The 143,790-nt window shown below is 48.0% G+C and overlaps 1 protein-coding gene and 2 long non-coding RNA genes across 3 annotated transcripts; 2 read left to right on the top strand and 1 right to left on the bottom strand.

Moving 5' to 3' along the window:
• The first annotated feature begins 41,780 nt into the window (after positions 1-41,780).
• On the top strand, positions 41,781-45,603 carry LOC146543079 (uncharacterized). Its single transcript, XR_014887431.1, has 2 exons — positions 41,781-41,905; positions 45,138-45,603. It is a non-coding gene; the product is annotated as an uncharacterized LOC146543079 (long non-coding RNA).
• On the bottom strand, positions 41,873-143,513 carry LOC104913798 (uncharacterized). The gene is made up of 7 exons (XR_014887430.1): positions 143,464-143,513; positions 68,593-68,639; positions 64,156-64,256; positions 63,416-63,564; positions 48,299-48,413; positions 45,402-45,538; positions 41,873-44,885 (listed from the first exon to the last, which is right to left on the bottom strand). It is a non-coding gene; the product is annotated as an uncharacterized LOC104913798 (long non-coding RNA).
• Positions 89,234-93,882, top strand: SOX9 (SRY-box transcription factor 9). The gene is made up of 3 exons (XM_010721506.2): positions 89,234-90,045; positions 90,916-91,169; positions 91,610-93,882. Exons 1-3 carry the CDS (start codon positions 89,615-89,617, stop codon positions 92,410-92,412), a joined length of 1,488 nt encoding a protein of 495 aa, XP_010719808.2. The 5' UTR covers positions 89,234-89,614; the 3' UTR covers positions 92,413-93,882.
• Positions 143,514-143,790: the final 277 nt, after the last annotated feature.

Below are 143,790 nucleotides of genomic sequence, written 5' to 3'. Positions count from 1 at the left end.
AGAGGGGGAAAAAGATATTTCCTTCGCCTTCTTTAAAATGCATGAAGGAAAAAGAAAGCAAATTCATGAGGGAAACCTCAGCCCCAACACATTCTCCAAATGACAGGAGGTCCATACCTATGGACTGCAGTAAGAGAGGTTGCAGTGCACACTGTGTTCTGGTCAGCTCTTGCACTCAGAGGAAGAGCACAGTTTCTCAGTACTGAACTTCATTACAATTAACATAATTAATTTATTTCAAGTAGATCAGTTGGTTACAACCATTGGAAAGTGATAGCCCCAACACTCCTCTCCAGAATGGAGCTGCTAAATGTAATTTCTCAGTCTGGGATTGCTTGTTTTGCCTACATGTACCGTGCTAATTTGGTTGTGACCAAAGATCCAATCAGTTGCCATTGTTTGCAAGTCAACAACCCATGCTCTCCCAGGTGGTGATGGCTGAAATAAACTGAAATATACTGTAATGGCCCACAGCTGTGGTACTCCAGGCTGGGTGCTCCTCACAGGTTTTTCAAATCAAGCAGAATTTACTGGAAATCAGTAGGGCCAGACTGGGCAGAGGGAGCAGCACTTGGGTTGGAGGTGGTCAGCATGTTTCTCTCTAGAGCTACTGGACAAAGGTAAGAGGCTCTGTACTATGTTTTCCTTCTATCTCTGATATAGACCAGTTGTTTTTTGACCTTTTAGGAGAATATTGGCATGGAAATGGTGTTTTAATTTCAACGTGTGCTGGTTTGTAGTTGTGAGGGCAGCAGGTGTTTTGAGGCGTGTGTGGTGTGGGTCATTCCTTCCAGTTTGCTTACAGCTCTTTTACAGCCTCAGTCCTATCTGAACAAAAGTAATTCCTTGGTCGTTTTAGACTGCCCCATGCAATGAGCCTGTGCTGAGATGGTGCTCTCTCAGGAGCTGTGCTCCCACGTGTGATACCCTGCCATCCAATGTGCACGGAAAGTAGTGCAGAAGGAATAGATGTTTCCCTGGGTGGTTTTCTGGCCCCTGTGGGACAGAGATGAGATTGCTGATATTTTCAGTAAATGCTTTCAGAACCTGACTTCTTACTAAAATGTTTTGAGAACGTTGAGGGGAAGTCACTGCCTGAGTATAAATATTATTATTTTCCTTGGAGCTGGCTGATTATTATTAATTGGGAAATCAAGGGATGTCATCTTGAATAGCAGCGTAACAGTGTGACAAAAAGGCTGTATGCCACATGCCACGTACCCTTTTCCATTCTGCTCAGATGAAATATTTATTTTAGTTTCTTTTTTTTGAATTCCTTTAGTCTGGCTATTTCTACAGATTAGCATTGGTGTCTGGTCTGGAGAAATCGTCTTTTTGCAGAAAATGCCTTTGGATGGTGAAGGATACTGCTGCAGAAAGGGAGTGTTGCTCTGAGGGAGCTCAGGGTTATTGCTTTAATTTCCCCTATGGGGGGGATGTGGATTTGAAGAGGAGGTTTCCCTTTGTGCTACAAATGCCAGTGCTGACTGTATGTGCTGTGTTAAGTCATTCACTGATGGAGAACTGCAATATAATGATTTCAGAGATGCAGATTCCAACTTATTCCTGTGTTTGCTTAGGGTATTTTCCCACTTTTTCTATTGATACAAGAATTATCTGATATTCTGTAGTGTGTTGTACCGTTTGCCAAGGCTTGTGCAGCAAGGAATAACTTCTGAAGGGAGAATAACTAAAAATTATTCTTATTGTTTTATTGGCAAATAAAAATATAATTTATTAGCCAGTCAAGAGCAATAACAATTATGAGTACTCTTTTAGAATAGCCCATTAAGACACTTATAATATTAATTTTGTCTGGGCTCACATTTCTTAATTTAAAACAAAATAATAACATTGGACCTGGCTTTTGAAAAGTATTTAGGTGTCTAACCCCAGGTTTTTTCAATAGAAATGAGGCAGTGCAGTCTCTTTGATGATCTGGGCCTGAGCCCAAGCAGCTGTAAGCGTGAGCAGCTGCGTCGTGTTGGAGGCTGATAGTTCTGCTCCTGAGTGTGATCCCTACTAGAAGAAAAGGGTGGGTTTGAGTTCTATGCATGCAGAGCTGAGCAGGGCTGCAGATCTCCCTCTGCAGGGAATTGTGGTTGGAGGGTGACTGGGAGATGAGGCAGAGGGTTTGACTTGTTTGTGCCTATGGTCTTGGTAGATTGTTGTTGAAGCTGATAGCTGTGCAAGGGCAGTTAATAAGGAATCTCTGTGTTTATTCCCTTGCTGAAGTGTGTATGTGTATATATTATTTTATATATATATATATATATATATATATATATATATATATATATATATATATATATATATATAAAATCAGAGATACTTCCCACTTCGAGGCCCATTGGTATAAATTCAGGTGAGCTCTAGGAAGGTGATGGCTCTGACTTTTTCTGAATGGACAACAAGCAAGCCTTCCTTTTTAGAAAGGGAGTAATAGGGCACTCAGATGCTTCTCATCTCTATTTCCTCAATCTGACTTTATTCGGTGAATCCTCAGTTGGGATTTCAGCTGTTTCCCATGCTGAATAAGGGCAGTTGGCTGCGCTTGTTCCTGTGGGATCATGAACTGTGACTTTCAGGTGGGAAAAAGCTTGTTGGGAAAAGCATGGCCTATAGGTGGAGGGATAGAGATAGGAGACAGAAGAACCCACCCCTCCAATCACCACCATCATTCCTATTCCATTTAACTCTTTCCCAGCCGAGGGAAATAAATGTTGGCCGAAAGGGAATTCTTCTTCTCTTCTTGCTTTCTCTTTCTTGGTTACCCTAAATGTAGGAAAACAGTGAAAATTGTAAAACAAACAGGACAAAATGATCTGCTGGGGTGGAGTTCTTCCTTTTTTCCATCACTGAAAGTTTTTTAGCAAAACACCCTGAAAATGTTTGACATCCACTTGTGGAATCTCTATAATTAGAATGAATAAAGGGACATGTCAAGTACACCTTTCTTGCAAACCACAGATGTGTTTTTTTCCTCCTCGATGGCTGTAACTTGTTTTTCTGATTGGCATCTGCAGAAAAATGTTTAGCCTGTGATAAGCGTTTGGTGTGTATAATGCCTGGGTTTTTCTATAGGTATGCATATGATCCCACATAGCCCCTAGGAGGATTCCTTTAACTAAACAGCTCAAGCCATCGACGAGAGCATAAACATTAAAACAAAAATATCTCTGCAAATTGGGTTCCTGGTCTCCAGCACGTCCTGAGTGGATTCTTGCCCGCATCAGCAAAATGTGTCTGCTGCAACTGGTGCTCATTGGTACAAATGAGCTGTGTGGGGCTGGATGGGCTGCAAGGATGGCTTGCATCTCTGGAAAGTAAAGTGCAAATTGTCATGTGTGTGACCATCATCCAGTGTTATAAGTGAAACCCATGTTGTTGCCTTTGCGTTCTCAAAATACTGTTGCAGCAAATGTCATGAAATGAAATCCTGTAGTTGTCTGTATGAAAGTGGGAAGGGTTGCATGGGTTGTCTTTCAAGAGGTGAGTGGGAAGAGGTCTGCTCTGGGTTCTGTCAGCCCTTCTTCAGGCTGACTCAGCTGGTGAGCAGTACCTTGGTGGATACCAAGCTCCTGGGAGGCAGCAGTCTGTGCACTAAGAGCCCTGGGCTGCTCGAGCCAATTAGATCTATTTAAAAGGGGGATTATTTTTCTGATCTCTATCAATTAACACAGCAAATCTGTCAGTCATGGGGCATTTATGATGTTCAAATTAAACAGCTGTTAAGTATTTAATCTCATTCCCATTAATGCTGAAGAGCTTTTATCAGTGATACACGTGTTCCTGCAACAGCTCTTAGGCTCAAAGACTGTGGTGTATATTGACTTTCCTATCAAAATGTCATGGCTGAAGTGGCTTGTAAGAGCTTTATATTCACAGAAGGAACCTAAGAGAAAGGTACTGTCAAAAGCAACTCTGCAGTACTCTAAGAGATAAGTATAGGGAAAGAAGTGGATGAATAAATAGATATTTTTAAAAAAGCTCTCAATTTAAATAGTACAGCCTGCAGAAGCTGAACAGGATTCTTGCACGATGGTCTCCCCTGCAGGGCATAAATACAGAAGGCTGCTGTACCACATTCTGGTGTGAAAAGCCATTTTTACAACCAAAGCTGTGCTTGCAAATGGGCTGTTCCATTCTTAGTGGTGGGGAGGATGGTGAAGTGGCACAAGGTCAGCTCAGTGCTCCATGCCCATGCAGGCAGGGCACATCCCGTGGCTGTGACACTGCCTGCTCAGCACAGCGAGCACCAATTCTCACCACTTCCAAACACAGGGATTCCTCCTGGCTTTCCTGAAACCTGACAAACAGCTGCCTTGGTACCCAGAGCACAGGTTAGCAACCTCGATGTGTGATAAATTAGACCTTTCACTCCAAGTTTTTCCTGGCAGCAGTACTAGAACAACCCTCTGAATAGCTACTACTGCTGAATTTTAAAATCTCCCTGGCTCTTGGCTCAGCCAAAACTTAAATTTACAGTCAACTGGAGTTTGGCAAAGTGTAATGTTCTGTAACCTTATCTTTTTATAACAATCATGTTTATTAGTATTATATGGTGCATTGTAGGGCCCCTCTCTAGCACTACGGTGCTGTGTCTGTTGCAGGGGATGTATAGCAGAGGTAATCATAACAGTGCTCAAACAGCTGTGAAACCAGCCCAGGCAGTGTGGTCCTGGGGATGGGGACCTGCTGCTGTGTGCTCACTATGCTTGGCTCTCCTGGGTGCTGTGCACACATCCATGTCCCTCAAAGGGAGCACAGGTTGGTGCTTAACTCTATTGTTAAAATTCGACACCTGCATACCCTCTTAGATTATCCTTCATCCTTGCATTTTCCTTCCTTAAACCCAATTCAGATTGTGATGCCTGAATTTAGTCCGATGCATAGAATGAAAATTAATACAAAAATGTGTTTGAAACTGTGGCCTGCAAAGTTTTCTACTTGTTCTACCATCAGACAGAGCTCATGCCCCTGAGTTCCCTCTAAAATGGCCAATAAATGTCCAGGCATCTAAAGCTAGTGGTGATGATTTAGCAGTTAACAGCCCTGTTATCAGCTATATCAGGGAGTAAAGCCAGGATCAGGCCCTGTGTCCAGGTGGTAGAGGCAGGACCTGTGCTTTCCTTTCATGTCTGTGGAGAAGTTTGCTTCCTAAACTATTTGGTAGAAGAGATGCAAAGTTAACAACATGGGGACGTTCATCTAGGTTTTTTTGTTCATTTGTTTTGGCACCTACACCTATAAATTCAACCTGCTAATGGGGGGTTATCATCTGGGTCCTCCATAGGAGGAAGAGGATGCTCCTGTTGGCTGTGACCCGGAGACTGCTGTTAGGCAATGTGAACCTGTGGGAAAACAACCTGTAGCAAGACTTTGATCGAGGAAAGGAGTTCTTTCTGTTTGGATTCCGTGACGCTCAGGCTTAGGGCAGTTAACTTGGCCCTGCTCTGCTGGGTACTCACCAAAGTAGGCAGCTGTCTTTCTATTAGCACTGTGGTGAAGCATTCAGGCTTAGCACCTGTGCTTCTTGAGGAGAAAACCATTTTTCTCTTTCAGCTCCGTGTAGAGTTTGGACTTCACAAGCCTTTCTCTGGCCTTCCCCTGTGTTCTTCCATTACTTTTGTATCAAGCACTGGGTACAATTGAAGCTTTCTATCCAAATCTGAGCGTCAGCTTAAATAACAGCACTTAGCCATTTACCATTTTCCTTCTTACTGCTGGCAAATCTTCACTCTTGCATGTATCCCCATGGGAGCAATGAGAGATGGGGAGGCTCTTGCCTTGGATGTGCACAATGCTGTTGTATCTCCTGGGCCACTGAGGGCAAGCAAAAGCTGATACATTGGCTCACCAAAGGAGTTCCTTCAGTTTCTTCTTCTCAGAAACAGATACGTCATCACTTCAGTGATATTTATGAGGGTTTTTTCCTTATTTTTCAAGCACAGGGGGAAAAAAAAAAGCCTTACCATGTTTTAGGAACAAAATGAGTATTTTACACACATACCAATAGCTCTCTGGAAAGCACTCAAATTTACAAGCTGTTCGTAAATTTACTGACAGTTGGCAACGCTGCATCCAACACACAGGAACCCTTTTGGAAAATAGATCTATTGTAAATAATATATATTGCAGCTTAATCTGAGCGTGATTTAGCTCAAAGTAGTTTTAACAAATGTGTTACCTAATATATTTTTTACAAAGCTATTTGAGCTGGAAAGACGATTTCAGTATCAGAAAAGTGATGTTTTAAAGAAAAAAAAAAAATCAGCTGCCTCCTCTGGATCTGCGGTGTTCCTTAGCAGAACTCTTCTGAGGACACTCCTTTCTGCTCTTAGAGTAGTCTGAGGGCTTCATGCATCTTCTGCCGTAGTAACATGGAACACAAACTCATGACTTAATGGTTATGTCCCACGTGGGTAGAGCATTGTGGCCATTTAAGGTCCATAGTAGTTACTAGCATTGCAGTGAGGAGCTGGCTTAGAGAGAAGTTGTCCACGTATGACTGCTTAGTTGCACGTGTTTAAATGCATTTTGGATGCTAAAGCTACCTTAGGTTTATGCTGTGGTGGTATTTATTAAGGTAATTTCTTTCCTATTATGACTGATAGTGGATTTTGATACTTAATTTATAGTGAATTGATGTACAGTAGCATTGGATTTTCTTCCATATCCTTGTTGTGTCTGTGACTGCAGTGGTATTTATTAGCTGAGGATCTACTTACAGAAATTGCCTGGATGGTGAGATGTCCCTTCCAACCCAAGCCATTGATGAGTTGCACAAAGACCCAGCTGTGAGGAACTGAGGATCTTTCCTTTTTCAATGTCACTTTACTTATCTATTTGAAGTTACCAAGAGGCTTCCCTCGCTGATGGCTTCAATCAATCATGCCAATGAATCCAGTCCATGTTCTCTTCTCTAGGGCAGGAAAACTTTCTTGACAATGCTGCAAATTCTTCTAACTTTATGATGGAGCTGAGAGTTTGCCAAAGCTTTTCCTTAAAGCATCGTGGGGCCATGTGGCTGCTCTGGAAGCTAAACCTCTTCCCTCTGCTTCATGCTTGTGACCTTTGCATTTTCTGAAGGGAAGGGGAAAAAAAATTGATAATGCTTTCCTTAAAGAAACTAATTAAAGAAAAATGAAGTATTTGTGTTTTGTGAGCTATAAATGTCAGTTTTTATCTCTCAGAACTGTGGCTCATGGCTTCTTCAGTACTTCTTTGGCAGTAAAAATCCAAGTAAATGCCATCCTTATCCCAGACAACCATTAAAAATGAGCCCTGCAGGTACTCCCTTTCCCTGGAGCTGCTTTCTGTGGAGGGGCTCCTTCTGGCCGGGTCTCACACAATGCATTTTGCCTTAAAGATGTTCCCTTTGCTGCTGCACCAGTGCTTCATGGAGGTTTGCAACAATTTCTTGTCAAGCTGTAAACAGAGCACAGTTATTTTTGGTTGTGATCATCAGGTGCATATGAATTTGCTCTAAAAAAAACTTGATGATATTCTTGGGGAGGGAGGGATTGATCACCCTCTGAAAACAGAGATGACACAATAAAGTAATGGTTGTTACACTGGAGAAAAATAACCCAAATCCTTGAGAGCTATGAATGCACTGAAGTAATATGATAAACTTGATTTGTGATAAAATTAGTCCTGCTATTGATAGTGTTATTTATCTGCATGGTGTGCTCACTCCTAGCAAACATGTGAGAGCATCTCCAGCCTATGGTGTTGTAAAGCTTCTGACTTACCCAACATCATCCAGGGCTGGAACTCAACAGGAGCTTCTTCATGCTTTTCATGGGGGTTTGGATCTGTTTAGCAGTGAATTAAAACCAGAACTCAGCTTTGCTCCCAGGCATTCGGTCCCATTGCTGGAGCAGAGGTGAGCTCAGCACCAGACCATGTGCAATGGATGCAGCACCCAGCAGCTGGGATCCTGCTCCACTGTCATGCTCGGAGCCTGGGGGCTTGTCCTGCCCAACTGCAGCTTTCACCATCCAGGGATGCTTTGCTGGCAAACTGCAGCCCTGCGTAGCCAAAGCCCTGTGTGCGAAGGGCTAGGAAACGTTATATTGCTTTTGTCTAGCTATAATGAAAATAAATGAAGGCTTCAATTTAAAGTAGTTACTAAAAATTTGTTCTTTCCTCTGCCCTAATTCCAAAACCCACTCGCAGCTAATTAGACTGAGTGAAGCATGCTCGTGCTGTGCGGTGCTAGTGTAAACAGCGGCCATCTGAGTTTCATTACAATAAGGAAATAAAATAAACACAGGGCCAGAAAACAGTAGTTTGGGCATGGCTCATTACAGCACAATGCAGTTAAAATTCTTGGTAGGAGCAGTGGGATGTGGTGGGTTATGAAGGGCGGTCTCCTTGTTTCTGTCCTGAACTTCCCCCCCCCAATGCGTCACAGGGGAGCAAAACTCTTCCTGCTTTTTGGCTCAGGGCAGAAATATCCCTGTGAGTGGTGGCTTCCTGCAAGGCTGCCTTCATCCTTAAGCCCAAGTTCCTTGCATTGGCAGAGAGGAAGCTTGGGGAAAAGTAGCAGTGCTGGTGCCTGAGCTCCAGGAGCCCATTACAGACTTGAGGTTTTGAATATTTGAATGAGCATCACATTTACTGCAGTGACCCAAAAGCCCCAAGGGCTCGAGGAGAACTTTAGAACAAGTTGTTATTTCTTTATCAAACCCAATAAAGAAGCCACTGAGACCAAAAATGTCCCCATGCGCAGAGCTCCAAGAATTCAGAGGTGCCCAGCAGCACATCTGCCTGCTCCAAGCTCCAAGGGTTCCTGTGGATGGAGGTTCCCATGGGCAAATGGGCAGTGCCCATTGCTGCCTGGGGTCTGGGAATCCTACAGAGCTCAGGGGAAAGTCTGCATGCTCCTGTGTCCTGTGGTTGGAGGAATGTATGGCCCCCAGCAGTGGGTGGGGGTCAAGGCTGCTGCCTTGGTCTCACAACCCTCCTAAATTCCATCAAGGAAAATAGTCTTTAGTCAGATCTCATCTCCTCCCAAATTAAAAAGTACAGTAGAAGAAGAAACAAATTGCTTGACACCTCATTAGCAATTGTAAGCAGACTCCATTTTCACTCCAGGGTCTCGTTGGAGTGATTTGTGAGGCAGTCTCCCTTAATGGCCCACGTTTGGAAGGAGTTGGAGGCGGCACAAGAACAACAGTGATTATTTGTGCTCTTTGGGGACTCCCGTCCTGCTGTCTGCTGCCCAGTGCCCCTCTACCTGATGTTGTTTATGGAACCTGGAGACTGTATGGCTGAGCATCAGGAGGATGGGGATGAGCAGAGCCCTGAGCTGGGGGCTGCAGGATGGAGGGGATGAGCTGAGCTTGACTGTGTGGGTGTTGGGTGAGTGTCATTGCTTCAGGGCTTGGGAAATGTTGTTGGTTCTCATGCTGCTGAGGAGGGCAGTCCGTAAAGATGAAAGGAGAGGAATAAACTCTCCTATAAGGATCAATTTGTTCTTAATTAAATGCCTGTCCTCATCACCGTTTGATCCCACCGAACTTCCTCCATAATTGTATCTTCTCATTTTCACTTGAGATGCAATTTAATTTCAAGACCTTTTTGTTCTTGCTTTTTTTTTTTTCCCTTCCGATTCCCCCTCCACCCACCCACCACAGCAGGACGTGTCTCTCAGGAAACCGCTTCCATTCTCAGTAATAACTTTGGAAATGTAAGCACAGCAGAAGGGACTTTGACAAATGCAGACCTGAGGGGACCGTTTGCTGCACTGGGCTTTTCTCAGCCTGCATGCCTGTTCCTCAGCCCCACGTGGACTTGGTTAACTTATCTTGGGCAGCATTGATTTGAATGCCTGGCCCCAATGGGTGGGATGTGCATGCTACAAGGCTGAGGTCTGGGCAAAGAGTGATGTTATTTCTGAGATTTAACATTAGTTCCTTAATTACAACATAGCTGCCCAGCTTTGGAAAAGAGGTGTTGCTGTATATTTTTACCTTGATTTGACTGTCTTAGAGGTAGAATGGATTAAATTAGGACAAAAAAAAAAAAAAAGGGAAATCTCATTTGTCGTCTTTTATTGGTGTCTCATTTTGCAGTTTTCCTACCATCTGTTGTTGTTGTATCAGGAAAATGTTTTCCATACTAATGGAGGCACTGGTAATTGGCCACTTAAATCATACTTCAGTTCTTCAAACAAATACGTAACACTGAAATTGGTATTCATGATCACAGGTCATCATTCTAACAAAGTCATCAATTTGGAATGCCCAAACAATGATCTCATTTCTCTTCAGCAATTCAAAGATATTTATACATTTATTTTTCAACTGCGCATCCAAAGATTCTTCTCTGGCAGTTGAATTTTAGTTTTTCTCATTTCATCATAATAGACGTAATTCTTCCTATCATCAAAATATGGGAGTATCAGACAGCTCCACCGTGCAAAGAGGAATGAATTTTTCTTGTTGAAGAAGGAAGGAGGGGAAGCAACAACAGAAAACCACCCTTGAAAGCCTTGATAAGCATACATACGTGAGTTACTTTACCATCACTCCTTTCACCTTAGTGATATAACATCTTGGCTGGCTGCAGCCGTTTGACACAGATGGGCTGAGCTGCTCTCCAGCAACCTCTTGTTCTCCTGAGTGCCTATGGAACACCCATAGGTAACTTCTTGAAACTAAACTCCAAACTTGTAAGCTGAAAGAAAGATGGAGCCTTTCTCTGATTTGAGAGGGGGAAAAAATGTTGCTGTCAAGTTTCTCTTTGCATTTCCTTACTGGAATGGGAGAGTGCAATTGGTTTTGATAAAAGGGATATTGTGTGAGTAACGGGCTGACAGAGAGCTGCTCTGAGCTGAATGAGCAGCTACTCAAAGGCTGGTACAGTAGCAAAACCAGCAATGCCGTGAATATATTACCTAGGGATCTAAGGCAAATGCACGTTGTATTGGATACACGCTGCTGAATGTAAATCCGTAGTGTTGAAATACTGTATATTTATTGTGCGAGCCAAAGCTGAAGACAGTTTCTGTTTGATGGACTCCTGGTGATGAATGGATTGTTTCATTTGAGTAAATGAACTGTCAAAAACAATGGCTACACAGTACAATTTCTCTCCCCGTCCCCAAAGGGCAGGAAAGCTCTGCAGCCAAAATAAAGTTGTATTTTTGTGTGAAGTCTGCTGTGATGGCAGCCTTGGGTAGGAGGCCTGACCTTAAGAGAAGCAGGCAGTTTTAGCTGAAAGCATCCGTGCTGGGAGCAGATTGGTTTAAGGTTGAGGTGAGACAAAGGTAAGAGGAAACCCTGAGCTGTGGGCATGTGTATGTGCATGAGCACTTGTGTTGATCAGAGCCTTTAAAAGGAAGCAAAGCAGTGCAAGCTGCACGTGGTTTGGGATTAGTGCACGGGAGAGGTGTTCTTGGAAGCAGCTTTAAGGAACTCAGGTTATAAGAGACTGCACTGTGTCATGTCCCAATATTTTAAGATCTAATAGTTCCTTTCTGAAATTTCCTTGATGTATCTTTTAGAGAAGACTGAGATCTAAGAACTTTGGGTTTTCGTTTCAGGGTACTTGTTTCTTCTCTGAATATAGTGTACTTAGAAGAGGGCAGATTTTCCCCTAAAGGGTTGGCCTTGCATTTATTATACTATAAGGAGAACATCAAGGAGGGGGGGAACAAACAAAAGAGTACCGGAACTTATATGTTGAGAAAAGCTATTTGCTAAGATAGAAAAGGAAGGGACTATTAGGTATATTTACAAGATAAGTGATGCACAACACCGCTGCTCTCTGCAGTGATTGATGCCCAACGAGTCCCTGAGCAGTGGCTGTTCCCCCCCAGTCTTACAGTTTCCCCATGATGCCATATGGTATTGAATGTCCCTTCAGCCAGTTTGGGTCAGTTGTCCCACTTCTGTCCCCTCCCAGCCGCTCCTGACCCCCACAGGAGAAAAACAAAGCATCATAGCAGAAGCATGAAGGAGGTGAGGATGTCGATGTACGCTGAAGCCCTTCTGCCATAGAGGTGGTACTGCTCTTGGAGGACCACCCAGGGGCTCCTGCAGCCCATCTGAAAGCTGTGGTAAGAAGAGGTGTGAACCTCTGAGGGAGAGCAGTGATTGCGGGCAGTGCTAATGACTGCAAACTGGGCTCCCCTGTGACCTTCCTCCTCACACATTGAGGCTTTCATGGGGCTCCTGATACGTATATTTATATATATATATATATATCTTGCAGTTAAATGTCACTGGCAGAAAGGGGAGGAGAAACCATCTCTCTCAAACAAAATAAATAGGTTGCGTTGGCATGGTTTGGATTTTTCCCCGGCCATTTTAAAATGTTTTTTTGGAAAGCCTCTACCAGGATAATTCATTTCTTCATTGACAGAGAAGATCTGTCTTTAAGAAAGAAAGCACAGTGAGCAAGAAAAATATTGTGGTATATTGTGGTCCAGCAAATGACATACAGGTTTGCAGGGTAATTACTGCACCTCTGGTCCTTTGGCCATTGGAGCAGGAAGGGAACGCTTGTTGGACTTTATCAGAACTTAAGGTATTTTCACTGAAATGCTTTTCCCTGGCTCTCCTTTCATGTAATTTACTTTTTCCCTTCTCCAATCCCCTGCTTTAGAAGACGCATCATGAAGTGAAGCAAACATTTTACCCAAACTGAAATTCATAGCATTGTTAAGGTTGGGGAAGATGTTCAAGATCATCTAGTCCAACCCAGCACCAAAACCAGCTGCCAGTGATGCAGCATAAGGTCCCCTCCGTATTATATATACCCTCTTGGGGATTTCAGCCTATACATTTTTACCTACATCTAATGCAGCTCCTACTGAAATCATTTGTCTCAGACAGCTCTCATCTGTCTGGGCCAAAATTGTAGTGCTGTGCCCCACGTGGAATAGCACAGACTTCCCATACGCTCCTCTCATGCTGCTTTTTTTTTTTTTTTTTCTCGGACCATTTTATTTTATCTTTGCAATATCTAAAAATTTGCTTCTCCCTGAGCCTTTGGGCACATACTCAAATATTACTTCAGGAGCAGTATGTTCAGCTGTGTTTGATCGTTTGCGCTTTCCTTGAAGTTTTAAGCTTAGTCACGTTAACTGTAATTGGAGAGGAATAAGAGCTGCAGCACACAAGAGGCCCGTTGCTGCTGTCTCTGCTGCTCAGCTGTGCCTCCAGGCTCCTCTTGGTGCACATCACCAGCACAGGACGGGTTTGAGCTGCTCTACAAGTGCCTTCCCCCATGGTTTTGGTTAGCTGCACAGCTTCAGGGATGTAGCAGTCTCTGTGTTCCAGTAACAGAACTCTTATCAGGACAGAATTCCTGGATGGATGAGAAGCTTCCTTGCATGGATTCCTATCAGGAATGAGAAGAGTCCTTTCATGTTTCTGGCAGTGTTCACAGGGGTGCCCTTACCCACTGCCTCCAGGAATGGCTCTGGGATGTGTGTGCCATGCAGAAGCAAGCCAAGAACGCTGCTGTCCTTGTTCCAGCACACAGCAGGTACAAAAACTGCTCTCACATCCCCTGGGCAAAGCATCTCTTGGAGTTGCCTGGACTGATCTGTGCCAGTGCTGTTGTCCCCCACTTATAAATGCAGAACTTGGTACAGAAAAGGCCTCTACCTCCTGCCTTGGCCAGTGGCTGGAGCTCAGTAAGGCTCTAAATGTTTATGACCATAATTAGCTCACATAAACCTCCCAAGGAGGGAATCTTGCTGCTGCCACACACAGCCTGTTATTTAGGAGCTCAAATCCTCACGCTCAGCCTGTGCTGCTTTTGGTATAGCAGAAACTGACTCTGCTCTTCCTGCACATGATGGGGATGACAGCTGGGCCACCTTAGATTTCATCTGGAAAGCTGGGAACAGCAGTTGGCAAGAAGCAGGCTTGGTCGTGCTTTTTTTTTTTTTTTTCCTCCTTTTTATTTTGACACATCCTCTCTCTCCATAAGGTGACTTTAAGTCGCTTTCTTGACAGCAAAGCTTTGAGCCCAGCTGTCCACCACTGAGATCTGCTGCAATCATCCACAGTGCTGTCGGTGATCTTTAATATGCAGCCACTGTCAGCTGGAAATGCTTCACACAGGTATCTGTGGATGAACCCTGCTCTCTTTCCCAGCAGCGTTAGACTTTTAAGAGCTGACCTGCTGTTAATCTCGTGGAAGGAATGCAGTGGAGGGAGATTACCTGTAGAGTCATCATCTACTTATGCACAAAAGGTGTCCAAGTATGAAAGGTGTTTGTACACCTGCTGCCAGCAGCAGCCTTTGCTAAATATCCAACCATGTTTCTGGCCTGCGGCAATTGCTGATCCGAGACCATAAAGTCAATTTTAATCCAGCCACGATGCAAGTTTACTGCCTGCCAGAAGCAGAAATAACATTTGGAAATGAAGGGTTGAGAGAGGGGAATCTTCAGCTGATATAAACCTTCAAGAGAACCACACTGCTCTAAACAGCTCTGCTGGTGGCCCTGGGTTTGAATAAACTGTAGCTTAAATTCATTTCTAGGGAGGAAAAGGCTGCTGGGGATGCAGAGCTCTTATTTAGATTGGTTTTACACAGCTTTGTGGGTTCTGTCTCATCCTTTTGCTTCAAAAAATGGAGGACCAGCAAAGTTTCATTTGGGCTGAATTGCAGCACTCCCTGGGACGAATTTGGAAGGGCAGCTTTACACAAAGGCATTGCAAAGAGCTCCCTAGCAGCAGCTGCCTGCTCTCTTTTCCCCAGAGGAGAAAAGATTTTATTCTGGTGTATGCTCGAGGCACAGCAACACGCAGATGTCAAACCTCCTTAACTTTCAATGGCTCCGAAGAAGGGTTTAATCAGTGAAATAAAGTGAGGAGTTGTGAGTTCCTTGCAGTAAACAAGTTAAACATTATTAAACACACACGTGTCTCTTTAAGGAGATGAATTGATTGTGTGTGTTTATTTTTACAGTATTATTTCACTGAGTAAGAGGGGAAAAAAAAAAGACTGAGTTGATGCCAAGATGATATAGCAGAAACAAAGCCCGAGAAAGGATTTTTCCACTATGCTAATTTTTTTTTTTTTCCTAATAACTGTCTCCCAAATCTGCCAATCTTAGGTCAACAAACATGGGTTGATTGACAAGTTAAAATGTTTTGCTTAGCCTGCAACTCATATAAACCAATTTAAAATTTCTAGTGCAGGATGGAGATGTAAGAGAAACAAACAATGTCCCTTCCTTCCTCGCCTCTCCCTTGAGGGTGATCTCTGAGCGTGGTTGGTGTGGGCACTGCTGGGGTTGGGGGGGGGGAGAACCCAGCCCTTGCTCACGAACAGCAGGTGGGAGCTCCTCTTGCTCCTTGCTGTGCCCTGGGAACTCCAGCAGCGTGGACTGGGTGCAACTGGCAGCTGCGCTTCTGCAAACCTTCCATCTGCTGCAATGGGACTGCACTGCAACAGATTCAGCAGCCATACCCTAAGTAACAGCACGGATAGGACTGTGTGCTGATAATGCTCTTCCTGCCCTAATGGTGCACTCACAACGTGGGTAAGGAAATCCCAACAGGAGGAGGTGTGAGCTGAATTGCTGGAGACTACTGCATTTTCAGTTGGTCCTCCTAAATAAAGACCCAAACTTTCCCAAAGAAATAATTTTTTACTTTCTCAGCTGAAATCTTATTGAAAGGCGGTCATCCTTCTCCCTGTCCAAAGGAATGGGGTTCTTGGTGGCCCCAGGCATGTGGGATGTGGCCTCCAGCAGCTCTCTGATCACCCCATTGCATCCCAAGATGTCCCATGTTCTTATTTTCAGTTTCTACCCCTAAGAATCATCAGTACATCTTAGAATACTGAGCCTGGCCTGAGAGTGACAGGGAATGGGGCAGGGAGATAGGATTGTGTTTTTTGTGGTGTTTTCAGTTGGAGAAACGTGAGCATTTCTCTGTGCAGTTAAAATACTGAGGGGACCCATCTCTGATTTTTTCTGTACTTACACATGCACCTGTGAGTTTCTTGTGCCTTGACACAGAAATGCTAACCAGCCCCACCACCTCACCAGTACAGCCTGCCGATTCTGAGCCTGTTTTCTTATCTTCTGTAAATATTTAGCAGCCGAGTTGTGGGATTCTCGAGATGTTTAAAAGAGAAACCTACGTCACAGCAGCCCTGTCTCACAACTCCATCTCCTTGAATAATATAGTAAAACAAATAACCCTTCTAGCTTAGCTGGATGGACAACAATTGCTTGGCTTTGAAGGCGTGAGTACAAATGTCTCTGCAGTTGACACCTTTGGTGATTGATGTTTTTGATGCTGTAGGTTTGTTTTGCTCCTTTCACTGTTTGTTTTCCCACCGGGCTGACTTGGACAGGGAATGCCGTTCCTCCCTGTGGAAGTGCATATTTGGGCAGCCATGGACTTTGGGATCAAAGAAACACAACGTGCAAACACAGCAGTTCAGCAGAGAGGTCGGGTGCCCTAGAACTAGGAGGGGAAGGCAGATGAGGGTCTGTCCTCCTCCCGAATGTTGATAAGGATACCTCAGTAGGGGAAAGAGTAATGTGTTTGGGGTCAAACAAGAACTATTATGGGAAGATTAGTTATGTTGGTCCTGTTCTTTTATTTATTTTACTTTATTGGTAAACCTTGGTACTGTTTAACTGCTGGCATGGTCAGAGTGGGGATGCCCGGTCAAAGGCTGACACAATTCTCCTGTTAGAGTTCCACGCTGCTGTGGCCAAAATGGAAGGTGCACACTGTGGGACTCTGTCCTCAATAACTACCTTCTCTGAGTTGTTCTTGAAGTAACCCGTTGCCCATCTCTTCTCATCTGGGGAAAAATGGTTTTCATGTCTTTGTGTGCTTGGGTTTGAATCTGTTATTCTGTAGTCACCAGAACCTTCTGGTATGGGGTTGGGTTTGGATGTGCAATTCTCCCAAGGCATCTTTGCTGTGCTCCATGCTGCCATCTAATTTCTGAGCTCCCTGGGGAGGAAGCTGAAATGTTAGCCTGGATTTGGGTCTGTTTTGAAGTGAGGAAATAGGGAACTACAAAGTGGAAGCAACCAGCTGATGCTTGGCCAGGAGATCGTGCTGATACATAAGCCACTAATAAATATCCAGATAGGATCTGGGGAGTACATGTGGGAAGAAGGATGTTGCTGAGTTTTCCTGCTCTCTTGTAGGTAGGTGTGTTGGGTAGGGCAGACACTGTGGTTTCCTCTGTCAAGCCAACGCAAGCAAGTGGCGTACCATGGGTCAGCTCATGGTAGGCAATGAGTCAGCCCAGCCTTGCGATGGGCTGAGGCACAGCTTGGGATGGTCAGTGCAGGCATGGACCTCCCCATCCTGCTCCAGCACTTTGTGTGCACACTGAGCACCTTGTTCCCCTCACTGCAGTCTGGGCAGGGTGGACGAGCAATTGTAAAGATATCACGGAAGAATGGTTTCAACCAAGCTGTAGCTGCAGCTGTGTTATTTGGTTTTCCCAAGTCACTGAACAGAAGTGGACTGTCTCCTTTGGATGCATTTCTAAAGTAGGGCTTTCCATTGCTTTGAGTCCTGCTTTTGGACCTAACTTTTCCTAGCTTTTAAATGCCATAGCTTGGATGTTAAAACGAGGATAAAAATCACTGGAGATGTTGGCATCTAGTTGCTCGTTTGCTCCTAATCAGCAAAGAGGGGCAGTTCACTGTCACTGCTGTGTAATTCCTTTGGTTTGAGGTTTACGTCCTGCGTAACAACCACCTTGCTTGTGGCCTGATGACAGGAGCTGTTCAAAGCTGTCCTTCTCAGCCAGCTGCTATGTGGTCAGTGGCAGGGAGCACAACCAGGTCACTGCTTGGTGAGGGATGCACGGGAGGTGGCAGTGGGGCGATGGACGGACAGATGGGCACACTGTTTGTCCCCTGCCATAGGGGGACTGAGACATGAACATCAGCTTCAACTCAGAGCCCCCCCGGCTGTGAGCTGCCAGTGAGCAGCCTCAGGCTTTGAGTGAGAAATTGAAAGGGAAATCGGCCTATTTTTATAATATCCAATCATTAAGGTTGGAAAATACCTCCGAGATCATCACATCCAACTGCTCACTCAGGAGCTCAGGTTGTGTTAATCCGTTATCTGATCTGAATGGCTTTTTCTCGGGCTGGTAATGCAGCCACAGGAGTTCTCAGCTTCATAGCTGCCGATCTTTTGGTATGAAATAAAAGCGTTATTTTTAATGTTTTGTTGCTTTCTAAAGTGGGTTGAGTGAGATTGAGCAAAATGAGCACCACCCAGTTGTGACCTCCAATTTCACTGCACCAATTGCTATTCCCCTTCAGGATACATTCCTGTGCCAGGTCAAGAGTGCACTGTAGTGCTCTGGAAGCAGTGGATTGATAGGAGTCACTTCTCCTTTTATCTCTTTGAGAATCTGTCTGATGACTGTTTTGTCCTGTTCAAATATTGGCTTCAATTTCCTTTACACTGATTGTTCATAAATTGTGCATACTTACACTGCTGAATTTAATGGCAGTGGTTGTTGATGAGGGTTAAATACTTGCAAGCATTTTTAGTGGTGTGAAGGACTGTTGCATTCAGTTGGGCACGTAGCAGTGCCTTCTCCTCTCCTTCCCCATCTCCAGCATGCCTGGGACCCAGAGGTCTCGGATCTGTGGTTCTCAGCTCATGTCCCCCTCCATGGGGAGCAGCATGGCTGGGGAGCTTCACTTTCACTCAGTATATCACCAGAGAAAAACACACCACAGACACTGAGGTTACTGTGCTGAACACAAGGAAAGTCAAACTTTTTCCAGACACTGGAAAAGATTAAGCATATGTATGGCCCAGCATTTGTCACTGAGCAGTCTGAATTGATAATATGATAGAATATTAACCTTGTTGGTGGAGCTGAACTGTGGAATGCAAAAAAATAACCTGTAATAATCCAAACTTACAACAAAGTTGTTAAAATTAGTCTTCAAAGATTGGAGTTCTGAGAGATGTTATCAGAATGACAGCAGCATACAGGCAACTGGTCCTTGGTCTTCAGTTCCAGCCTTTGTTAATCCTGCAGGGGCACAGAGCTGTGTGTGTTCACACCCACAGCTCCGTTTTCTTCCAGTTTGCTTTACAGTCTCTCTTTTCTCTTGAGTAGTGTTGGGTTCAGCTGGGAGCTTTCCTCATTGCTCTTCCAGCTGCTAGAAAGAGCACGGCTTGCTTTGAGCCAGGCCATGGGTTTGGTGACAAGCGTCTGATGTTGGCTTGTTCAGCATCAAGTGGAAGGACTTGGGCAAGGCATTCTGACCAATAGCTAATGCACAGATACTACCAAGACAAGAAGTTGTTCTATCAGTATCAGAAGCATGAATCCTGTGCCAGCCACATGGCTCTTTCCATCCTCCTGGCAAGAAGCAGTGCAACTTCCATTTAGGGTTGGCAAGGGGCTCATTTTCCATAACATCATTTGGCCAGGTTGGCAGAGGGACTGAGGAGTGATGTGCATCCTCTCCTTCAGACAGTAACCGTGTCTTCGCATCTTCTGCAGGAACAGCTTTGGTGCTCAGGCCCTGGAGATGGTCCACGGTGCTCTGAGAAAGCAGGAAACTCAGAATTTCTGTTCATGAGCTACACGTGCATACCAGTCTGCTTCTTTCTGATGGACCTTTAAGTTTGGAAAAAGCAAGAACTTAACAAAAGCGTTGCAGAGTGACGTTGGCAACCTCAGCTAATGATTCCTGAAGGATGGAGTAGAAAAAGGCCCTGAGAATGCCTGCTATTCAGACACCCCTCCAGACCCCTCTGTTAATTCAGATGCAGGAGGAACACAGCCAGACAGCCAGTAGGGCTGGGAAATCCACTGTGAGGGGCTAAATTCAGAGATGTGGAGAAGGCTGAACCTAAAAGGCAAGCTAAACTAGAGAAAGGGTGAAATGGCAAAGTAACCATACTGTCTTCTTTTCCTTTTCCTTCCCCTCTTAGCTATTATTTTCTTCTTGCACTTTCTGTTTGTATTTTTTTTTGTGAGGACCATAAACACATTTTTAAAAACGCATTAAAAAAAGCAATCACAGAATTTTGACCCCAGGAGCATTAACCATCGAAACCAGAAGCAAAAAGAGCATGCTGTGAATCAGGCAATTACCACACACTGAGAGCAGGAATGATCACATTGCACCGAGCCCAGCAACTGGAGATGTTGCTTCCAGGCTCAGTCAAACATATATTAAATAATGACCACTGTAACAAAAGCAGAGTCGGTTATGAGCAATTCACAGACATTAGAAGAAAAAAGGCTGAATTGTGAACAAATATTAACAGCAACAAATAAATCAACGAGCACCTAATTACTTATGTCTTCTTGCTATAGCAGCGCATTAATCTGCTATGAAACAATCATGGATGAATCACAGAATATTCAGCTTTCCAAATGCATATTGAATTCTTTAAAACTGGACCACAGATATGAAGGAGGAAAAAAAAAGAGATTACTGGAAACTCTGAAATAAATAGTCTTATGGTAGTTTGTTTATGCATAACGTTTCAGACAGCTATAATGGGGCAAGGGAAAGGAGGAAGGTATATGAATAAGGAGCTGAGAGCAGTGTTGTGCTGGACAGCCCACGGAAGGGCAAACAACAGAGTTTGCAGGAGAGGAACTTCATCATCAGCCCATGGATGTGGTTGTACCCCCTTCTCCTCCAATGGATGAAATGATCTGCTGCCCTCTCCTTTCATTCTTTCTTGACTTGGCAGAAGGAGGGTATTTTGCTTTGAATACAAGGCTCATTCTTAAAGCTTCTGGCTCTGCCACTGATTTACCATGTGCTTGGGCAGAGCACTGCACCTCCAATCCTCCATGCAAAATGCAGGCGATTACATCTGTGTCATCTCTGGTCACAGTGCAAAACCACCGTGAAGGGGCTGAGTTGTGGGGATTCATCAGATGTCCTCATCCCAAATAGACCGTGGAAGTGTTGTTGAGACTGAATGGCAGTAACAGCTCTGATTTTCCTCTCCTAGGAAGCAGCCAGCTAGTCCAAATCTGTGCAAAAGGTAGGAAGTAACTGGAGATGAGGGGGAAATAGAATAGCAAAACTTCTCTGATAGGATTCAGTCCTTCTCAAAATCCCTAAAAATGTGGTTTGAGTTAAACGCAAACATTGAGATGCTTTTGTTTTCCTTGAGGAGTTTGCCAGCCCCCTGCGAGAGCCACTCGTGATGGAGGCAGAGGCACACGGGGTGAAGAAGTGGTGTGAACACCTCCATGGCACCAGGGTTTGAGTTTTCTCTTTTCCCTTTCTGTTTCCACCCAGAGAAAGGGAACATCTGCATTTGCAGCTATCACAAGGCACCGCCGCCTGCGGGAAGTGCCAATGTGAATTGAGTGTAACCTCCTTCTCCAGCTAGCCCTCAGAAAGTGCACGGAACAGATCGGCCCTTGTTGCTTCCATAAGCTGAAAGGAGTTTGTGATTCCAAGTCTACTCCGCTCACAGCACGACATGCCCTGGGTCAGCCCCAGCAATAATGTTTTTAAACAATATTAGGTTATTCTTGGCAATCGATGATGACGTTTCCTACCAATCGGGATATGAGAAAAACTTCTAATAATAAGAAGTGATAGAATAACAGAACTGGAGACCAAAATACTCTCAAGTGCAGAGGCTGTCTGCACTGTGGTGGCAAAGGGAAGCTGAGACAAGTCCCGGCTATGATTTGTCTTAAGAGTTTCACCCAAACACACTGTTAATGCCACACTTGGGGAGTCCAAGCCTCATTGCCCAGGGCTCGGGACCCTTTCAGTAGTCAAAGCAAATGTTGTGTTTGTCTTCTTCTCTGCTCCTATTTGTGATCAAACGATTAGCCATTTAACACAACAATTGAAATAATTTATAAATCCAATGCATGGATAGCTTACCAAATTCCGGATCTGAGTTTCTGTTTCGTGTCTATCCCTCCATTTGAATGAGGCACGCTTTTTCCTGGTGGGCCTAACTTAATGTTTGAAGCACGTGTTAACACAGAAAATCATTTCGTTCACATCCTTTGTACCATTTGGAAGAACTCTGTGCAGTGTGTGCAATGAATGATGGTGGTGATTCTCTTTTACACCTATAGTGATAATACAATCCCAAAAATGGACTCAACAAAATTAAGGAGGTAGTGAAAGAAGTAGGGAGAAGAACTTCAGTAGAAAGAAAAAAAACAAAAACAAAAAAAACCACATCACACACAGGAATGGTTTCATGATGCATAAAGGTCTCTTAGGTCAGCCCTTAGCTTTACTTCTTTGGTTAACATGGCCACAGCTCTGAGGTGGAGAATCTGCTGAATCTAAACGGTTATCACAGTATGGAACACTCTGGCTTTCCCTCTCAGCCACAGGTGTCTCCCAGCATCACGTTACTGCTGCCATCATACAGAGGACTAAGGACAAAATGCAACCAGATGCCTTGAACTCAAGGTCTTCCAGAGGCATTGGTGTCACTGACCTAATGAGACTTCTATGGCATGGCGTCAATGGCTTTATCTCATTCAAATTGAATAATAATAAGCTAGTCTGAAGGCACATCTTCAAAGAATAATTTCAGCAGCTCCTAGACAAATAACAAGACAAACTGGGACTGGGAAAAAGAGCTATCTCAACATTGCCTGCTGTTACTGCTCTACCAGCTGTCATGGTTCAGTTCCACTTACAGTCCTTTCAGGATTATTTTTTGTGATGCAAACTGTATCTGCCCCTCCCAATGAAAGCATCGCCTGCTTCTTCAGAACTGTTTCCAAACATCTTGTTTTTCTAGGATTTTGCTCTTTTAAAACTATTATTCATAAATATATCATATTCCATATTCCATCCTACTGAAATTATAACCCAGTTCCACTCAGCTATCTTCCATGAGCAGATAGGGGCTTTGTGGCATACTCAAGCATACTTCATGCATGTGATGAGGAATTCTCCACGGGGATAAGAGCAGCCTGCAGAAGGAGTGTGCTACCCCAGACCCCTCTGTTTCCACCCCACAGCCCACAGGATGCTTTTCCAGCCGTCTCCACCCTGATGGATTGCAGCAGTTGATCTCTGAGCTCTCCCCCATCTGATGGGAGAGCAGCTGTCATTCCCCGGGTGCGAGCGCATGAACTTCTCCTTTCTTTTCTCCTTCCCATCCGTCAGCTCAAAAGTAACACTGAGAGCAAATGGAGTCTCCCAGCTGGTTTGATTTATTTGGTTTAATGTTCCACCACGACCCCTTGGCTTGGCCTGGCCTTTCATCCCAGCACTGTAGGGGCCTGAGGCTACTTAACTTCCGCGATGAGATGAGCTCAGTGTATTCCAGCCCGTTTGGCTCAAATCCAAGCAATTCACTTAACTACCGTCTCCATTTTGAAGAAACAGAACCAAGACACAGGGACAGGCATCCTAAGAACTTCTGGTCAGCTCCAAAGCACACGAGGAAGCCCTGAGGAGCTGAAGGTCTTCCCTGTGCCACTGTGCGACCTTGAACGCTTGTCCCATTGGCACAAGGCTGAGAAGTTATTTTGGCTACTAGGGCAGCCCTTGCTTTTTATACAGTATGCGTCCAGAGATGGGCAGTGGAGCTGTGGAGGGTCTGAAGCACAAGTCTTATGGGAAGTAGTGAGGGAACTGGGATGGTTCAATCTGGAGAACAGGAGGTTGAAGGGTCAGCTCATTGCTCCCTACAACCACTTAAAAGGAAGTTGTAGCGAGGTGGGGTCAGCCTCTGTTCCTGAGTAACAGCAGTAGGATGAGTGGGAATGGCTTCACACTGCACCAGGTGAGGTTCAGGTTGAAAAATTTATTCTCTGAAAGAGTGATGAGGCATTGGAACGTGCTGCCCAGGGGAGTGGTGGAGTCACCATCCCTGGAGGTGTTCAAGAAAAGGCTAGATGTGGTTTAGTGGACATGGTGGTGATGGGTTAATGGCTGGACTTGATGTCCATAGCGGTCTTTTCCAGCCTTAATGATTCTATGGTTTTATGATGAGCAGACAAAACAAGGAGACACCTTCCTCTGACGCAGGGACTATCCTGGCCCTGCCTGTGTCAGCAATATCTGTTGACCCAGGTAAATTGGCCACTTGTTTTCCTGCTGCTTGGGATGGAAGGAGGACCTAACTGAAAGAAGGGATTTAATTCAGGTACAAGAGTGGCCAAAAGTGGCAAATGAAAGTATTAGGAAGTGGCATATGTAGCTCTGGTCTACACACAGTATCTTTTGTACTGGTGTAATTATGTTGGCTGCAGTTGTGATATTTTACCCATACAGTTACAGCAGCATATCCTGTAGTGTGGACAGCATAAGGGTGCCTTATACCATCTAAGCTTGTTCCCTTTTCTCATACAGGAATAAGTTGTATGAATGTAAGTGTTTTTATATTAGTAGGTCTTCGCCCACATCAGGGAAATTATACAGCTCTAGCCATCCAATGCAAAATAAACTTCTTGCATACAAAATCTGTAAAGAAGTACGTAGTAATAAGCAAAGTACTCCTTGACTTGACTCCTTGGCCACTGCCAGAAGGAGCTTAAAGACATTGATGGAAAGGAATTCTCAAAGCATTCAGAAATTATCTGTTTCAGTTAAGTATGGTAAGTATGTCCTCTTTCTGCCTAGGTCAGTGTTGAAAGATAAAGCAGTGCCCACCTTTGATGGCCCAGAGAATGGGTCATGTCTTTATTCTCCAGTTTCAGTTCGTTAGGTGGTCAAAATGAAGAAATGTGAAAGCAGTGTGGGTTTCCTTGTGCATGGGCTTATTTCAGCTACTTCCACTTCAGTGTCCTCCCACAGCCCAAGTTAAGCATGTGTGAGTGTTTGCATAATGAGAGCCACTTGCGTTGTGATTTAATGACTAGGAAACAACATCAGTTGGCTATTTGGTATTTAATTAGGTCTACTCCATTTCACACTGCAAAGTGAATGTTTTCTTGGTCTCAAGAGCAGGTGATATTTTCTGCTATAGACTTTCTGGATCCTCAAAGAACACAAATACTTTTAAATATTACCTGAATCTTTTTCTGTCAAGAAGCATGAGTTTCACATGTGTCTTTAGAGCAAAGAATGCTTCCAAACCTTGTGTTAACCTATGGTCCAGTTCCAGTTCCTCCCTGAGATATTTAGCAACCTAATTAATAATGATAAAATAACTTATTTAAGAAAATCTGATTAAACCAATATAGAGATTTTCAAGAGAAAGGTCACCTTCCACAAAGACCGGGTTAAAAGGCTCAGAAACATTTATACTGATGGTAGAATGGGTTTTGGAAGGAGCTGTTTCTCAGGAATATACCTTTTTGTTTATTTTGCTCACTTTTTAAAAAATAACTTTTAAAACATGTTCTCTGCCCATGGTTGTGGATGCCCCATCCCTGGAGGCATTCAAGGCCAGTCTGGATGTGGCTCAGGCAGCCTGGTCTGGTGGTTAGTGACCCTGCACATAGCAGGAGGGTTGAAACAAGATGATCATAATGGTCCTTTTCAACCCAGGCCGTTCTATGATTCTATGATTTGTTGGCCCCCAACACATGAGCTGGGTGTTCAGCCAGGCAGAAAGCCGACCATGGCAGCCAGTCATGGCAATGTACTGACAAATAGAGCCTCCATTTCCCCACCTCTCCTCATCTTTATCTTAGACAAGAAGAGGGGGAAAAAGTTCTGATTTCCAGACGGCTATGAAAGCTAAATAAACATGCATGTAAATGAGAGGTTATTTGGATGAGGATTTGTGGATGTTGGCGAGAACAGCACAACTTATGACTTTACTTTTTCTTTCTTTTTTCTTTTCTACCTCTCCCGTTGTTGGGTGTTTTGTTTTGTTTTATTTTTTTCCCTCATATTTCAGTCTCTCTGTTTTCTGAAAGCCAATGGAGATGTTTTTTTTTTTAAGGCAAGAGTTTATTTTTAGATCACGTTATTACAGCAAAAATGGGAAATGACCTTTTCATTTAGTCAGGAGACACCTTGTGATTGGAAAGCAAGGAGACATTGCATGTGGGAGCTGATCCACCCATGTCCTGCGTCCTGCAGGAGGTTCCTTGCCCCCATTCCCTCTGGTTAGCTCCTGGGTGCACAGCCCATGTCCTCCAAGACCAGAAGGCTTGGTATACAGAGTTAATGTCCACTTCTTGAGAGTGGAGTGAGGGCCCTCGTATGCCTGTGTGAGCCTAAGGAAGACCTCAGTGTCATGCCACAGCTCGTAAGCAGTGAGGAATTTGTGTCTGTATGCTTCTGTTCTTTTACCCATAATAATCAGGCCCTTTCACTCCTGGGCTTTCAAATTGTGTCTGCAAGGATTTGAGAATGGAGTTATTCTCCTGTGAGGGCTGAGGCTGCCGTTTCCATTCTGTTTATTTTCTTTTAATTTTATACTTCGACCAACTTTTAACTGGCTTTTCTTTCTCATTTTAACATACATGTACTTTCTGAATGTGATCTCCAAAAGGCTTAGTTCTAGCCTTTCTTACAAATACAAATGTCCCTATGCCATCTGGTTTCTGCCCATCCCAGCTCTCAGCCACCTGAGCACAGTGGGTGCCATTGCCCCCCACCTCCAGAAGTGCTGGACCTGCAGGGGATCCCAGGGACCCTCTGGCAGGGACCCATCCAGTTTCAGTTCACACTGAGTCTCTCTTTCTCTATAACTCTTCTGGGTTGTTTTTTTTTTTTTGCCTGCTGATGAGTGCGAGTAATATTTCATCCCTGGAAAGCCTTTCAGGATGTCAAGACGATTTAAAAATATATATATGTGTCTTCATACGTATGTGTGTGTGCATCTCTGTGTCCGTTTGTGAACAAGCATGGGCATAAGTCCCCAAATGTGTACACTCATCATTTCCAAAGGCAGCAAAAGGATGCTTGTCAGAGGAACTGATTTATTGCAAGATTTAATGAGGTTCTTGTCAGAGCCTGGTGTAGTGGTGTAAATGCAAATGCCAGGTCAGTATAAATCACAGGGGCAGGGGACAGAGAGAAAGAAATGCTTTGCTTCTCACTGAGAGATAAACCAGCTCCATGCTTAAAGTGCTCTCCTCCTTGATCTGCCATTTGAGATAAGCTAATATACAGCTCCATTAAGTCTCCTCTGCTGCCTTAATTGCTGATTAACGGGAGGGGCAAGGCCCCAGCTGGGCAGGGTTCATTCCCCCCAGGATCAGATGGCTTGCACAAACCTGGGACCTCACTCTGCTATGAACTCCTTTTGCTCCCATGCAGCCAATGCTCTGCTCTTCTCCTTTCTTTTTACATCCTCTGAGCTAAGAGCCTTTGGGTGTGCAGGCAGAGGCAGGCAAGTTGTGAGGCTGTCTCCTCCTCCCCCAGCCTCCTGTTTGCATGGAATCTGCATCAATTTGAGAGAGCCCCGAGTTGCTCAGGTTTGGGAGAAGATGACCTCTCACTTCCAGAGTTACTGGGAACTTAAAACTTTGATTCCTCTGGAAATGCAGGAATAAACATGGGGACCACTGGGCCCCTCTATGCCCACTCTGCTGTTGTGAGGTATGTGCATTCCTCCCAGACCTCCTGTCCGTGCTGTTTTGCTTTGCTGTGCATTGCCTGCTGGACTCCTGGTTGCTTTTCCTTCTAGGAGGGCTGGGAGAGTGTCAAGGGAAAGGCACGTGGTGCTGCTCTTCTTAAGGCACATGGCTTCTCCCAGTAACAGTAGCAAAAACTATTAAAGATGCTATCGGGATCTGAAAGCTGGCTTTTTTTTTTTTTTTTTTTTTTTTTTTTTTTTTTTTTTTTTTTTTTGTCCAGTCATAAAACCTCTGAAAGAGATCTAAACCAGAAAAGACAGGCAGGCACCTGACAGTGCAAACCAGGAAGGGGAGAATAAAACACAGAAGGCTGCTTCTATTTTCCATGACTGATCCGAGCAGTGTGAGCTGCTGGCGTGGCAAGGGAACAGCAAAGGGATTAAAGCAGGAAAGCAGAGCCCAAGCTGTGTCCTGCAGCCTAGTGTTGGGTCTGGCACTGCCTCTTTGGCACCATGAGCCAGGATGGGGAGCTGCACTTAATGAAGTCTGCAGCTTTTATTCTCCTGCCGCATTGAATGAGCCACAATGCCAGGACCCAGTGGGAATACTGCAGGCATGGAAGAATCCAGTCCCAGTGTGACGGTATGGCCAGGATGTGATGGAATGCCCAGAGCCAGGGGAGATGGAGGTGCTTACACAGAGCAGGGCTGTGGCAGTGCATGGTGTTTTGTTTCTTTCTCGCTCTCTGTTCTTATGGGATGTTTGCTAACTGGGGGAACTATAGAAAACAAGAAGTCAGTAGAGCCCTCTCCCTTCTCTTCTTTAAATGTATGTTACCCTGGCTTGCCTGCTGGGCAGGAGCAATATTTTGTGCTCAGGACATGGCACAGTCAGATGCATCCAAGGAGCAGTAGTACCACCAATGTTTGCCATTCCTGTGATTATTCTTACCTATTCTCTATTCTTATTCTTTTTAGTGCCAAAGGACTCAAACTGTGGAAATCTAAGTCTCTGAGGATTCCTGTGTGACCAAAGGCTGCATTTCTCTTCTCAAAGGTAAGTACCATTAAGTGTGTGCTATTACACGTGCTGTCCTTTCCCATATCATTCTGGTCATGTGTACATTCGGTTATTGTTGGATGCTGAGTGATGAGCACTGCAAGTTTATGTTGGCACTAATGAGCAATTGTGGACTGTAGTGCTAGTTGTGAAACCATTTCTTTATTGCTTGCAAATACTGCAAAAAGCATTTATTCTTGATTAATTTTTTTTCTGGGCAAGCCACCTATTGGCCGAGTTCATGTAGCTTGTGGACACTAGAGGCCTCTAGATGCTGTGCTATGATTAACACCAGTTGTGGCAGCTCTGTGCAATTAGCAGCCACTGGGAGCAGGGCAGCAGGACTGGTGGCACCCAGCTGAGTTTATTCCCCTCTCCAAGCATTGGTGCAACGTGGGATAGATGCTGCAGGAGGTGTGGGCTGGGGGAGCTCAGGGTGCAGCAGGATTCATTGCCCTCAGACGGTCGGTGCATGTGCAAACCCAGGCAGCAAGGCTGTCAGGGGGGTTGTTGTGTCTTTGGACAAAACCCAAAAATGTGCTTTAGGAAGAATGTTATGAAACATGAAAATTAGCATTTTATATCTGCATTATAGCAAAAAAATAATAAAAATAAAATAAAAATAAAAAATTAAAGCCTGCACCGGCCCACCCAGTGCTGCATTTCTGTCCTTCACAAGCCCACACATCTTGAAGGCAAAGGACTTCGGCACATTCCTGTCTAGAGCAGCCCAGGCTTTGTTTTGCATCCCAGCATTTCTTGTGGAGACTTCAGGCTGAATTTCCTAATGGGAAGGGAAAGATTTCCCTCCTTTGCCCTTCCAGCTCCATTTTATGCGAAGCTCTTCACACCACTCCCTGCCTGGTCACAGGGATCTGCTCTGTTGGGAACAGTCCCAGATTGTCCGCTTTGATTTTTTTCTTCTGGATTTTCCTCATTCCTGGGACACAGAGGATGCTGCCTCATGGAGGGTTTCTCCAAGGGCTGAGGTTGCTGCTGGTCTGAGAGTCTCGATGTGTCCACATTGGGTAAAATAGGTGTCATGGTCAGGCAACCTGAAAGGGGCAAGACAGTGCTTTTCAGAAGTGCTGTCCTACTGAGATCCAAAGCATCAGGCCAACACCAGCTGTGGCTGGCTTTTTATCTTCCTTTCCAGGCACTTCCCCAGAGCAATCTATTCTCCAAGTCTTAAGCCTATCACATCAGGTGACAAAGACTGGAGCAATGTGGGAAGCCCTCAGACGAATTCAGGTGTGCCCCATCATTCATACCCCAGCAAACAGCCACCAACCTGTAGCAAACAGTTAAATCTAAGGATCACCAGACTGATAAGCTGAGGCAGAGGTTAAGGGCAAGACCTCAGTGGGGTTTGGGTGTCTGAAGCCAACCCTGAACCCAGCAAGCTCCATCCCAGAATAAACTGGGAGGCAGGGTCAGCCCCTGCAGAGCCCCCGCTGCTGCTGCCCTTGCTTCCAGAAGCTGTAAATACCGTTACAGCTGATTGCTGCAATCAGTGCACAGCATGCTCCTGCTGCAGGGGTATTGCTGCTCACCAGGGGCTTTAGCAGATGTTGGGGTGCAGTTTGGCTTCCAGCACTGCAAGGAAGACAATTTGCAGCTGATCCAACCTCTCGGCTGCTCAGCATTGCTGCCCTGCTCCTTTAAGCAGTAGCCAGAAGCCTTCCAAATATTATCATCTTACCAAAAGAAGAGGAGGAGGGAAAGAAAGAAAAAAAAAAAAAAAGAAAAAAAGAAAAAAAAAAAAGTGTTTTGGCATGAGAACAATTTCTCCATTACCTCAATTAGTTCAAATGATCTGGAAAGGTTCTCTCTGGAGAAATCACGTGAAATCTCAGCCAGCAAAGGGGCTGGTGGCTGGTTGGTTGCTAGAGGTGTTGATATGAGCATTAGTCAGCAGGGTAGATTGCAGTGAAGTAAGTCAGTGTTGCTGTCGCTGCTGTCTGGCTGCCGTCATAAATTCATTAATTATATCACTGCGGTAATTGAAGGCCTTATTCTCTCTGGGTTCCCAGCTCTGGCACCTCCCTGCCTGTTGCAGAAGCTGTCCATCAAATCAGCAAGGGCTGGGTCTCACCGAGATAATTATTTCCTGAAAGGCTGTGAAGCCTCTTCGTAAGAAATGAGCAGCAAGTGCAGGAAAGATGTGGAAGAGCAAGGCTAGTTTTGCACTGCCAGCACCTCGGGGTTGCTGTCCCTTTGAAATAGGAAGCAGAGGCATCCTCACATTCCCAGGCGAGGCGATGGGATGCTTTGATTTAGTGGCCCAAATCAGCTCAGTACCTCTAGCGGGGCTGAGACCAACCCAAACAAATGCTGTGGTGGAGTAAAACCGAGATAGGCTGAGAGCATTCCGGATCTGGCTCCCACACTGGTGTAAATCAGTGTCCCCACACTGGTGCTGGTGGAGCTGTGCCAAATTCCACCAGCTGAGGGTCTGGATTGCATATACTACCTATAAAAATGGTGTTTAGGATATCTTGGCAAAAGTTGGTATTTTAGCAACCCACTTATAACTGGGGCAATGCTGTGTAGGGATGAAATCCAGTTGCGCCAGTGAAAAAAAACACTGATCAGGCTAAATAAAATTACAGCATGGGGCTGTGGGGCAGAGCTTGCTTTGCTCTGCTCTTGTAAGGTTACTTTGTTCTGAGTAAATGAAAAATGGTTGGACATATGACGATGGTCCCTGAACTGATGTGAGGAAGAGGAGGCAGCACCCTCAGTCCCAGCACTTGCTGTTGATGGTGAGCTTCCAGCACGTGAAGTTACAGTTGGAAGTCCCTACTCCAAAGATCAGTAATAGTGGAAAGGTTTTTTGCTTTCCTTATGAAAACAAGGCACATTTATTGTCTTTATAACAATGAAGCAAAATCTTGAGGCTCACAAAGGAGCAGAGTAACAAAGAGCTCTGAGGGCTCCATATTCTCAGAAAGCTGACATTTTTCAGCATCCCTACAAATATGCAGCATTGTTCAGGGTTGAAATTTACCACCGAAAACAACTAGTTTCTTTTTGAGCGGAAGAAAAATCAGTGCCAGCCATCTGAAAGTCATTATTCATGTCTGCATAGAGAAACGTGGCACATGGGCAGCAATGGCATGATGTTCAAGAATCTTTATTTAGGGGACACCCCATCATTTTGGGGGCTGAAGATGAAATGCAGCCTTTCTTCACATGGAGTCATAGAATCACACAATGATTAAGATTGGAAAAGACCCCTGAGATCCCCAGCCTATCCTACCATGACCACTGACCACGTCCTCATGTGCCACATCCCCACATTTTTTAACACCTCCAGGGAATTATTCCTAATATCCAACCTGAAACATCTGGTAATCATCTTTTCTCATGATAAACAGTTTTGTTGGTCCCCTTGGGACAAAGCCCCACATGGCCACTGTTGGGTCAGTCTGGGAGAGGGTCCCATCCCCTCCCTGTCCCCACACCCCAGCCCTGCTGTGCAGTGACTCATGGAATGATGCAGTGCTTTCAGAAAACAGGCCTTCAAGGTGTGCAGCATTATAGGAAGCCCTAAGAGCTATGGAATATTTTTGTAGGCCAATAAACCTCTCAATTAGTGCTGTAAATGAGGCAAATGCTCTTATTCTGGACATTGCCCAAGACATAATGCATTTCTGCCATTGCGGCAAGAAACTCTTTAAGTATTTGACTTGGGCAGCAAAGGAAGGGAAGGCACAGGGTTCTATAGTTGAACTCCAGGGAAAATGTAACCAGTCCTTTCTGTAGGTTTTCTGTAGAAAAGAGAAGAGAATACTGTTGTCCAGGGATGCTGCAAGGTGATGTTTTCAAAGCAGCTCTCAGCAGTGTTGGATTGTTAGGGCAGCACTGCAGATCTGCAGAGTGCAATGCTCTGCTCTGCTCTCTGGGTGAGTGCTCTGGCAACTCCAGGAGTTTGCAATGAGAGGGGGGGAAATCAGGCAAAACCAGAATGGAATTAAAGGAAAACCAGCTGTATTTCTCTTACAAGGGAGAGTGACTGTTTTCTTTATTTTAATATCTGCTTTAAAATAGCATGTCTAACCATCAGCTTATTTTGTGATGAATGATTGGAACTCGAGCTGAATTTTTCATATGATTCAGCAAAAGTGGAAAAGCGCTTCAGGGCAGCAACTGTGTGCTGCTGACCTGCAGGGAAAGGGGAGGGAGGATGGAGGCAAGGCTGGCTGTGACCTGGGAGCCTGCTTTGGGGGCTGTGTAAACAGTGGAGAGTGGGGATATCACCTCCAGCACCTCAATTTAGTGCTCTTATTGATGTGTAATTGAGTGGGTCTCTCTGGCCGTGCCCTATGGACAGTGGAAGAGACAGAGCATCCCACTGCCATCACTTTTGAAGTCTCTTCACTTCCCCTGGCCAGAGCACAGGGCTTTTCCCCCTCTTCTCCTCAGCTCTTCTCACCTGCTGGGAGATAAGGGATGGCAGTGCCACGGTGTTTCCAGGGGTGAAAAGCCTCAATTACTCAATAACCAGTCAAGCATGACAAGACCAGAAGCAGTAAGTGCTTCTTCTGGCTTCAGGGCAAAAGCTTAAAATCTGCTCGAGGAGTTAAATTAGCCACCTCACTGAGACTTCTTCCCATCCCCATTATGCTCCTGGTGCTCACAAGAATGAGGTCAGTGACAAATTCCCTGTTATCCCCACTATGTGCACCACCTCTCCTTTCCAACACAATCTAATCAGTACTGTAAGGCAAAGGCCAATCTGGGGCTCTGGGTGCAAGGGTGGAATCCAGTCTTGAAGAAATTGGGGCAGAACGTTCTGGGAAGATCTCATCCAAATGGCTGCAGTGCTGCAAATTTGGGTGAAATGCATTGATTTACATCAAGGAAAAGCTAAGCTCCTCCCATTTTGCTCTAGGCCAGGAGATAATGGGATAGGAATAGAAATAACTTAGCCATTTCTGATGACTTCTTGTCCAAAATGCCATGGATGCAGCTTGTGAGGTTGCACAGAAAGCTGTGGAGTATGTCAGCCACGTGAGTGTAGGGCACCTGTCTGTGGAGCAGGCAGAGCATTCCTGGGGTTGGTCAGTAGGCAGTGCTGTGCTTTGTGATGCTCACAGCTCTACCTGTGCCTTCTGCTTCCTCCCATCTTAGCTCCATCCCATCCCAGGTCCCCCACAGGGTCCTGTCCCAGCCCAGCATCCCACGAGCTGCTGCCATCTGAAGGGGTTTTCTTGGTATTATGATTCTGTGGTCAAAAGGTTGCACACTATTTTTTTTTTTTTTTTTTTTTCCTGATGCAGAGGCTTAGAAAGAGTGGAAAGCAAAATATTTTGATAATTATTCAGGCCAGCGGGTTACATAAAAGGTTCCATAGCCCTCTGCATCAAACCTTAACAGTTCAAACCACAAATTCTGTTTTTGCAGCCATAAAACATTCAGCCCCCTCCGTGCCCCCCCCCACCCAAAAAGTAGAGATAAAAAAGAAATATAATAATAAAATCCATTTTCCGTTTGCTTGAAACTTATAAAATGTTATGTGGTGAAAAATGAGGGTTTGCTCCCAGAAGGAAACTGCCCCAAGAGGTTTGTCTATAGGTGCAGTTGGAACAAGAATGGCCATGGTCACATTGAGTGACCATATAAAGACAGGCTGAGGGAGCTGGGCTTGTTCAGCCTAGAGAAGAGAAGGCTGTGGGGTGACCTCATTGCAGCCTTTCAGTACCTAAAGGGAGCCTACAAACAGGAGGGGAGTCAACTCTTTGAAAGGGTTGATAACAGCAGGACAAGGGGAAATGGTTCCAAGTTGAAGGAGGGAAGATTTAGGTTGGATATCACGGGGAAATTCTTTATTATGAGAGTGGTGAGGTGCTGGAACAGCTGCCCAGAGAGGTTGTGGATGCCCCATCCATCCCTGGAGGTGTTCAAGGCCAGGTTGGATGGGGCCCTGGGCAGCCTGGGCCGGTATTAAATGGAGAAATTGGTGGCCCTGCATGCGGCAGGGGGGGTTGGAGATTCATGATCCTTGAGATCCCTTCCAACCCAATGCCGAGGATGTCACAGAGCAGCAGCATCAGTTTCTGGCTGCTAATGAATGTAGAGATTTATATGCAAAAATCCCAGTTGTGTAATTATTATTGATTGCTAAGGAACCGTTGTCTGCATGGTCACTGAGGATAAGAAAGTTGTTCTTTCTTTATGGGTTCTCAATGTTAAAATGCCATCTCATCTCTTGAAAGAATGAAGAAATATGTTAAAAACTCCCCCACAGACACAAAAGCACAGACTATTACCAGCTAAAAAGCAGCACCGTTCCCCTGCTTGGTAGAATTGGACACTTCTAGGGACTGGCAACATTCTGCAGAAGAAAATTAAAAAATAGCTGCGTGGAAGTGACAAAGTTCTCTTTGCTTTTCCATTTATAGAGGAAAAAAAAGCAAAAAACTCACTTTATGTTCTTGTTGCATGGGAAACATTAAAAAGTCATCTAATCTCCTGCAACTAGCTCTAATTAGTGGGCAAGCGTGAGATCTGGGAGGATAAATAAAACCATGACCTGGGCTTTCTGCAGCACAAATCAGAGTCATGCCGCATTGAAAGCCCCAAGTGTGTTTTGCTTTTGATTCTGTAGGATTTGCAATTAACAGCTTGAGAGGAAAAGGGTGCAGCAAGGGAACATAGAACTTCAGTAAATACTTCAGCATTAGTGGCTCTCGAGGATGGGGATGCACAGAAATGCAGCCAGGAGCTGTAGTCCCATGCCACAGTTCACCTCTGTGGTGACTCCCAACACTCCTCACCTCCTTCTGGAGTTTTCTCAAGGCACTGGGCTTCCAGTACTGAGTAATGACTCTGTGCCTAATTAATGACTGGATCCAGAAAGGAAAGGATACAGTAGGATAAGGTGGAGAGGGTTGGGAATGGAATGGAACGGAACGGAACAGAATAGAATAGAATAGAATAGGTGAAAACTTGGACGTACCCTGTTCTTCTTCAAAAGAACAGTGGGAATTTTCTAGAGCCCATGCAGAAGAAAACAATTCCATTACAATCAGTAAGTAATAAAGTGCTATCCCAGCCAGAAATATGGACCAGAATAGGCTCATAGGAGCGCTGCTTCTGTGTCCTGCACATCTTTTGGGTGTATCTGTGTTAGCAGTTTATTTCCTTTTTTATTTCCTGCAACCTCCTTTCTTGCAATCGGCAGCTGTATTCCATTTAGTTTTTGCATTTCTCTCTTATTGCCCAACAATCTAAATGAGACTGCCAGCCTGTGGAGTTCCTGACATCTAATTGAGCCCTATAGTTACTACAAAATCCCTCCGCAGCTCTCAAACCAGAGCAAAATTGAGCCAGATATCATGAGATCACTCGGAAAATCTCATTGCCCACTGGAGGTTACATGGGGCTTAAAATCATCTGCTTCATTATTGATGAGAAGGGGGAAAGAAAAGGGAATTATTTTAATCTGTGTATCCTCGTAAGGCTTTTGACAAGCAGTCAAACCACCACGCTAATCCCTAATCCCCTGATAATCATCACCCAGCAATTTTAAAACGTGGTCTCCGAGAATTGCAAGAGGAGCCAACCAAAAAGAGTCCACACATCAGAGGGCTTTTATTATTATGTTTTATTAGTATTAGCCTTACCAGTATTATTATTTTTTAAAACATGCCTCCAGCACGTCTCACGGAAACCTCTTCCCCATCTGCTCTGCATCGAGAGTGGCAGGAAAAGGGGCAAAGTCAATCACCCAACGCAGAACAATGTTGAAGGTGACTTTAATAAAATGAAAGTAATTCTTCCTTTAAAAAATTACATAGTTTGCCACACATTTTAAAGCAGAGAACGCACTGCATAACTCCTAACCACCAAGTGAGCCAGGAATACTGTATCCCTTTATTCTCTGAGTTTAATAGTTATAATTAGAACCTTTCCTATATGGTTTCTATATCTATGTGTAATTCTGAAAAAAATCCCTCTTGTCTTTCCCAATAAACTGAGGCATTGTTACACAGACTGCAGTGAAACAAAGTGAGAAATGGAGACGTGGGGTTTTGAAGAGGGGTTTTGGGGTGTTGGTTTTTTTTTTTTTTTTTTTTTTGCCTTTTGTGAAGCCAAAAAATTCTCCAACTCAAAATGTTCTCACTTCACATCAGCTCTATCCCTGCGGTGCTGCTGTCCACGCGTGGGGAGCTGCTAGAGGATAAGGACAACTGCAAAGAAGTGAGAATTCCAAAGCTAAGTCTTGTTCTTTATGTGTGTGTTCTTTGTTTTGGGAGTGATCGCGGTGTGGCCGCGTGGTTATGCACACTCTTGTGTTGGTGGTGATTGGTCTCTACCAGCAATAGGATGGCAGGTGATGGCCTTATATTGCACCAGGGGAAGTTCAGGTTGGTTATTAGGAAAGATTTCTTCTCAGAAAGAGCAGTTTTGCACTGGCACAGCTGCCCAGGGAGTATGGGAGTCACCATCCCTGGAGGTGTTGAAGAACTGTGGGGATGTGGCACTGCGGGACGTGTTTGTGGGCATGGTGGGATGGGTTGGGGATCTTAGAGACCTTTTCCAACCTTAATGATTCAATGATTCCATGTATGCATTAATATTTTAGAGTGTAATTATTTTGTTCAGGCTTATTTTCTGTCTCTCCTGCTCAGTGTGTGATGATGGGCATATGTAGAAGTGGGCCTTAAAACACACAACATTGCCCAGGGTTCTTCCTGTAATCAAAGCACATGCCCACCCATAGCTAATCAGCCCACTGTCAGCTGATTGGTTTAGAGCAGTGCCATCTCCTACACAAAACAGAGAGCATTTGGCAATGGGCAGTGGAGAGGAAGTGGTACCTGGAGGAAGGGATGTGTTGCCTTCAGAAATTCAGGATGTAAAATGTATTTGTACATATTTGTGTATAGATGCAGTGAGGTGCTTTTTTTTTTCACTTGGGTGTCTGTGTAAATAAGAGGAATTGGTTAGCAGGGAAAGGGGAATTAAATCTATTCCAGAAAATTTTCAGAGGTTTAAGTTGATGATACATCTCAGTCTGGGGGTGTATGTGTGTCACAGTAATAAAAGCTGAGGTCCCTCCTCGCTCCCAGGTCCCAGCCTTGCACTTTGCAGTGAGTTAAGAGAACACATTTGGCTGCAATCTAGACACAATTTTTCAAAATCCTTTCCCTTCTTTATTTTTTTCCCTTTCCCCCAGCACCCCCCTACCCTCCCACCCTGAATTTATGGGTCAGGAACCCTCAACGTTGTCCTGATGGATTAAGCAGAGACAAGTTGTATCAAGTAAATTAAAAATGAAATAGTTACAGCTGTTGGAACGGTCTCGGGGCCGGAGGAGGTAAAAAGACTTTCTACCCTTGAGGGGCCTGGAAGTAATCTGCAAAGCACCAACCACTTAAATAAAGGCAACTTGAGTGAGAGCTGATGGCTGGGGAATGGGAGAGCATCCAGCATCCAGCACAGCGGGCATAGGGCAGCCCTCTGAGCATTGCTGCTGTTGTGGATTTCTGTGCTCTGTTACTGATGTCTGGGCTTGGTGGGTGTTTTATCTTTAATGCCTAACTTCTATAAGGCAGTGCATCAGCAGTGGAACTGCAGAGAGGGCTCTGCCTCATCCCGGGGACCAGTTAGAATTGGGAATGGGGACCGGTTCTTCATGCTTCAGCTAGGAGCCCAAGCATAGCCTCTCCCTGTCCGTTATAAACCAAGCACAGAAAAATGCAGCCATAATTAACCTTTTTTGAATTCAGAATCACTCTGTTCAGCCAAATAGAAGCACTTCAGAGCACACTGCTGCAGCAGGCAAGCACTGCCATGGATGTGTATTTATTGCCACAGCGGTGGGGCCTGTCTGAGTCAATGGAGCAGAGATGTCAGGGAATGAAATACAGAGCAATGCTCATCTTCAGTGTAGTGGAAATGCTAAGTCACAGCCTGAAGCAGTGATGGAGCACCTGGTGGGAAGGCAGGGCCAACCCAGGAGAGCTCAGGTGCATGCAATGCCCCTGAGTGACCAGAAGAGGTGGAGCCAGGATCCACCCCTTCCCAGCCCTCATTTAAGAGTTGGCGGTGGAGGTGAGGGCACCTCATTGGAGGTTCCTACATAACAAAAGCCTTTCAAAGGTAAGCAGTTTCTCTTTCTTTGTTTCTGTGTCTACAAGTGCTGTATTTGGGCTTGTTCTTGTTTGCTACAGTGTAGGGTTGTGTTGCTCTGCTATTATTGCTATGGTTTACGTCACATTATAGCATTATACTCAGCCTGGATCCACTGCTGGCATTGGCATCCCAGATGGGCTATGCCTGCAGCCTGTGCCCTAGGTGGGGTTTGGCTGAAGGGCTGAAATGGGTCCCCCAAACAATAGCACCTTTTGCTCTTTGGTGACTTTAGCATTGTTAGCTCCACAGCATTGGAGGGAGGAAGTAGAGGAGGATGCATCCCCAGCAGCAGGATCTGCTGCTCTGCTATAAACCTCTCCCCAGCTGGATGTAAATCCTTCAGCTTTCTGCTCAAGCTCAGCATCTGCAGCTGCACATTTATTCGAGGAGCAAACAGGGCCAAAAGGAGTAAATGTGAGTGATGGGATGGCTAGCAGAAGAATATTACACAGCTCCCACTGGTGCTATGGAGGTCCCTGAGAGCCCCCACCACAGTTGCAGTAGGGTTCTGTGCTGGTGGCAGGGCTGCTGCTGCTGCTGGCTTGATCCTGCACCCAGAGCAGCACAGGGGCATCCCCAGGCACTGGCTGTTTCCTTGAGTCATATAAGCCACACTGTGCTGAATTTTTGCCTTTGTTTCTGTTGCTGTTAGTGTTGTTGTTGCCATTTTCTATTTCATTAATGTATAGATCCCCGACGTAACATAAAAGCCCTCTGTGCTAACACTTCCCAATGTGAAATAAAATGGGGAGGACTGTCCCAAAGCCCCCACAGACTGGCTAATGCTTCCTCCTCTCCTTTGCTGCTTGATACTTCTGGAATCTCAGTATTTCAGCCATGCGTGTTGCTTTATATCCTTTTCTTGTACAGGAGCTGTGTTGAGCTTGGGTTTTTGTTTGTTCTTGGTTTTGCTTTGCTCTGATTTTTTTAATACTTCTTGTGAAGTGGTTCTGTCAACTCTTGCAAGCCTGTTAACAATGCACACAGGCTGCTTTTCTCATCTGAGAAGGTTGCTTTGCTTGGTTCAGGGTCTTTTCTCAACAGAAAATGTGTTAATTTGCAATGCTACCTTGGAGCCAGAAATAGCTGCCAATGCACAGTCGCTTTTCCAGAAAAATACTGGAGGTGGTGGGAGTATTTCAAATGCTGTGGGACTTAGAACCGAGCCTGCCTTGCTGGGAAAACCAGCGTGCAGCATGGCCAGCTGGGCTCCGAGAGGCAGTGCCCCAAAGGGAACCATCCCTATCGGCATTGTGGGGCTGAGGTCCCTTTGCAGCCCTATGCTGTGGTTCTGCCATAGGATGCTGGTGGTGCCACGGCTGCATCCTGGAGTCCAGACGAGAACATTCATTTCACACCACAGATGGATTTTTTTTTTTTTTTTCCCTCTCTGATGCTTTCTTTTATCAAGTTTCAGTATAATAAACAGAGGGGATGATATTATTTCTCTGGCAAAGGCTCCAACTAATGCACAAACAGTTTTCAATACTGGCACACTGAGGGACTTTTTCACCATATAGTGGCCAGTCAGACCCACATTGGTCCCAGTGGCAGTGGGAAATAGAAACTCAAATCTTTTACCTTGAAGAATAGCTGCAATTCATACTCTGCTCATAGCACTCTTTGGTGCCAGCACAGCAAACCAACTCATCACAGTGGTATCAAAGGAAATTTTTCCAAGGTGTTGACATACAGCAAAGGGACAATTCAGCATTTAATCATCTGGGACCATGGCATGGTGTCTGCAGCAGGGCTTTAGCTTGCTTTATGTGCAGACTTTCGTTCTCAGAAGGACTCTGGGCATATTGCTTCACTCTTTTGCTGCCCCTCTGAGTGTAAGTTCTTCAGGCTGCCAGTCATGACTTTAAGCCTTATTCTTGACGTTTGCCAAAGTCATTCCAAATGGAATATATCTAAATTGGTGCCTAATTAATTGAGGTGGAGGCAGCTGTGTCCAACCCCATTGCTCCTTCTATCTTCTTGGCTTTCCCTATAGGTGCCCTTTGCCATGGGCACCAACAGAGCTTTGAACGATTGAGCTGTTCTGAACACAAGGGATATTCATGTGGCTGATAAGCCTATTTATTTTGTAACCCCAGCACTTCTTAACCAGACAACAGGACAGCAACAGTGGTTAAAGCAGACCATACTTCATTACTTTTCTTGTTTTCTTCCAGAGTCAGCTTTTGAGCATTCCTTTGTGGAGCTGAAAGAACATAAAGTCATCACAGAGAGCCTCATTAAAAGTGTTTAATGAGAGCAGCACAATCCCACAGCCCAAGGATCAGCATTATAGCAAGGACTGCCCAGAAGCCTCATCCCACCAAAGCCAGATATCACCAGGAGACCCCATTCAGTGAGGGGTGCATTGACTGCTGTCACCAGCACCCAGACAAGCACAGGAGACAAAGCAACCCAAGAGAACTGCAGCTGGATAACAACACCAGTGCAAATTTCTCAGCCCAGAACAAGCCAAGATTCATTTCTGGCCAAAATTCCTGCACTAATGCTAACCACCATCTGATTACATGATTTTCCTGAGATCCTGATGCAAGTCACTGTCACAGCCCTGGTTCCCTGTTGCCCACCTCTGCCTCTGGTTGGTCCAGTGCCCTTTGCAGCCCCATCACCTGCACTCTGCTCACCACTGGAAAAACATGCTCGTTTTCAAAGGTAAGGGAGTCTTGGGTTACTAGGAACACAAATCATTATGAGTAAAACTGCATTCCCAATTTATTGTATTTGTTTTATTTATAATTTTATTACTTATTCCACATTTTCCATATTTTCCATGTGTTTCGCGTCATTCTGGTCCATTTAGGCCTTGACGTGGAAACTTGGGCTCTTCTCCCTGCCTGACGTGTTGAAGGCTTTATAAACAGCCTTGTTTCATTGTTTGCTCTGCCTGTTTCCATCCTGCAGGTGTGTGGCTGAAGCTGTGCTTGGGACAAGTCCGAATGCTCTCTGTCTGGGGAACAGGATGGGGCTGAATGGAAGAGAAGCAGCAATTAATGCAGTGAGTGGTGAAAATAAAGCAAATTGTTCAAGTGGTGCTTTAACAAAGAACAGTTTGAGACTTCTGATTTGTGGGTTTTCTTTTTCGTGTTAAGGAAAGAAGAAGAAAGAAGGAGATTTCTCCACGCAGTCAACGTGTTGCATGTGCACATCCAGAGTTCTCACTCAACCAAAAAACAATTCACTGACTGACGAAACTCCTCCCCATGTTGATTCATTCCCTGTGCTGCACATCTGCTCCTGGAAGGTAATGTCATGCATCTGTGTCCATAGTGAACTCACTATTTTCCCCTCTCCTAGATGCATAGGCAAGTATTTGCTTTCATGCTCACATCTGACCACAATCTGTGAGCAAATCAGGCGTGTTCAGCAATGCTGCTCTTAGCTGCGCTTCCAAGGTTTTGTGTCAACAGGAACACTAGGTCAATTTGCAAACAGCCCCAGAAAATCTGGTGCAGCATCTCTCACACTACTGACAGGGACTGCTTGAATTCAGCATTGCCAGGCTAACAGTTGTCATTCAGCTCTTGAGCAGATTTGCACCACCACCTCATCTATTTTTCATCAGTCTTGCACCCTCTGTGACATCCATGTCAATCCATGAGTTCAGTCTGATTCGGTTCAATCCTACACATACCAAGTGTGTGCACAGCCACACTCAGACCTGAGCAACCACTTGGGTAGCAAAAGGATGCTCAGTTCCTGCAAAGGAAAAGCCCAAGAAGCAGCAACTCACTGAATTTATTTAGACAAACTCCAGGGCAATTGGATGATCCTTAAGGTCCCTTCCCCAACCCAAGCCTCCTATGAGTCCACAGTCAGAAACACACAAAAAATGTCACATTTGCTGACAGGGGATAGGCAGGAAGATTGGATTAGAACATCTGGTAGGGTAATTAAACGTGCTAAGAAGCTGACACTCCAAGCTGCCCCTCCATGACTGTTGTGCTGTGTCATCTCCACTTCCCAGTGCTCCGTGGCCACTCTCGCTTCACCCTGTGCTAACCCTGGTGCTGACCTGCCCCAGCTCCCCATTAGAGCTGCAATTAGGGGGTGACTCTTAATAGCAAGGTCTTGCTTCAGAGCGGGGAAGAAATGTTTCTGTAGCTCACACGCCACAATTAAAGATAATTTAAAATGTAAGTAATTGCACTGGGTTTCTGGAAACTACTGTAGAGGTCTTGTCCCAGGCATCTGACAGGCATGGTGGTGTATTTTGACAAGTTTTGTGCAGATTTCCATTAAAAACCAACTAGCAGCTCTATTTTCTTTGGAGTCGCTGGTCAGGAAATGGTGATTGTGAAAGGTCAGGTCTGGAAGGTTTGGGAGGGGATGGAGGCGTTATTCACATTTTGATCCATGGAGATCCAGTTCCAACATAAATCTTGCAGTTGCTTCATCCTTGCTTTCTGCACAGCCTTTCAGCAGGAGAAAGGTACAAGCTGATCCACAGAGCTCTTCTGTTGAGTTTCGTTGCCCCTGCTGAACTGCCAGGCGAGGTGGGATCTCAAAATGCCCCTTGGCAAGCCAGGGAGTCAGGTTTTAGGCACCTGGCAAACAGCAGAATGTTTGGTTGTATCTCCATCCCCTCACAGCATTGCTCTAAAGCTCCTAGTTTGCAAAAGTAGATGAGAAATTGCAGTTCGTTCAAGGCTTCTGCAAGGTCAGCAAAGTGTGAACATCCTGCAGAATGCACCCAGAGACTTTCAAAGGCTCAGCAGTCCTTGAAAGAGCTTTGCATCATGCAAACAGACTGTCAGCTGAGCTTGGATTCTGCCACATGTCCTAGCCATAAGGAGCCATCTGTGTGCAGCACACTGCACACGACCTTTCCTCTCGCCATTTCTACTCCCTCTCTTTTCTTTCAAGTCATCTCTTTTTTGACCTACATTTAAAATACCAAATGAATCCCAGCTGAGCACAGAGTTAAATATGCAACCCAGAATCAGCATGCAAATGAAGAGTCAGTCCAACTACATCAGAGCAAGAACCAGCATATGAAAACAGAATGATCAGAAAATGGAAAGGAACCCATCATGAACTTAGTTATCTTCTTTCGCATTTCACTGGTCTGGATTCCTCTCTCAGTTATGGAGACTCTTCTCCAAAGTCATTCCAGGTAGGCCTGTAAAAGAACTTTGGTGTCCCAAAATGAAGAGAGAAAACTGCACCACGTTTGAAAACTGCACTTTTATTTCTGTTTCCATAACTGGCTTTCTCACGTATGCTCAAAAGCCAGAGAAATGTACTATAGATGTCTTCAACTTATGTCAGTGGATAGTAAAATTCAATATGTGCAGAAGCAGTTGCATGATCAGGATCTCTGTAAGTTCTACCTTTGTATAGCTTACAGAAGGCAAAATACATATAGGAAATCAAAGCTATGAAAGTCTCACCCTTGTTATTGCTTTCAAGCAGCTGTCTTTCTGTCTGTAGTAATTCAGATGCACTGGCAACACCACCAAAAAAAAAACAACCATCATGGGACTTCATAAAGACCAGAAGTGAAATCAAATCTATACATAAAAAAATAGCTCTAATTTTTATCATGACTAAAGTGTTACTTATGTCACAGACAGGTCATTACAGATGAGACAAAATGACCAGAGCTGGTTGGGGGGCTTTGGTTTTCTCTCTTCAAGAGCTCGCTCAGCATCACTCCCTTGTATTTTGCCTTTAAAGCCATTGATGTGCTCACACCCAGCACAGGGCACATGGCCATGACCCAGGCGGGGACTGAATGCCCATAACCAATGTCACAGTGCCCCAGGCAGGGGCCCACACGATGCCTGGGGCCACTCCAAAGAGAGGTTTACATTACCATCACAGCTCTGCCTTCACCTCATTTCCTAGCTCAGCCCATTTGGAGAGTGTTCCATGTTGGGCCACACAAGGGACGAAAGGGGGGAAAAAACACAGGCAAAACATATCTAGTTTTGAAACACCAGTGTCCACATCACCAAACCCATGCAAAAACCCTTGTAAGACGCTTGGAGGTAAGCTTTTGAAAGTGTTTTTGAACACATCATACATAGGAAAATAATGTGCTATAGAAACTTGGCACTGAGTTTGTCTCCAGTAGCCAAGTTGGGCATGGAAAAAAAAAAATTAGACAATAAAAGGTCATTTCTAGCCAAGTTTTAAGTGAGTATACAATACATACCTTTTTTTTCCCCTGTTCCTTGCCTTAGTTATTGGCCAAGTTGGCCAGGATCTTATGGAAAACACTGAAATGGAATTATTATAATTGTGTTGGTTTTTTTTTTTTTTTTCCTCTTTCTGACCAAGCAAAAGTTCTTATAAGCAATAATTTAATTATGGCAAAAAACATAACACAGACACAGTCTTAAGGATGCATCATCAAAAGGAAAAAATCCCACAGCTCTTTTCTATACCAAGCTTTAAACTACAGCTACTTCATGGGCACCAGTGAACTAATACTACTGCTATTTATGATTTTTCTTAATTATTTATTATAGAGCCTGCCAGAAAGTGGAAAATTACTGGTGCTGATCATCTTTCCAACCATTCTGAGTGTAAGATGGCACAAGAACAGTTTTGCAAAGCTGACCTCAATGAGACAGTAAGGAGTAAAGCATGAGAATGAAAGGGAAAAAAAACAAATTGGATTTGAATATGCTAAGCTAAATAAATAAAAAAGAGAGGAGATCAACGGGAATATTATAAGCTGCAGATTTGGAGCTGTGTTAAACAGGAACAATCGTTTCCTTTCTGCCACTTACTGAGTGAAGAAGGCCATTCCTCTGCAGAGTTGATCTGATACGTTCTCATATTCTCTCAGAAATATCCTTCCAAGTCAGATGACTTCTTAGCAAGTGAAGGTTTTGCCAGATGTGTTTACTTGTTGGCAAATGTTTATCTTATCACAAAGCAAGAATCCAAGGTTAAAAAATAAAAATATAAAAAAAAAAAAAAAAAAAGAAATCAGCATCCCATTTCTATTTATACCGTGGAAAAAATTGGAGAAAGCTGCAGCAATGGAAAAAGCAAAATATTTTCAGTTTGGAGAGAACCGATATTTTTAACAGAATATATTGATGGCAAAACTAATTTTGCAAAGAGCAGAGTATTTTCCCCCCAGTAACATTTCATGGCAGAACACCACAAGCTGCCTCCAAGCCCATGTGGGCTGCAGCAAGCAAATGGGAATGGGCTGCAAGCAGCAGGGTGGGAGTTGCATAATGGTTGGACAGTTGGACTAGATGATTTTAGTGGTCTTTTCCAACCTTAATGACTCTATGACTTAATTAACAAGCACACTAGAAGGCCATTCCATGCCATTTAGATGGCATTTAGAACCAGCTGGCATGGCTGATTCTGAGGAGTTCTCAGTGCAGGAGCACTGAGTTGGATGGAAGGAGTAAAGACAATGAGCAACACTGGAGTCACATTGGATGGGACACATAACAAACTGATTGCTGACACATTCAGTCAGTGGCAGACAGCCCATCTGCCATGGGGAACCGTCCCTGGTGACATGCTGCTGATGCATGAGCTCAAAGGGAGAAGTATCTGCAAATGACACTGTTGGCCACTGGTTCAAGAGTTGCTGGATCTCCTTGCAGGCAAGCATTGGGCATGGGGTTTGGTTACAGTGCTCCTCCCTGTCTGCCCTGCTCCCTTCTCATATATCCCCCAGGATATATTGTTTTTGGCAGTTTTTGTCTGTAGAAGTGCCATAAATTTAAAAAAAAAAAAAAAAAAAATTCTGAGGAGAGGAATATAGTTTTTGTTGCAAAATTTAGAACTCATCCCATTGCTGTGTCATCAGCTCAGATCTTTGTCTCAGCCATTCCTTTGTCTGTAGCTCAGCCACGACCCACTGCTCATCTTCTGGGCTTACAGGACACCAAATCCTGCCTAAATGCAAGAACCTCAGAGCATCAGTAGGACATCCCACCCAGCCAAAGAACCCAGAGGAAGCTTCTAAGCTTGTATGAGTCACTCATCATCTCAAGCAGCATTAGAAGGAAATTGCCTTAGGGCACTGTCATCACCGTTTGTGATTATTTGTTGACAGCAAATGTCTGTGCTACTGTTACAAACCTCAGGCTGGGCTAGGTTTGAACCTAAGATCACCACTTTTAGCACATATACATTGGCCAGCTGGGCTGAAAAAATGGAGAATTCAGCGTCACCAGAAGCTGGCAGTTGCTTTAAAGTTAACGTGCATCTGTGCATAGCCTTTGCCAGCAACAAATGCAGACTGATGGACTTAGCTGAGAACAAAATATTCTTACATCCCAATTAACTTACAAAGAGGGAGGTGAAAAAATACCATTACTGATCTGGAACTGGACTTCTAAGGGGACAAGACTGCAAATAGATATACACACACACACACTTTTGCCGTTTTTACACAATCTTTCACTCCTACGGCTACCAACAACCTGCACATCATCCCTGACCCTGGTTCACGTTCCCATGGTCTGATGGCATCACCAGGAGAGTGCTCATCTGTTCCAGCCAGGGAAAGCAGCACAGACTGGAGGCTTCCCAGACAAGAATAAGGCTGCATGTGTCACCCAAAAGCTCTCCCTCCACATATCTCATTGCAAGACATCTCACTGAATTTACTGCCTACAAAGCAACTGGCAAGCAGGCATTACAGCTTTTCCAAAAAAAAAAAAAAAAAAAAAAGGGGGGAGCATCAGAAAGAAGGTGGCTTGGCCATTTCCTCCCAGTTCTTCCTCCAGGCTGCTCAGCTCAGTCTGTGTAACCTCATCACCCTCCTAGCAAAAAGGTATTTCTGCCTCCCAGACAAGCACAAGAAAAACCTTGGTTGAAGCAAAACGGAAAGAGCTTCATTGCTTCCCTAGAGAAGGGAAATGCAAGATGGTGGTTAGCAGCCCTCTATCTCATCTGACGGAGCCTAGACCCAATTTTGTCTAAGATCCATGGACATGTGATGTACTCACAAAGGGTGGCTGAGATGCTAGTGGACCTGAAGGCAACTTGAGACCTGGCCAGCCCAAGCAGAGCACATTGTTGTTGTTTAAAAATGATAGTCATTAAGAGCAGAAGTCAGGCAGTGATCACCTTCTGCAGTTGGTAATACTGGAGGAGGGAGATGGTGGAAAATGAAACCTTGGAAAACAAAACTTATTTGGTACCACTGATTAAAACCAGTTTGTGTTTCATTGTGAAAGGCTGTGTTTGCTCAAGGTTTATTCAGCTCTGGTCTCTTCCATCCACATACGGTTTGTTTTAATGACTGTGGAGTTATATGAATCTATTAATTTTTTTTCCTGAAAGTTTCATAATAACAATGCCTGTTTTTTTCATACAGCACTTTACAGCCACGCGTCTGGAAATACATTGCAAATAGGCAATTAGTGTCAGCCTTATTTTGAAGATGGAGAAACTCAGAGTCCAAGCAAGACAACTATTAAAAAACAGTGCCAAAATTAGGCTTTTTTCTTCATCTTGACAAACTAGAACTACAGCCTCTTGAAGACATCAGGGATGCATGAAAAGCATTTCATTTAGCTAGCAGTAACACTGGCTCAGGTTGGACAGACAAGAGGACAGCAGCAAAGACAGGCTGACTCACGCTAAACAACAGAGGTAGGAAGAGGACTTCCAGTAACGACAGATTTAGACCACTGCAACCACTTACATTCCAGATCCAGCACTGAGGGATCCCTTCCAATGAAGGGTTGACCATCACAGGTTCCTGTTTTCTGACAAGAGCTTGCTGCATTTGTCCCCTCCGCGTTCTCTAACAGGAACACCTGGAAAGGTTAAAGCACAGAGTTGAAAACCAGTAAGATAATATTATTTGAGGCAAATCTCTAACCCTTTAATCAGGCTATGTGGGAGGCAGGAAAATGTTAGATGCAAGGGAATATTAAATTATTGATATTATGTTGAAGTTGAGATTAGTCAGATTCCAGAGATATGCAATAACTAACTGCCCCCCACCTCCAATATGGATGTGTGGAGGCACCGAGCAGGCTCACGCAAGGAAACAGGTCCTGAGCAGGACACTGCTGCCAGACATATTGTGGCAATGCACTCAGCCCTTCACATAGCTGCTGGATGAAATACCACAGCCCCTGCAAAAGCTCAGAGCAGCCTTATCCCAGGGTGCTGCATGATCTCCCCACATCTCCGTTGCATCCAGCCCAACCTGGGGTGCTGCATCCAGGGATGCCCAGTCCTGTCTGGTCTCTGCATTTGTCCCCTCCACGGTGGAGATGCTCAGGAGTGTCAGAGATAGGAGAGAAAAAATGAGGCAAACAGGTAAGAATACAGATACAGTGAAGAAGTGAAGAAACATTTAGAAGAAAAACACAAAAGAATTAAAGATATCTGGAGGGAAAGAGATGGTGAATGGCACGAAGGGAGTTAATGAGAGCCAGAAATGCAAGTTGGAGAAATGTTGATTTTATTTAGCATTAATTGCAGGAAAGAGCCTATAAAGTGTGGTAAAAAAATTATTAAGTACCACTCTGAAATGCCAGCTTTATGCCAGCCATCCCTACGAAGCAGGTGTATTATTCCTAGTTCCCTAGGTATAAATAAATAACTGCTTTTCCATGGTTTTTTTTTGTGTGGTGCTTTTTTTTTTTTTTTTTTTTTTTTAAATGATGGCTTTTCATTAATTTTTACTGCCATATTGTTACAGTTCTGATTCCTCCTGAGCAGCTCTGGGGATCAGTTGGTGCTGGAGTATGTGTATGCAGGTCGGCACATGAGAGCCACGGGCACTGCATGGGAGATGCATTGTCTGTGATCATAGCACCCCAAGGGTGCAGCCCTGATCCTCTTGCCCATGCACCAAAACATGACCTCACCCATGGTCTGAGCTCTGACAGCAACATCTGAGTCAATACAGAAAGGAACCCTGATGGAAAATGGACAGTTGGGTGATGGGTGATGCATATAGCATTGAGGGCTCGTACAGCAAAGTCCAGAAGGAACAGAGGGACCAGGTTACCCAAGGAAACTTTCCTGAGACTTAAAATGCCCTGGGAAAGAACATCCTGAGGGACACCACCCAGGTGCAAGCACTGGTATCATGTCAACCCATTGGTCCTGGTGTCAGGAACAGGGAGCCAGGCTTCTCCTGCCATCCCGGCCATCCAGCACTCCTGAATGCATGAGAAAAAAGAAAATAAAACCTATATTCTGTTCCACTTTTAACTTTCTGCTCCTGCCCATACACTCCTCCTGGCATTATTACAAGCGGGCTCCAACATTGCCTTTGTTAAGAATGAGAGCAGAGCACATTTCTCCAAGCAATGTTTGTATCAGCATTTTCAGGCTCCTTTTATCGAGTCTCGCACTTCTCAGAGGAGACTCAGCAGGGAGATGAGCTCTGGATGCGTTTTCCTAGCAACGTCTCGCTTCAGAGAGGCCACCAAAGACGTTCAGGGAAGCAATGATTCCCTGGTAGTGCCTCAGTCCAAGCTCTGACCTGGAACCGTGGGCTCTGCAAATACACATAAATCTTCAGCTCACGTCCAAATCATCGCAAGGTTCAGTGAAAACAGCAAAACTGCCAGTGGATCTAACCAAAGTTTTAATCCAGCTCCAGCATGATTTATGGCCTCAGGTGGAAACCATGAAGCACGATGGCCTCAGCCCAAGCCAGGGGACGTTCGGCTGCCCCAGCCCTAAGGTGTTGTGTTACGGCGCTAAGAATCACGGCTGCAAGAGGATGAAACTGAACAGCACAAACACATCACAGCAACACCTTCAACCTCTGTGCATCATGGGCAGAGTAAGCACTACTGGTAAATCACAGCAACCTCCTTCACAGCGACGGAGGGAATTAAAAAATATATATTAAAAAAAAAATCAGAAAGTAATAGCAGCAAGCAACCAACGGAGGCATTTTTTCTGATTAAAAATAGCAGTCAACAAACTCCACCATTTGCAACAGTGCTTTTCTAAATGCAGTAGTGCTGTTTGTCAGGATATTTATAATGGCTTTATAGTATGCATTTCCCTTTCAAAATGTTATTCATTAGTATAAAATTCACATTTCTTCTACCAAAAAAAAAAAAAAAAAAAAAAAACACAACACACCACCTCTCAGTGACCTAGTTTTCTAGAGAAGAATGAATGTCCTCTCCCTTCTGACTCTCATTAGCCATCTGCATATTGAAGAGCTAACAATAGCAGTCAGCACAAGGTTCCAGTGCCGTGACCAGAAGGGCTTTTGCCCCATCCCTGTATCAGCACATCCCTAGAAACCTGCAGCCAATCCCTACCCCACGGTCATGCCATGCATCTGCAGCACTCCATGGCTCAGCTGAGATGCTACTGCACAGCCTGAGCTGACGTGGGCTGGTGATTTAACATCTGCATCCCAACCCGGTGCCAAGCCCATCTTTTTTCCAATACTCAGCATCCCTCCATGCACATGTAAATATCCAAAGGGAAACACTGCAGCAGAACTTTTGACCGGCACGGTAATCCCAGACAGGGCATTATAGCAACACCTGCAATGCGCTCTGGTTTTTCCAGCTGAGAGCACTGTGATCGTGGCACTGCCATCCCCTCCAGGCACCACAGATGACTATGAGCTAATGAGCACAGTGCAGACACTTTGCAGGATTGTTGTTCTGAAGTGATGAGAAATGGTTCACCAGAATTGGAGAACACAAGCAGAGATGCTTCGGAAGACATAACTGGTGCCAAACGAGTTCAGTTCTCCTCTCACTTTGCCTTTATACCACAACGTCTTTGTGCAGATAGAACTTGAGAAGAGTGTTCTGATTTTTCAGATCTATTACTCATCTCTGTGACAGCAGTGTTATGTAGAGGTCACAAAACCCAGCCCCCACCCCCAGCACTCCCTTGTACAGCCTCAGACATCAGCCCTTGTGCATCCATGCTGAGGTCGGTGCTGGCAAAAGCAAAAACCACAGGGATGGTTCTCTTCTTCTCTTCCAGCATAAAACCAGAGAGATTCCCAGCTTCTTCTCATTGGAAAATGTCAGCTTGCACTGAAAGGGTTTCTACAGGCCCTATGTTGTAAATGAAGCAAGATTATTTAAAAAAAAAAAAAAAAAAAAAAAAAAAGGTTTTCTTTTTTTTTTTTTTTTAAATCAAGTGAAAGAAAGAGTGTGACAAGGAGTCAGGAGTCTGTCTGCCGTGGAATATTCCTGCAGCACTCGGGGCTGTGGTTTATTTTACTGGTGGTGACTAGTTCAAGCCACATTTAGTCAATAAATATGAGATATGAGGTCACCCCGCCATTTAGCTGTTACCCTGTCTACATATTTCACAGCTGGGCAGTAACCTTTTAACTAGCGTCTACCTCGGTGGGGAGTCTCCATAAAAAAAGAGCCAGGATCCCTTGGTCGTGGTGGGGGACCCAGGCGCAGGAGCTCCACAGGGAGTTCTAAGCAGAAGGGCCTGCACCAGGCGCTGCCTTTTGCTCTCATACCTGTTTGCAGCACACAGCACCCAGCTGGGCTACGTGCAGGGATCGGGCGATGGAGCCACGTCCCATGTGCTGAGCTCTACAGTAAGATCCCCCTTCTTTCACGTGGAGATGGGCCACAGAACAAGTTGCCTGTAATTCCCAGCTTCGGGAGCGCCTATCCAAGGTGAATGTTTCCAAGGAGCTCAACTTCCCCAAAAGACTTACTCTCCTCTGCCTGGGTCCACAGCTTCTCCTGCGTGCCTTTGCCTTGCTCCAGAATGAGGGTATCTCTGTGTTTCTGAGCTCATAACTCAGGCTGAGTCTGCCTAAGATTAAGCATCCCTAAGCCCATTGCTCAGATTTCCCACAAGCATGAGAGTAACGGTGCCATGCACAGTCAGGAAGGGATGGGGCATCCCCAGCTCTGCCCCAGCCTGGTGTGAAACCCCCAGGCTTCAAGTAAGGGATTCTGCTGCTGCTGTCCCCACGGCCCCCGCTGTGCCACCCTGTCCACCTCTGGCACTGCCCATGAGAAAACAGTGAGCACGAGCCTGAGCCAAAGCTCCTGGCCGACCTCCAGAGAAGCGTGCGCATCCCTACCAAAATGAAACACACGAGTGGACATGGCAAGAAACGTGCAGGGAAGAGAAAGCAAACAAAAGCAAAAGAGAGAGGCCACGCTTAGGGAGGAGAGCTGTAGAGCAGAGCACGGAGCTGCACTGTTTGCAGCACACGGAGCCCTGCAGCCTGGGCTGGCACTGCGCATGGTGCCCAGGAGGGAGAGGCAGGCAAGCAGCGAGCTTCTGCCCCTGGCACACTGGGAATCCCAGCCCAGCTCTGCCTCCTGACGTCACACTAAGGCTCAGCACCAACACAGCTCCTCCCAGCTCTGCTGGAGCCTCCGAAATCGGAACCTCTGCTGTCAGCTGCCTTTTATAGGGCTATAAAACCGACAGCTCATGGGCAGACATTGGCCGGCATCAGCCTCTGTCACCTTCAGCATCACTGCTGTGCGTGGTCCCCAGAGCCACCTCCTGGTGCCCAGCCAACAGCCACACAGATGGACAAGCAGACACAGACAGATGGACATACAGAGCCACAGATAACTTGGGTAAATGTGTCCATGTGGAAACACGTCAAGGCAGGAAGGCACCCACATATAGATGCTCAGCAACCTCACCATGCTCACCAACAAACAATGCCACAATGCCAATCCCAGCTACCTTGAGTTGAATGCTCCCAAGCGAAGCAGGACACACCAAGGCAGTAAAGCATCTGTATTTAAATGCTCAGCATCTTCACAATGCTCACACAGCCCCCAGCCCTCGCTGGGACCATGCAGCAGTGCCACACGCTGTCACCAGGCACAGCTACAAACACACCTCCCTGTAATGCTGGGCCCAGCGACAAGAACAACATGCAGTAACACTGCACCCACCCACTGAGAACACCGAGTGTGTCACACTCCTCTGTGTCATGTGTTTAAAAATATCCCTACCAACAGCCTTTCCCCCCACCCCTTCTTTTTTTTTTTTTCTTCTCTTGCATTTATTTATAATTTTTGAACACCCAACTTGGCCAGGTGGAAAAAGCTTACATCAGTGCAAAGCTGAGAATGGTGACGGGTATCTGCTTGTTGCATGTTAAATGGGAGGAAAGGGGAAAGAAGAAGAAAGAAAAAAAAAAAAAAAGAAGTTGGCAATTACATGTTCTTTGCAGAGAGGTGTGGCCATTGGCTCAGGGATTGGTTTCAGCCTCAGCCGCACAGACAGATGCTTAGGGAGGCGGCTTTCGTGGCTGCTGCAGACACACAAAGAGGAGCAGCCAGCAGCTGAGATTTTATGAGAGTGAAGGGATTAGAAGCTAATTGAAAGGCTGAGGAAGAATTCAGTCCTTCCGTTCGGTGCAAGCTGCCCAGAGCTGCACAGAGAGCTGACAGCAGTGGCTGGGAGCAGGCAGGTCCCATGGAGGGGCTTAGGTCCCCATGCCATCACAGTAGCCCTCCTCTACCCTTCTCCCCCCCATCCCCCCAAATAAATGCTGAGGTTATATTTAAATTAAACTGTATTTAAATGTAATGCTCATTGTCAGCTTTCGATAGGAAGCATCCATAAAAGGAAGCATCTGGGAGCAAGGTATGTTTGGAGAACAATCAAAAGCAAACAAGCACTGGGTCAGATCGCAGGGGCAAGGGGAATTTCGCTGGCCGTAAGGCAAGGCTGAAGGAATGGATAAAGAATGGATGGTCATAGTAAGAGGGTTATAGTCAACAGCTCTGTGTCCAGGTGGATGTCCAAAGTCACAAGCAGTGTCCCCCAGAGGCCCATCTTGGGACTGGTGCTCTTCAGCATCTTTATCAATGGCAGAGGCAGAGGGATTGAGTGCACCCTCAGCAAGTTTTCTGACACTAAGCTGAATGGTACAGTTGATAGAGTAGAAGGGAGGGATCTGGACATGCTCAAGAAGTGGGCACATGAGAATCTAATGAGATTCAACAAGGCCAAGTGCAGCGTGTTGCACTTGGGTCAGGGCAACCCCAGATACAAGTACAGACTGGGGGAACTCACTGAGAGCAGTGCTACAGAGAAGGACTCGGGGGTCCTGATGCAGTCCAGGGTCTCAAATGTCTTTTTTGCAGTGAGGGGCCCAGAACCTCATCCTTAATACCCTGTAGCTGTGGCTGGAGCTCATCTCCACCAGAACAGTTACACTCACAAACTTAACATGTCTGTCCTGCCCAATGAGGTGAAAAAGCATTGAAAGCTGGACAGTGCAGTTTCCATCCTGTTTTCAGTCTTAATTAAATTGAGCGGGGGGGGGGGGGGGGGGGGGGGAAGGTTTTGAGCTATTTCTGATTCTTTTTCCAGGATGGGAAAAGGATAAAAACAATGTAGTGGGAGGCCCTGAGCTTAAAACCTCTTTCCTTGTTTTTTTCCCTTCTTGCTTTCTCCCATAGCAAACAGGCTGAGACACCAAATCAAACTGCTGCCCTACCATTCAGCAGCTGCAGGGTAGGAAAAAAGCAACAAGTGGTGCCTACAATTGCCATTCTGTGGCTTTTGGAAGGCTCAGATGTCAAGCTAATTTGGTGCCATTTCCTGTTTTGTTACGGCCAGAGAGAAGGAGAGAAAAGAGATGCAGCAAATCTCAGTTCCTGAAGCAGGGGTTCCTCATCACTGGCCCCGAAGTCTCTCAATCAAGGCAACACCATTTCCAAAGGAGCTGCTGCTGCTGGGGAGCTGCTCCAGTCTGTCTGCTCCCCTCACCCACAGTGTCTGTGCAAACCAACAGGAGCCCCTACAAGCAGCAGCCATCCCTCCAGCATGAGTCCTGCCTAATGGGGAGCAGCAAGGAGGCTGCACGTGCTGCAGCCCTTGTTTGAACATCTGCTGTCTCTAACAGGAACAGAAAAGCACGGCGCACTGACATGGGTTGCAATAGATGAGTCTTAAAATTGTGCCTCATAATCAACAGCAGGGCAGAATCTCACTGCTGCCAGTTGGCCCCATCACCAGCACAACATCCACCATCCCAGATGACATGACGCTATGGCCAGGGACTTCAAAAAGGACAGCACGATTGTCTAATTGGATTTCTGGTCTCAATTAGGACAGAGGAAAACCAAATGCAAAGCTGACCTGGAAAGCTTCAGCCATCTGCACCTACAAGTGGCTAATCTGCAACCTAGGAGCACACAACCAGGACACAAAACATTGTCTCAAGGTGTGCATTGACTCACCCGCTTCCAACTGAGTCCAGAGATGCACCAGCAGAGTCCACATGCAGCAGAACATTGCCTCCATTCCCCCAGCGCTGAGGTTGTACCAGAAGGAGTCAGTTCAGCTCTGACCCCTCCCTGCCTGCAGCAGGATGCTTAGCTGTAAGATCCACGCTGAACCAGAGGAGCCTCAACAAAATCCCATTAGTTTCACCTTGAAATCAAATGGAGATCAGGGCCTAACAAGCAGCTGAAGTAAAGCAATGACCCAGACCACATGTTGCCAATCAGATGCCATGTGAGGCTCATTATTGCAGCCCAAAGGTTAGAGTGGCTGCTCAAGCATTTCCATGTGGTGTTGGAGAATGAGCACCAAAAGATAAATGAGTCAGTGCAGGAGCAATATGAGCTGATGGTCAGTGCACCCCCACTCACACCTGGAGCTGCAAGGAGCGTCAACCAAAGCACCAATGGTGGCATTGCCTCACTGCATGACTGCATTTGCTCAATGATGAAGCAAAACACTTCCTTGCTGCTGCTATAACACAACAGCAACCTACAGCATTCCCAGCCTGTGCTGCTGGCAGCTGAGCCCTGGCACTGCCCTGCAGCGCTCCTCTGCTGGCTGCTGGGCCTCCCAATTATAGTGTTTAACTGTACCTTGCCAGCTGATAAAAGATCAGGATTTGCATATGTTTGCATGGCACATTTGCATACTTACAGTGATAAATTCTGCACTGTGAACACACCACCATAGATGGAACAACCTCAGCAGCTCCATGCGACCCCACTCTCATCCCAGCACCACATCCCCTGTCCCACATAGGGAGCAGAAAAAAGCTTAACTCTCATGATGGCAAACTCCACCCCATTGCATACCGTGCTGATGCAAGGGAAAAACGCATGCTGCCTTTTCCTCCTTCCCCCCAAAAAGCCAATTCCTCAGCAGCATCCCCAGAGCATCCCATGGGCTGCGGTGGGCACTCAGCCCTGGGTCTCTGCAGGGAGCCCGCCCGCGGCACGCCGCGCAACCGCCGGATTTATGCCACCGCTCCTAATGATCAGCTGTGGACACAGAGGAACTCCCAGCAATTTCCACCCTCGGTAGACACAGGTTTTCAGCACCGGCTATTTTTGCTGCCCACAAGTATTTTCATTTAGCTGGTTGGAAATCAGGGCTATAAACGGAGGAGGTTGGATGCTGAGCGTGAGCAGCTCCGTCAGAGGCCAAAGGAGATGCTGCCATTCTCACCCACACGCTGTGAGATTACTGCTTGGCCCTCTTCCAGAGGGGCTTCCAAGCTGGTTTTTCCTTTCTGCTGAGCAATCTGGAACCTGATTTTCCTCCACTGTGTGTTTTCATCAGTGGTGGATGGAGGGTTCAGTGCAACGTTCTCAGCACTGCTGCTCCAAACGCGCTGGAGGGGAGCCCGATTTTAGAGCACATCAGCAGAGATGAGAAGCGAAGCCCAAGTGGTCACCGGTTCCATCCTACAGCAAAGCAAAAAATGCAATGAAACTTCACGGAGGTGGCAAAAATAGCAAACAAAGTGGAAAGAACAAATGCTTAGGAAAAAAGAAAAAAACAACAAACCACAAGGACTGCGAGCAAAGTGTTTATAGAAAATGGCTGCAAGCTTAAGTGTAATTCAGAAAGTCTTGTCTGAGTGTCAGAGGTTCAATACTATTGCCTCCAATTTAAATCATTTTTAAAAGAAGTGCAAAAGAAAGGTGATGAAAGGGCCCTAACGTTGTTCCCTGGTCTGAAAAACACAGCCCACTTGTGCACTGTGGTAAAGTTTTGCATTTTGGCTAGACATCGCGTGCAGGGCTGTGCTGGAGCCTTTGCTTATTTTTAAAAGTTGAAGTCACCGGTGATCCATGAAGGGAGAAAATGCCTTTTCCTTTGAGGAAGATGCCATAGGAGCAACATTTCCTGGAGGGGAAGGGTCTGGGAGGACCATTCTATGCATCCATGCCTCCTGGTCCAACAAAGCATGGGTGAAGACCAGTCCTTGGAGTGAAACCTCCTGTTTTGGGGCTTGGCTTCCATAACTGCACTCCTGTTGCTTTGCAGTGGTGCTTGAGGATGTTCACATGCTGACATTGTAAGCCAAGGCTTTTCCCCATTGGTGTGTTATGGAGGGGTGGCAGGGCCGTGGCACCCACATGCAAGGACAGGCACACATCCCCTACATCTGAGAGCAGTCACCCAACACAAAGCCATCCCCATCCCCGAGGATGTGGGGTGCAGGATCCAGCCCTGGTCCTCGTCCTGGACATCCCCGGCCTGGCTGCCGGCCTCGCCTGGGATTCCTGGTAGGGAGGGCTGAACCCTGCGCCTCCTCCAAGGTAAATACACCAGTCTTTAGGCAGTCTACTCCGTGGAGACTCTTTGCTGCAGCCTGTCTGCTCTGACCAGATGCTGGAAGTGCTGCAGCTCAAGTAGACATCAATCTCCTCTTGAAAGCCTCTGGGGCTGCGGTCCATGCAGAGACCCCAGCAGAGCCAAGGGGACATCACTGGGATATCCCATGGGGAATGATGGAGAGGCAGCACTGGGTGAGCCCAGGAACCCAGGAGTCGAGCACCCCAGTGCCCAGCATTCATCCCCATGGTCCTCAGAGCCAGCACAGGGCTGTGGCAATGCAGAAACCCTTTGCTCACCAAAGAGGAGGTAAACACCGGGCACTGGCACCAAGAGCCAGACACAGAGGACCGAGGAACAGCCGCTTCCTTGATGGAGACTGCCTTGCACATTTGGAAAAAAGATTCCCAGCTTTTCTATATTATTCAGGCACCCAGACAATTTAGGCGCTGATCTGGGCTTATAATCTGGCCTGAGAAGGGATTGTTTCTGTCCCTGCACTGAAGCTTAGATTTTAAACTCAGCGTGAGCCATTATTATCATCCATCTCCTTTGTGACACAGGCCAGAGACTTTCACTGCTGTACCAAAGCAATAACTTCTGGTTCAGCCTGCCAAGAAACTTCTATGCAGATGTTCTCTCTGTATTTTAAAGGAGAGAAATGCACAGTCAACACCAATAAGCACTTTTTGCTTACAGCAACCTGATGGACTTGGGGTGTCTGTGTGTAGGTTTCTACCAAAAGATAAGTTGAACAATTGTGTGACTTCTTTTTTTTTTCCTTTCCTCCTGCTTATGCAGTGAGTTACTAATATCCTGATTGGAACCAGATTTGCATGAATTAGAAGTCGAAATTGGAGCAGCAACTGCTGTGCAGAGGATGTAAAGGGAATAAAATGAATGGGGTATTAACCTTCAACCACTGAATATTAATCAGTGTTTCACAAAAAAGAAAATACAGAGGCTGCCACACTAAATATTTTTAGCATTTATTGACGGGCTTGATTTCCTCTTTCTTTTAGACCTTTTGCTTCCAATCATGGACCATAAAAAATCACATAGATGGGGGAGCAGAGGGAGGGAGAGGGCGAATTTAAAAAAAAGATCATCCATTTTCTTAAGTGCCGGATGATATTTGTGAGTTATGCAACACAGAAAACCATCTCACAAACAGAGTGCCTTATCCCGCAACTGATCTACTCAAAGGCTCATTTCTCCAAGTCCCAAACCAAACAGAAATCGACCCAGAAGTACAGCGAAGCCTTCGGAAATGAATGCACGATAAAGAAATAAACTTCTTAAAAACTAAACTTCCCGTGTGCTGAAAAGTAAAATGCAGCTGAAAATCAGCCCAATAAAAGAATCAGCTCATTAAACAAAGCTTTTTTTTTTTTTTTTTTTTCCCTAACATACTCCAGTGCATGAAACCAAACCAAAATGCCCCTTGGGTGTGATGGGTAGGCGAATGGGTGGATCCAGTGGATGGATGCAATGGGTGGACACAGCAGGTGGATGCTGGGAGTAGATGGAATGGATGGAATGGATGGGTGCAATGGTTGGGTGTGGAGGATTGGTGTGATGGGTGATCAGGATGCGTAGATGCAACATGTGGGTGCAGTGGATGGTCACGAAGGGTTGTGTGATGGGTAGATGTAGGGGATGGAATGGATAGGTGCAATGTTGGGTGCAAAGGATGGCCGCAATAAATGGGTGCCATGGGTGATCCCTGATTGGACCTGGGTGATGGAGGTAGCAAACAGCCCAATGCAACTTCCCCAGTGTGAGATGTGGTCAGCACTGGAATCAAACCCAGTGGTGTTGATCAGACCATGCCATCTCACCAACAGCACTGACAGTTACAAAAACCACACAAGTAGAAAACTATGGAGACATCTCTTTTTTTTTTTTTTTTTTTTTTTTTTTTTGCCATTTCTCACCCATAAATTTGGCAATGGGAGGATTTTGAGCAAGATATCTCCTAAAATCCTTTTTTTCAGCACAGACAATTCCCTCTATGCCAAACAGTGCCTCCCTTCTCCCTTCTCCTCAATGCACCTTCGCAAAACAGAATTCATTTTCATTAACTTCTTATCGAGTTACCTGGATTTGTTTCAATGCTCAGAATGTATTAAAGAGAGAGAGAGAAGAGAAAGAGAGAAAAAACAGTGGTAGGTTTTCAGGAAATAGCAAGTTCTTTTTCACTGAGATAGAAATCATTTGGCAAGCTGCAGTGAAATACTTCTAGGTTCCAGAAGAAAGCAAGGGGCAAAAAAAGTAAGCAAGCAAAGGGAAGATGCTAATGAACTGCAGAGGAGAGAAAAAATAAAGTTTAAAAGAAAATAAAAAAAAAAAAAAAAAAAGAAAAAGCAAATCCTGTTAAACACACATCCTCCTCCAGATGATGTGCAGAGGAAACCTGCAGTGTGTCTCTGCAGCACCTTCCCTGGGAAGTGGTTAAGGGTAGGTGGCGTTCCAGCCCCGGGAATAACTACCATTTCAGCCCTTGTTGCCAAAATCTCCAGCTCCCAGCTCGGTGAGACTGCCTGAGGAAGGCTGGAGCCCAGCAGGTGAAGGTGTCATTGCAAACAGAGATGCCTCACTTTAAGCAAAAACACAAATGTTTTCCTCTTAACTGGCAGTGGCTACCCTGAAGCTGTACTAAAGCCATCAGCTGCTGCTCTGAACTCCAGGAAGCTCCTGACAGACCAAACCACTGGGTTTGCTTTAATTTCTGTCCTGTTTCAGACCAACACAGTACAGACCAAGGTCCAGCTCAGCAGGCATCAGCTCCCTACAGCCCAGCAGTGCAGCCAGAATGGGTGAAAACCTCAAATCCCGTGGGGCCAGAAGAAGGCCAGGGCAGCCCAGCACCTCTTCAGCCACACGCACACCATGGCTGATGTGTATTTCCAGCAGCAAAGCTGGGTTATTCCATATTCTCAGGCCTTCAGCACTCAAATGGCTTTTTTGCCTGGGAAGAAAGAGATGCGTTTTTTGGTGGTGGTTTTGTTTTTTTTTTTGTTTTTTTTTTTTTTTTTTTGCTTTCTTCCTTCTTTGCATTTTCTCAGAAAGAAGGCTGCATTCTAATTAGTTCGCATTTACAGGCTGCATAATGGAAATGCGATCCCCTCCCTAACCTTTATCATCTGTTTCTTATCTTCAGAGCTTCACAGACCCCTTAACTCTTAGTGCACGGGGAGACATTTCAGCCCTTCTGTTCCAATGAGATCAGCAGTGACATGGTTGGGCAGAGGACCACCTCCAATCTACTGCATTGCAGGGAGGACAAGGTACATCATTCTGTCCTCCCACCCCCAGCTCTGCTGGCACAGCATCACCAGCAGATGTACAGGAAGATGCTGTGTTAATGTGGGTTGCATATTTGGACTCCAAAGGACATCAGCACCTCGTGCTTATCCTGTCTGCACCTATACACCAACTGCAGGGGATGCTTCCAGGAAGTGCAGCCAACACCGTCTATCCAACATGCTCTGCATTAACTTCTGCTCTGCCCTGGACCTAAGGCTCCAGCAGCAAAAGGAGCAAAGCACAGGCTGTGAAATCCCACTGGGTGGGCTGCAACAGTGCTCAGCCAACTCACGTTGCTGCCTCTGGTTCTGCTGAAGCCGGAGCAGTTTGGCAAGTGATGCAGAGCTAAAAGCTTAATCACTTGTTTATATCTTAAATAAGCCCTACACCTGGAAAACACATCTTCTTGCAGCAAGTGTCTTTGGTCAGACACCAGCCTGTTTGCATATATGGCTCCTCTGAGCCACACGTTAATTGTAGGCTGCTATAAAAAAAATACCTTTTTCCCCTTGCACGTTTTAAATCTGTCAGTTTTGATTTGCATCACCCAGTGCTGATGCTGAGCATCTTGGTCCTTCCTGCCCCATCCCAAGGATACCTCATCTCCTCCACACCTCCCTCCCAGCCTTTCCCATCCCAGCACAGAGCAGCGGGACCCAATTCTTCCACTTTCACACCAGAAAACAATATGAGATTTAAGCTGTGGGGAAGGCAACCTGTTTCAGCCTGACCACTTCTCTATTCTTTTTCCTTCTGGGGGGGATCTCTGAGGGTGTTTCTCAGTATAAAACTGAGGGAGCTTCACTAGGGTTCAGTATTACAGCACTGAGACAGCATACATGGATCTCCGTGCTGTGTCTTGCTTTGATAACAGAAGAATGCCAGCTGGACCTTTTATTTTAATTTCTTTACTGTTTTTCTCTCTTTTTATGTTTTTTTTAAAGCTGTCTGTGCTGCTTTTTAACCATTATCCTGCGCACGTGGTTCAGCCCTTTACAAAAGCAAAACACAACAAAAAATCCCTAGGTGTGAGAAGATTAAAGATTTGGAGATCTGGACATTTTCAAATCAAAAACACATGTTTAAAATAAATCGGGCTGGCGGACAGCCACCACTCCTAAAAGCCAAAGAGCCGCTGCATTAAAGGATCTCCTGAATGCCCGAGGAGAACAGGAGCGTCAGCAGCACAGCCAGGGCTGGGATTACTTCATGGGGTTTTGATGCTCGTCATCATCGTTTGTGCTGTCTCCAACGCCACGACCATTTTTTGGGCAGCCCTGGTGATTTTGAAGTGTGCCTACTCTTGTCTATCCATCCCCCAAACTTGAGCTCCCCATAAGATTTCAAAACCCAAATTCAAGGCCAAATCTGCTCCCACCGAGATCTGGGGAAATCAGGAGGAAAAAAAGCTGCCAACTCTGAGCTGAAGCCAGACCGTTGGCTGAATTCTTCAGGTAAAAGAGACAGCAACCCTTCCCAGGACTAGGGAATGGGCAGAGCCTGTGGATGAAGAATTTGCCCCAGCAGGGAGGTGATGAGGAAGATGAGGAGGAAGAAGAAAAAATGAAGGTGAAGGTGAAGAAGAGAGTAAGTCTTCAGCCCAGCCAGGGAGCTGCCAGCAGTCAGGAGGAGATGGCTACTTGCTGTCTCCTCCAGCCTCGTGCTGCTTGCAGTGCCCAAGGTCTTCATCAGGGCTGGGACCAACTCATCTCTGAGCCTCACAGGCCATGAAAACACACATGCTAAACAAACAAGATCTCAAGTCTGGTCCTAAATTTCAGTCCAATATGCAGTATGAACAAAAGCAGCGATCCAGTACAGTACTGGCTTCCCTGAGCTATCTTGAATTTTGCAGGTATGAGTGCTAGGCATGACCTAGCTCAGCTGAAATGCTTGTCCAAGAGGGTCTATCATGGCTGCAGACTATCAGAGCATCTGAAGTAACCAGGATTCCTCCTACCTGACAAGTTGGATGTGTTTCCAACCAACAGGAGAACATCTCAGGAGGAGTACTACGCACTTCGCTCACCAACACCCAATTTCCTCCATCCTTACATTGTCCTTCTTATTAGCAGAACCATCTAGAGCAGGATTCTGGGTTTTGAAGGCCTAGTTGATGAGAAAAAATGAACGCAATTCATCAGAACTTTCTTTACGTGGAATAATTATCTTCATCCTACAGTTGTTTATGGGGTCTTTAACTCTTCCCTTTCTACAGGGGGGTTTCTGAAATCTATTTTATTAGGGGAAAAAGATTTGAGTATATTAGGCAAAGTGCCAGTTGCCATGGCAACCTCGGATTTTTCCATCTTCATTACAAGTTCAAGTAAAACCTTCATATAAAATCTAAATGAAAGGGCGCATTATAAGTCCATTTTGAAATGTTTGCCTGGAAGTAAAACTTTGGACTGCATCCTTTTTTCTCCGCTGAACATTCTGGTTCTATGCGGAACACATTTTTCAAGTCAGATTTTTGTTTTCTTTCAAATTTTATTCCGTTTGCTCATACAGGGTGGGTCGTCTAGTGGTTAGAGCAAGGCATCAAGGCAACTGGTTTCCAGTCTCAGTCTGTTCCTGATCGGTCAGAGAGCGTTCCCAATTTTATCCAGGTGATTTGGGCAAATCCCACCAGCTCTAAAAATCCTTTTTTAAATTATTTTCTTCCTTACCAGTATAACAATGATGATAATGACTACTGACCTATGGTGCACCAGGATCCACTCAACGTTGGCCAAGTACTCTGTCCTCAGAACAGTGGATCTTCTCTGCCACTGCATTTTCTCCTTGGTCTGGAAGACAGACTGAAAGGTTAAGGAGAGGTAAAGGTTAGAGGATGACATGAATTGTCTGTTTTCTTGGCAAATATTTGATTGGGAAATACGCAATTGGACTGCTTGGTCTAGATATGAACACACTGTTGTTCCAGGAGATTCTTGTCATACTTAGACAATACCTCGGTGCCACCTGAGTGGATTAATTCTTGCGCTGTGTCATCTTAGAGGGCTCTGGTTTCATCTAGTCATGGGAGGAGGCAAATTCTGCAGCTGCCTTTCATTTCTGGGCACTGCCTCACCTGGGGCCAGAAAGCCACAACCATTTCAAGGACTTCCTTCCCAAACAGTCCCCATGCTGCACACAGCCAGCAGCTCCTCTGGGACTGAACTGGGAGATACCTCCTCCTCAGCCTCTGCCTGGTCTATGCAATGCAGCCCATGCTTGGGGGACTTCAGACACTGGTACTTCAGTTCCACAAATTGGTGCAAACTCAATCAGTGCTGCACTGCTTGCACAGAGCAGCCCAAAGTGCATTGCTCACAGTGGGGCAGCTGCAGCCCCAGAAGATCCGCATGCATGGTTTGGAGCACCAATTTCCAGGCAGCTTCTATGAATGTTGGTGGCCAAGAGGAGCAGGGAGCGAGAGGGCAGCATGCCATGCTGATCACCAAGAGCTGCCCACAGCACATGGAGCAACACCAAGCAGGAGCAGCCATTCCCTGCACCCCTCACCAGGCAGGGATGGGGTGCAACTCAGAACTTCACGCTTTTCATCCTCTCTAATGATGCTAGAAAACATTTTCCAGATTCGCCATTAGGCTGAAAGGAGACCCTTCTCCTGTTGGATCTCATTTCCCACTACACCATTACAGCCCCAGCTCCAACCTGTTGCCTCCTCTCAGAACTCAGGGCGGGGAGGAGGGGGTTACACATGGCTTTTGCTTTTTTTGATACATCCTTCCTTCCGCTCTTCACAATCAATTAGTGGGCAAAGACTTCCGAAAAGCTCCTTCCTCCCTAACCTTTCGCAGCCTGTTGCGATAATGACTCTGGAGAGCTCGACCTGGGCCTTTGCATGGGGTTCGTTACCATCCCGGGGCAGCGGAAGGTGACCTTCATCCCTCCCTCCTCTTCCTTTCCTACCCCCACAGCTCAGGCAAGGACTCACCCCCCCCCCAGCAGATGAGGGCTCTGGTGTCGTTCCTGCAGCGCAGAGCTGGGGGGGTGGCTGCAGGGATGTCACAGAGCCCAAGGGGTGGAGGGGCTGCCCTGAAAAATAATGATTGTAATTATGCATACCTGAATCAAGACATCAAGAGAGGGAGGTAAAAAGGGTCTTTCTGGTTTTAATTTGTCATTTCTTTCCCCCTCTCTCGCAAGGCAAGCTGCTTTCCAGAAACCAGGCTACTGCAGCCTCCCCCCTCCCAGCACAGCCCGTAACTGCAGCGATGTGGTTTGCCAGCAGCACCAGGGTTGTTTGGTCCCTCCGTGACACAGACACGCAGGTAGCACGTACCCGCAGAAGTTTTCCCTGGCACCTGCAGCTGCTTTCACAGTCCATCTGCCCAGGGACAGTGCTGAGGGCTTTCCAGGCACACCCTGTACCAAAGCATCCCTGTGCTGTGGGGCTCTGTGGATGTGCATGGGGTCAATGTTATCCCACTTGGCACTTGTCCTGGAGATGTGCCCTCCAGCATTTGTACAAGGTCTTCCTGCAGCCCTGATAGCTGTCTCCACACCTGGTAAAACCCCTTTCCCAGTTCACTGACATCACCGCCCACCTCATCTGATAGGAATGCCGTGGCTTGCAGCATCCTGCTCCCCAGAACCACAGACCCTCCGTGCCTCTAAGTGACATCCCAACTCATGCCACTGTCCCCACAAAGGAACTTTCCTTTACTATTTTCCTCTCACCAGCAGCAGGACAGGTGAGCAAAGCACCGCTGCACAGCAGAGCTGCAGACCTGGACATGGAGATGCAGGAAAAGCAGAAAAACAGCTGCTAAGCCCCATGAGCTGGCAGTGTTTCAGTCCTCAAGCAACCCATTAAATGCAACACTTTAAACCTCTCAACCTAATACAGTCACAGCTGCAGCCATGCAGTTACTTCTGCAAGAGCAAAGTGATCTCTTAGGAAAAAAAAAGAGCATTTCTTTATAGCAAAGGCCAAACCATCACCTGCACCTGGAGAGTGTGAGCAGTACCTGTGCAGCCCCTCTGTGGCTCAGCATTGCTCCATTTGCACCCACACGCTGCTTGCTGCGAGGGCTGCAAGCAACCAAAGCAGGGTTTTGCATAATCAAAACCATCCCAGCCAAATGCAGCAGAGACAACTGGAACCACTTTGAGGTGAGAAGCCTATTACTGAGTTATAAACCTCTCCCATCCTCCGCCTCTCATAGGGCCAGATAGGAAAATAATAACTCAAGCCCATGTGGGGAGATGGAGAGAATACAGTGTCTCCAGGTAACAAGTATTTGCTTCTCTATTGTTCTAGCCATAAAATGGATTTATTAAAAAAGAAAGTCTGATTTAATTTGAATTAAATGTAAGTGTGCCCTGCTGGGTGTTCTTAATGCCTTGTAAGCTATGAAGTCACAGCTGACTGCATGCAACACAGAAGGCCCAAAGCTCAAAGGAGCATCCTGGAGTTATTGGCAGCAATAGCTCAGCACTGATTTACTCTTGGAGCCCAAATTCTATCATCCTTTTGAGGAAGAAACCCCACATTCCAGCACTTCTGGGGATTACACCCCAAATTGAGCACCTGTGGGACTGACACCTCAAATCCAGCATCCATGGAGGACTCCAAACCCAACATCCTTTGTGGAGAAGGAGCCCCAAATTCCATCACTTCTAGAGATTCCCTCCCAAAATCCAACACCTATGGGGGTGACACTCCAAATCCAGCACCAATAAGGTCTCCCCAGATCCTACATCCATGGGGGACCCTAAATCCAGCACCCTTTTGAGTAGAGGTTTGACACCCAGTGCCTGTGCACACTGACCCACCTGCACAGGCACCCATGGGTGAGGGTGCTGTCCCTGCTCTCCTGGGCACCAGCTCTGTGCAGTGAGGATGACAGGAAGAATGGAGCTTTTAAGAAGCTGCCACAACACAAAGCCATTTTCCCTCACTACCTCTATTTTGGCCAATTTCCCTTATTCTTTCTCTTATCACTCTTCCCACCTTGGCCCAAAGGGGGAAACTCATCCTGTAGCTGGAGCTGAGCAGTGCATGGGAAGCAGACCCAGGAACGCACTGCCTTCCTTCAGCAGATTCCCAAAACCCAGGTGAGAGCTGCAGATTTCTGCACTCTGCACACTGTTAGCTCGGCCAGGACGGCTCCATCAGCCTCTAACTCTGCTCTGGCAAAATGTGTTGAATGCACAGAGCTCTCCTTCCTATCACCATGGGGATGAAACACCCAAATTTTAATCACCGCCGATCCCTAATAAACCTCTAATGAAGGGACATGGCTGTGCTCGAGCAGATCTGCCCGGCCGAGGACAAAAAGCCCTTCACCATGTGGACCACAGCACTCAGAATCTGTGTTTTCCTGCTTCCCCATCCTTGAAATCTCAGCTCTGACCACTGGCAGCAGAGGGGAGAATCAAGAGACAAGCAGAGGACACGCTTCCCACCGCTCTGCCCCCTCCCTCACCCAGCATCCAATAAAGATGATTGAATTACATGTCCTTTCCTCCCATTGAAATCACCGCGCACCGCTCGAATATTAGAGCTCAGGAAATCAGGCACGACAACTTCCCTCGTGAAACCTAAGAAGGCAGAGCAGGGGTCTGGAACGGCCAGCCTGCGAGCGCGGGCTGCTCTAATTAAGAAATCACCCCGCTGAGCAGAACCTAATCTAAATAAAATAGAAAAAGGAACTCGGCTCCAAGCGACGCCTCGCGCTCCCCTGCCCGGCTCCCCAAAGCACGGCCAGCTTTTCCCTCCCGCTCCTCCTCGGAGGGCAAGGTAGGAGCACACAGAGCCCTGTGTGTGCTTGGGGTGGCCAAGGTCCAAAGGAAAAACACCCTGACCGACCAACTAGCCATCCACGGCGAAAGGCTGCCATGTTTTTTTTCTTGGTGGTGGTGGTGATTTGTTATGCTTACAGTCTCACTCACCTCAACAGACCACATGTCCCGGATGCAACGCATCTTCCCCACATCCCCACCTCCTGCAGCCCCACGGTTCCTCTCCCCACTCCCATCCAGGACTGCAGAAGCATCCCAGCCCATCAGCAGTCCCCAGCGCTGTGAATTTACCATGGGAATCGCTGCTCAGACACAGGAAGATTTATAGCGATAAACAGAGCGGCACAGACGGTCCCGTGTACGTTTTAAAAAAGCACTTACCTGCTTAGAAGGGAAAGTGCTCCTACTTGAAGGTTTCCTGGCCAGACCTGAAAAGTAAATCAAACAAACACTATTTGCATTTATCCATAACTCCCAGCAGATTGTTGTTCTAGGGGCTCTCAGTGGAGTTGATCTGCCTTGTGCCATTGGAGGGCCTGATAACACCAGAATGGGACAAGACCAGAGCATCCAACTGATACCTCGAGCCCATGTCTGCAGTGCAGCACCAGCAAAGCAATCGCATGTATGCAGAATGCCACCCCGGAGGCCATCTCCTTTCCTCCTTCATATGGCCTGATGCAGACAAGCATAGAATATCATATCACAGAATCACAGAATGGGTTGGAAGGGACCTCCCACCTCCCCCCCAACCACCTCCTGCCATGGGCTGGGTGCTCCCCTAACTCAGACTGTCCAGGGTACCTCCAGGAATGGGCACCCACAGCTCTGCCAACACCTCACAACCTCTGAGCAAAAGATGTCCATCTAACATCCAATTTATAGATGCAAGTGCAGGGAAGGGCTGCCATTCCCATTACATCATTTAACCTCTGAGAGCACCACAGGGCCAGGAGGAGCCCTCCCAGCCCCCTGCTTGTCCCCAGGCCTCCAAAGCACTGCAGCGTGCTCCCAGATGTCTTATTTTCACACTTTATTTCAAACAATAAACCTTTTTCTCCGTAACTTGGCTCAAGCATTAACACTCCCAGTGCAGTTTCCTTTATGACAGCCTCAGGCTGCCCAGCAGCCCCCCCCACACCACTTAGCCCAACCCATAGCACCCCCAGCCCTCTCCCACCACTGCCCAGTCATGTCATTTCCTTGTTCTCCAGTGGAAAATAAAACAAATCCACTGAGGCTGTAAGGTATCAGGTAGGGCAAGGCAAAGGGCCAGCAGCTGTCCTAGAACTGTCGTCCCCCCCAACACCCCAAATACAAGTAAAGGTGCTCAGAGACAACACTGCAGTTTCTGCCCTCCCCATTTCTCCTGCATGTGATCCCCAAAACAATTGGGGATCTGCACTGCACTTAGGAAGCAGCACCAAGCAGATAACAGATTCCTGCCCTGAAGAGCTCACAGCCTGAGTAGATTCTATGCACGGGAGTGTGATGACAGACTATTTCTCAGCTTAGTGCTGCATATGAGATTTCATCAGATATGGTGTTAGAGATGCCCTTTACATCTGCTTCTCTTTCTCTTCTTTTTTTTTTTTTTAATAAAGCCAACAGGAGGCTTTTCCCTAACAGCTTCCAATGACAGCCCCCCACTCCCCCTCATCACTACTGGGAGCATCCACAATCAGCATCATTCTTGTCACAGAGATGGGAAACTGAGGCACAGAGATGGGAAACTGAGGCACAGAGACAACCTACATGGCTTGCCAAAGGCAAAAATATCCATGTTGCAGAAACAGATATCCCAAAGAAACACAGCTTTGAGAGGCATTATCACAGGCTAGATGCCAAGATGTGTCAGAAGAGAAGAGAAAAGGCATTCCAAATCTAGCAGGAAATATTTAACAAATCCTGATGTCCCCAATGCTCACGTCAACTTAAAATCTTAGCTAAACACTGGGCAGTGCCAGGGGGTGCTCAGGCATCACCATGTCCCCCCAGTGCCTCCTGCACCAGGACAGGGCACCTGCAGGGAGCAGTCCTGCTGCTGAGACCCCATGCAGCCACCCCAACAAGTCCAGCTCTCAGCAGCAAAAGTCTTGATTTGTTTCCCACTTCAGGCTGGAGAGTGCTAAGAGTCTTTGCACTGAGATGCTGTACATGTACTCATATAAAGAGGCATATACGTACCTACGCATCCAGGTGTTTGTGCAAAGCAAACCATTCCGACATCTGCAGCAGGTGCATGGCCAAAACACAGCTCAGACCCGGCTCAGCCCGAAGAACAAAGCTGCAGAAAGCCCCCGAGCTTCCCCTTCCCCACTGTCCTTCCTGGTCTGTGCATTCTCCATCAGCATCCTCAGCATCCCCGTGCAGCAGTGAGACAAGCGGGCTGCACAGTAAGGCAATGAGTTTGGAGTGTGCTCCCTTCTCATCTCCCACGCTGCTCTGTTTGCACGCTGCTGGCCCGTGTCAGGAGGCAGGGGATGGAGGAGATGATGGGAGTCCAAGGACACCTTTTCTTAAGCCCCATTCATAGTGTAGGCATGGCATAACAGCCCGGCAATTGTTCTCCCAAATGTCACCTTCCCGTGTAGGGCACTGAGCTGACAAAAGCCTCTTACGGGCATGTGTGGGAGGGAGGATTCTTTATTATTTTTCTAAGCATTACATCCTTTTAACAAACACCTCCAGATAAATCCCTCCGTGCACAGACGGATTCTTCCCTCTTTCAACCAGCTCTTCCTCCTCTCCCCCCTCTGCTTTCCCTTTCTCTCCTTCTCCCTTCCCTGCTCCCCACAGGAACAAGCTGCCTCTGTCTGTGCATTCCTGCCAGCCCTGCTTGCTGCCTGCGCCCGAGGTCTGCATTGGCGGGGGGGCAGGCAAGAAAAAGCAGCGCCCAGTGACTGTTGTGTCATCAGCTTAATATCTGAACAGGAAAAACAAAGGTGCTTCAGAGAAGCAACATCGATGCCGTGCCCCTGCCCCCAGCTTGGAGGAACTCAGAGATAACGAGGGCTGAAAGAAAGGCATGAGAATAATTAAAGCTACCCGAGCGATTCCTGGACGTATTGCAGCTGCTGATAGCCCAGAGGGTAATACACTCCTGGTATTATCACAACCATTGGCACAAAGGGACGGGTGCTGGGTTTGGGGTTTAAAGCTCTTAGGTGCAATAATTTTGGAGGGGGCGGAAAAAGTTCTTGGGAAGGGTACAGATGGGGCCAGGCTGGGTCCCTCCATGCTGGGATGAGGGTCCTTGCTGACACAGCCACCCCGAGCCCTGCTCTGCACCACCCGACACCATGGGCTTCCCCATGCCAACTCTGAGCTGAACTCACTCAATGTGGTGCTCCGCTGGGTGAGGGCACTGTTAGTGCCACCACTACTGCCAGCCCTGCTTGCCCACAGTGTCACCACTGCTGACGCAACAGGGCAGAGCAAGCTGGGAACAAAGCGCAACAGGTGCAAGGGATTAATGACCCGGACGATCCCTTTGTTCACATGAAACAACTTCAGGCTCCCAGCTGCTGAAGTTCAGGGTTGGGCTCTGCATCTCCATGCGCTGCCAAATCAAAATCCCAGCAACTGAATCAAGCTCATTGATTGCCAAAGCCATCCCTGCCTGCAGCAGCACCACAGGTTAGGATGTTTGCACCAGAGCCAATACCACGAGCATCTTCTGTAGGGTTGGACTGCTCTCCTGCAGAGCTGCTGTCAGCCCCAAGCCAGCGCCCATCCACGTCCCAGCACTCATTGTGTGTGCTCAGTGAGACAAACCACACACTGTAACAGAGCTGACCTCACATGCCAGCTTTGGGGTCATTCCCCATCAGTGCTCCCAATGCTCCACATCACTTCATCAGTCTAAATTTGCTAGAATTTGCAGGATTTTGCACACAGGTGGGTACTGAGGAGGGAAAAGCACTAAAGGGAGCAAATGGCAAAGGCTGAAATAAGTGTGCTGCTTGGGGTGGGGGGCACAAAGCTGGAGAACTGTGCAGTTCCATAGGGCGAAGAAGGCAAGAAAGCAGAATCGAGACAGCATGGATGTGGAATTTTCCTGGGAAATCACAGAGATGACTGCGAAGAGTTTTGCACCCTGGTCTGTTGTTAGATAGAGCCAACTTCCATCCTATCTCAGTTGCATAATGTAATTAATAGTAATCCAAGCTCTGCTGTTATGCAAGAAATCTGGGGGCACTTTCTGTTCCAGTTTCATCTCACCACAATCACTGTGGATGCACATCGGAGCTAACGCCGCTTCCCTGCTCTGCATTCAGTGTTAACCTCATTAAGCAAAAGCATAGTCTGCCCTGTTTATTTATTCCACATGATCAAACCAGGATATTACTCACTGCGATAACACGGGTTAATTTTCAGTGAAGCCTCTCTTGGCAAACTTTTAATACAATGAATAACACACCTATCAGATCCGAGATAAAGGGCTGTCACGTCGTAACCTCATTTCAGCCTTTGGCCCAGTAAAGCTACACTTCAAGGTGCTGTAATTATGTTCCGCTGCTTTTGTACTTAATTGTTACCCATAAGAAAACAAAGCATAAAACTGAATGAGTTCAACATTGTTTAGAGCGAGCTGGGAGTGCGTGTGCGATGCTCGGTGCCATCCAAGGACACCCAACTGATTGACAAACACTGTATGGTTATTTTTGCTGGGAGAAAGGGTCTGCCCAGATCTGGTGTAGGTCCAGCAGGACAGACAGACAGACAGGAACCTGCAGGGAGCCTGGGGTCAAACCGTGCTCACAGCACTCCCTGTATTGAGCCAGACTGGGGGCACTGGGTGAAGCACAGACTGTATGCAGCCCACTGAGCAAAGAAACATCCACAGGACCCACTGGCAATGGGTTGTTTTAAAATTAGAAGAGTGTTTGAGAAAGCTGTTTCAGGAATGTATTCTGCAAGCCAACCTTTCTTCTCTTTTAATATCAAGGACAGCAGCAGCACAAACCTACGCAAGAGATGGCACGAGGCACACTGTTAGGGCAGGGAAGCCTTCCTGAGGTGTCAGAGCCACGATAAGTCCTGTTTAAACTTTACCTGGAGCTGAGTACTGAGTGTCAACACACACTGCCCAGGCACGCATCCAATTGGGGGCATAAATCACAGCCCAGACACATCCAGGCGCTGCGTAACGCCACGATTCCCACCGGAGCAGGACTTTCCCAGCAGGTTGCCCGCAGCCAGGTCGCTCCCCTCAGACATTTATTTGTATAAGGAACCCATCTGCGTGCATTATTTTTGTGTTTGTTTTCCCTGGTAGGCACAACGGCAGCGCTAGGCAGGGTACAGGCTGTCCCCGCAGCATCCGCGGACGCTGCTGAGATTGGAGCTGCTGTTTGCTGTTCCTCCCACCCCTCTCCCTACCAGCTTGGGAAGCAGCCACAAAATGCAAACAGGAGGAGGGCAGGAGCAGCTCCTACTGCCCCAAGTAGGAACAGTGCTGGAAGGGCTGCTGGGGGCAAATTTGGGGGTTTCATTCTCCACACGAAAGGGCACAGCAGGGAGGTGCTCCTCCTTCGGGAACTCATTAAATAACCCCAAACACCGCCACTTTCTAAAGCCACCATCACAGCATAGCATCACCTACAAGAGCACCGCCCAGTACAACACAACGCGACAACAAACGCATTTGGAGGTCATTCCCTGTAGCAGTGGCACCGTTTGCTTTCCCGAATGGGTTTTGCAATGGTTGCACTGACAACATCACCCTGCAGCCCTCGGTCCCCTCTGTCAGCATCCAGGTATGTTACAACGTGAACAGCATCCAGGCTGTGAGCTCAGTGAGCTCCGGATCAGCTCTTTGGGTGACGTAACTCATAATTAAAAACCCATGTCAATATCCTAAGAATTTCTTTTTCCCCAGATTGGGCAAAAGGAAGGTTAAAAAACACCATCTGTCATGGTGATTTATTTTCATATTTCTCCTTCCCTCGTTAAAGAGAAGCGGGCAGGGGAGAATGTTCATTTGAAGCTTGCAACATGTTTTATTAATTGATGGCAAATAATCCTAAGATAAAGTGCACAATAAATTCCTTAATGAGAACATATGGCAGGGAAAATTGATAGGAGGGAGCCTTTGAAGGTTTCCGCGTGAGCACAGTTACAACAAAAGGAGCAGGCAAAGTCTGGCAAGGAGGAGCTAACGTGCTAAAATCAGAGACAGCGGGGACATGGGACAGCCAAGCTGTGCCCACAGCATCCCTGTCCCTCCCCAGACACTGCCAATGCCCAACAGCTGCTTCAGGCTCTGTTCTGCCAGGGGCTGCCTAGCCTGGGCCAGCAGGCAGTGCTCTAAAGAACATCAGCAGCTGTCTGACGTGAAGTGCTGCATCTTGGACACAAATCAGTAAATAGAAACCAGCTCCCAGGATAAGGCTGATACCAAAGCATCCACGCCAACACAAAACACAGGTTTTTTCCAGGGTTGAAGTGCCTTAAGAGCAGCCCCCAGACTACCTTCAGCATCTCCCTTCTAATACCCTTGGAGTGCAGATGCATGAAGCAGCAATGTCATCAGCTCCAGTGCTGCAGGGTTGGAGGCAATGTACACCCCATGCTGCAAGCAAGAGGTGTCTCCAGTCTTCAGAGAACAGTTGCTTTTTAATTAAATCGCTCATTAAGTAGAAATAAAGGAATGAAAATGGGTTTGCATGGATAAACAGATCATTCCAGACCAGGACGTATTTCAGGCTTAGAAACAAAACTACTTTTCAGTAGCATGTGATAAGAAGTGCTTCTATTTTCCATTTTCCAACAACCAGCTCTGCAGAAGGCGACAAAGCTCTGATCTTTGACTCCAACAGAGGCGTCGTTGCCCACGCACCCACCTGCAGCCCAGAGATTCCTCTCACTCCTCCCACAGACTTTCCCTGCTCACAGAGCACACATGGCACATGGAGTTCCCTCAGCATTGTCCTTAGGAGCAAAGTCCTCCACCAGAGCCCCAGAGTTGGCATCATTCCTGTTCCCACCCAACATGCCAGCACCAGCTCCTGCAAAACAGACCCCAAATTGGCCCATCTGCTTCCAAAATGCTCATGTGAATACTGTTCTGCACTTGGATAAATGTCCATTTCCAAAAGGGGATGCTGAGATCCAACAGCCCAAACCCTGGGCAACAAAGCCTTGCTTTGGGATGGGAGCCACAAGCTGGAAATTCAGGTCACCAAAGCAAACATGATGGAGAGCCTTTGAGAAAGGAAACTTTGGGAAAGGGCTGTTCAGAATATGCCTTGTTCCTATTTGTTCAACAATGAGGAATCCACCTTTGAAATACAAGCATTCCATAGAACGCAGAGAGAGCAGGTAGCAGGATGCAGGTTTTCAAGCAAGATCCTCAAACCTCTTCATGGCTTGACCCTCCCCAGGCTCCACCCCACCTTCAGTGCACGCTTAGGACAGAAACATTTCACTAAAAAAAGAAAACCACACCAATATTTTTCATTGTTTGTTAAGCTAGGCTAAAGGTACTTTCCCTTATTGGCAGGCATGTCAAAGAAGTAACCATAAATCCTACCTAATTTTAAGGAAGCGGAGCTCTATAAAGCAAATGGCAATGCAGCATGCAGCCCTGTCATCTTTGGTTACTGTCCCCATCAGTAGCCTAGCCAAAGGGAGCCCCTGGGGGCCAACAACTCGACCCACGCCAAACTGAAATTAATTTGTGACTTTAGAGCTTCAGGCAGACTAGGAAATATGACAGATTTAATTTTTTGCAGACCTGCAACGACTAACCACTTTCTCTTTACAGTCACAGGCAGAAACCTGCAGAAAATGCTTTGCCCATCTGCTCTTTCCCCGCAGAGCAATACAATAGCTGGAACTCCTCCTGTCTGTCTCGAAGCTGCTGGCAGGTCTTTCCAAATTGCATCACATGGAGCCAAGGCAACACTACCAGTTCCATTTTCTCAAGAGATAAGGATCCCTGGGATTTCTGAGCACCCGTCATCAAAGCTGTTTCGAGCCCCTCAGAGAGTTGCTTTTCTCACATGATTTTGTAGAATAACAGAATGGTTTAGGTTGGAAGGGATCTTAAAGATCATCCAGTTTCAAGCCCTGCTATGGGCTGGGTGCTCCCCACCAGCTCAGGCTACCCAGGGCCCCATCCATGGCCATGGGTACCTCCAGGGAACCTCCAGGGACTCTCTGAAAGGTGGTTCTCACCTGTCAGGGCATGGCATGCAGCAGAGGGGCCAGGCTGGCCCTGTTCCAGCTGGCCTTGTGTTTGGGCCCCAACCTACAGCAAGATGACTCCAAGGTGTTTGGGTGTCCCAGAGCACCACAGACAAGGTTTCACTACTGCAAGCAGCATCTCTTGCCTCATTTTTGTCCCAGCCGTCACAGAACGCCAAGCTGGTTTCTTCACGGCAGATTTTTGGACCACGTTTCTCCAAAGCAGGCACCAAACCCACCCCATGTGCTCAGCATTCTGCTGCGCATCGGTGCTGCATCCCCCCTCAGCCCTCAGCCATCCCCCTCCAGATGTTCCGGGTACACGACTGGGAATGGAATCTGACTCCAGAGGAAGGGATTTCAGACCTGATTTAGCAGTTTACCTCCAACGTTTGTCCTGAATTTTTACGGAGTGGTTCGAAGTCAAGCTGAGAAGTTTCTCAAGCCCCTGGCCGAGGCAGGGGCTGCGCATTGCCAGCGCTCACCCTGTACCTCCCCACAGATTCTAGGAACTTCACCCGAGCAAAGCAGGAATTTTTCAGCATCCTCCCTACCTCGCCCTGTGCTTTTTGGCTGGGGTCGCACAGTGCCGTTTGGCCTGTGCTGGCAGCCAGGTGCCAAGGTATATATGTACGTACCCATCAAAATGAGTAGAGCTGCTGAATTAAGTTCTGGAGCAAAACCTGGTAGGACAATAAAACCCATTGATGGTGGAGCGGAGGCCAGGTCTCCATCCCTCCGTGCCGCAGTCCCCACAGCAGAGCCCTCTTGGGCTGAGCCATCTGAGCAAACTCAATGGACAAGGCTCGGCTGCCAGCTCTCTGTGGGTTGAAGTCTTTCTCTGGGGCCCTACCCCCAAGCTCACAGCCCAAACCCATGTTGGATGGAAGAGGGAGCCCGCATGCAGACAACATCCTCCCAATGGCTCAGCACTTGTAAATGCAGACTGGCAGGAAAATCCAACATAGCTACTGACATACCAAATGGCTACACGACAAGGGATAAATATGAAAAAAAAAAAAAAACAAGATAACAATAACAAAAAAAAACAACCCAAGATAAAACAAACACTAGGATGTCCTTTTGCAGTTGCTCTCTGACCATAATAACAGCTTGAACACTAGTTTATGATGCAAACAGCCAGTAACCTACTGCTGGAAGCTTGTGGAATGAGCTGCAGTGATAGCAGATGCTCAGGTAGATGAGAGCAAGGCAGCACAAGGACCTGATTGGCTGTGAGTTGCAAACCACAGGCTGAGCCGTTGATGCTGGCCATCTGCATGTGAAAAAGCAAACATATAAATAAAAATTGCTGTAAATGGCAGAAAATGATGCTAGAGAATGCTCCCACTGGCTTGGCTCCTCTTTAGCCCTGGAAGCTGAGCTGTGCTGCAGCCAAGAACGGCCTGAGCCAGCCTGAATCCCACCTCTGCACCCAGTGTGTAGTCTGGGCTGCAAACCCTTTCCCACCCACACTTGTGGGAACAAGAGAGAGGCTGTATGCTTGCAGTCTTGAAAATTATTAATAAAAATGTCAATCAGTTGGTCAGAGGGTGTTTTTTAAATTATTATTAATATTGTACAGTTTTGAATGGCACAAACCCTCCAGAATTGCAAAAACCTGTTGAATGCAGATTTGCAAATGGTGGAGTTTGCTTTCTGCAGAGAGACTCACACTCAGTGGGCACCAAAGAGGCTGCTGGCAGCCTGCACCAGGGCAGAGCCCACCCGACATCTCCCACATGCATGCAGTAGCTCTCACTCACCCCCACACTGTTTGCTGGACCTAAATAACTTCAGATGAGCCAAGGGTGTGCTGGGTACCCAAGTTGAAAGCTGCCACATGGAAAAATGCAACCTTATCTTCTCTTACTCTTGCCTGTATTTCCAAAGGACAGTTGTGCAGTTTCACTGTGTCACAGAATCATACAATCATAGAATAATTAAGATTGGAAATGACCTCTAGGATCACAAAGTCCAACCCCAATCCACCCCCACTGTGTCCACTGACCATGTCTCTATGTGCCACATCTCCACAGTTCTGGAACACCTCCAGGGACAGTGATGTGGATCTGTCAATCTGAGAACTTCATTATTTGGACAAACCGACACTTTGGGAAAGGACAGAGCTCCTAAAGAACGGAGCTATGTGACAGAAAGCGGTCAGGGAGTAGAAGGGAACCAATGGAGGTGGGGGCTGTAAAAGGAACATAGAAAGGGATATGGTTAGCGGGCATGGTGGGGTAGACAGGGGTTGCACTTAATCATCTTAGAGGTCCTTCCCAACCTTGATGATTCTATGATCATACCAAACCCCACTACTGCAAGCAAACCCTACTGATCACCTGCTACCTGCAGATCTCAGTCATGCAATTCATTCTCTTGGAGATCATCATAATTAAAAAAAAAAAAAAAGACAGATGGCACACCCTTAACTGGAGATATTTTTGTAATGATTGAATGCTGGCCTGGAGCCAACCTGAAAGTTCAGGAGGAAGGGATTTAGGACTGATCTCCAAATTTCACAACTGGTCCCATGTACAAACAGGGACTTGCCCAAAGTCCCATATTCAAGAGTTTGAAGTCAGATCTTGATCTGAATTTGGTGGCTTGGGCCAATTTCAAGAATCACAAATGACCTCCATTTATTATTATTATTGATAATAATAATAATAATAAAGCGTTACTTTGTGCAGGAGCTCTGAGGTTCATTGTGATACACAGACAAGTAGTTAGAGCAGGGGCAAGGCGTGCAGCTGGTGCATGCAGGTGGGATTTGCATTGTCTGCAGCAATGGGGCCAAGCTCTGCCTGCACTAAGGTGGGAAGGTGCATTGCATCCACCACAAGCATCCACCACAAGCATCATGACCAGGGTTAGGGTTAGAGCTGCTCCCAGCTCAGCACTGGCCACCAGCCTCCATGGAAGGCATTTCAGCAGGCAGGAGCTGGGAATGTCAGGCACCACATCAGTTCCATGCAAGCCACACTAACTCAAGATTGCACGCAGCAAGTTTGTTGGGCTTGAAGGAAAAGTTTTGTGAATAGGGTTTTCTAGTTCTTGTACCATGACTGTTTTGGAGTTCGTTTAGTGAAAGAACCAACACTGCAAAAGAAACTTCCACCTGCAAAAGAGTGATGAGGACTAGAGCCTGGAGAGGATGCCTTGGAGCATCTCTTCCTAGCTGGCTCCCAGCAGATTCCCAAGAGCCTTTAGGCTGCACATCTTCACACCCACAAACCCCTCCGTGCTCACCAGGAGCACACCCAGAAAAGCAAAGCTGCTGACTGTAGGCACAGAGCTCCGGGTTTTGCTGCTTTCCATGCAATGCAAATCCTCCCCCGTGATCTTGGATGTGCACAGATGGGTCAGTGCTAGCAGATCAGCCATCTTCAGGCTGAGACCACTGCACCAACCGATCCTGTTCCTCAATAGTATTTGCAAAGGAGTGCTTATTTCCTACTTGCTGGGTGTGCTCATGGGCACTTTGTCCCTTTAAATCATTGCCCACAGCCACCAGTGCAAAACACTGAGCAGCACTCGCTGCAGGTGCTCAATGGCATCAGATTCAAGGAGTGGATAATTAGTATTGAAAGGTGTGATTGCAGCCAAGCAGGCTGGCTAATCAGCTACTGATTTCACCCTAATGTCCCAGATCACTTAGAAATTTAATCTGGAGGTGGCGGGAGGGACAGAGGAGCAGTAACTGGAATTACTGTGGAAATGCAGTATCCCTTTCTAAACACTGCACAATTACAGCAGTGACTTGGTTACCTCCAATTCATCCAGCCAAGCCCAAGTTCACAAACACTGAAACCTTGCATACACTTTTTTCCTCCAGTCCTTCTCTGCACCAGGTCAAACGATCTCCCATCCATCCCAGGATATTGGCAGTTGGGTTGGGGAAAAGATTCTGGGTCAGTTTGATATCTCTGCCTCACTTAAATCATAATACATAAACGCCTGCTCTCTGTTCCAGCACAGATCCATCCCACCTGCACGCACACGGCTGCACCAAACCTGTTCCACTGAGAACAAGGAAGCAGAGAATCACATGGAAATAGAAGGAAATTAAGCAGGAGGAAATAGGAGGAGGACGCAGCGTGGAATATTTAATCACAAATCACCAGCTCTGTGCATTTTGGAAGGCCATTAGAGTGGCTGTGTAAGAACAGCCCTTGGGTGAACATGGCACAAGGAGGGCATGGGCACTTCAGCAAAGTGCTGTGCATTTTCTCTGGCCAATTTTGTCCAGCTCTGCAAAGTCAGGCACAAGATGTTCAAAGTTAATCAGCATTTGGAGCTGATGGGGAACTGATCCCCCCAGACAGCCCTAAAAATGATGATATTTGGCTCAAGAGTCATATCCAGGCAGAGGTCCCCTCTAGTCTCACACTCCCAGCTCTTGCATTCACAAATGCTGTGTGACCAGTCAAACTGGATTGGATTTTCTTCAGGGGATTTTTTTCCTATCCCAAAATACAACCCTCCTACTGCAGCAACACAGGAAAAAAAAAAAAAAATGTGGACTTTATCTGTTTCAGGTTTCAGGTGCTCTGGGAGACCTCAGATTTGTCACTTTCTGCTAGGAAAGATTTCCTCTCCAAAGGAGCAGTGATGCAGTGGCACAGCTGCCCAGGGAGTGGGGATGTCACCATCCCCAGAGGTGTTCCAGAACCATGGGGATGTGGCACTGAGGGATGTGGTTATGGGCATGATGGGGATGGGTTGGAGTTGGGCTTGGGGATCTTAGTGGTCTTCTCCAATCTCAATGATTCTCTGGTTCTTGGAGGCTGATTTTTATTTCCAAGGGACAAACCTTGGTGTAATTTGGTGTGGATCTGGACCTGAAAACTACTCTTGGAGCCACTTGAAGCAAATGATAAGCTCAGAGCTCAGTAAATGACCAAGCAAGTTGTGTGGGCAGCAGAAAACAGGAGCTGCATCCCACAGCTTGGCCTCAACCCCATGGATTCTCTGAGGTCTCATACAGGTGAAGCTCACACTATCATTCCTTTTCTCAGCAACGTATTGCATCGTACCTCCACACAGCCCCAAAGAACTGATACCTTTGACACTGTCAAAACCTCACACCCACTTTCCGTGCTCGCTGTGAGCCCAGGCTGCAGTGCACAGCCCCGAGGCCAAGTGGGACCCAGGCAGAGGATCCAAACCTCCCTTTGTTCCAAAACTTGGCTCATTCACTTTTCTTCCCTCCCCTCCACCCCTTTTCTTTTTCTTTCCTTTTTCTTTTCTTTTTCTCTTTTTTTTTTTTTTTTTTTTTAAGGTAACAATACATCCTTTCAGGCTCTGCCAAAGCCCTACTCAAGCCCACTCCGATAAGAGCTGGCAGGAAAGGTAACTGCCATCAATATTTTGGTGAATGTTAACCACCTGAGGACAACCCGGGTGGGGGATCCCAACGGGCGGCTGCGAGCACCTGGGCTATGTTGGAAAACACCACATTAAAAGTCCTCTCCCTCCCAGATCCCCCTCGAATTCCCAGGATACGCTCTCCAGCGTAAGTGGCTGTAAAGGCAGTGCTGAGCCAGGACAGTGTGCTCCACTTGGAGGTATGTTTTCGTGATGCTTCTTTTGCGGCCTTTTCATTTACTCCGCTAAAATATTATTCTTCAGCCAGAGTTTATTTTGGATAAGTGCGGCTCCAAGTCCAACTTTGGGAGCCCTAAATTCTCCATCGCGGGATTCAGAATTAAATGTTAAAAATGAAAAAAAAAAAAAAAAAAAAAAACCCTAAAAATGGGAGATGTCTTTTGGTCGGGGTCTCCCAGACAGCGCTGCCATTGCGGGTGCTGCACAGCAGAGCTTTGTCTCTGTCCTGCAGGAACACCTGTCCTCATCCCTGCCTTCAAAGTCAAAAATCGCTCCTTGTGTTGTGAGTAGGAACTCAGGATTACGATAAAGAGCGGTTTCAGCCTGACAGCAAATTAAAGTGCAAGCCAAGGTATATATACATCATTCGGAGATGTATTTATAAGAGGGTTTTTTCCCCTAAAACCAGAAAAATATAATGATATTCTGTCGCGGAGTCTGAGACTTTCTGTGTTATTATTAAGACATAGCAAACATTTCTAGGTAAAAACCTGTGAGCTGGATGGCGTTCTTCTCAGAATAAGCTTTCCCCACTTAGCAGCAGGATGAATTTTTTCTCGTGTTCGTGCAAAAAAAGTATGTTTTTTTGCCAAGCTAAATGGCCAGCGCATATTTCTCATCTGTCACAGATAGGAGAGACAGGTAGGCAAAAAAACCAGCGTTCCTTGCTCTCCCGATTGCTGTTTTTCTATCGTACTCTGCTTCGCTGTAATAATTTTAACGTGATGAGTGTTATGCTGTGTTTTCTTTTAACTGTAAGCTACAGCCCTTCCTTCGGGTTTGGAAGGTGAATAAAGCAAATGAAAACAGAAGGGAAGCAGAATAAATTATCAGCGCTGAACAAAAGCAAATTCGACAAAGTAATTGCTGTTTATGGAGTAAATAGTGATGCTGGGATAAATCAGCACACCCCACTCCTCTCTCTGGCCCTGGGATAGGTATTAAAAGCCAGCGCTGGATTTTGTGCCTTGGGGGCAGCCCTGCAGATCCCATTCCGACCCTTTAGCACTATTATTATTCAGGGAAACACTGTGAATTATCAGCATGGGGCAAAACAGGGAGGAAACAGGCAAAGGGGAAGAGCTCAGGGTCGCGTGCATCCCGCCAGCCCTACAAGCAGCTTCAAAACGCCTTCAGATGGGTTTCCCATTGGGAAAGGAGCCCACGAGCTGCGCAGGGCCACATCCCCCTCTTCCAGGACAGAGCACCATCAGCACCAACAGAAAAACAATGTCCTACGTGAGGGTTAGCAAAGTGCTCACCGCTTGCTCCTGCCCCTCATTGCTGGGCACATCCAACAGGGCAAGCATGTGCCCAAAACTGGGCACTTGGAACCTGGTTTTGGTGTCTCCATGCCCAAAGGCAGAGCAGGGAGGGAGCGGTGACGGGCACAAAACCATCAGGGAATGAGAGCACGGTGTCCCCAGCCCGCCCATGGGGAACCACAGCGTGGGCAGCAAAAGGGGGAAACTCATCGAAATTCTCAGACATGGCCAAAGATTTATGTTATATGTGAAATAAAATATTTATATAGCGCTCAGGCACACAGCTACGCACTTGGCACAGGGGAGGAACAGCAAGACACAGACGTATTTTCGGTATATGCGAGTGCATGCATACGTGAGTCTGTGTTTAGATAGATACATATATTTAAAACAAATCCCTGTTTATTGCTCAGCAGAGAAAACTGCCATTTTTTTACATAAATAACTCCAATGCAAATAAACTCCCCACCCTGAGCAAACTCAACGCGATCCCGTCGCAGATTTCTCTATTTTTCAAATAAATCATCGTTCCACCCCAACATGGACCTGGCAGCTTGGATTTCCAAATCACTCAGGAGCAGCGCTGGGATGGGAGCTGGAAGCAGCCCAAACAAACAACTTTACAAGTTCCAGAAGCCGGGTGCCCCCATCCCCACCACCCCCTCTTTTCTCTCCTTTCGGGAGGGGTGGGCGCTGGCCCATAGGAAACCAGTGACCCAGGGACATCTGCAAGCGATTAGGATGCAGACTTCAGGTAGCTCCCAGAAACACGTGCTGTCCACATTACACCCTCCAAGTATATTTCCACAACTTTACTTCTCCAAATAAACAGTCGGGCTCTCCCTGCATTAGCAAGGAGCTGCACAAACAGGTAGAGAGAATGGCAGTTTTATTCCCCCTTCCAATTCTGATGGATTTCTTGTAAGCTGTTGCCGGGCTGCGTAATTTGAACTATTGCTTGGAAAACATAATAGGGCCGGTTTAAAATTACTGCCATGTATTTATCTGTATGTGACTATGAAACATGGTGTACAATTTGCACAGCACGTTAACGAACAGCCGCTTATGGGAGCGAGCGGTGCCAAGCTCAAATAAACTTAAAAAATAGATGCATTAACCAGAATCCACCAGGATTTAAGGCTGGGTTGGGAGAATTCCTTTTAATTACTATAATCGGGTTTTCTGTCTTTCAAAGCAAACTTTCTTTTAACTGCTTTAAGAGAGGGGGTCTTGGGGATGCCATGCTGAGGACACCGCGTCTCTGTGGCTGCGGATGGACCCCGGGAGGACACTGAGCACAGACAGCAGTGACAGCGGCTGTGATATGGGACACTGCTCCTTTATGGGAAGAGCAAAACAGAGGGAGAAGACAATGCTGATCACTCATAGCCACCGTGTGCTCAGGGTCGTTTGTCTTTTAAAGGAGAACTCGGTGCTGCTGTAAATGAAAGCTGCACCTTTTGTGCTCGTTATACCTGAGCTTTGATTCTGGCTTTGGTCGCTTCACCCAAAGTCATTCAAACCAGACAGAGTTATCTCGGTGTCCCGCTGGGGACTGTGCACAGAGCTACCGGGGTGGATGGGGAGAGTCCAGAGCCCCCCAGCTGAGCATCAGCCCCACAGGGACCGGAGCTGGTGCACAGCTGCTCCTTGGAGCCCCAAAACATGGCAAACCCACAGCATTCAACAGCAATACCCAAATGGGGACAAAGGCTTGCATGCAAGATAAAGGTGCATCTTGAGGAGAAATAACAATAATAACAACAAAAAACCGTCCTCCTTCTCAACAAGAAGAAACACTCAGCACTTTTTGCGTGTTTCCATTCCCCTCTAACTGAGCCTGATAAATTTTCCATTTGCCGACATTTGCGGAGCCTGGAGACAAGCGCTGCGAGCAAATAAATAAATAAGCAAGAAACGCATTTCTTTCATCTCCAGAAACCAGCACTTGTGAGGCACAACTCTGTGCACGGTGCTTTCTGGCTGCAGCAGAAGGAGAACACCACGGCGGGGTTCTGCGTGCTCACATGGGAGCCAGGGAGCATTAACCTCATCCCGTGCTGCCCTGTGCTCAGCTCTGGGCTCCAAAAGGAGGGAAGAAATCCCCACTTTCCCCTTCCTTTTCTCAGATTGTCACACTTGGAGTATTTTCCAGAGGAAAAAGCGTTTCTCTGATCCAAAAGCCTTCAGCATTTTCCCCAGTGCTGTTTCACGGCCTCAATGGAGGTGCAGCGATTTCACAGCCACAGCCGACAGAGGTGGGCAAACAACCAGTGCCACCCGACTCCCTCCATAGAAATAATCACAAACACTTCCTTGCAGCCCTGAGATTCTCCACTCCCGACTTCTGAAATTCTTTTGCTTTATCCAATCCACTGGGGCGGCGAGATGGGATTTTCGGGCACGAATTATAAAGGCCGTAAAAGCAAATATCTTCAGGCACTCAGTGCAAAATTTTACACACCAAGAAGGGGGGAACCCAGCCCGAGCTGCAGCTCACCCAAACCAGGTCTGGTGTTCAATCACAGCACAGCGTTGCCTGCAGCTCAGCCCGGAGCAGCTGTGCCTTACTGGGACAGATTTCTAAGCATTGAAAACAAGAACGCAAACGCACCACGTCAAGCAATTCCGAACTACGCCTGCAAAATGAATCGATAATTTCACCACCAATTTGCTAAAGCCCTTCGTTCAGTACAATGACCTCCTGATGAGGACACCCCAACCCCTGCCCGAGAAATGCTTGGGAAATTGAAAGCTCAGTGAGTGCGGTGCCAAAGGGCACCGAGTGCCACCAGGCAGGGCTGTGCCACCCACCCGTGGCCTGGGGCTGTGTTGTTCCCCCCCAGCTGCAGCTTTTGCAATGGAGAAGAAATATTCCTCGCTTTGCTCAGTAAAGGAGCAAAAACACTCATTGAGGAGCTGTTTTGTGCAGGGTGGGGTGCTGCAGAACCCCCATTTTTAATAAAGTGTCGTTGCTGAGGAGGGAGAGGCTTTTATAGGGGAGAGCGATAATTACACTGCGATTAAGTGCAGCTGAAAGCTGCCCCAAAACACAGCACAGCCCCCCAGGCCGCTTCCATGGCACAACCCTATCTGGCACTGCATTTTGTGCCATCAAGCAGTGGGCGATGCAGTTCTGATATCAGCACAAGGAGACATTGGTGCATCCCGGCTACCTGTTCTTAGGGACTGCCACTATAACCCAAAGCTTGCAGAGGGGCTGGGTGACATCAACACCAGCCCTACGAGGTCAAAAGAGGCAGGTGACAACACCACCCGCCCCACAACATCGGTGCCTATCACACCAGCAGGCTTTGGGCAGCAGCAACCTCGGCACAGCGAGGTGGATGAAGCCCCCCCCAAAAAACCACCTGCAAAACAAAGCTCATTTTGGAGCAAGAGCAAAACCCAATCGCTCTGTTGCACATCATTACTATGGGGCATTTGTATGGCTGGAGAGAAACACTCCCTGCACACCCACACGGCTGCTGCTGTTCTCTTTGCTGCTAAAGCTGCTGCCTCTCTCTCTACCCAGAGCCTTGAAGGGATTGTTGCCTAAATTACAATGATTTGGTTGAGCACGAGGGAGGAAAACCATGGAATGAGGTCCATAATCTGTGGGCTCCTTGCTAAAAATCCTTCCTGACATCCGAGCTCACCGCTTATGATAAAACAATGTAAATTCTACAAAAAGAAAAGGGAACTTCCATCCTGACCTACAAAGGGCACTCACAACCTCACAACGCGCCCATGATTAACCAGAGTGCCCCTACGGCCCAAAAAGCAGGAATTCAAAACAATAATTCCAAAATGATAAAATTACATACGATAACAGAACTGGGAAGCTCCTTTACGTTTCACTTTTGCTTATGGCTCAAACTTGTCAAACTGCTTTCTTTTGTTAAAGCAGAAGCAGAAAAGGCAGCGGCGCTTCCAGCAGACGGACTTTCGGAACGAGAAACGCTCTCATTCTTACGCTTTTCACTCCATCAAAGCTGCTCTGGTGTTTATCAGCAGCAGAGCTGCTAATTAATCTGTTGTCACCGCGTTTTTCTCCTGCAGGTATGCTGCTGGTTGGGGTTTTCCTGGCCAGCTCCAGCTGTGGGCACAGAGCAGTGCCCTTCCCGAGCAATCCGGGATGCTCCCATCACAAACACACACAGCAAAGGAAACCTGCAGGGCTCAGCTCCGCTCGCACACTGACCGAGAGCTGAAATAACCAAAGGAAAAGATTTCGAAATCCTCCCCTTGAACGTCTGCTGTGAGTTTAATTTTGTAAAATAATGACACAAAACTCAGCACATCTTCTCTGGGACACAAAGTAACAACACGGAGCGCTATGAAACGGTCTTCTGTGCTGCAGAGAACTGTAAGAAACCCCAAAAGCTCCCAAAGGAAACCCACCCCAGCACCCGCACTCCGTCCTTGCTCCTGCAGACAAAGGTCTGGAAATAGGACAGCACTTACAGGACAGCACTTACCTTCCAGCTCCCCTACAGATAACTACTCCCCCACAGTTTGCAAGCAAAAAAGTCTCGGGGCAAGATAGCAAAAGACAAGCAGGGTGCACTGGGGAGATTGCTTGCAGATGCGTTTATTCAGAGCTCCTTCCCTCGCTGCCTTTTGCTTTTTTTTTTTAAGCATTTTTTTTAACTTTTTTTTTTTACTTTTTTTTTTTTACTTTTTTTTTACTTTTTTTCACGTGCCATTTCCAGCGCTTCGAAAATCCCCTTACGAACAGGGAAGAGGGATGCGCACCGGCTGAGCCGGATCCTGCCCTGAAGGACAAAGGCTGCCAATAGCAGCAGCGTTAACGAAGCCCCCAGCCCTAAGACTCGGCCTGATACCAACAACTGCGCGGGGTGCGCCGAGAGCCACAGCTGCCCCGAGCGGGTCGGACGGGAGGAGGGCAGCTCCTACGGCTCCCAGCGCCCATCTGCGCTGCAGCGCATCGCCACCCCCTCCCTGACACCCAGCGAGGCGAGTCCTGCACTGAGCTCCATCCAGGTAACAGCTTCTCTCCCCCTCCAGCATCCCCTAATAAGTTTACTCGCGTGTCGTATGATTCACCGTAAGGGAACATCGTTGTATTTCAACACATAACCCTGCAACAGAGACACAAGTCCCGAAGAGCTCCGGCGCTTATTTGGTCACTTTCTGCTGTTTAGTTCCGATGATCAGAGTTGGACAACTTAGCAAAACTTTGCGGGTCGATGAGCCCCTTCGGCTCCCGAATGCCCGCAGCAGCGCGGAGCCGCTCCGTGGGGAAAGGGTGGAAAGAGGAGAACACTGTGGGGAAATAAGTAAATAAAATAAAATAAAAATTGACTTTAAACGCTGAATTAGAGTATTAGGGGAAAAAAAAAAAAAAAAAAAAAAAAAAAAGTAGAGTTTGGTCCGTAAAAAAAAATAAATGGACTGGGAGACTTTTAATAATGAAAAAAAAAAGAGGATTTCGGGCGCTCCCCGCACCCGCCGCTGTCCCACGCACAGCCGCAGCGGGGGCGGCGCCGCGCACGATTCGCGCAGCCCCTCCCCCCCTCCCCGCGGGGCGCGCAGCGCTCCCCGCCCCCGCGCGGCTCCGCGCGCCGTTCCTGAGCTTTTGGCGCCCCCTCCGGACGGCGGCACGCACCGCCCGCGGCTCCGCTCCCCACGCTGCGGGCAGAGCTCGGACCGCTCCGCGCCGATCCGCGGGAACCCCTCCGGCACGCAGCGCACGGATCTCGGCGCCCGGGAAGCCCGAACCCGCCGCGGGGCGGAGCGAAACGAAGCCGAACGGCTCCCACCGCCCCGCGCCCCACCCCGGCGCTCCCGCAAAACTTCGCGCGGCCGCCCCCCTGCGCGGCTCTGCGCGGAGCTGCGCGCCCGCCGGCCCCGCCCCTCGGCGGCGCCTCGACCAATCGCGTGCGCGCCAGCCCCCGGGAGCCGGCCGCCCATTGGCGGAGCGCTGCCGAGCCGAAATCGCCACGGAGAGTATTTATTCCCGCGGCGCGGAGCGGGCCGCAGAGCCGCGCTGCAGAGCCGCGGGGCGCGCCAGGCCCCACGCCGCCACCCACGGCCCCGCGCTTTTCTCTCCCTCGGCTTGCAAAAAGTTCGCCGCTCTTCTGATTTTTTGGCTTGGAGGAGTTGGGAAAGAGAAAGAGAACGTTAAAAACTTTTGCAAACTTTTCCAGCTTCTTTCCTCCTCTCGCAGCCGGGCTGCGCGCTGGTGGAGACTCTGTCTCTCCCGGTTTTGCTTTTTGTTTTTAACCCTTCCCTGCCCCTCAACCGCCCGGTTATTCTTTTCTTTCCATTTTTTTCCTCCCCTGATCCCCCTTTTGCCGCTTTCTCGCATGAATCTCCTAGACCCTTTCATGAAAATGACAGAAGAACAGGACAAATGCATCTCCGACGCCCCCAGCCCCACCATGTCGGATGACTCTGCCGGGTCTCCCTGCCCCTCCGGATCCGGCTCGGACACGGAGAACACCCGACCCCAAGAGAATACCTTCCCCAAAGGCGACCCGGACCTGAAGAAGGAGAGCGACGAGGACAAATTCCCCGTGTGCATCCGCGAGGCTGTGAGCCAGGTGCTCAAGGGCTACGATTGGACCCTGGTGCCCATGCCCGTGCGAGTGAACGGATCCAGCAAGAACAAACCCCACGTGAAGCGTCCCATGAACGCATTCATGGTATGGGCCCAGGCGGCTCGAAGGAAGCTGGCTGACCAGTACCCTCATCTGCACAACGCCGAGCTCAGCAAGACGCTGGGCAAACTGTGGAGGTGAGTGGGGGCTGGGAGTGATGCCCTGGGGTGGGTGGGGGGATGCTGGAATGGGATGCAGACTGCAGAGTTTCCTCCGGTTTTGACGGTGTGAGGAGGAGAGAGAAAAAGGAGGGAGAGGATGGTGAGAAGCCTGGAAAAGTTGCTGCAAAGTTTTGCATGCGCTGGCAAAGTTGTTTGGCAGAATATGAGGGGAAAGCAGAGAAAGGAGAGAGGGAAAAGCAGGGCAAAGAGAGCCCTAGAGCTGCCCTCTGCTCTTGCAAAGGTTTTATTCTGACTTAGCCATGCCCTGGGTGTGCTGCAGCCAGGGGAGCACTTGGTGATGTGCAGGGGAAGCAATGGGCCTAGATTGCATCAGCTCTGTGCAGAGCGAGGGGAGGGGGTGAAAGCTGCCAACCCCCAGGAGGGTGCCCAGGGGTGGCTGGGTGCCCTCCGCCTTCCAAAATAAGGCAGGGAGGGGTGAAAACCAGAAAGCAAGTGAGTCACCTGGCTGCCAATGAGTGTGACTGCAGAAAGGAGGAGCGGAGGGGAATCCTAAATTCACAGCAGGAGGAGAAAGTGGTGAGCAACTCTGGTCCTGGCAGCAGGCACAAGAGCCGTCACCCAAAATGCCCAGGGATGGGGGGGCCGGGGAGCAGTGGCACTCTCACACCTCTCATTTGATCACTGAAATGTGGGATGACAGCCAGCGTGTGCCCCGAACTGGGGGTTCAGTGCTGGAGGGGGGGGTTGCATCACTGTCTGTGGGGGCTGGGAGAGGTTTGGGGCTGATATTAATACCAGAGTGGAGGGAAAAGCTTGTGCTCCCTGCCATGAGCTGCAGCTGACCTCACCGTGTCCCCCAACCCCCTCCTTCCCCGTCCTCCTCAGGCTGCTGAACGAGAGCGAGAAGCGTCCCTTTGTGGAAGAGGCCGAGCGGCTGCGGGTACAGCACAAGAAGGACCACCCTGACTACAAGTACCAACCACGCAGGAGGAAGTCAGTGAAGAACGGGCAGTCGGAGCAGGAGGAGGGCTCCGAGCAGACCCACATCTCCCCCAACGCCATCTTCAAGGCGCTGCAGGCGGACTCCCCGCAGTCATCCTCCAGCATCAGCGAGGTGCACTCCCCCGGGGAGCATTCGGGTAGGTGTCACATCCCACACCCAGCTCTGGGGTCAGCAAAGCAGGCTGAGATCAGGGGCAGATATGGGGGAAATAACGAAAGTAAGGGGAAATGCGGAGCTACGAGCGCAGTGAGAAGGGGTCCACTAGGCTTGCCAATAGCAGTGCCACAAGTGCTGACCCATGTATGCCAGGGGCTGCTCTGAGGCTGCTTCCACCCTGCCCTGCCCATGAGAAATGCGAAGCTGTGATTCTTTTCTCTTTACTTGGTGCAACAGATGGGCACCCATAGCACCAGCATTCTCATTCTTTGCACTTGAAGATATCTGAGTTCCCCTATGCATCTGCCCACCCCCCCAAGCCTTAGGGACGAGGTTAACCATGAACACCGTTATCACGTTGGGCGCGAGGTGCCCGGTGCGATCCCCCCATCACACTCACACTCTCTCCTTCGCTTGCAGGGCAGTCACAGGGCCCCCCCACACCTCCCACCACCCCCAAGACGGACGCTCAGCAGCCGGGCAAGCAGGACCTGAAACGCGAGGGCCGCCCTTTGGCGGAAGGCGGCCGCCAACCACCCCACATCGATTTTCGAGACGTGGACATCGGCGAGCTCAGCAGCGACGTCATCTCTAACATCGAAACCTTCGACGTCAATGAGTTCGACCAATACCTACCCCCCAACGGCCACCCGGGGGTCCCGGCCACCCACGGCCAAGTCACCACCTACAGCGGTACCTACGGCATCAGCAGCTCGGCCAGCTCTCCGGCGGGCGCGGGGCACGCCTGGATGGCCAAGCAGCAGCCGCAACCCCCGCAGCCCCCGGCGCAGCCCCCGGCGCAGCACGCACTGCCGGCACTGAGCGGTGAGCAGGGCCCGGCACAGCAACGGCCGCACATCAAAACAGAGCAGCTGAGCCCCAGCCACTACAGCGAGCAGCAGCAAAACTCCCCGCAGCAACAGCAGCAGCAGCAACAACAGCAGCTGGGCTACGGCTCCTTCAACCTGCAGCACTACGGCTCCTCGTACCCCCCCATCACCCGCTCGCAGTACGATTACACCGAGCACCAGAACTCCGGCTCCTACTACAGCCACGCCGCCGGGCAGAGCGGAGGGCTCTACTCCACCTTCACCTACATGAACCCCACGCAGCGCCCCATGTACACCCCCATCGCAGACACGTCGGGGGTGCCCTCCATCCCGCAGACCCACAGCCCGCAGCACTGGGAACAGCCCGTCTACACGCAGCTCACCCGGCCTTAAAGCCACGTGAAGACAAATAAATAAATAAACAAACCAATCAGAAAGGAAAGGAAAAGAGGAAAGAGGAAAAAAAAAAAAAAAAAAAAAAAAAGGAAAAAGCATAAAAGAAGGCAGTGAAAGCAGAGGACTTCCGGCAGACTTTCCCTTCTTGCAAATCGAAATGATGATTTAAGAGGAAAAAAAAAAAAATGTTAAAAAAAATAAAAACTTGCTCGACTTCAAGCTGGGAAGTGCCCACAGCGCCTGGAGCTCAGTGCCAGCCCTAAAGGACCCAATGTGTGGGCATGGGCTGGAGGTGCCTCTTTTTGCTGGACTTTGGTTACGAGTTGGGTTTCTTGAGGGGTTTTTTTGTTGGTTTTTTTTTTTTTTTTTTTTAGCAGTAATTAAAAAAAGGAGAAAAAAAAAAATAGGGGCGGGAGGGGTGGGGGGAAAAAAGAAAAAGCTCAGTCCTCTGTGAGGAAATATTCTCTATTTTAAATATTTTTTAGTATGTACTGTGTATGATTCGTTACCAATTTGAGGGGATTTATACCTATTTTGTAGAGATTTTTTTTTTTTTTTTTTTTTGTAAAATGCTCTTTATTTTTCCAACAGCTGAAAAGTGAACGCTTAGCGGGGGCAGCGCTCGGGGGTTTTTGTGCGGTCAGAGGTATTTTTGTATAGCTCGGGGTCTTTTTTTCTCTAAGAAATTAATAAAAGGAAAAAAATAAAGAGGAAAGCAGAGCGGGGCCGCGTGCTTCTCGCTGCCATCGGTGCTGCATAGGGTCAGCTCAGCAGGGATGGGCGTGGGGAAGAAGAGGTTTTCTATTTTTCTAACTCGAGAGTAGAGCAGAAGTAAAAAGAAAGAAATGAAATAACTAAAAAAGAGCAGCCAGGAGGAGATTTTGTATCGTTATTTTTTCACAACCTTGAGCCTTAAAAAAAAAAAAAAAAAAGAAAGAAAGAAAAAAAAAAAAAGGAAACCAGCAAAAAAAAAAAAAAAGACACTCTGGATAAGCCTTAAAGCAGCCCTGTGCTGATCAGTTGGCCCAGCTCTGCGCACACAGCACGGGGCTCATACTGAGAGTCCCCAGCCCCAGGGGGTCAACAGAGACTGTTTGTTCCCTGAGAAGAGCAATTTTTAATCGCCATTTAATAATTAAAAAAAAAAAAAAAAAAAAAATCTCCCTTTTTATATTTTAAGTCCCTTCGAAGAGCGATGACATGGGAGCGTTGTTGGGAAGGTAACGGTGCCTGTTAAATTATGGTCAGAACTGTAACCAGTCCTTTTATTTATCTCTTTTAATTCTTTTATTATTATTATTATTATTCTTTTGTTTGTCTGTTTGGTTTGTTTTTCTGTATCCTGGGTTTGTACAAACTCGCGCTCTTCCCCTTTTTTTTTTTTTTTTTTTTTTCTTTCTTAAGGAGAAACTGGAAAAATTAAAAAAAAAAAAATAAAAATAAAAAGAAATTAAAAAAAAAAAAAAACCTCCAAACCTATATAAAATGTCTGACAAACTGAAAATTGCAAATGTAGCGCATCACTGAATCATTTGCCTTTGTTTCCTGCCTCAGCTCTATGGGACACAACCAGACCCCATCTCTGCCTTCCAAACCCCAGCGCAGCTCTAGGGGGGTTTCATGGACTTTGATGAAGCTGTGGCTGAACAGTTAAGGATTGCTTTTTAAAAAAGACAGCCAACTTTCTTTGTTTTTTAATTTAAAAAAAAAAAAAAGATATATTTGTTAACTTTTTTTTTTTTTTTTAATAAGGATTCAGTAGGAGAAATCTGAAAGCACTCTTATAATATGGCATTTCTCTATTTCTGTATAAAAGCAGATCTTTTTTTTTAAAGTATTTCTGTAACTTAAAAGACCTGTCACTTAAATCAGATTTTTGTCTTTAGGTAAGTTTGTTTGGTTTTGGTTGCAAGATCCTTCTCTTTGTGAAACTTACCTTTTTTTTTTTTTTTTTTTTTGTATATTATTGTTTGCAATAAATATACATTGTATTAAAAGTTAAAAAAAAAAAAAAAAAAACCCACGGGTGTCTGATTTATTAACAGCCTCTCAGGGAGGGTGAGTGGTTTCATATAAGTCAGTCAGATGTTGGGCTGTGCTGTGAGCAGCACGGGACGTGGGGTTGCATTTTGCCCCAGCCCTGCTGCACACGAGCATCACTTTGCACAGTGCATCTCCACTCTGCATCCCCTGCAGCTCCAAGGCAGGAGGGGAGCAGCTCCCCTTGGCCAATGCTTGGATCTGGGCCATTTACCCCAAAAAAGCTGAAATTCTCCCCAAATGGGATACGTCACCTCTCCAAGCACGCGCAGTCCCAAACCCCACATCTCCACCCTGCAGCGTTTGGGATGTATTTTTGGGAACAGCACAGGGAGGACTGCATTAACATCCCCTGAACGGCGCAGTGCGATGTGGTGGCACCCGCTGCTGTCCCTCCCCCTGCCCCAAAGGGGCTCTGCACAGCAAAGCCTCTGCACGTCCTGTGATCCTGACTCCTGCTACGAGCAGCCCTTAAGCCAATTAACCAAAAGGGATTGATTGATTTGGCGCGTTCGTTGGGGGTCAGTGTCACTCAAGCCCCGCTCTGGGGGGCACACGATGGGTTCCCCCTCACCAGACTGAAAGTTGGGTCACTGACACAACCATTGCCTTCCTGATGCTTGTGTAGGTGTGTTGCGATCCAGCCCAGCGGGAAGCTGAGAAACATCCCTAAAGGTGCACAGCTCCAGAGGGGGGAGGGGGGTTGGACCCCACCTTCCAGCCAGAAACACCTCGGGGAAATCCTCCTTGCACCAAACCAAAGAGCAAAGCTCATGACCCAACCCCGGACCTATAACTTCGGCTCTGTTTACTTATGGTGTGGGCTGCAACGTGCTCAGAGCAGAGGCAGAGCCGGGTCCCCGTGCAGCACTGAGCTCCTGCCCACCCCCCCCGTCCTTCACACCCCCCCATATCCCCCTAGTCGGGAGCTGGGGACACCCAGAGCAAAAAAAAAAAAAAAATGCTGCAAAAGCTGCACCGCTTCAGGGCACTTTGTGCTAGAAAGCAGAGCAGGAGGAGGGGTTGGGGAGGGGGGGGGGGGAATGAATTCAAGGGAACTCTTACAATGCTGCAGGGCAGGTTTGAGCCGCAGCAGATAACAGAGCCGGGTGCAGGACAGATGTGCAATGCTGCGCGGCGGGTTCAGAGGCAGCAGGGCAGGGAGCGGCGCAGCTGCAGGGCAGGGTGGGGTGAGGGCACCCCCAGAGGCCCCCCCAGCTCCTGCCCAGCATTTTGGCTGCAGTGGCAGCATGGGGCTGAGATGTGCACTGGTGGTTCGGTTGTGTGCAAGTCAACGTTTAAGAATTTTTAAGAAGTTCTCCATACTTCTATGAACGTATAAGGATTTTTGTTAGGAATTTTTGGAGCGCAGCGCCCCGTAGCACCCATCACACCGGGCTCTGCGCCCACCCAGCCACATGCAGCTCCCTGAGCCCAGCAGCCCGCCTGCAGCGGTATCAGCTGCTGAGAAGCGGAGCTGCAATTTGCATTTCCTCAGCCAGCTGTTCATGTTGACATCGAATTAAAGCCGGGGCTTTCTCCCAGAGAGGAGGAGAGATCACAGCCAGCTGTGAGCCGGGATCCCGCCAGCAGCCACGGCTCCTGCCCAGCTGCTGCACTTGGGATGCAGTGATATATCTTGTGATGCTGGGCAAGTGAGGTTTGCTGGAGTTTCTCTTTTCCTTTTTCGGGGCCCAGTTCCAGGGAGCAGGCAGTTAAATGAGGTGGAGATTTATATGTCAAAGGGAAACCAGTGAGCTGGGCTTCTCCTGCATCCCAGCCTTAGGGAGGGAGTCGTGCCCACGCTGGAGGGCACAAATGAAGCCCATGGTCCCTCCCGACAGCAGCCAAAGTTGACTGGGATGCTTGGAGTCACTGCTGCAACGATAAACCCATCTGGAACAGGTGAAGCACAAAGCATAAAGGGGTCCAAGGAATCAGGGAAAATGTAAGAAATACCCTTTAAATATCTCAGCAGAACCCCAGGCTTACAGTGACGTGGGCATGATGCAGGTGAGGATGGTGATGCAGGTAGAACTGGAGCAGGTGCTGGGGATGCAGCCTGCACCATGCAGTGCTGCAGGACTCAGAGCCACTGCTGTGCTCCCTGTCCCACTGCTCAGCCTCACCAGATGCTGTGCCTGCCTGCAAGGGTTTCTCCTGCACCCATGTGCACCAAGCTTGCAGCACCAGCATGATACTAGAGCAATGGGGTGGGCAGCACCCACTGCACCCAGGGCCATGCTAACAGCACAAGGTTCCCACACTCTCTCCTGCTGCTCCCCCAGCAATTTTCCTCAGCGCTAAGCATCGCTCACAGCTCCACCAGCAAAGCCTGCAGCCCCCCAAATTCCCAGCACAGCCCACAGACAGCGCAGCATGGGCACAGACATGCCGTAAGTGCTACTGTAATAGAAATAATTGATCCTAAGGTGCCTCGGGGGCTATAAAGACCTCAATTGTTAGCTGCTTGGGTCAGAGCCCGCGTCTTTATGACGTGTTTGTACAAGGACTACTCTAATGGGGCGCTGAGCCGCAATTGGGGTCCTGAAGTGCTATTGTAATACAAGCACTAATCATACACGGCCGTTATACAAGCTGCCCCTGCTCAGGCTGTGCTCCGAAGGCTCATAAACCAGGCAGGGTTGTATTGAAGTCAACTGGAGCTTGGCTGGATCCAAGCTGCTCAGCAAACCCACGGCTGTCAAACTCCTGTTTTAGTTCTGCATGTGTGTGTGCATGGATGCACACGGCTGTGTGCACACATACACACACGTAGAGGCTGACAGCATCAGTGAGGAGCAGCAGAGCTTGGAGACATGCTGTTTGTAAAGCCCAGGGTGGGAGGGGAACGATTTCTCCATTAAAACAGAGTCATGTTTATAAGACCCTCAATAAAAAAGTCATTTGAAATAAGAAATAACAGCAGCTACACAGAGGGAAGGGAAACAAGCCTCCGAATCCACGTTTCTAATTAATTACCTGCCTGGGAGCTGCTCTCGGCTTTCAGAGAGTAAAACAGTTTACAGTAGGAAGGTCTGAGGGTTAAGTCCATGAGCTCACGAGCGCTGCAGCCACTGCATGGGGAGCAAATGTAGTAATAGAGAGGGGAACCTGGGCTGCTGCAGTCAGAAGGATGTGGCCGTTCAGCCTGGGGATAAGGGCACTTTTTAACAAGGCCATAGCTCTGATGTGGGGCAAGCCGGAGGCTGCAGAACACGGGGCTGGCCCACGAGTCACCTGGATCCAAAGCTGCAGAGAGAAGGGGCAGCACAGGGGTCCTGGTCCCATCCTCTGCAGTGAGTGGGCTCCAGCCCCAGTCAAACCCAAAGAACAGCATCTGAGCTCAGATCCCAGCTCCAGCTTGCCCGCTATTTGGACTCTCTCACTCTCCAGCCTGGAGTTCCTCTCATTGCAAAGTGACATTTCTCACTCCTGAGACCTGGCTGCTCCCCGCTGTGCTCCTGCAGCCCAGCCGGATCCCCTGCACACCCTGAGAGGAGCCAGAGGGGAAAAAAAAAAGAAAAAAAAGGCTGAAATTCGATTTTCCTTCTCCCATTGTGGGGATTAATTACACACGTTGTCTGGGCACAAACCAACTATCACCAAGCAAAGTCTCACTCCATAAATTTTAAACTGCTAATAATACGGTTGGACAGGAGTTTTAAAGCTTCAGTAGACAGTTTACAATTAACCTACTCCTGTCAGCTGGAAAATCACCTTACAATGTGATTCCAGTTCACGTCTGACTCGCTTTGAGTCACAATCTGCTTCTGAAACCCAGGCAGTGTGCAGCACAGGGCTGCAGCACCAGGTGCTGAGGGGCAGAGCTCCACTCCATCCTGATCCCCATTCTCACGAGGCAGCCTTCAGAGCATCCTTGGGGACATCCCCACATTCCGATGCTAACTCATCCCAGTTCAGTTTTATTATCTGCTCTGAGAGAACAAAATAATCCTGGCTCTTAAGAATCTTGTGTGGGGTATTGCTCTGGTTATTGAGAGATAAGGATTAGAACCATAGGATAATGCCAGTTGGAAGGGACCAAGAAGGATCATTGAGTCCAACTCCCAGTAGCACTGTTGTAAACCAAACACAGCTCTTCCCTCTTCTCTCTTTTGCCAGTTCACCTGCAACACTTTGAAAGCAAAATGGCACCCTATGAACAAAATTTGGGATTTCTTTGGTGAAGAGCAATTGCATTGTGTGAGGCTTTGGCATCCAGATATGGGTGATGGGTTGACAGTTGGACTTGATGATCTTTCCAACTTTAGTGATTGTATGATTCAGACCAGTCCACTGGAAGCCCAGCAGCCCATAGACACATAGACCAAAGCTTTGGTCACTGGTTTGGCCCACAACCCCAAGGTGAAGCTTCCAAAGGGACCGTTCTGGAATATCTTGGAAAAAGCCCCAAGAGTGAATTGCCTTAGTGAAGAGTAAGTTGGGGGGCTGGGGAGACAACCAGTCATTTTCTGTGATTAAAAGGCAAATTTTATTCCTCTAGAAACTTGGAAGCAAATGTGGTGTTGCTATGGTTTCACACCCACTGGCTGGAAATGACAATATTAGCAGGGTGACCTGGTAATTAGAAACTGTGCCCCCAGGTCAGACTGCGGAGAAAATAAAGAGAGATTACCGAGTCCTAAAGACACAGCATAATGCTGTGGGCTCCTGGGCTCCCTACCTTTTATAACCGGCCCATTTAAATGCAGATTATGACTTTCCACCTGGGGCTGCTAATCTGTCTCACAGCCAGATCAAACAATAAGGCATCTCTCCGCACTGTGGGGCCAGGGTGCTTTCGAACTCAGTCTGTCATCAGGTCTGTCAGGCTGTCTATCCCCTTTTTCTCAGGGTAAAACCCAGAGTTTTTCATTCGCAGATAATTATTTTTCCAACCTTGCGTGTTTACGTCCTCCCTTCCCTCCCCCCAGTCCCCAACAAATTAGAGCAAATCAGACTCAAGTTTTCCTCTCCTTCATGCCATGTAAAGCCATTGAGCTCATTGGCGTCGTGATGGCACACATTATGTTTAGGGGGAAGGTTCTGCAGTGGTGCTCAGGTAGCAGGAGGGTGCTTTCCAGGGAGCTGCTGGCTCCTCTCAGCCCAGCATCCCTACTGTGGCACGGGGAAGCTTTGCCAGCCCAGAGGGACTCCCAGTCCAGTAGATCCTACTGGTCCTACTGGCCCAGCACCAGGGCAATCCCATCTCTCATCTCTTGCTTGGTGAGATCTTTCATGGGAACATCAGCACTGACACCGTTTGGAGACCAAACTTCTCCTGGAAGAACAGGAAAGACAAACTCTATATCTCTTAAATAGGGATAACAGCATAGAAAGGCTTGAGATGAAGCCATCTGAATCATGAGGTGCTCAAAAGTGACCCAACAGGAAAAATCATCAGGGTTCAGACTGATGTCCTTCACTGATAGGATCTCCAGAGCCTTCCCAGTGGTTACCCAGCAGCTTCCATCCACCCAGCACAGTGACAACGTGCCCTACCCACAGACACAAACTCACCCAGGACTTCTGCAGCATGCAGGGAGTTGAGAAAGAGAAGGCAGAAATAAACCCTTTAAGCTGGACATTAACATCCATCCCCTGTTTTAAACACCAACAGAGCAGGTAATACCAGTATCATTAAAGCCAGATGACTCCATCAACACCAACCGAGAGTGAAAGGTCTGAGCTCCTCAGTCTACTGCACCTGGCTCCTTAATGCTCTTTGCATTCACTAAGTGAGGGAGCATTTTAATGAGGGTTAATAGCAGCACTGCACTTAGCAGCCTCTATCCAGGCATCTGTCACACATTTTCACACCATAGCAGGTGTCAAGTGTGTGGTCAGCAGCCTCCTTCCACAGCTCCACACAGCCTCAGATTTTATCTGCTTTCCTAAAGATGGCCAACCTAATGCCTCGAGATCCAACCTGCTCCACGCTGCTGGGTTTCTAGGGCTCAGCACCCTCCTTGCCTGGTTCACATTCCCACAGTCACCCCTTCTGTCATGTTACAGACCTGGAAAGCTCAGGCTGCTCTACCCATGACCATTCCAAACACTCCCCATTCCAGTGCTACCTCAGCTTTCTCAAACAAGTGAACACGATGCCCTGAGGACTCAGGAGGACATGGAGGACAATGCTGCCTTGCTCACATACTCCTCTCTTTGCAAAGCACTCTTATAGCTAACGTAGGTAGAAAAAAATTAATACGGCATCAAGAAAAAGAACGTTGTTCCTCTTGGGAAAAGCAGCTTCTAAGAGAGCCCTAGATATAGACCTGAATTTCCAGCTGCCTTTTCTTCTGTGAAGCAGCGATTTCTCTGCTGCTGCAGTACAAGTTGGACCAACAGGTGCTGGAACACAAGGATACAGAACCTGTGCCACACATCTGGCAGCCAGGCAAGGCTGAACCTTTCTGTGCCTCGGTTTCCCCTGCTTGCCATGTGAGATCACTGCAGGCACTGTAGAGCTGCTCCTGTTTGATAATTGCAAATAAGAGATCCAGCTTCAACCAACACAAGATCATGGCAGATTATCAGCACCATAGGAGCGTCTCTTAGCAAGGAGAAAAAGACCAAATTAAAAGCCCAAACTGAGCCTTATTAGCTCCATACTCGCCTCCCCCCATCCCCTCTCCTCGCCCCCATTCCTCCTCCCTTCCCAAACTGTCATGGTTTATTTTGTTTGGGTGGATTTTCTTTTTCTTTCCTCCCCCTCCCAGCCCCTCACAAACAGTTTTTCCCATGGAGATCCAGCACGCTCTGTGCCTATTAGCATCCTTGTGCATAATTAGAGCCCAGCGCATTGTCATGCAAAGCAGCCTCGGATGACAACACTTCAGCCCGGACGACACAGAAATGCAGCGAGGAAGTTTCTCACACTGGTTTTAGCCAAGGCAAACCGGACTGTGCACGGGTTTGAGATTTTAATTATTGGATGGGTGCTGGGCTGCCCTTACAGCTCGACAAGGAAAGCTCCCAGCCACCCGCACGCCCCCCGGCCTTCACGTTGCTCTCTGATACTTTCTGCTCATTACAATGAATTCCAAACCCCTCTCTGAACAGCCACTGAATGGTTTTCTGCATCATCAGTGCTCAATCGGCATCTCTGCTGTGCTCTGCCTCTCTGCTCATCCTAGTTGCCAGGAAGGCTCAAGAAAAGCAATGACGGTTGGAGAAAAGGTGGAGAGCGTGGCCCAGGACAACCCAGAAGATCCCGCCTCCAGCATCTCTTCTGCTGCATCTCTTCCCCACCACAGCCCTCCAGCCCTGGCCAACAGCACCCTGCTCAGTGAAGGATGGCTCTGCAAGCACCACGTGTACTCAGGGGAGGCTCCCGGTGCCCAGGAGCACACTGTGCCTGAGCTCCCCAAGCATTTCTCATGATGCCCACAGTTTCTCTGAACCTCATAGGCATCCCTCAGGGCAGGATCCTTGCAGCACAGTGACTCACAGCGTTTGCACTCTCAGGGAGGTAGCTGGGAAGTTTCAGAGGTGCCCCAGGTTTAATCATTAATCACTGAGCTTCGCTCTATGGTTTCGCCTTGGGATTTCACCCACTCTCACATCAGCCAGAAGCAGTGGCATTTAGAAAGTGACTTCCAAAGTATCCAGGCATGAGGCAGGAGAGAGGGTGGAGGCGAGGGATGGCCCCATCCCCATCCTATGCCATTGCTTTGGGGCTGAGAGAGCCGATCCTGCAGAGCTGCACTGGTCCAAAGAGCAACCATTAACCCACCCGCAAAGGCCACCTCATACATCAGTGGGTCATTAAAGGATCTGACACTCATTAACAGTCCTGCAGGGCCTTATGTGCCGGTGTAGCCTCCCACTGCATTATCCTTCCTGTAGGAGAGCAGAGAGGAAAACCGCAGGGGAGAGACTGCTTCAAACCCTGAGTCCTCTTCTGCTCCTACTTTCTCTAAATTGACAAGCTCAGCCAAAGGGTGACTGCTACCACCCTAATACCAGTGGCAGAGCCACAATCTGTGCACGCTGGTGCAGGAAACCACAGCAACACCACTTTGCTCTGCCACCTCCAGAGCTCTGCATCCACATGGAAGCAGCAGCACAAATCCCAGTGCTGCAGCACCAGGCGGATGCTGTGGGCTGGGGAGGTCGCACTGATTCCCAGCTGCAGCTTGCACTATGTTTGTTTTGCCTGCCCCCAGACACACCGGGCTGGCAGCAGGGCTGACCTGTCTGCTGACCCATAACCAGCATGGCCGAGTCCCTGATTGCAACCTTCTGCAGTTAATGTGATCCTCTTGACTACAAGCACAGCAAGAGTGAGAGGAGCGGCTGGTGGCTCTTCCCTCTGCTCTGCAGGGTTGGCTGGGTGGGATCCTCCTGCACTGCTGGGTGAGAAAGAGCAGAGCACAGGGTTGCCAGCTCCAAATCCCACTGTATTGCTAAGTACAATCCAGCAAACGTGGCAGCCCTGCCCCACAGAGAGATAATGAAAGGGATGATCCTGCTGCAAGATGGAAGATGGAGCAGAACAGCATATAAGTATACATCTATAACTCCTCATATCTCCTTGTTCAGATTCTCCATTATTTTTGGAAAGAATTAAAAATAACCCAGAGATATTAAGTATTCACTGAAGTTAAACCTCCAGCACACTTTGACTTTCAGTGGTTTGGAAAACGACAGCACTCTGTTCAGACTTTCTTCTAATTCGTATTTTATACGGGCCTCTCATAATCCATACTCCATCCATCTTCCTTCTTATTTGTTTTCTCTTTCCTCCTCCTTTTTTCCTTTTAACCTGTTTAATCCTTTTAAGTTCAAGGATTTGGAAAGCAAATACTATAAAAGATGAAAGGTGCGTTGGAGGAAATCAACTTTGATAAGAGGCTTTTATGGCTTGTAAACCTTATTCCGGCCCTTTGGCTTGAAAGGCAACACTAATTTTAAGAGCCTTATGCAAGCTTCATGTTAAGCTTGGAAAAAAATTGCACCGGTCTTGAAATGATGGGCACCTGGCTACAGCCTTCTCATTGCAGCACATCAAATGCTGTGGTTAACATCGGGCAGCCAGCAGCAGAGCTTCGAAGGACGTGGTTAGCAAAAACCCAAATTTGCTGACCCAATTTAAAAATAATAAAGGGGATTACGAGCAGCACAATCCCAAACAAATCGCTGCTGTGATGTTCTCTTTCATTGCAGCACTAAATCATTGCACCCTCACTGACCCCTCCAGAAGAAGGCAGGCGGTGAGCTCGGCGCTGTGGGACCCCTGGATGCAGCACAGACAGTGTTAAATGGCCCCGGCCTTGCTCAGAGTGGGGCACGTCTCAGTGTCCCCACTGCTGGGAGCGCTGCTATTAGGTCAGCCCTTGGCAGAGCCGCTTCAGGCCAGGGCGGAAAGCCTTATTGCGTAAGACAAGTGTTTGGAGACGGAGCTGTGTTGTTTGACAGTGTAAACACAGGACTGCATCACTGGTTTGAACGCAGGCCACGGGGCTGGAAGAAAGCATCTCAGCAAAGAGACAGACAAGCTCGGGACAAGCTCTGAGCAGTGACAGACCCCTGCTGTGCACACAGCTCTCACCAGGATCTCTGTCCCATTCACCACTGCAGATCCCTTTCTTGAGGGAAAAGTCCATCACCAGACCTGACTCTGCCAATTCTCCCCTGTCTCTTTGCAAGAAGAGATGAAGGAGACTGCTAGTTCCGAATCGCATTGCTGCTCAGGGCTGAGTAATTACAAGTGGCTGCAATCATTATTACCTATAATGCTGCTTATGCAGAGGCAGGCTTGGCACTAATTAGCATCACATGGGAGGCTCATGCGCAGCATCATTATGAGGGAAATGAACTGTGATCCAGAAGAGGAATATCTATTGACAGACTTGGACTGGATCCTGGGGATGCTGCTCATCCTCGAGCATCAGCGCAGAAGTAGAACTCATCTCCCACCCCTATGGCTGGGTACTCCAGTGAAATGAAGGGTTAAAACTATTTTAATGATACTGACACAGATTCCTGTGGATTTCAGAGGCTCTGGAGCAAGTCATTATATACAGACTGAGGCCGTGCCACCACCAAAGGAACGCGAGTTTCTACCTGAAGTATTTTCCAGTTTAAATTAACAAAATGGATAAAGGGCATGAGAAAAAAAACTACAGGCAGACAACACAGATTTGAAGAGCTTAAGGGATTTACCCCCACCACAAAGCAGGTACTGGATGCTAGATTTCTAGATCCCAACTTAGTTTAATCCCAAACCCCTTCACATGCCGCTTCCCTTACAGTCAGGAACCATTCCAAGCAAAGGCGGATCCAACTGCAGCTTAATCCATCCCCCAGCAAGCTCCCACCAAACATCACCACAGCAGCTCAGCACAGCTCCCAGCTCAGCCCAGGACCTGCCTGGAGACGGCAGACATTCAAGCAAGGCTTCTGGAGCAGGGCAGAAAACGTGCAGCCATGCATGTGACACAGTGCAGCAGAAGAACACAAGGAAACAAGAAGGAAAAAGCCACCAGACACCTCCAGTCGGTGCCTTTTGCTCTGCAAGTGAGGTTTCCATCTCACGGGATTTGATGTACTCAGGCCCTTGTTATAGTCTTGCCCAACCAAGATACGTTTTGCATTTATGAAATCCTGCATTTATGAAGGCAATGTATTCACTCATTGGCAGTTTCTTCTCTGGGGAAATAATGGGGCTGTCCCTGCAGCCGTAGCAAGGCCAGCAGGCTCACTGATGCTGGCACATGGCATGACCAAAGGCAATGGGCTCCTCCCTCACCACTGCCTATATCCAAATCCAACATGAATTCACATCATTTTTAAGTACCTAAAGGCCAATCAGAAAGATGCTGAAATATCAGCATCAGAAACAATGCACTCATATGCATAAGTACCAGTAAGTGAACTATGGGCATAAGAAGCTCAAGACCTAAAAGAAAAGACTATTTCTTTTTTTCTTTTTTTTTTTCCTTCAATTAAAAAGTAGAAACGCTTGTAAACACTGACATTTCAAGCAGTTTTTTCACAACTGAAAAATGCATCCAGCCTCTCTAAAATATCAGAAACTCTTTTCCCTGATATACCTCCCACAGATCTGCAGACCCATGCAGCACCTCATTAACACATTGAACTAAAGGAGCACGTTGGGCCAGAAATTGAAAGAGTGAAACCAGTTCAGCTTTCCTCCATTATCCAGGCTGAAAAAAACATCATCAAATAATAATAATAATAATAATAATAATGATTAAAATAATCAGGAGGAAGCAGCCAAGGATATATATTTTTTTTTTACAACCATGTGCATCAGTTATCTTGGGAAAGACTCTCTCTCAACCCAGATGTCAGATGTTCCACCACGAATCCTGGCCTCTCAATTCTCAAGGTCTTCTTCTGAGTGAACCAGCAGCAGAGAGATGCGTTTCATGGCAGTCCTACGCGACACCCAACCTTTGGCCAACCTCAGGTGAGTTGGGAGCTGAAAGTGAGGAGGAGGAAGAGCAGGAGAGAAGGGACATGCTGTGTTTCCCCAGCTTGAGGGCTGGGACGGAGCACCGTGTCCCTCTCCCAGCCAGATGCACAAACCCCAGGAGCACTCAGGCTGCATGAAGATGAGGTGGGAGGCAAACAGCCTCCGCTTGTGGGATACAAAACCCCAAACCATTAATGCTGCAAGAAACCCCATGGCCAATTTTCTTTGCACTGCAAATGTCATCCTATGGGGAGAGCAGCCAGCTCTGCAGTGGTCCCCCCTCAACCACACCAGTGAACTGGCTCCAAACAACGAATGTTACATAGGAGAAGGGGAGGCAAAGCCAGCAGCTGTTTTGTTAAGCAGCCCCACACCGCAAATGCAATTTGCTAACAATCATTACAATGTGCCTGCAACATTTGGCCACCAGACTTGCTCCTTATTTGTTTTTAGAGGACGGATGATTGCTCAACAGCTGTTGTGTAGGCCTGGTTAGCCTTAAAAAAAAAAAAAAAAAAAAAAAAGATACCCTACACTAAGCACATCTCCAGGGAGATCAAGTGGTTTTTTCACTTATTTATATATCCCCATAAGCACAGAGGGATTCTTACCAAGATCAGGCCCTCAGCATACCAACCCCACATGGAGAGAGGAACCACCCTGCCACAGGAATGCAGGCTGCCAGCCCAGGGCGAGGAGGAGGAAGGACGGCCATCAGGGAAAGTAAAGAAGTCACCCAATGCCATACAATGAGGCTGTGGATCTAAAATTGTCAAGTCCTGAGGGCCTGAAGTACAAGAACATGGTGCCCAGCACAGGGGGATGTTTCCAATAGAAGGAGCATCCAAGGAGGAAGAACTGCTGGAGGGCACAAAGCAGCAGGAAGATGCACGCCCTTCCTGTAGGCAGGGCTGGACAAGGCTCCCTTCAACTTCACGAGCCCTTAGAACATCGTATGGCAGAAGAACTTCTTTACAATGTATTTCCTTTATACTTAAAGCAAGAGACATACCCTTTCTACTTAAAAATCAGGTTGGAGAAATGCAGATACCCACACACGTGCCTTCTGATGGTCTTCATGCACACCAAGCAAGCCAACGCCAGCCCCAGCTACCACTTCACCCAACAAACCAATGCCTTTGTGGATGGGAAAATACCAGAACTGGCTCTCTGGGTTTATGGTTTGCCACTGTGGGCAACGAGCATCACCACTCCTTAGCAAGAATGCCAGGTCACAGCAACATCACCTTGGTCAATGAACCAAGCACTAAACTGGATACACAGTGAACGCTACCAAATAGCTCTACCCAGGATGTGGGGAAGAGTCCTTTGTCCTCTGCAGGTCAGAGATGCATGAAACACTCCCACAAGCACCTCTGGTATCACAGAGGGTGCCTGGAGCCATCCATCCTCTGCTCCTTCCATGTTGGATGGGAACCCTGCGGATGGCACCAACACCATGCACCCTGCATTCCTTCGTCTTCCCCAATGCCAGCGTGTGCCAAAGTGCCTCACATCAGGACTAACTTATGCAATGGCAAAGAAATGCTGTGTTATTAAAAAAAAAAAAAAAACTTCAAAGATTTTATGAAGGAATTAACGAGTCTTTTTCTCCTAAATTAAAATCCTTTCCTTCCCCTTTCCACTGCAGTAGGACTTAATGCTGTCCCTGAATCAGCTGAATTTTTTTAAAAAGCTTTCATGTTAAAAACTATGTATTGATGCAGGTATCTCAAGCAACCTTTAAAACGTTCTTTTAATTAAGCAAAAGTTTCTAAAGCCTGAAGTCACACCCACATTTTCCTCATATTGTTGCACCGCTGCCATATGAGCAGAGGGAACTGTGATTTTTTATGGCACATCCTAGAGGAGGGGAACCTCCATCAGTCTACATGGGTTCCCAGCAGGACACAACACAGCTCGTGGCTTCAAGTGGAGAAAAAGACAGGGATGAGGAGAAAGCAGCCCCATATTGTAGCAATCTTCTCTTCCCAGTCATTAATTGCATCCTGCTGGCGCAGCCCTCTCGCAGTCTGCTCCTAAAGCATGTCAGACACACTTCCCTCCTCCCAGCACTTGTTAATGGGGCTTTAACCTCTTCAGGCCTGAGGCACGAAGAAGTCTGCAGGGGGATGGAGTGGGGGAAGAGGTGCAGGGGAGCAGCACTGTGGGGTCAGCAGTCAGCGTGAGCCTCCAGCCCCTCACTTCCTTCTGTTACAGAAAAACGGGGAGGGGAAGGGGGCAGTTGCCTGCGCAGGGATGAGCGCTGGTGGGAACCCACTCCCATGTCTCAGTTTGGGAGGATATGGGCCCGGCTGGGGGTCGTCTAAGATGAAAGAGCGTTTGACATTTTCAGAGCAAAGGGTCCGATTTTTATTTTATTTTTGAGGGCCACATGCAGTCAGATGCCTTTAATGGTGCTGGAAACAGATGGGCCACCGTTTTCTTTGCTCATACAGGGCGCCGGACATAAAAATGCCATTGAAAAATGAGCAGCACAAAAGCTTTCCCTTTCTCATTGACTGTTTCTGCTCCTTTTTCGCTCCCACTGCCTGGCACTGAGCAAGGGAAATGACCAGAGTGGGCAGCAGCTGCCTGAGCACAGGGTCTCTGAGAGCAGCCCAGTGCCACGGAGGAGGCAGAAGGCTGAGAATCAAGAAAATCTGTGCCCATTTCCCATTATTGGGACTGAGATGTGCAGATTCCCCTGACCAGATTTATCCCAGCTTGTATTGCTTCAGCTCAGCTGCCCCCTCTTCCCTGAATCACCCATGGGGAGAGGTCAGTGTGAGCAAGGGGCGTGCAAAGAGGTCCTCAGTCCTGTGGCTTCCAACCATCGTGTGCATCATTCCAACAAGGTCTCCAAGCAGCCACCTACAAGAACAGCTTCTATCCAGGCTACCTCTGGCCATCAATTTGCCCTGCTAAGCAGAACCAGGAAACACAGCAGGTCGTCGTGGTTTTCCTGGGAGGAATTGCTCTGCCAAGCCCTCTAATGAAGGGATGCTGCTCATCATTAGCAAGAAACCAAAATGAAGATTTAAGAAAGGTTTTTGCTTTTTTAGTTTTGAATCACTTTTCCTTCCTTAAAAAAAAAAAAATCTATTAATTTTCTTGTTTAGTGAGACAAAAGAGGGAGGAAAAAAGATGCAGCGAAATGAAAGCCACTGGGATAGAGAAAAGACAGAGAAAATAATTTTCATATCTGAAAATCAGAAAATTCCAGATCTGAACTCACTTTTTTCCAAGAGAAAAGTAATAAGGTTTCAGGAAAAGAGAGCAGCAAGCTTTGGCTGAAGCTTTCCAATGAGGACAAGCACAACACCCCATGAGATGTTCCATGGGGGACCCCCCCAAGCCAGCATCCTGCAGCGACCCACCCCAGGCACAGCCCTGCAGGGCTCCACGTGGCTGAGGCACAGTGTCATGTTTGGAAACTCACAAGCTCTCTCCTCTCTCCCCTCCTTCCTCTCAGAGCATTGCAAGATTGCCATTCCTGCACAGCGCATGCAGCCAAAGCAAACACAGATTCCTGGAGCCGGCTCTGCAGCAAGCAGCTGCACAGAGCTGGCAGCCCACCTCCTTTGGGACCTCCTCATTGTCATCATCCCCCATTGGCCACGTGTGTGAGCAGAAGGCTCTCCCCACCCCATCCATGGGCACGTAAAGCCACAGCCAGGCCTGCGTTTCCACGGCTGGAAATGCAAATCCATTTCCCGCAGCATCAATAGCTCAGGGTAAAACATTTTATACAAACCATTCTCAGGCCTCCAGCCAGGCCAGCTGTTGCCCATCATTTCCCCACTGAGATATGGGCAACACCAAACAGCCAATCCCAGCCCTGAACTGGCAGCTCCCAGCCTGTCCACCCACCATCTGCAACATTATGGAGCTGGGACTACAGCCACACTCTGAACATCAGCCAAGCTGTAGGTTCCGAATCCATCTACATGGAGAACCCTTCCTACGTGCTAAGCATGCACAACAATATTCCCAGGAAAAATAAAAATAAAGTGAGTGGGGGAAAAAAAAAAAACACTTGGCAATGAGAAGGCTCAGATACAGGCAGCTCATTTGTCCTCAGCAATATCCTTATGTAGTACATCCTTATGGGCAGGTGCACCAGGCGTGGCTTCCAGCAGGTACTCACAAGGATGCACATGCACAGGTGACCACCAGGAAAGCTCCTGACACCCACAGGGACAACAGCACTGTCCTAAGTGGCAACCACCCCAACACACCATGCAGTGGAATGCTGCCCGTAGGGTTGGCCAACAGGGCTGAGCCAGAACAGAAACCAATCAACCCCCAGAGAAGGGACAATATTAGGAAAGTCAAGTGAGAAACAGCAAAAAAAAGCAGAGCTTCAGCCACATCCCAGGGAGCCACACTCATGGAGAAAGATCTTCTTCCAACACTTCCTCGGCCATTGCGCAAAATGTGCTGATTTTCACCCAAAAAGCAAGGCGCATACCAGAGCACTTCCAGTCTGCAGCCCTGCTCTGACAGCACCTGCAGGAAACTCTCCATCGAAACAAGCACTCCTTCCCGGGAACAGAAACAGATTCTGCTCCAAGAGCTATTTTTATTCTCCCCAAAAATATTTTGACGAATACTATTTTCATTATCTCTGACGCTTCCTCTCGCAGATGGGGCATTACGAGAACAGACCCACCCATGGGCTGAGGAGGAATTTGAGAATTGAGAAACAACAGACTTTGGCACAAGCAGAAAAGCCCAAAGGAATGGAGAGCCAGGATGGCACCAGGGCAGGTAACACCCAAGGCTTATGGAGATCCTGAAAAGCAGCCGAGCCAGGCAGTCCGACTCAGGCTTGGCACAGGGCAATGGGAGCAGCTTGGCTGGGGTAGAAAGCAACTTTCCTAGGGCTGCACCTGGTGAAAAGCAGGGCTGAGAAAGGAGAGCTGCCTGCTATAAAACCCAGCTCGGACTTCCAGGCTGCACCATTCAACATCAGTGTTGTTACTTACAGGAAAAAAAAAAATTAAGTTCCCATATAAATCCTATTTCCTCCCTTCTGAACTTAATAGCATCTGAACCCCCTTCCCTCACGCTCTGAGTTCTGCAGCAGTGCAAGGCTCTGGATGTCTTCTGCTCCCAGAAAGAATCCCAGCCTCACAGGAACCAGCCCAGAGCACACAGTGCCAGCTGCTGAGGACCACATGTGTCCAGCAGGTGGATCTTCCCAAAACACTGAGATTTCCAGAAAAAGAACATGGCCCAATATATCCCAAAGCCACATTGCACTGTGCCACAGCACAACACAGTGGGGCAGTTTCCAAACCGACAGAGCAGAGAATGCTAAAATCTGTGGTTGATGCAGCAGCAGTGGGGTGCAGCTCAGGAATCTGCTTACCCCTCAGATATCACCGCACTCAATGACAACTCACACTTCCAAGCTCAGCTTCCTGCTCCCTTCAGTGATTGCTTCAACATCCATCAGGGGTGGCCCCAATGAGCCCCATCCTCCCTCAAATCCCTGCCTGACCACAGGGATGCTGGGCAGTGAGACTGGAAGGTCACAAAACCTCACATCGCTCCTCCTATCCTTCAGCTGACCTCACCTCAGCCTCCTACCCTTTCCTGTACCTTTTCTCCTCCATCAGTGGCACCAGTGTTTATTTTCCAGACCACGACCTGCTCTGCTGGCTGCAGTTCAGCTGGATGCAGCTACCACCACCACCAAGGGCCATTGGAGCAGCTCCCTGCCAGGCTTGGAGATGGCACAGCCTGGGTGGCGAGTGGCACAACACCCAGCAGAAGCCACAGAGCAACAGGCAGACCCATGGTACCACCACACAGCCACACTCCGAGCCCACCCCAACCCACGTAGCACCATTGTGGTTTGGAGATGCAGACCCATGACCACCATGGAGCACGGAGAGAAGCTTGCCAAATACCACACGCTGCAAAAGCTCAGTGCTTTCAGTTGCCTCGACTGACTCCTTGCCAGAGACACCCTCTTTTCCCTTCCCTCTGCGGTATTTCACGCTGAGCTCCAGGTCTGAAAGCCAAACTGGAACAGCCTCAGCTTGCCTGCTTTGGGGTTGACAGCACAGCTCAGTTTTCCCGACCTCCTCGCAGCTCTGCTGAGCAGCTTCCCTGAATTCCCGTAAAGGTTGTGGCCAGCCTGCTCTGAATTAATGGTTTTTAATGGGTGCTGAGGCTCAGAGCTGGCCACAGCTTCGCTTTGAGCCAGTCCTGGTGGCTCTGAGAGTTGGAAGATTGAAAAGAAAGAAAAAAAACATGGGGCTGGTGAAGCCAAGCAGGGGAGGGATGAATCATGGCATTTTGGGAATGATGGAGCAGAAAGAGGAAAATATATGGTTTAGTAGAAAGTCATACCTTCAGCCAAGAACTGACATATGCTGACAGAGGAATACCAAAATCCGTGATGCATTAAATCCCTTTCAGCAGCACACTTCAGGGAATAACAATTGCTCAGAAGCTGGGGGCTGAAGGAGGTGTTAATCCCTTTGCAGCCCGAAGCCTACAGCAGCTTCACCCCGAGGAGCTGCAGCTCCCACGCCTCGCCGGTCAGTTGTAGCCGGGGTGGGTCTGCAGGAAACCTCCTTCCCTTTAGGACAACGGGAGACCCAGGGACAGTGCCTGGCCCCATCCCAAAGCCACGCACTGACAGGGTGGGGTGTGAAAGTAATTGTGGAAAATAACACCGGACTGTGGTCACCAACACCATGGGGAGGAGGGATGACATCCAGGCTTTACCTCACCTGCACCGTACAGCACAGCACACAGCATAAGGCCACATTCATCCCAAACCTAAATTCTTGCTTAATCGAGGTAAGGATTTTGGCTTGCCCAGAGCAGGAGCCATCCCCACGCCATGTCTGGGACGCTCTGGAAGGAATCCCATCTTTGGAGGTACCCATCATCATGCTGGATGGGGCCCTAGGACAACTTCATCTGGTGCCAACCAGCCCACAGCAGGGGTTGGAACCAGATGAGCTTTAAGTTCCCTCCAAACCCAAACCATTCGGTGATTCTATGAACTCCCACCCGCACCCTTCTGTATGTGCAGCAGCACTGCAGCATTGCCTCATCCCCTCCCTCCCAAAATCAGCCCCTCAGCTTTTTCCCCACCACAGGAGACCGCGGCCCATTAGACAAGGCCTGATTGCTTCTCCTCACCTCCCCCGTGACACAATCGAGTGCGCATACAAGGCAGAACAAAACAGTGACAATTGGTGACAAATGGACTGCACAGCATCCCGTGGCCCCGTCGCCAGGGAGACCCCGGCCAAGCATGGGCGGCCGTGAGGGACGCTGCGATTTGGGGACGGTGGAGGGGACACAGGTGCTGGGAAGGCGGTGGGGAGCGCCGTGCTAATTGCAGGCAGCGAGGGAAGGGCCCACAGGGAGCCAAGCCCCCAGGCCCGGTGAGGGGGAAGGGACAGTTCTGCCCCTCTGAGGCCGTCCCCTTTAATAAGGGTAATTTTCCAGAAGTATTTTTCCCAGGTCAGAGCAGTGGTTTGACAACAAACAGAGAGAAAAGGGTTTAACCATTGCTAGCACTGGGCCAGCAAGCGTCACCAAGCACAGCTCCAATGTCAAACAACACAGCTCTGCACTGGACTTTGTATCACAAGCCCCATTTTGCTAGGGATGAAACCGAGGCCAAGAGAGGCAGAACGACGCTTGCTTTCAAGCTCTTTGCTGGCAGAGCCAGAAATCTCTTCCGGGAATATCTTGGAGTGACTCAATGCCTTTTACTTTCAATGCAAGTAATGCAAACACCCCACAGCCAGCATGGAAACACTCTGCGCTCACTCAGGGCTGCAGACATTCTCCAGCACCTGAAGCACCAGCAGAGGTGGACGCACAGCTCCTGATACACAGCCTCCCTCCTCCACACCACGGGCACATCTGATTATTTCTCCCCATCAATACCTGCAGCAGACACCCCTGAATGCCACGCAGCAGCGACAACCCCTGGAAAATAGTTCACTTCTTTTGCAAGAGAAATGCACACCTGTAGCTTTGCTCTCTAAGCTGCACTTGCTCCAGAGGCAAAGCTGAGCATCCTCACCCAGGCTACATGCATTTCAGCCGTGCTCCCCGCCTGGCCCCCTCCCATCCCTCCATGCAGGTGGCCAAGAAAGAGTTAAGGCTGCAGCTGCCAGCCCTCGGTGCGGAGTTATGCTCAAACTGTTCCCACTGCCGCATGAAGTCAGCTGTCATTAGGGAACAAAGGCGCCCCGAGCAGCTCGAGTTGTGTCACACTCGGGAGGCGCAGAGACTGCTCCCTGATTAGGATTTCTAAATCAGTCCCATCGAGGCCCGGAGAATAAAGGCACAGAACAATGAGTGGGGCACATTCACACAAGCGGCAGCCCCCTCCATCCCCCCGCCCTCCCCATCCCCTCGCACGCTTCTGCTCCCGCTCGGGCCCTGCAGCACTTCACCCCCTGCCCTGCTGGGACTGCAGCCTCCCCGCTCCTCACGCAGTGAGAACGCCTGCTAATCCTCATCTCTGCCCACCCTTAGCTTTGGGAGACTTTAGGTCCCTGTGGTTGAGCATCACCTTGCTGAGCTTGCTGTCCCTGGAGCAATAGGGTAGCCCAAGTTGGAAGGAACCCATAAGGATCACTGAGACCAACTCCTGGAGTCAACAACCTTGTGGAGCCCAGTGCAGCAGGTTGGCAGGAGGCAGCCCTAGGGAGTACGCTGGCATAGCCTTATCCTGTCAACAGAGCAGCTGGTCCAGCTGGTGGCCAAAGCACCATCTTCATCAGCCTCCTCTTGGCTACTGGCCACGGTAGTGGTGGCCACCAGAATCACTCGCTGTCCTCCAAGCCTACCTCTGGGTGTCACCACCGGGGGAACACTCAGTCACATCATGTCCCAGTACTCACCATAGATCAACCAGCAGTACCAACCACCACTGATTATTCTTCCTTCCAAAATAAGATATTTTGTGAACTATACTGCAACAAGACCCAACTACCTGCAAGGACTTGTCATTGCATACTGCCCTAGCATGTTGCACTGCTGTCCCTTCATTATGGGATGACACTGCCAGAGAGTCTCCACACACTGATCCAGAGCATCACCCACACCCTCACCCCACAGAGGTTTTCCTTTCCCACTAACCAATCCTTTGTGCACACAGAGACCAGCTGGAGGCTGCAGACCCGGTTGCTAAACTGATGGCACCCAGGGCAGGCTTCCTATACGAGCACAGCAGTTCTCACGCTGCGGGCGGGCGGGAGGTGTTGGCTTGGCTGGAGGGGTCTGTAAAAGTTTCCTTGGAAAAAGCGGGAATGTCAGCACAAAATGACGCAGCACCACTGAAAAAACCTGAAGGAAAACCAAGACAGTTGAGGATTTGGGACATTAAGTATACAGAGGCAAGAATTAAATGGTAGCAAATGCTATTCTTGGCTCCAACTCTGACTTTGCTCATGACGTTGGCTTTGTCAGTTTGGAGTGATCTGCCTCAATTCTTCCTACGTAGAAAGACCCTACGAGGGTCAGTTCCCACCAGCACAAACCTTTAACATCAAGGGTCCCATAAGCAGCGACAACTACAACGGGAGCATCCCCTCCAGCACGTCCAGAGTCACAAGGAGAAGGGCACCCAGGGGTCTGCACATAGCAATGTTTGGGGCCAGGTGGGTGGGAAGGCAGCCAAACCCAAACCCTATGCCTACCCAGAGGCTGTACCACCAACTCAGACTCAAATCCATCTCCATGAGCCCACAGCCCTCCCTTTGGGAGCTTCCAGCACGCAGAGCCAAAGAGATGGCTCCTTTTATCCCCACCTTTGGGTCTGGTGAAACTCAAGGCAACGGGACAAGAAGAGATGGGAAAAGAGTCAGGAATTTACTCTTTTCCCCTGCCCTGAAGCTGGATCTTCAAAACCATAAAAAAAGCCCCCAAGCAGCGGGAAGCCGGTGGCCAGCAGGTGCAATGAATAAATATCCCTGCAGAAATCAATATGGACAGAGGGGGCAGGGAAGGAATATAGATATCGGGCATCCCACCCCCCGCCTCCTGCCCCACACTACACGCACGCAGACACACACACACACTAATCCGGTGGATTTGGCCGTCATATGACATGCCCAGTCAGTCCGAGGGAGGGGATTTAAGGCACGCCTCTCCTTTCACGCCAGGAAAGGATTTTCATCTCTCGAGAGCACAATGAGGGGGGAAGGAAGAAAAAAAAAAAAAAATAGAAAAAAAAAAGCCAATCAAGCAGGGATCAGCTGTGGGTTGGGCTGCTGCAGGTCTGCCTGTCCCAGAGGGGGGTGCGGGGAGACATATTGGGCCGTGTGGGAAACCCACAGGCTCAGCTTCTCACACATTGTTCTCCCCGGCTCCCCCCACCCCCAGCCAAAGCCGTTAATGCCACAAAAGATACTTTGCCCATTGTGCCGCGGACAGCTGAGAGGATAGAGTTAGCCTTACACAGCTTTCCTGCCTCCCTCTCCCGCTGGAGAGGGGAAGAGGGGACAGAGCAATCAAAATGGAGAGTTTGATGCTCACCATACAAAAGAATTAAATCCACTTAGGCTCCTTTCTCGCTAATCTAGGACTGTGGGGGGTTAAACATGGTTACATTTTCATTAGGTACTAATAGCAAAAGGGCAGCTAATGGTAGCACAGACCATTGCATTGTCATGCAGATGGCTCCCAAAAGGGCTACCCAGCATCGCCCACCGGCCGCAGCACGAAGGCATGCTCGGAGTGGGAAATTGTGTCACTCGGCATTGTTGGGGGCTGAATTCCATCAATGGGAAAGTCATGTTTCCTCGGCGGAAAGGAAACAAGTTAAAGGGCTCAGGGAGAGGAGGAGGAGGAGGTGGGGGAAGCGGCGGCGTGCCCAGCTCTGCACCTGGTCTGTAGGGACCCCTGTGCGGCACGATGTGATGGCACGGAACAGCGACCGCCCTTGGGATGGGCTGCCGGGGTTTGGTGGTGTCTGGGGACAGTGATCTGATGGCCTTAAGGTGTTAGCTCTGAAATGCCAACTCTTGCTGTGCAGGCATGGAAGGATGCTCCAGCCCCTTGCATTTCATTCCAGGGCTGTGATGAACACCACCACCGATCAGCTGTACAGTCAAGTGAATTTGGTCTTTTTGGTCCCATCGCCCTTACGTTTTTTACTCTGTATCTTCTTAAGCACATCATCTCTGTTCATTTCAGCCCCACAGGTTCTTTCTCTACCCTGCTTCTACTGAGCTGTAAACTGGAGATTCAATATGGACCAGGATAAGGGAGCATCCCTCCATCCATTCACTGCTTGCATCACCTGGGTGACCACACAGCTGCTCAGGCTGCCTGGGATCACTGCTGAGAAGGCAGCTCACTCCTTTCATCCTCTCCTGAGCCATCTCTAGCGGCTTGCCTAGCAGATATAGATGCTTTCTCCTTCATCTCCTCAGGGACAGCAGCTCCAAATGGGTCCCAGACCGCTTAGGACTGCACTTCTCACAAACATAGGAGGAAAACCACTCCTCTGGGTGCCTCCACTGAATGCCCACACTGAGAGGCACTGGGACTCATAATGCCCATGTACAGAATTCCAACTTACTTAGTGCTGGCTCACTAACATCTTACCACCAGAAAATATCTGCCTGGGGTATATTTTATAGGGTGAGAGCACTCCAGGATTTTTTTCAGGGCCTTAGAAGAGAGCCCCACAGCCCATACAAGTCAGTGAAGCTACATCCTTTCCCCCAAACCAACTGGCACGAAGGTAAAATCCATCACTTGGGAACACACAGCAGCTGCAGCAAAAGCCAAGTTAAACAAGAACAAGGTCAGCGTGGAGATGGTGCAGCCAGTAACTGTAAAGAGGAGGAAATTGGTAATACAGATGAGAACACAGCCACCTCCAGCACAAGCACCCAGAGGACAGCCCCAAATCCCAGGGAGCTCAGCACCATGAGTCCCTGACATCTCATCCCTGGGATGAGCACCAGGGCTACAAGCACATCCCTTTGCCTCTTCCCTCAGCTTGCAAACTGCACTGAAGTGAAGGGGCTGAAGGGACTCTGAGCCTCTCAGCCTGGAGTTCCACTCAGAGAAACAACTGGAAAAGGGCACATTTCAGCTGAAAAGGGTTGGCTTCACTTGTCCTGCAAGGCACTGTCAGAAGCCACTTGCCTGATGTGACTCCCTTTGCACAGTGCCTGTGCTGTCAGGCTCACGTAGACCAAGGACAGACAAAATATCCATCCACATAACACTCAAGTGCAAATTTCCTAACAAACTCTGACACCATGTCTATCTCGCCTGACTGCCAAAGACCAAATTTGAGCCAATTTTCCTGCAAGCATCGCTGAGTTTTGCAAGCTTCAAATCCTTGGAGAGTCGCATTTTCATGCTTCTCTCTGTAACATTGTCAGAGCTTGAGTTTTTATGAAAGCTGAGATTCTCCAAGTTCCAGAGCCAAAGCTTTCAGAGAAAGCAGAAAGTGAGAACAGGGCAACTCACTGGCTTTCTGCAGTATGGCGCATCACACTTAGATTCTCTGATGTCCAATAGGGCTGTGAGCTGAAACAAGGCTTCCACCTTCCCTACAGCGAAAGGTCAGATTTGACCTTCTCTTTACCACCACTGTCCACACGACTTGCTGGAATTGGACGTACTGGATACCTCTGACATACTGGTAAGTTTTGCTGATGCTGTTCTCTCAATGGGGAGACATAGGGATGGACAACACGTCTCAAACACTGTTTCCCCAGGAAAGCTCTCTATGGAATAGTGCATTGTGCAACAGCCACGATAACATCTTGACAGCTTACACCAGTATTTTTCTTCTGGTGTTTTGGAGAGCTGTGGTGTTGCAATCCAGGCTCAGGGTTAAAAGCTGGAGTTCTGGAAAGCTCATCTCTAGGAGAAGCGTGATGGAGAGGCGGCACGTCCAGTGGGCACCCGGGGCTGGAGGGACCTGCTCCAGCAGCTTACTCAGTCAGTGAGCTGTGCTGGCCCAAAATGTTCCTTGTTTCCCAGCAAAGTGATGCTAGAAGCACAACAGCAAACTAAAAAACAACAACATTCAAAGATTAACAAGTGTTATTTTTCACTATTGCGCCTCAGGACTTTCCTGCATTAATGTTAGTGACAATTATGCTTCGTTCAACCTGATAGACCGAGCAAAGGGAGGGGGCAGGAATCAAATCTCATCAGTAGTGGGAACCATTTCCAAAGGGAAGCTGCTTTCAGAAACCTGGCCACGTCCAAAAATTACAACCGGTCTCGGCAATTACAAGAAGTAAAACATTAAAAAGCATGAGACAAAGTGCATTTGCATGCTAAAAGCTCCCGTCAGCGGTGCTGAGAGGCTGTGTCCAACAACAAAGCAGAACTCTTCTCCCTCCAAAAAAATATATTAACCCTGGTGTCACATCCCTCCGCCCTGTTTGCACCCCAAGGACTGCAGGATGCAACCACAGCCCCCCTGCACCAAACGTCTGGGACGTGGCCCTGGGACAGACACCCAGGGCTCACTGCTGAGCAAAGCTGCAAGGGTTAAGGCGTGCTCAGCCATCCCCATCGCAGCACAGCCTGTGGGGTTTTGTTGAAAAGTTTCTCTGAATGGGGCGGATTTGCTGGAAAGTGGTGTTCCAGCAAACGTGTTCCAGTTCTGCAATTGCTGTTGCAATAATAGGTTTGGGTTTGATTCAGAGGTTGCAGGTGGGCAAGTTACCTGAAGGCCATGAGGAGGAAACTCCTACATCCGTTCTGAAAGTGCATACAGAGCCTTTGGTTGAGAGGGAGGAAGCATGAGAAGCAGCACGCTGCTGCTGGGGTAGGATTTCCACCTGAAAACACAGCTTTGTGCTCAAGACATGAACTGATGGAAGAGTCTGAGCAAAACCCTCAAGCAGAGAAGCAAATTGCCAGCCCTGGTTAGAGGTTTGCAACCCCCTGGCCAGGGTTCTTCTAGAGGATTATCCACAGGAACTCAGAGTGCATCCCAGAGTCACTGGGATCTGAGAATACCAGCCCTTGCATGAGCACAGGACATACTATGCACTCCAGAGCTGGTTTGGTCCCTTCCCCCAATTCCAGCTGGACTTCCCCCCAAACTTTGCCTACATTCTCATGAGCCTCCCCTTCTGGATTTAGTGTCCACTATTATCTTAGAAGGCATTTTTACCACATCATCAAAGCTTTCCCTCCCCAATGCCAGGTCCAGATCAATTCACATCCCCACTACCATTTTCCCATTATAATCTCATTAGCTGTCTTTACCCAGCAGCACCACAGCCCCTTGATGCTCTAATTCTGCTCACAGCTGCTGTACTGGTGAGACTCCTCTTCCTACCATAAGATCAGGTAACTCCCTGACTTGAGCTCTGTGTCATTTCCAGTGCACGCTCAGGGCTCATGCCCACACCTAGCATATAAAACAACCCTCCAGAGGCCTCTCAAAGCACCCTGAGCTCTGAGAACTCATGGAGAAGTAACCTATCCAGAGGCATTCTCAGAACATTCATTGTTCTGAGAGCAAACAAGGGGTGCAAAAATAGAATTCTACCCAACTTCTGTTTGAATGAATGGAGACAACACATAAATGACAGGCCGCGTGAGGAACGGAGCTCTTTGCACTTAAAGGCAGCTGTGCAAAGTAGCCACCCTGGACATCCAACCAACTCATTTTTAGAGACACAGTCAAGAAAGGCATGAAATCACCAGACAGCCCATTTCAAAAAGGTGTCAGAGCTGAGGTCTCCCAGCAGAAGTCCATGTCTAGCTGAAAGTGCAGGGTGATGTTCCTCCACTCCATGGAATCCAGCACGCAGTCACGCCTATTACACAGGGGATGATATTTTTGTCTGAGCCACTATGAGGGAGAAGATGACAGACTTGAGACGTTTGTGTCAGCACAACTGATGGCAGGACAATGGGCTGCTTGAGCCAATGGTTTGTCAGGTAATTTAGCGTAACGATGCAGTAAGTCACTCTCCAAGTGCTGAGGGATTCGCTGTTGAGTTAAGTCAATAGTCACGCTACCAGTCTTCACCCCAGGACACCACAGTGGTGAGGAGATGCCTCCTTACTCATTCCTCTCCCTCCCAGGGCACAGTCGCAGCATAAAACACACAGCAATGCTCTCCAAAACAGGTAACTGCTGAAAATGACTCATGCAAAGAGCTCTTAGTGCAAGGATTCCTTCCTACTTCCACATTTAGAACCTCAGCTTCAGCTGAATTTTGCAATAGAGATGCAATGAGAAGGGGCAGACTGGGAGCAAAGTGGGGACACAATGGCCAGAGACCAACACAGAGGGCTGAAAACATGCCCACAAGCTGCAGCGAGCATGAATGGCAAAGAAGAGGAAGCAATATGTAGCAACACATATACACACAAACAAATCCCTCTTGCTCGCTTACACATTGCTGAACTCAATGTAAAAAGACAGGCTTTCCCAGAGGAAGGCTCATTAGAAATCCTCACCACTCCAGTACCTTTCCTCTCAGTTAAAAAAAAAAAAAAAAAAAAAAAAAAAAAAAGCAGGGCATGTTCTTTTGAAGGTTGTTTTCTTTCATCCCTTCTCCACCCCCCGTCGATCTCCTCTTCAGCATTTGTGGCCGGCCTGTTACCTCCGGCTGAGAGAGCAGGCTGTGAGCCAGGGCCTCACCGCAGCCTCCATCCCTCTGCATCGCCCCAGCACTGTGCAGTTGTTGGTACCCTATTGCACCCCGTCACAAGCTAAGCTCTGACATCACAAGGATGAGCGGGGCTGGATCCTTGTGATCCAACAGAGTTGTTGAAATCTCTGTCAACACCGAGGTACAGAGAGTCTCTGCTTGCTTGTAGGGCTGAATCTTTGCCCAGCCAGGCTTAGCTGACAATAGATAATACAGCACACAGGTACATCCTGGAGTTGGGCACCAGCAGGAAGGGCTGGAGGTGGATTTCCCAGCAAAGTGACAGGTTCCATAAGGCCTCTTCCATCCCACCACTGCTACAAGCTGACCTTGGCACAGTTGGCTCCCAGCACTGACATCCCTCTGCTCTGGGTGACCACAAGGGCTCACCACGTAAAGTCCCAGCACCAGCCCAGAGAGGGCATCTTCATTTGCATCACAGCAACACTCAGCCAGGCTGGGGATCTTGACAGAGGCTTTATAAAAATGCACAGGAATTAATTCAGCCCTGCACGAGAGCAGCAGGCAAAGCTCCTGCTCCAACGTTATCGTGCCCTCCATGGGTTTTCCTGTTGTGAGTGATGGAGTGAGGCAAGGAGCAGCCAGGAGCCCAGACAAGAGAAAACGGCAATGCCTGCCCCCGGAGCGCCTATAAACCACCAAGACAAGATGTAACACGAGGAGGAAGCAGGCTGGAGGCAGGAGGGGATACCATAAAAATAGGGTGGTGTAGAGAGTCTTTGCTGTGGGCATAAATCACTGCTGATCTCCCCACAGATCTCAGCAGCACAGAGCAAGTCCTCTCGCAGCACAGTCGAACCAAACCCAGCTCCCCAGTACCAGCACTGCCTCCGACCAGCAAAACTGGTGTAAAGGAGACGAAAAAGGGCATCCAACCCCTGGGTGATGAATGGATGGAAGTGGAAGCAAAGTGACTTGGCCATCCCTGCCCAGCTCTCAAAGCTGTCATCCAAACAGCCTTCCCCTCCTACAAGGAGAGATTTGGGATCTGCCATCAGGAGCACGGGGAGCTCAGCACCCACTGAGCAGGGCAAAGTGCTCTGCACACCAGTGAGGTTTAAATAAACCTTACTGCTCCCCACGAAAATGAATCCTCCCCACCCCCACATTCTCACATCTCCTTCCCACTTCACTCTCAAATCTGCAATGGCAAAGGCAGGATTTCTTTTTCTCCAAAAAGGAAAGAGAGAAAGGATTGGGTGAAGGGGCACCTTGTTTCAAATAAACAAACAAAATTTACAGCCGGACACATCTCCAAACCCTCAGCCCAGGCCGGCAGAACGCAGCTGCAATGTAATAAGCACATAAATAAAGTTTACAGCTAAACTGGCCTGACCCAGTATTGCCCCGAGGTGCAGAAGAAGTATCTTGTCATTAGTATGCAGAACACATCGCCTTAATGTCTGCTCATTTGTTCTCAGCCCACTCAGCTCTATAAATCTCCACAAAAGGGCAAGGCAGGGCTGTGGGGGAGAAGAGGGAGCGGGAAGGGACCGGGATGGGAACAGCCTGGGGTCCCACATCCCGGCACAGGGACAATGTGGGCTTCACCTGCACTTATCCTTCCCTTCCTTCCTTCAGCATCAGAGGCTGCCCGAGGAAGAGGAGCAGCATCTGGGAAGCACGCTGAAGCAGGAGGGGAATGAAATGCAGCTGGTATTTCTGCAGGAGTGCTACCTGTGGGACAGGACACCTCGCATGCAGGGAGCACAGATTGAGTGCAGACAAAACACTCCATTACCTGCAGGAGACTGACAAACTTGAAAAAGAAATTCCAAGAGTATTTTCCTGCCCCTCACTCTTTTTTTGCTGTATTGCTTTAAATGACTGCTCACCCTTCCAGACCAGCATCCTCCAAAATCCTGCACAACACAACGTACCCCCTCATCTCTCCCACCCCCCAGGCATCCTAAACCCCCCCTTGCCATCTCCCTCCTAATATCACTTGCATGTAGGTCTACTATAGAACTGCCCAAACCTCTGGGCTAGGCAGAGGTGTTTTGGCATGGTGACAAGGAGATGGTTTGAGGAGAACTCCTGCATTTACGGCAGCGTAAGCCATGCACCAGCAGCAACTCCAGCACGCAAAGTCTGGTGTGAATTCCCTCCCACCTGCAACCTCACATTTCCAGGGCAGGCTGTGGTGGGAAGTCCTACACAGCCCTGCTAGGAAATAGCTTCAGTGCTTTGCACAGAACAAAAAATATTTTGTGTGGAGGGAAATGTTACTGATCCTCCTCTGTCATCAGTCTTGTTGGGCTCTCCTGCCCGTGTTTGAAGAATGCAAAACATGATTTATTATTTGACCAGGGGAAAAAAAAAAAAAAAAAAGAAACAAAAGAGGAGCAGTGCAAAGCAGCCATGCAGCAGATCACCACCTGGAAAGCAGAGGAGGAGGTATCTCAGATGGAAGTGCATTGATCAGAGGAATCTGGTGGCCCAAGAATTGGAATTTAATTGAGTACCAATTTACCTGAACTTTATATCATGAGACACAGCGTTCCCTCTGAAGTCTTTCACAAAATAAGCAATTCCCTCTCTGTAACCTACTGCAAAAGCAGCCAAGGACTGCTCAAGAGATGAGAAAGCTCCAGGTTTCCAGTTAGCGCAGCTGACCTCTATTCAATACCAAACACCTCAACTGTGGCAGGCACAGAGCAAAAAGCTCTGCAAAAAGCACTGGTTACTGCACCCTGAGAAAACAAGCGACTTCTGATCCAAGCTTTCCATGGAACAGCTCTCTGCGCTCATACAGCAGTGCAGAGGTCAGAGCTCTTCAAGGATAGCGCAACATAAACGAGCATCAATGCAGTGCAGCACCTGCAGCAGCTAAGAGGTGTTCTCAAGCAAGAAAAAAATAAAAATGGGTACAACCAAAGCGTCCTTTTATTTTTAGAAATACACCAAATACATCCAGAACGAGCACTTCCTTGCATTCAGTATCCAGGTTAAGTTCTGGGCACCTTGACAGAGGTGCTCTGGAATCCCAAAATAGAAGAACCCACATGGCCTGAGGGTATCAGCCCTCCCTGCTCTGCAGACATCAGGAAACCTCCCCCAGCTGCAGGGATGGTGCTGTGAGGGCTCTGTGCAGGAAATGAAGGTGTGGGATCCACCCTCCCCGTGGGAATGATCCACCATAGCCCCAACTGAAAAACACTCCCCAGGCTGAAAAGCAGTTATCTGCTTGAAAGCAAAGGAACTGCCCTTCCCAGCCAACACTTCAGCCTGGGACTGGTGTCAGAGAAGCTGAGCATGATGTTGTGAAATAGAAAAGCAGCTTAAGAGACACAAGAGCAGAGCCGGGCTGGCTCAAGCACTGACCTGTGCCACCCCTGTTGGCACATCTCCTCATCAGCTCAGTGCAAGCGGATTATCCAGCAGGCAGACAGGCTTCCTGGTCAAACAGGTGAGGTTGCAGCAGCCAAAGTGCAGGAAGAAAAAGGGAGGAGGGAGACTCAGGACATAGACTGATCCACTTTTGGCATCTTGAAATCCTAGCAATCTTGCCTTCTTCCATTCCCAACTTCATTATAGAGAACACATGATGTGGGTTTAGCACATCTGGTTGGATAAAACCAAACACATGCCCCCTGGTACTTTTTTGCATGCTCATATCTACCTAAACTTTAGACGTTTCCTAGCACGCACCAAGAAAGCAGTAGGTGTGCTCTTGAAGACTTTAAGTTCTTAATTTTTGCTACCAGTGCACGTGTTCAGGAGTTCTTTAATCAATTTGGATGTGGTATTTCAGCGCATGCAGGCACCTCAGCTACGCAACAGCCTCCAAAATAAGAAAAAAGAAATATGCAGCTTGGAATAAGATTTTAAGTGCAGAGACTACAACGAAGAGTAAGATTTGAACTGCAACACAAAGCTGCAGGAGATTTGCAAGCTTAAGCCCAGGTGTTGCAACTGAGTTGCCTGTCTGCCTTGAACACATATGGTGCCTCTACGTTTCCTCTTAAAGGAGCTGAATCAGCAAATCCATCAGTTCCCACAGCCTTCTCTGAAGGTCGGTAAGAGGAGCTCAAATTCAGCACAGCATTTACAAGGTGCTGTTCAGGATCAGAGTGGAGAGGTGAAGCCTGAGAACATTTCTGATGTCAGAAGGGATCACGAGATGTGAGGAGGTTCCACAGGGATAAAATGAGTGATGAAACCACTGGATGTTTTGCAGCTCAATGCACTGGAGGGCTTCGCATTGTAACGTTGCAGTACATCAGTGTTAAACACATTCTTGTACATCAGAATGAGTAAGATTGTATTTAAACATGGCAAGATCCATTAAATCTGCGCTGGTGGCGAGGAGGTGACCTCCCTTACCTTAGGTGGGAAACAAGCACATCCGGCCTCTGATGGATCCCTCAGATATGCCAACTTGTTAGGTGATAATTGACATGCAATAAATCTGTTTTTTAACTCAGTTAATTACCTGTATTGCGCTCATGAGTAATACGATAGCATTTAAGGTGTGGCAAATTTTCCATTACAGAGCCCCGGTTGCAAGAATTCCATGAGAAACGTTTTCTCCTGGATGCAGCTCTGCAGCAGACAACCCCGCTCCAATCTCAGTTTTTCGCCCCAAAGCAGCCCTCCAACCCACCTCATTGCAGAGGACACCCTCTGAGCACCTCATTCTCATTGATCCCAGGCTAATTTCACACCTCTCCCTGTTTTCCCTTCTCTCACACCGCAGCCCTTGCATCAACAGCTCTGGCAACACCGGATGGATTGAAGGGTATTATGCCTAAAAAAATAAGGAAGGATGTATTGCAACCCAGCCAAAGAGCTAAGAAAAACGAAGTCTGAGGAACCGAGCATTCAGGTTCCCAGCTGGAAATTGTTCTCAAGGCACAGTTTGGTTCAGTGCACCGACAAGCTGGAGGTGGGGGTAAGGGAGAGCACAGAGCTCTGAGATGAGGAAAATCTCCAGGAAAGAGGAGAAAAGGGCTTATGAGAGCACCTCTCTGACACAACAGCAAGCTCAAAACACAACATCTGTAATCCAGACCTCACACAGCTCTGCGCTGTGCTCTCACAGCAGGGCAGAGCTGATTAAAACAAGCTTGTTTCTCATCTGGAAGGGCTGCTTTTCCAAAATACCCTGTTGCAGGCAGGCATTTCAGTGGAGTGCTGCAGCGTTTTGCTCTTCACTTTTGAACTCTGCACCCCCAGGACAACTCAGTGCAGCTGCTTCCATGCACGGGTTTCCTCAGGGCAGCCTGAAGCCATATCCCTACTTTCCTCTAAAGGGGAACCCATACTGCCATCCATGCATTTCACCTCAAGGCAATCATCCCTTGCCTCCCCTGCTTTCACGCAGACACACTTCTGTCAGAAAGAGACAGAAGACAGAGGAAAAAAAAAAATCCCTGCAGATTCTCATCTTCCTTCCTTCCAAAGCCATTGTTTTGCAGTACAAGTATTTCAGCTCTCACTGTACCAGGGAACAGGATTAGACAGGTCACCGTGGAATCAGATTACAGACTTTTACCTTTTTAACTTTTCTTCTCAGCACGTAGGCTCGAGAACTGACACCCGGCGAGGGAGCAGGCAGGGGACAGGCATGGGTGGAGATGGCCACTGAACGTCAGTGATTCAGAGGGATGTGCCAAGGGACTGGGAGTTCTCACGATTCCGGGACCGAAAATAAAGAATCGGACGGGCTAAAATTAAAGGGTGCAGAAGAGAAGAATTTTACCCAGCCCATTCAGGCAATAGGAGTGAACGTATCAGAGTCCTGCTAGAACTTTGTCCCAAATGGCTTTATTTCCCATGCAATTCCAAACTGCGTTTTCCCTTTCAGGAAGATGGCACAGGCAGGACTGGGAGACATCAAGAGACAGAAAGGAGCAAGGGGCCCATTCCAAGGGACAATCACTCCACTAGAAGTCCACATCAAACTTATGCCCATCTCTAGCTTGGACCTATTCAAGCTCATTGCACGCTTTCTTATAGCTCAAGATGCTTGCATCCACTTTCCCTATTCCAGATGAGAACATTGCTGCCTGTCCTCACACCTCCTGTGCAGGCGCGCCGTACAAATTAGTTAATAGATGCTTGAAGCTTCTTACGTATCATTATTCAAAACACCAATTTAACCAGAACCTTGTTACTGTAGTTATTGCTACTCCTGCTGTACATTCAGTAGTAATATGAGCAGTTTTGGCTTTGAATGTAACTTTTTTTCCCCCCCACCAGAATATACAAAAGTTACACATGGGGACCACAGAGAGAGGAAATGACTTTCCCATGTTCCTACAAAGCACCCATAACAGTGAACAAACTCATTTTTCCAAATCTACACTAGTTCCCTAATCAGTGAACAGCTGTTCCAATAATCCCTCAAATGACATGAAAAAAAATATTAATTACCAAAATAATCAGCTTGATTTTTCCTCCTTGTTCAAATGGGTTTTTTTGTTTGTTTGTTTGCTTTTCCAGCTAATCCCAAGGAGCCAAAATGCAAAATTACCCCACTGCAGGGGTATTTACTCGTGGTGCTGCCAAGGCACAGGCTGCAGGGCAAAACAAGAGCAGATTTTCTTCCAATAACACCAACTTCTGATGTCAATTCAGTGTCTAAACCACAGGGGCACAATGCATTTGATTTTATCTCAGAACTTCTGAAGAGGGCTCCAACTTTTGTTTTTAAGCTCTGAGTCATCTCCATCGGACCAATTCTTTTTATCTTTCCCCATCACAGAGATAATGGAGACAAAGTGATGCACCACGAAGGAGGGACGCCAAGTTCATTCCACCACTGAGAGAACCACGCACTGAAAAAAAACACATCTTTTAATAGCATTCTTACAGCATGTACAGCGTACACACACTAAATTTGTGTCAGCCTTAAGTATTTTCACAGCTACACAGCCAGTTCATGCCTCATAGTTATTTAAGAGCCCTTTCCTATAGCACAGAGCAGCCACAACTCAACCACGTGCCACCTCCTTCCCACCTCTCCAAGAGATGCCCAATGCAGACAACCAAGAGGAAACAGCTCCAATCCAAAGTCCAAGCAGGCAGATTTCTCTTGTCTCGGAACCTCAGGGAGGGAGAGCAGCAGCACCCCAAGGCCTGGACCCATCTCCAGCTACGTGTCACCATAGCAGCCTCGCCAGTATCCCAGGCTCTGCGTGGCCCCAGCTGCTTCAGACATTTTGGCACATCCCAAAATGGCCCAGAACATCTTGGTTAATAAAGCTTCCGAGATAAAGACTAACGCAATCCATTTCACAGGCTTCAGCTGGGTAATTACAAGCCTATCACTTCTGAGTTAATTACACGCAGCTAAAGACATTATTATGTGCAGATGGAAAAAAACATCCTCCTTGAAACAAGTTCCTGCTGCCTTTAGCTGGCTGATAAATAGATCCAGCAAAGAGGAAAGGTGGGAAGCCTCCATTTAAACGGTGAGAGCCACGTTGTGCAACACTGGAACAGAGAGCTGGGAGCCAGGACTGCTCAGGGGAAAGTAGTCCCTGAGCAGGGGGACTCTGGGGGCTGCACTCTTTGCACCTGTGGCTGCAGTGCTGGGAAGCCAAAGGGGATGAGCTGGGAGCTCCCAGAGCATCACATGGAGCAGAGAGTGGCAAAAGCTGATTTTTGCCCAGTGGTAAAGTGGGATGATAATGTGCACGGGGAGCCTTTGAGCAGCAGCAAGCTTTGGTCACTTCCAAGCTTGCTTCCTTTTCAGCTGATACCCAAAGGCAAAAGCCATCCTTGGATAGACCCCACTCCTCGCTTTGCAATGGGGCAATCACTGCCTGCATCCTTCAGAAATTCACAAACAGCACATTTAGGACACGCATCCACTAAAACCTACATAAAGATGCAAGGAGATAATTCCCCCCCCTCCGGTTGCTGCTCTATTTTAAGCAGAGAACTTTAGAATAGAAAAGGCAAGGAGGAGAAGGAACTCTGTCAAACTGCTGCAATTAATAAATGCCAAACAGATGCACACTATCCTCTGTGGGATGATGTATGCGGCAGGCCAGGGCAAACCCCAGCAAATGCATTTCCGAGCTCATGGCCTGAGGGCTCCAACAGGTAGCAACAGAGAAGGGGAGAAGGAAAAAAAAAAAAACACACCACAGCAATCACAATTATAAAAAGAAACTGTCAGGAAAAAAAAAAAAAAACACTGAAAACAAGCAGGTGAGAAAAGTGACAGCAGGGTTCACCAGTTGAGGTGGTGAAAGGAGCTGGAGATGAACAGATGCTGCCAGCTCTGATCGTGGAGGGATGGCACTGCATAACGGGGCAGTGATTTTCCAGTGCAATCTTTGCTGGTGGATGTTCCCAGCCCTGGGTCTCTGCTTCCCGGCACTGGACTGCTCATGTATCAAACACTTTTGTGGGATGGTACATCACCTCACCTCCTGCCACTCACCCCAGCTGGGCACTGCTCCTGTACTGACTCAATACTTAAAATATTTGCCATCCATGTGTCAGGCATGTAAATTAGCATTTAAGTCCTGATGCTTGTACCCAATTAAAGGCTTCTTAATCTCCAGCTGCTCCAACACTGCCAAGGTGGAGCGTTCCCAACCTGCAGTTCACTTCTGGTCTCCGCTATGCAAAAAAAAAAAAAATCCAGCTTTTTTTCAGCATTTCTCCCTGCAAACCAGCACCACTCCCAGCTAGAGCCATTCCAGCAGGTCCAGCAGCACCATGCAGCTGCTTGGGCACATTTTTGCTGCACCCACCCCTCAACCAGGCTGGAGGAATGCAGTGCAGTCAGTCCTGTTTGCCTGTGAAAACCTCTGCCTTGACTATCAAACAGAACTGAAACCATTTTCGAGCCGCTTGCTGACCCTCCACACCCACTTTGCAGTACGTGAGGCCAGTAATTATTTACCCAGCAAAATATTAAACAAGGAGAGGGGGGAAAAAAAGCTTTCGGGACAAGCAGAGCTACTTATCATTTCCTTCAATCTAGGGTTGGGTTTTTGAGAGTCACTTGCCTGGAGGTGATTGACAGCAGCATTTTATAATGAAATATGGTTTGTGAAAACATCTTGCCTAAAAAGGGTTCCACCAGAGCGAATAAATGCCATCAGCTCATCTGATGTTACCACCCACAAAAGCACTGCTTGTGGATAGAGATGCTCCATACGAAGTGTCAGTGGTGGGAGAACTCACTGAAGTCATACCCTGCTAGATCCTTTGGAAGGAGGAAAACCAAATGTGGATTTTATTGCAAGCTGCCCTGAGGGAGGCAGGGATAATGCAATGAGTTACAAGACAAATAAGCATGGATTGGGCCATTCTGTTCTTCCCTCTTTAGCATCTTCGCAGCTCTCCATGTGCCCATGGCTCCAGGAACGCTCTCCTTCATGCAGTGGTTGCACTGAGAAGTGCCACGTCTGAGACAGGATGAGACATGTTGTCTCCTCTTTACAACACATTAGGATTCCAAAAAGTACTTCTTTGGAGAAAGCCTTTATTCAAACTGCCCAAGATAACGAAAACACAAATGGATTTTCTCATTTCCAAAGCACAGAAATAAAATCAAGCATGCTTTGCACCCTGTTCTGGCAGGAGCGAGGCTCTGTCCCTATGCTGAACAAGGGGGAAATGCAGCTACAAAGAGACAAAGCCACCAGGCCAAGGTTCCCAAAACCACCAGTAGCAAAGTGAAAACTGGGAGTCTGCATTCCAGCACTACCCCCTGCCAGCACTGCTAACGTGTAGCACAGCATCACATTTTTTTAAGACAGAAGCCTGAGAATGATACAAAATTTAGATTAGCTTCAGAAAGCAGCCACAAGGATACCCTTGAATGATCCCATGGTTGTGCTCAGATTAAAGTTTCCTAAAGAGGTTATTTGAGAATTCTCAAGTAACAGCAGGTCGTTGAAACACTCCCTGGCCCAACTGAGCACTCCACAAACTCCACTTTACTACACCCAACATTTAATACACATGATGCAGTCGCTGCAGAGCCCTACTAGAATTGGTGGTCACCATACCCTGGGCAGAGCCATCACCATCTCCTGCCCCATCCAAAGGCAGCTGCCTGGAAAATGCTGGCTTGGTAAATCTTTCTCCCTCCCACTTCAGAATAAAACCAGGATCCTTGAAGATTTAAAACCATCCAGTTTAGGTCAAAGTGATACTTTTGTGAACTTTTCATCACACTTTGAGCCTTAGCAGAACTGCTCACGTGCGCGACCCTGAATTAACTCACGCACGTGGTACTCTGTGTCTGTGGGACTTTGGGGCCACAGATCTGCAGCAGGGTTTGGAGCAGATGCAAGTTTAAAAAAAAAAATTAAAAAAAAACTCTACACAGGGTAGAGATTTCCAAAGCTTGAGGCAGGAAAGCCAATTAAAGCAGCTCAGGTGTTCCCTGCACCTCAGGCTAATGTCAGGAAAGAACCCACATGCACACGCACACACACACACACACAGGAAGGCAACAGCCCATAATATGCAGTGCTTCTCAAGAGGCTTTTACCTAAACGTTGCCACAGTGATGTGTACATAACTCTGTCCTTGCTCTGAACCGCAGTCAGCAGCACAGCACACAGCATTGGTTGGGGGGGAGGGGGGGGGGGTGAGGTGAGGGGACAGGTGAGTGTCAGAAGAGCAGAACAGGGTCAGTTTGGGGTTTTGTTGGGATGAAAAGCAGCTTCCTCCAACACTACCCATACAGACCCCCAGCTCAGCCAACAGCCCCTTCCATAAGGAAAGGATGAAGCTGGGGTAATGAGCAAGAGAGCTTCGAGGAGCTCAGGCAAGCCTAGGAGATGCTCCAGCCACCAGCATCAAACAGAGCAGAATCACAGAGCATCCCAAGCTGGAAGGGACCCCTGAGGATCATGGAGTCCCAACTCCTGAGAACCAGCAGGGCCAGGCTCATAACAGCAGGATTTTCTGAAGTCGTTTTGTTGAAACTGGAAACTTAATTAACAAAAATCCACAGGTATCATTTCGGAAGAAATATTATTTCCAAGTTAATATGAAAAATATTTTAATTGCCGTATTTAACAAGTTATACCTATGCCAAAACGTTCTCCTGGGAAGATCACGCGTGTTTGCCTTGAATTGCAATTGAGGGAGAGCAAAAGAGGGAAATGGGAAGCACAGGAGTAGAACTGCAGAGGGGCTGACAAGCAGCACTGAAGGCTCTGTGGAACAGCAGCAGCCAGCTTGACTGCCTGGTCAGACGCAGAGGATGCAACACGAAGGTGAGCAGATGACACCACCCAGCAGCTGGCACAACCAAGGGGCAGGAAGCTTCCTCCTTTGAAGGCAGCTGCTGGGGATGGTGTTTGTTTTCTCTGCACGGCTCAACAGAAATATGACTTTTCTCATCAGTTTCACAGACAGCACTAAGTAGTGTTTGCTCTCGAGTCGAGTTTCTTTCCTGCTATAATCTCTCAGAAGCAGCCCGGTCCCTCTCCCTTTCGGGAACACGTCAGGTTTGGTCAATGACCATGACCCCACTGCCACCAGGCAACACCATAAAAATAGCATTGGTTCTACCTACACAGCTCAACGTGCAAAGAAGCCATAACCAGCAGATGAATCATTGATCTGCATGATCTAAGGTTCTCAGGTCATTATTATTCCTGAATCACATCTGTTCATAAGTACTTACTATTATTAGTAATTGTAGTGTAAGTGAGTAATTGCAGAGGACTAGTTTCAGCTGCCTTAGAAAAGTATTTCCCCTGGAAGGGTCCAGTGGCAGCAACTCCCCAGCAAACATCTCATTGCACCCACTGGGATTCAAGGTTTTGGTCACTCAAAGTAATTAAAAGGTTAAAAAAAAAAGTTGGAGAAAGGAAAAGAGGACTAAAATAAAACCAGAGTCATTGTTTACTTCCCTGTGTTGGTTTTTAGATGCTATCAAGCTCCTAACCAGGAACTCAAACAGCAGGGACTCACTTTGATAAAACATATCCTTCCTCCTCACCGCGGGCATTTGGGTAGGAGCTCCTGGCAGCTCGTTGTCCCCATTCCTCAGCATTCCCCCAGAATAGGAAAGAATGGGATTTTCCAGTTACAGAGCACTGTTTGGGGCTCACAGTTCCCAGGAGCCCTCCACAGAAGCCGGAGAGCTGCTGGTTTCTGCCTGGCTCTGAGCTAGAACAACTCCCTTTGCTCCTCAGGAACCAAACCCCAGCAGGGCTCGAATGCAACACAAGTGGAACGAGGGAGGATGGAAGCAGGAGGGCAGCTGGAGCCATCAGTTTTCAATGCATTTGATCAAAACAGCTTCAGCAAACATGAAAGCAAACTGCTCCACAAGCGAGCTATTCCCTCAGCTCTTACTTAATGGCCATTAATAGCCAAGACATAGTAACAACCTATAAAAAACTCCTCGCTCTGTTTCTTTGTGGGAAGCAGTTGAGTGGTTTCTGCTCAGCATCCACCACCTGGGGAAATAACAGCAGCGAACCACACTCAGAGACAGAGCTCTTCAGGTCACAGCCATCCTCTATGTCCACCCCATTCCTCTGTGGGGCAGCACTCCTGCATCCCAAAACCAGGAGAGCCCCACCTCAAGCCATTCACCCCACCATGACCCATTGAGATGATGGATGTCACCGCAGCACAGGGTTAGTGCTGGCTGCACGCTGAGCACCTGTGGCATCTGTCAGTCCTCAAGAAGACACCATTAACCACAGCTTCAAATTTCCTGAAACTGGAGATAATTGTTGATTTTGGCTGAGCTCTGCAGTGTGCCCATTGCGCCAGGCTCAAGGGCTCTTTGGAAGTGTGTGATTTAATAGGAGACAAGAAACCCTGACTCCAGCAAAATCCCAGGCTGGAAGGAGGCTTCAATATACTTCAACAAGCAGCATTATTGCTTTTTAATATTCCTTCTGAACCACCTCTGCTTTAAATGCCTGCTCCCATCACACCAAAGCACTGGGTAAGATGCGATAAAAGCAAAGGCATTTCTGCAAAGCCATGCACCTACCTCTATGCACAGCCCTGCTGGGCTTCCTGCAGCTATCACCCACCAAGGAAGGGTGAGCTTTGCAAACCAGCACGCATCTGGGGCAACACAAGCCCTGCAGCTTCACCACCACCGAGCACCAGTTTGCAAAATGCCCCTATAAAACCTCCTAGGCAGATCACAGGTACCCGAAGAACGGGGACTGGGTGATTGGAGGGTAGGATTATTGGTTTTGTGTTTTTTTCCCATCCAAGTAGAGATAGAAGAAAGGTTTTACTTTTTTTTTTTTAATATAACACAACCCAAGGACTCTAACAACCATGCAGCCAGCTCCACCAGGGATATAGCAGGCAGCAAATAAGATGCAAATGCAGGTGACATGCCCAGAGCTGCAATGCAGCACACATTTCAGCTTCCAGGAGCTGGCTTCTGCTTTGAGCAGGGTGGGGAAAAAGCACCACTCAGGACTTCTTTTCCATTCCCTATTTCCCAGGCAGCACAGTTCTGTTAGGAGGCTGGGCAGGCTCAATGGAGCTGGATCACGCATCCCACCGTGAGCTCAGGTGAGGTAAGCACAGCATTTTCCAGAGGACGACAGATCAGTGCTACCTTGCAGAGACCCTTTTGAAACTCCCTCTGTATCCACCCCTTCTCCAGTTCGCTCTTCAGCAAAGCAATGACCCAAAGCCTCCCTTCTCTTCATCGCTGGCCAAGCGGAGCATCCTTGAGATGTTCCTTCTTTCATTGCATGCCTCATCCAAAGAAAATATTTAGATTGTGCATTGCCTGGACAGGCTGCACATACCCCAGTAATGTCTGCTGCAATATCTAGCAACAATAGTAGCATGTCCCAAACTCAATGGAGCTGGGGATACCTCAGAGCCACTTTGGGCAGCCCCAGAGCGTGAAGGAGTTAAAGCAACCTCATTGCTGAGGGATTTCTCTGTAATCTGTACACATGTCATGGGGATCAGGGCTGTGGGTGGTAGTGCTAGTCTGTGGCAGTTGTTCAGGCCTATGGCTCAGCACCTGACCTGCTCAGAAAGCCCTCTTATCCGTGCAGTTTTCAAATTTAATTAAGAGGGACCTCTGACAGGCTTAACTCCACTGCTGTGCCAGCCCAAAAGCTCTTTCAAGAGCCTTGCACAAAGGGAGGAGGGAGCAGTGTCACCACACAGGGACACAGAGAGGGGCTTTGGATGGTTTCACCTAAACCACCAAACAGCAAAGAAACAAGGGGGAAAAAAAACAAGTGAAGGTGATGCTAAGAGCAAAGGGTCAGATTCTTTTCTGCAGAGGTAATGTTGGAACCAAGCGGAAATGCAGGTTAATAAAAAACGGGCTCTGCTGGTTAAAGTTTGCTAGCACTCAGAGCACTGAGTGCCTACAGCCCCCAGGAGCAAGGGGAAGCTGGTGGGAGCACAAGGCTTGGGCAGGGAAATGGATCTTCAGTGAGGAAATGGCAGCTGTCCCCATTCGGGTACAACACAGTCCTAAAGGATGGAGAACATTCTGCCATCACAGCCACTGGGACTCTTTCCCACCCTGAGAATCCACAGTGCAGAGCTGTGACCGGTCCCCAGGCCCTGCTGTGTCCCCAGTTCTACCACCAAAAGGGACACTGTGTTCAATGAAAGTGAAAGTCATCCAAAGTGGCTGCTGTGCAGGGAAGAGGCAATCACAAAGCACATCAATGGGCACTCATTTTACTGGGGTTTTGAGAATGATTTCCGTCACCTGAGCATTAGCATCACTCAGGATATAGACTGTTGATTTGACAACACAAGGGTGAGCACATCAGGGCAGTGCTTCACAAGAAAGACCCCCTAGCTAATGCAAAAGGCAAACAAGAGACTCCTTACCAAAAAATTAGTCCCAGGCCAAGACAAAGACCCAGGAGATAGGGACCTCACAGCTCTGCTAGCCCTGTAACCACCAACTGCTCACAGCCATGTCTCTCCATCCAGCCCTCACATCACTGCCAGCCTCAGTCTTACTCTTCATTGAGTTGGGTGGAAGTTATGTCATTAACAGCTAATACAATTACCTGGATGGCAGTAGCTCTATGCCCTGACTTGAAATCTGCAGTCTCGGTTTGAGGCTAGAATTGAAGGGTTTGGGTTCCCCCCCCCACCTTCCAGTTTTGGCTACTAGGCAAACTCACTGAGAGCAGGAAATTAGAAATAGAAACAGTCTCAGTGTCAATACTTCACTGAGTCTGTTTACCATAGGCTATTTGCACTAGATAGTCATTCAAAAGTGTCTCACCTCTGCTCTTCAAGATCCAAATGATGTCATGTAAGTGGCATCCGGAGTAGGAGCCAATATGAGCCAACATAACTTGTGCCCAGCAGGAAATAGCTCACAAGCACCAACAACCCCAACAAATAAAACTTGTTTCTCCCTGCTGCTGCCCATCACCAATGCAGGGGCACAACCAGAGGACCACATTCCACTGCCCACCTCACACCCCAGGTGGGATTGTCACACTCTGCCCATCCATAATGGCATTTTCTCTGCAATGTGCAGAACCAGAGAGCATCACACTGCAGCTCCTGGGATACCATTACCTTGCTGCACCCCACTCAGAGCATCCCTGCATCCTGAGACACACAGCAGTGAGCGGAGACAAAACGCATCTCAGACAGCAGCAGCCCAAGACTGCCCCAGGGCCACCCCAAACCACAGCAATTAGCATTTATTCCCATGAGAGGCGGCCACAGAAGCAAGGAACACGAGAGGCCATGGCAAGTCCCACACCCACGCAGGGCACCCGCAGTGCTCCCGCATTCCTGCACCCCAGGAGCCAGTCCAGCACTCTGCTCCCAGCTGTGCTATGGGATTTGTGTGCTGGGGAGAGACAAGGGGGAGCAGGACAGAGCATAACTGCCCTGTGCTCACCCACCTACGAGTATGCACCAACCCCAGCAGGGCCATGCAGGATATGCCAGCCTCTCCATCCACCCCAGCCCCATCAAGGCAGTGTCCACTCACACGCACACCTGCATCCAAACATTCCCTATGGGATCTGTGGGGCCAGGGGGGAGTGGATTTGTCTGGTGACAGCTCATGGAATGAGTTCCCTTATCCCATCCCAACATCCCCAGGGTGCAGTACAGGCACTGAGCAAGCGGGGGGAACCCACACGGGGCAGGGGACCCCCAGGAGCTGAGGATAATTCAGATGCTGGCACTGCTTCCAGCTCCTTTCAGCTTGCGGTGGCATGCTCCAAAATGCATGCACAGGGACCACAGGGACAGGCTGACATGATCTGCCTTTGGCAGCCCTCAAAAAGAAACATTTCACCATTTCATTTCACTATTTAAAAAAAATAAAAAATAAAAGCAAAGCAGGAGGGGGCATATCACACGATTAAATATCCATGGCAGCTGAGAGAAAGAGGAGGACAGGAACACAGGAACTCAGGAAAAAAAAAATCTGCTTTTTATTATTAAACTATTATCTCAAATTTCTAATAAGCAGGTTGAAGTTTAAATTACAAGATCTCTAACAAAGTCAGGATCCAAACAGTTCAGGAGCCTTCCGATAACAATCGCCTTCCCCCGGATCGGTTTCAAGTCATTTCTGTGCACAGACAAAGCTTCCATTCAGAGCGGGGGAGAGGGACCTCAGGGTTTTATTACCCACGTGTTGTGGCCCTGAAGACGAAGCGGCAGGGATGGATGGAAGCAGGTCCTGCTCCCTGCGGGGCACCTGGGGCAGCACAGGATGGGATGGGACAGGACACAGCAGGTCCAGCCCTAGGAGATGCAACTCGAGTCCCTGCTAAATGCAACCTTGCAGCATCCCCTGGATTTAGGAGGCAGGAGGGAAGCAAGGAGCCCTTTACTCACAGCCACAGGGTGCTGCCAGCTCCCAGAGTGAGCTGCAGAAACAAGCTCCAGTCCCCATAGCGTTGGTTGCATTTGGATACCTGGAGATAGTGCTAGAGCCAAGCGATGCGCCACAGCTTGTTAGAGGCTGGATCCAACCTCGAGGCATAGCTTTTACTGGTAATCTTGCAGAAAGGATATACCTAAACCTCTGATAAATTTAAGCAGAGCTTTTATTTAAAAGAGCAAATCCTTTATCAGGTGATAAGCAGAGAGCTCACGGACAAAATAGCAGTGCTGTTTCAAGGGCCGCAACTCACTCCTCCCACAAAACATTGGGTCCAGCATCCCTGATGCCAAATCCAAGAATATTCTGAAATGGAACAGCCGGTGCTTGCTGAATGCCTTTGGGGCAGGAGTTCCCAAGTGGGTTATTTTGATTTCTTCCATTTCCCATAACTGCCTCCTCTGAGGTCTATGTGCATTGCTTATTCAGAGATAGAAGGCACTTTTCAAAGGTAGATCCCCCAAATCCTACTTTCAGATGTCGGTAGGAAGATGCCAGAGCCATTTTCTTATCACACACTCACCAGCACAGGAATCTCTACTGCCTGATGCCAGACGGTGATGGGATGCAAGAAACCAAGCAAGGTGGTAATGGAACACAGCAACCTGAGGCACAGCTCCCCATGCTACGCCTTCCTCCCCCCCTCTCATAGGGTAACAAAGCTGTTGGAGACCACAGTATCACTGATCACTCCCCCAGGTTGTGCAAAAAACTCAGCATCAATGCCCTAAATCAGCACTCAAAGCCATCCCAAGGAGAAAAACCCATCCAGAGAAGGTGCCCACAGGAGCTCCCAGCACTGCAGCTGACAGCCCTGCCCCACACAGCCAGGCCGCTCCATCCCTGCCCTGCCAGCAACCCATATATCACTCTGAAAAACTTCCCCCATGCTTTGCCAGCCCAGATTCCTCTAATGAATTCAGGAGAAAATTAATTACAGCAGGATTTTCAGAAGCACGGCATCTAATGATCGACTCCCTCTGCTCTAAACCAGATAATCTCAGGCTCCTATTTGTGCTGCCAAGCCCAGCTCCCTCCACCTCCCCCTTCCCACCCCAACACAATGCCACCATCTAAATTAGGCAGGGAAAGAGTCGCTTGGCAAAAGCGAATTGGAGCACTAAGGTCAGGCCCTGAAAAACAACAAAACTGCCTAAAGAAACCCCAGCACTAATCCCATCATGCTTCCGCCAAAGATTCCCCTTTTCAAGTGTTTTCTTCCTGGTAAACAAAGTTCTCTCCATTGGGCTGTGAATTTCAGGACACGGTTGCTTAGTAATAGCAGGCTGGAAACCAGGAGCTTCGCACTCCTCCATCGCCTTCCCCAGCCCTCAAAGGACAGCACTGAGTTTATTAGAAAAAAATTAAACGGCTATCGAAAGCCAAAGGCAGGGCAGAGCTGATTTACATCATAGCAACTCCTGCTCTGAGTGGAGTTCTGCACCCAGCAATTCAGATTCACGTGCAGCTCTGTGTGTGCTTTCAGCCCTGACACCAAGCAGATCTCATTCCACCACACATCCTCCCTTCCACGCCAAATCCTCAGCAATACTCCCCAAAGTTTCTAATGCTGAGGACCACAACAGAAGCTCCACACTCCCAGGACCCCTCCTCTGAGAGCAGTGCTGTAGAGACATCTCCATGCTGCCTCTGTTTCCACAACTTCTGGTTTCCCTGGACACACTTGTGCCATTGCAGTAGCCGCACTGGCTCCCAACAGCGATGCTGAAAAGCTGCATGCTTTGAACCACGCCATGGAACAGCAACTCTACCCCTTTCCATGGAGCAGTCCCTCCCAGTACCTTCCATCACCCCCACAATGCAGCAGGGAGGATGGAAGTGCACACTACAGAAGTGCTCATTCATCTCCTCACATCCCTGAGCATCTTCTGTACCCCTTGCAAAAAAGCCACGGAGCATTGGAGAGAGCTCACCAAGGGCACTGCGTCGTGGTGCACAACCACTGGGGAGAGTGTGGGTATGCACAAGCCTTGCTTTCCCAGTGGCATAAACAGGGAGCAAAAGAAGTCTTTTTGTATGCCCTGCTTGAATGCCAGGGAGCTCATAGCCCAGGAGGACACAGCCAAGAGATCCCTGTGCACCATGGGCTCCCAGCAGGACCCGCAGGGAGAGCACCAGCACCGCATCCCAAACAGCTGCTGGCAGCCTGCTCCTAGGCAAACAATCCTCCTCAGCTCAGCCTTAAAGGGGTCAGGAGCCTTTCAGTGCATGGTCTGGCACAGCCTCAGCTCCCCAAGTCCAGATCCCACTGACTTGAATAGGAGCAAGGCACCTAAGTCCATCTGGCCCCGACTTCACAGCATCACCCGAGACACACAGTCTGGGCAGTGCTGGTACTGCCTGCAGCCCTCCTGGAGAACACACAGCTGCTTCCACCCATCCCCAAGCCCTGAACAGGGGCTGTGACCATGCCAGCACCGCAAGCACTGTGTCCCTGAGCCATGGCAGGCAGCACCAGCCTGTGGTTGGCAGAGGGAACGAGGGCTGTTTAGGGCATCTCCCTCCTCCCAGGATACTGCTGCAGGCTTGCTCCAGCTCCTCACTAATTATGCCAGTCTCACTCAGCTGTTATATAATAGGTGAAAAATGCATTTGCCTGGGTGTCAGAAGAGGGGACTGCCGGGAGCCAGGGCTCAGAACAAGCAAAGCTGTGCCCTCTAACTTCCTGCAAAGGGTCATACCCCACCAGCAGCAAAGGTGCACGTTCCATCTATTGGAGAACAGGTGGTGCCTCACAGCACAGGCAAGGTTCTAGAAGACCAAAGCAATCTTTCACTTATTTCAGCCTCTTAAAACTCTATTTTAACATTTGACCATGTGTTACTTTTACCCAGGGTTAGGAAACATCTTTCTCTCCAGAACAAAGCGGTGCTCAGCTGCTTTGCAAAGGTGTCAGAAGCATCCTCAGTGCTGACCACCACAGCAGCAGTGCAATGGGCAACTGGGGCAGAACTGCTGCAACACAGGTGAGAAGCCTCAGCTGAGCAGGGCTTTAGCATTGCTTTTTGTGGTGGAGCTGAAGGAATAAGACTGGATAAAGGATAAGTATCTTACATTACATTAGGGAAAAACATCGCTCCCTTGGTTAAGGGGTCAGTGCCAGGGATGTCCCGCAGGATCACAGCCCTGCCTGGCACAGCTGGGTGCATTCTATCTTTCCACCTACACATTGGGCTCCCTAAAACCAACTTCCTGAAGGATGCTCTGTAACCAAAAAGTAAACAGGGACTGCAGAGCCTGGAGACACAGCACAGCAGGGAGGAGATAAAGCCCCAACTGCACATCCCTCCCTTGGCCACAGCAGTGCTGGGTCACCTGCGTCATCCTCCAACAAGCAGCACCCACAAGGCCGAGATCTATTTTCTGTTTGTTTTCCCAATTTCTCAGCAGCAAACCAGGCCAATTGGAAAGAAAAGAGGCAAAAAACAGAGGGGAGGAGAAAGGGGGCGGGGTGGGAATTAACTCTTTGCAGTCAGGCTGTCCATCTTCATGAGATGCTAATCCTGCCAAGGCAAGGGCAAAGTTGAACTCGGGGGCAAAGGGCTTTGCTCTGCCCTTGGAAGGGGTTTGCAGTGTGGCTGTTGCTGGGTGACTGCAGGATGCGCTCCCTGGATGCTTTGGAGAGACTGAGCGCTTTATCTCACTTCACAAACTGCACATTTCCAACTGCTACGCCCCTGAAACCTGTACTCCATCTTTAACTTTCTCCAGCTCCTCAGTATGCGTTATTTTCAGGGCTGGTGAAAGATTTTGAAGCCTTTAGGCAGGGAATAAGCTGCACTCAGCTTGTTTAGCAAAAGACAACAGCTTCCCAAAGGCAGCAATCTGACCCAAAGCATCAGATCTGAGTTTCAGCATCAGGCAAGCATCCCACCCTGCACCGAGCATCCGCACGCAAGGCTTTATTTTATCTGAAAAAGCAAACTTGTTTCCAAGTGTTCCCATTCCAGCACACTCATCACCCAATGCAAGAGCACAGTGCGGGTGGGTCACATTTCCATGGCAACACCACATCCCACAAGGAAGAAAACCAAGGGATGGGCAGTGAAGAAAGCTGTGACATCACCATTGGGCAGCCAATGGGCAGCGGTGGAGGTGATGTCATGGCCTCACCCCCAGGCACACAGCAGGGACCGCAGGGTGACCCTGCAGCCTGAACACCCCTACAGGAGAAGTGCATTGTGTTAAACTCATTTGTGGACTCAGTAAAGTGAGGAAACAACCGTGAGTGAGGCATTCACCTGCTGCAAGGGCCAGCAGCACAGGGCAGCTCCCCAAAAACTTTGCCATTGAGTCTCCAAAACTCTGTAATCACATCTCATCAGCGGATGTCTGCTGCACATTTGCTTCAAGTGAGCATCATCAGGTTGAAGTTCGCTGGGGTTAACACCAAGCTGATCCACATCCCTAGTATTTGAGATTTTTACCCCAAGTTTGGAACATTTCTGGTCAGCTCAGTAGAAGAGAACTCCCGAGCAGGTGGACAGTGGTCACACACTGCACTGAGACCATCACTTTGTGACAGCATCAGCAGATGATGTCAGAGAAAGTCTCAATGACACAGTGAGAACAGCCACCATGCAGGCAGGGCTGAGCCACGACGCTGGGTTATGATTTATTGCTCATGAAATCATTGCTGAGAAAACAGCCACAGGGGAAAGAAAGGGGACAGGGACTGCACTGCCAGCCAGCACAGGTGGCAGCACCAGGAGCGCACAAGATTAACACAAGAGAAGCACAAAGGTCTGGACTGAGCAGCTCGGACACATCTGAGTGCAGGCAATGTCCCCTGTCTGGTCCCCCGCCTGGCATGGGAACCGCGTGACTCAACTGGTGACTCACCTCCCTCACCCTGCGCCAGGGATGAGGCACTGTGTGCACTCGAGATTAACCCAAGCTCCCCAGAAACAGCGTGTGCATACAGTGTCCCTACACTGAGCTCAGGACCCTGCTGCAGCCCCCAGCCCAGGAGCAGCCCCCCCTCCCTGCAGCCCCGGTGGCCCTGGCACAGCGCATGTGGCAGCTGGGTACACTGAGTCACAGCTCACCTGCTCAAACACCCGGGCACGTCACTCCCCAGAGGCACTGTTGCCAAAACAGAGGCTTGGCCGCTCCCAAGAGATGGGAGGAAAACTCGGCTGGGGACAGAGGATGGGGCACGAGGACTTTGCTGCTGCCACCAGCCATCACAGGACAGTGATGGAACCTGCAGCAGCCCACATCCTGGTGGTGAGGAGTGAGCACCAGATGGATGGATGGAAAAGTTCTTCATTTTCCTTTCCACATTTTTCTGAGTAGCTAGCAGCTACAGTGGATCAGGAAGCACCAGGTTCCTAACACTAATCCCAAATGTGGAATACATTGCTGGCAGCAGC

The sequence above is a fragment of the Meleagris gallopavo genome, chromosome 20, assembly GCF_905368555.1.
Source record: "Meleagris gallopavo chromosome 20, MGAL_WU_HG_1.1, whole genome shotgun sequence".
NCBI lineage: Eukaryota > Metazoa > Chordata > Aves > Galliformes > Phasianidae > Meleagris > Meleagris gallopavo.
The sequence above is the reverse complement of the archived record's forward strand: the minus strand, read 5'-3'. Positions and strand labels throughout refer to the sequence as shown.

What these genes read in the sequence shown, in the direction of transcription:
- SOX9 (XM_010721506.2), top strand. Translation starts at nt 89,615, where the DNA reads ATGAATCTCCTAGACCCTTTCATGAAAATGACAGAAGAACAGGACAAA. An exon ending in ACGCTGGGCAAACTGTGGAG is followed by an intron (nt 90,046 to 90,915) that starts GTGAGTGGGGGC and finishes CGTCCTCCTCAG; the next exon opens with GCTGCTGAACGAGAGCGAGA. An exon ending in CTCCCCCGGGGAGCATTCGG is followed by an intron (nt 91,170 to 91,609) that starts GTAGGTGTCACA and finishes CTTCGCTTGCAG; the next exon opens with GGCAGTCACAGGGCCCCCCC.